Consider the following 144179-nt stretch of genomic DNA (forward strand, 5'->3'; position numbering starts at 1 on the left):
CACAGCAAACCGTTAACCCTTTGGTTGCCCCAGATGTTAATCCTTTCCTGCTCAGTGTCATCAGTACAGTGTCAATGCTTTTTATTAGCACTGATCACTGTATTAGTGTCACTGGGGATGTCAGTGGCAGTTAGCCAGCTCCCAGCCAGTGTCAGAATACCCGCCACAGTCCCGCTATAATTCGCTGATTTTTTTTTTTTAGAAAAGACATGTAGCAGAATGCATTTTGGCCTAAATTTATGAAGAAATTTGATTTTTAAAATTTTTTTACTAGATGGGTTTTATTTCAAAATTGTCGGTCTTTTTTGTATATAGCACAAAAAATAAAAACCGCAAAACCAAAAGAAAGCTCTATTTGTGGGGGGAAAAAAAGAACATAAATTTAATTTATGTACAGTGTTGCATGACCGTGCAATTGTCAAAATAACGCAGCACCGTATCGCAAAAGATGGCCTGCTCAGGAAGGGGGGTAAATTCTCTGGAGGGCAAGTGGTTAAGGAGGGCGTGGCAGGGGGCGTGGCCTATGCCTACATACTTTTGCTAGTAGATGTCCCTCAATCCTGTCTCAGAAACTCATGTTGTTCTGGTTATATGGTGTCTACATTTTGATCTGTGTTATTATTCAGCATTTTTCAGCAATGATGCCTCATTCTCACTTGTCCGCTCCTCACTTTTTGATGAGCTCTCATGAAATTGCACGTTATGAAAAGTTCAGTCGTACCGCACCCAACACCAACCTAAGGCCTCATGTACACAGAGTTCAGTCCCTCTGAATGCCCTTTCTCTTGGTAGGAGAAAAGCTGCCTAAACATCATGCCTAAAGCCACATATTGCACAGGCATTTAGGTGCATCAAGTGTTTGAGTTTTATTGGAGTCCATTGACCAGAATATGATTTTATTCTGGCCACAGGAATACATTAATGCTCAAGTGCGCATTTAGGCGCATTCATCGGTTTTTTCTGTTCTGCAGCTCTTCTGAACGCGCTTGCAATGTTTTTTTTCTCAACCTGTAAACCCTCCTCTTTTAATACACCACTCACACCTGGGTGTTTTAGGAGCAGTACATTATAAAAAAAATCCTACTTGCTTCATCTTTGATGTGATTTCATGGAAACACACATTATACTGTAAGTGCATTGATTACAAACTGGATGGATTGTTTATATATCTCCTCACATTACTTAGTTTTGGTAAATGAAAAGAAGATTGTACAATTAAATTGTAACATGTGGTGACACTAAAGCTGACCAATCTGATTGTACAATCTCCTTTAGCTACATCATCACCTATGTAACGCAAGAGCCTGCCTGATTGGATACTAAATGAATGGGTTGTTTGGAAATGTCTTTATATTACATAGCTTTGATAAATCATGAGGAATTTGTACAGATATATACAGATTTTTACCATAAAAGGGAAGTTCCATTTAACACTTCCTTCCCACTTTTGGTGGTTTTGTTTTTTTGTAGGGGAGCATGTACCTAGTTTAACAGCTACCCGCTCTACTCTAATAGCCTAGGCCAGGGGTCTCCAAATTTTCTAAGCAACTATCATGCCCACTATTAGAAGTGCGTGGATACAGGGCGGTATATTCTAATGGTGGGCACACCACACACTTTTTCTGGCAGAGATTTCTTCTCTATTTTTTCATTCAGCCCACAAGCTGCACAAAAATAAAAACATAACATATATGCCGGACAAGGACGAGCGGCGTACTGGTACACCACTGCACTTTGCGTGGTAATACCAGGATGATGCCTGCAGAGGTGATCAAATACCACCAAAAGAAAGCTCTATTTGTGTGAGCAAAAGAACATAAATTTCATTTGGGTACAGCGCTGCATGACCGCGCAATTACCAGTCGAAATAGCAGAGCAGCAAAGAGCGAACAACGGCCTGGTCAGGGAGGGGGGGTAAATCCTCAGGAGGGCAAATGGTTAATCAGAGCGGTGGTGTCTGAGCCTGAGTGTGCTGGAGAGCCTCTATTAGAGCCATGTCCCAGACCTGGAGAGCCTCTACTACAGGAATACAGCGGCTGCAATGTCATCATCCTGCCACCTGCTGTTCCCATGTTATCTAATGCGGCTTCTACAGATCACAGGGCTGGCTGTGCACACAGACAAGTCAACTGCCAGGAGATCGATCCCAGTAGCCTAGGCCAGGGGTCTCCAAATTTTCTACGCAAAGGGCCAGTTTACTGTCCTTCATGAATTAGGAGGGCTGGACTGTGGCCAACGTGAAACAAAAATTCCTTGGCATCATTGGGAATAAACAATGCTCTATCATTGCTTTTAGTGGGAGGAATAGTGCCTCGTTGCTGGTATGAGTGTGAGAAATAGTGGCCCACTGATGGTGTCACTGGGAGGAAAGGTGCTCCATCACTGGTGTAAGTTGGAGGAAAATTGTCCCAAGGGTCAGATAAAGGCAAGCAAAGGGCTGTATCTAGCTCCTGGGCCACAGCTTGGAGACCACTGACCTAGGCGATTGGAGTAGACGTTCTCCATGAGGCTCTTCCTTCTTCCTTTCTATGGGCAAGACTTTGAATTAGATGCGATATTTGGTTGTAAGTATTGATGTATGCCGCTGACAATTGGCCGAAAATAGGATTGTTGGCATTTTTCAGATAGAAGGAAAGGTGCCGATAACGATAATTGACTTCAATGTAACCCCCCCCCCCCCCTCTGACTTCAATGCAAAAACACCTCTATTCAAGTTTTTTTTTTTATCTTATATATATTTTATTTTCTGTCCAATTTGTGTGTGTTACTTTCAATGAAAGTTATGTCACATTACTAGATTGCATTGGTTTTTGGCCAAATGCATGCTGAATTTTCGGTTTCGGTCCAGAATTTCCATTTTGGTGCACCACTAGTTGTAAGCCGTTCATCCATTCTACTGGAAAGAATTCCAAGCCGACCATCCATTCTACTGGAAAGGATTCCAAGCCATCGTCTGTCTGGCAACACTTACAGCAATATTAGACCTCCTGCCTTATGAGGTCTCAGGCTCTGGGAAGGATGTCCATGTGGTGGTGGTTAGAGCACTGAGGCTGGTGGAGGAGTTCTCATAATTTGTGTGTCACAGCAGGAAGCATTCATTTTAGACTCTTATATGGACCTATTACTTTATATTTGTTATTGTTTTTGAATTATTTATATGCACAACAGTGCAACAGAATTTCTATATGAAAGTATTTGGAGTATCATAATAGTGTGAGTGCGTCTGTTTGTTTTCATTTCAACACTGAATTTATTTATTTATTAATTGGGTTTGCACGAAGAGCAGTTTTTTTTCCAATTTTTGAACTTCAAGCTGAGCTCCAGTTGAACAAAAAAAAACAAAAAACAAACAAATAAAAGTCAGCAGCTACAAAAACTGTAACTGCTGACTTTTAATATACAGACACCTACCTGTCCCTCAGTCAAGGGGTGTCCTCACCAAGGGTGGTTTCACCAGATGTCTTCTCTCCCCATCGTCAACATCTTCAGTGTGGGCACCTGGCTGTGACAGCTTGCATCTTGCTTGAATTTGCTGTCAAATACGGGTACCCACTCACCCCCCCCCCCACTCCCCAACGGTGCCAATCCTTAATGGGGAGCAGGGAACAAAGCCTTAAAGCAGAAATTCCCCTTTTGGGTGGAGCTCCACTTTAGTTTTTCATGTACTTTCCTTTAGTATGATACATGGATCAGGTGTTTAAAGTGGAGTTCTGGTCCTGGACTCCTCCCAAATAATAATAATAAAAAAAAAAAAAAATTAAAAGTCAGCAGCTACAAATACTATACCTTCTGACTTTTAATATTAAGGCACTTACCTGTCCATGCATCCAGCAGCGTCCTCACCCCGACCAGATTCTTTAATTGGCTGTCAGGGGCTGGCACCGCCATCTTGACTAAGCGCAACCGGCGGTGAAGCCTTGCAGCTTCACCACCGGTTTCTTACTGAATATGCGCAAAGCGTGCTGCGCTATGTGAATGAGCCGCAGTGCTCTGGGACCTTGGAAGTGTCCCAAAGGGCTGTGTGAGGGCAACTAAGCCAGAAGTACCAAGTGTCAAAACCAGGTACCCGATTCCCCCCACTTTTGGGTGGAACGCTGCTTTAAGGGCTTCTCCACACCAGATGTATTGGAGCTGGGCTGACAGTTGAACACAGTCACAACACATAGAAAAGGCAAACTTTCTTGTCAGTGAGGTCAGTTCACCCACAGTGCTGCTATGAACAGTGACGCTTGTCGCAGCGTACACCACCACATCACAACACCGCTGCAGTGTACAGAACTGAATGAAATGTCACCTGTGACATTTCTATAAAGTCCTAACAAAACAAAAAGTAAGCAGTGCAATGTGCTGAAATTAACACATCGGTACTGTTCCTGTCAGTGCACGCTGGCAGTGTGAATGAACCCTATACTCTAGGCCAGGGTTTCTCAACCTTTTTTCAGTGAAGGCACCCATTAAAATTATGCACAATCTCAAGGCCCCCTATTCTACAATGTAAAAAAACAAAACAAATTGTTTTACACAGTGCAACAGAATCCACACACACAGGACACCCAACATTAGGCACACTGGTACTGACTAGTATTCCAGTGTTTCTCTTCTTCATTTTCTCTCCCTCTCTCAGTTAACGTGACCCCACTACTGATGGAGAGGGGCAGGGGAGGAGTAAACAAGGATGCTGTGCAGGCGCTCACCGTCCCCCTTATCAACTGATGACATCATTGGTTGTTAGGACGCTGGGGGCTAGAAGGTTGTAATTGTGAACAATGAAAACCTGTGGCTTTGTGTAACTAAAAGGCATGCTTTATCCACCTGATAGCTTGTATACAATTTTTAGGCATTTTGCCAAGGCACCCTTGAAGAAATACGAAGGCACCCCAGGCACTCTGGTTGGAAAAGGCTGCTCTAGGCACAATTTTCATTTAAATATATTCTTCAAATTGCTACAAACAATGAAAATCTGTGTTTGAGCAGGGAATACCTTTGCAAACCCCAATTTTACCTTGTAAAAGTAGCAGTGACATCATCTTAGCCAGTGCAGAGAGATCTCAGAGAGGGACCCAGCAGGCTCCACCCACTACAGGGAGAAACTACAGGAGGGGTGGAGACAAGACCGGACACCCTGCACAAGGAGAGAGAGCAGCAGGGATCGGTCTTTATTACTGGAAACTCCTGCACAGAGCGAATGTTTCACACTGGATTGCTGCACAGATCTGGAAGAAATACACAAAGCACACCAAGAATTAAGGAAGAATACACGTCTCTTGTATTTAGACAGTAATTGTTAATCTCACATTTAGCTGCAAGAGGTCTAAATAGACATGTAATGCTATCCTTACAATGAAAGTTCACCTTTCCACAAAAAAATAAAAAAGGTGAAATAACAAAATGTAAATGTGATTACCATGAAGACCCATGACCCTGGTAGAATACAAGGCAGCCTTTTTGTCGGCCAAATGATTCATTCATCCTCTCCATTTCTTGGCTATTTGTAACCTAAGAAACCATCATGAACTACATAAAGCAACTTGTTGGCAAATGGTTGCAATTCCTTGCATGATCGACTACTTTTAGACAAAGAAGAGATTTACTAAAGCACTAAGTCAACAAATATTATTATTATTATACAGGATTTATATAGACCAACAGTTTGCGCAATGCATTACAATATAAAGTATACAATATAAAGTATACAGTACAGTTACAATACATTTCAGTACAGAAGGAATAGGAGGGCCCTGCTCATGTGTGTATATGTGGAGGTTTCTACTAGCTGATTGTGGAATAAAGTGGCTGCAAAGTCATCATCCTGCCATAATCTGCTTTTTCCCCATGTTTTGCCTATACATATCACAGGGCTGGCTGTGCACACAGAGAAGTCAACTGCCAGGAGATCGATCCCAGGAAAGATCTGTCCCATTACCTAATCATTGCAGACCACAGTTCCAACCAACCGGGAACATCCCTCCCTCTGACAGCCAAGTGCTCTTTTTCCCGTGAGTCACACTAGGTAACTCTAAGTTTAGTGGCCAAAATTTCCAATGAAAGGTATTCTAGTATAGAGGCCTACAGGATACTGACCATGTCAGATGAGCGTGAAGGGGAAGCCTCGCTGACAGAATCAGGCTCAGAATACAAACCTGTAGATAGCAGCGGCACTCTGACAGATAGCTCAGACGATGGAGTAGAGGTCCCTACTAAGGACAGGCATACCCGACCCTGTTCCCAGGTTGCTGAGGTGTTACAAGTGCATGATGATTCCCATATGCAGCAGAGTGCCAGTACTAGTGCCGCTCTACATCTTGGTGAACTGGCAAGCACCAGCGGCCTAGTACATCCTGGTCTTTTTCATACCAGCACTGCAGTATCACTTGGTGACGTGACCAGTCCCATAAGTGCAGTACAAGCTGGTGTGGTGGCTAGCACAAGTACTGTCCCGCAACCACCAAAAATTCGAACACAGACCTGTAGAGCCCATAGTGTCCTTCCGGATGTGCTTGCAAATACTGATTGGTAGCCCACAAATTCTGCAACACCCGTACTTCCCCCATTCACTGCCCAACCCAGAATTCAGGGGGAAACAGCAAATTTAACTACTCCCCTTGATTTTATGGAGATATGAGAATATAATGTGATTTATGCACTTTGGGGTGATCCTGAATTTGACCAGCTCCACAAAATTCACACCCTCATAAATCACCTTAGCCACAAATTTGCAGACGTGTATACTCTCCAGCAAAATATCTGCATTGATGAGTCTCTCATTAATTTTTCTGGCCACCTTGCATTCAAACAATTTCTCCGCAGCAAGCGTGCCAGATATGGGGTCAAAATTAATAAGACCTGTGAGAGGACAATAGGCTATACATGTAATTTTCGTATTTACAAGGGAAATGATAGTCACGTGGAGCCCCAAGGATGCCCAGACTACATGGGGAGCAGTGGCAAGATAGTTTGGGACTTGGTATCACCCTTTTCCCATATGGGGAACCACTTGTACGTGGAAAATTTGTATACAAGTGTGCCACTATTTAGACATTTGTACAATCTTGGAATTGGCGCATGTGGCACACTGCAACCTAATCTCCGGGGCTTCCCCCAACGGCTTGAATCCCCCGTCTTAGAAAGGGGGAGAAGGCCTGCTTGAACAATGGTAACTTGCTCGCAGTGAAGCGGAAGGACAAACAGGATATTTTCATCCTGTCTTCCATTCACGCAGACACGACCATCCAAATTGCTGTGGCAGCTGGTGTTGTTGAGAAGCCCTCTGTGTTCACGACTATACCCTTAACATGGTTCAACAACCAGATGATGAAGCCGTACTTAGTTTCCCGTAAAGCAAGACGCTGGTACAAAAAAAGTGTCTGTATATTTATTTCAATTGGCAATGGAAAACGCTTTTGTGCTTTACAAAGCGACTGGAAGAAGTGGATCCAGGAGATCATCACTGCCCTTTTGTATCCAGAAGGTGCTATGGCCCAAACCCCTAACCCAGATGCAGTGAGCCGGCTGCATGAAAGACATTTTCCTGATGCCATTCCTGGAACCCCAACCCAAGTCACCCCAAAAAAGATGTGTCTGTAGCAGACATGGAATTAGGCTTGACACCCATGTTAGGTAGTCAGAAAAATGGCTATTGCATTTTGAGAGACCCGAATATCTGCTTGTTACAGTTTAAGCAATAAATGTAAAAAAAAAAAAAAAAAAAAACATACAAAAAAAAGCAAAAAAAAAAAATTACTTGTTTTATTGAGTTACTATTTTATTGTTAACCATTGAGGTTTTCTTTGCAGGAATGCCATTCAGCTGCAACACCTCTTTATTCTGACAGCAACAGGGTCTTGCTCTCAGAATATATGCAAGTATGTGCAGCGCTGTTGAATGAGATTTTTCATCCACAGTTAAAAAAGAACATATATGCTCAAGCATGGGGGCCTGGGGTGGATCGCCCCTATGCTACGGCATATATTTAACAAAAATGGTTTTTGGCAGAGATTTCTTCATCCACATCGATCAATGTGAATAGAGGAATCTGTTAGGTTCTTTTTTTTTTTCGTTCAGCTCACAGGGTGAACCAAAAAAAAAAAAAGAACATTTAATTCATGCCCACTATTAGAAGTGGGTGGATGCAGGGCGGTATATTCTAATGGTGGGCACACCACACACTTTTTCTGGCAGAGATTTCTTCTCTATTTTTTCATTCAGCCCACAAGCTGCACAAAAATAAAAACATAACATATATGCCGGACAAGGACGAGCGGCGTACTGGTACACCACTGCACTTTGCGTGGTAATACCAGGATGATGCCTGCAGAGGTGATCAAATACCACCAAAAGAAAGCTCTATTTGTGTGAGCAAAAGAACATAAATTTCATTTGGGTACAGCGCTGCATGACCGCGCAATTACCAGTCGAAATAGCAGAGCAGCAAAGAGCGAACAACGGCCTGGTCAGGGAGGGGGGGTAAATCCTCAGGAGGGCAAATGGTTAATCAGAGCGGTGGTGTCTGAGCCTGAGTGTGCTGGAGAGCCTCTATTAGAGCCATGTCCCAGACCTGGAGAGCCTCTACTACAGGAATACAGCGGCTGCAATGTCATCATCCTGCCACCTGCTGTTCCCATGTTATCTAATGCGGCTTCTACAGATCACAGGGCTGGCTGTGCACACAGACAAGTCAACTGCCAGGAGATCGATCCCAGTAGCCTAGGCCAGGGGTCTCCAAATTTTCTAAGCAAAGGGCCAGTTTACTGTCCTTCATGAATTAGGAGGGCTGGACTGTGGCCAACGTGAAACAAAAATTCCTTGGCATCGTTGGGAATAAACAATGCTCTATCATTGCTTTTAGTGGGAGGAATAGTGCCTCGTTGTTGGTATGAGTGTGAGAAATAGTGGCCCACTGATGGTGTCACTGGGAGGAAAGGTGCTCCATCACTGGTGTAAGTTGGAGGAAAATTGTCCCAAGGGTCAGATAAAGGCAAGCAAAGGGCTGTATCTAGCTCCTGGGCCACAGCTTGGAGACCACTGACCTAGGCGATTGGAGTAGACGTTCTCCATGAGGCTCTTCCTTCTTCCTTTCTATGGGCAAGACTTTGAATTAGATGCGATATTTGGTTGTAAGTATTGATGTATGCCGCTGACAATTGGCCGAAAATAGGGTTGTTGGCATTTTTCAGATAGAAGGAAAGGTGCCGATAACGATAATTGACTTCAATGTAACCCCCCCCTCTGACTTCAATGCAAAAACACCTCTATTAAAGTTTTTTTTTTATTTTATATATATTTTATTTTCTGTCCAATTTGTGTGTGTTACTTTCAATGAAAGTTATGTCACATTACTAGATTGCATTGGTTTTTGGCCAAATGCATGCTGAATTTTCGGTTTCGGTCCAGAATTTCCATTTTGGTGCACCACTAGTTGTAAGCCGTTCATCCATTCTACTGGAAAGAATTCCAAGCCGACCATCCATTCTACTGGAAAGGATTCCAAGCCATCGTCTGTCTGGCAACACTTACAGCAATATTAGACCTCCTGCCTTATGAGGTCTCAGGCTCTGGGAAGGATGTCCATGTGGTGGTGGTGGTTAGAGCACTGAGGCTGGTGGAGGAGTTCTCATAATTTGTGTGTCACAGCAGGAAGCATTCATTTTAGACTCTTATATGGACCTATTACTTTATATTTGTTATTGTTTTTGAATTATTTATATGCACAACAGTGCAACAGAATTTCTATATGAAAGTATTTGGAGTATCATAATAGTGTGAGTGCGTCTGTTTGTTTTCATTTCAACACTGAATTTATTTATTTATTTATTAATTGGGTTTGCACGAAGAGCAGTTTTTTTTCTAATTTTTGAACTTCAAGCTGAGCTCCAGTTGAACAAAAAAAAACAAAAAACAAACAAATAAAAGTCAGCAGCTACAAAAACTGTAACTGCTGACTTTTAATATACAGACACCTACCTGTCCCTCAGTCAAGGGGTGTCCTCACCAAGGGTGGTTTCACCAGATGTCTTCTCTCCCCATCGTCAACATCTTCAGTGTGGGCACCTGGCTGTGACAGCTTGCATCTTGCTTGAATTTGCTGTCAAATACGGGTACCCACTCACCCCCCCCCCCCCCCCACTCCCCAACGGTGCCAATCCTTAATGGGGAGCAGGGAACAAAGCCTTAAAGCGGAAATTCCCCTTTTGGGTGGAGCTCCACTTTAGTTTTTCATGTACTTTCCTTTAGTATGATACATGGATCAGGTGTTTAAAGTGGAGTTCTGGTCCTGGACTCTTCCCAAATAATAATAATATTAAAAAAAAAAAGAAAATTAAAAGTCAGCAGCTACAAATACTATACCTTCTGACTTTTAATATTAAGGCACTTACCTGTCCATGCATCCAGCAGTGTCCTCACCCCGAGCCGATTCTTTGATTGGCTGTCAGGGGTGGCACCGCCATCTTGACTAAGCGCAACCGGCGGTGAAGCCTTGCAGCTTCACCACCGGTTTCTTACTGAATATGCGCAAAGCGTGCTGCGCTATGTGAATGAGCCGCAGTGCTCTGGGACCTTGGAAGTGTCCCAAAGGGCTGTGTGAGGGCAACTAAGCCAGAAGTACCAAGTGTCAAAACCAGGTACCCGATTCCCCCCACTTTTGGGTGGAACGCTGCTTTAAGGGCTTCTCCACACCAGATGTATTGGAGCTGGGCTGACAGTTGAACACAGTCACAACACATAGAAAAGGCAAACTTTCTTGTCAGTGAGGTCAGTTCACCCACAGTGCTGCTATGAACAGTGACGCTTGTCGCAGCGTACACCACCACATCACAACACCGCTGCAGTGTACAGAACTGAATGAAATGTCACCTGTGACATTTCTATAAAGTCCTAACAAAACAAAAAGTAAGCAGTGCAATGTGCTGAAATTAACACATCGGTACTGTTCCTGTCAGTGCACGCTGGCAGTGTGAATGAACCCTATACTCTAGGCCAGGGTTTCTCAACCTTTTTTCAGTGAAGGCACCCATTAAAATTATGCACAACCTCAAGGCCCCCTATTCTACAATGTAAAAAAACAAAACAAATTGTTTTACACAGTGCAACAGAATCCACACACACAGGACACCCAACATTAGGCACACTGGTACTGACTAGTATTCCAGTGTTTCTCTTCTTCATTTTCTCTCCCTCTCTCAGTTAACGTGACCCCACTACTGATGGAGAGGGGCAGGGGAGGAGTAAACAAGGATGCTGTGCAGGCGCTCACCGTCCCCCTTATCAACTGATGACATCATTGGTTGTTAGGACGCTGGGGGCTAGAAGGTTGTAATTGTGAACAATGAAAACCTGTGGCTTTGTGTAACTAAAAGGCATGCTTTATCCACCTGATAGCTTGTATACAATTTTTAGGCATTTTGCCAAGGCACCCTTGAAGAAATACGAAGGCACCCCAGGCACTCTGGTTGGAAAAGGCTGCTCTAGGCACAATTTTCATTTAAATATATTCTTCAAATTGCTACAAACAATGAAAATCTGTGTTTGAGCAGGGAATACCTTTGCAAACCCCAATTTTACCTTGTAAAAGTAGCAGTGACATCATCTTAGCCAGTGCAGAGAGATCTCAGAGAGGGACCCAGCAGGCTCCACCCACTACAGGGAGAAACTACAGGAGGGGTGGAGACAAGACCGGACACCCTGCACAAGGAGAGAGAGCAGCAGGGATCGGTCTTTATTACTGGAAACTCCTGCACAGAGCGAATGTTTCACACTGGATTGCTGCACAGATCTGGAAGAAATACACAAAGCACACCAAGAATTAAGGAAGAATACACGTCTCTTGTATTTAGACAGTAATTGTTAATCTCACATTTAGCTGCAAGAGGTCTAAATAGACATGTAATGCTATCCTTACAATGAAAGTTCACCTTTCCACAAAAAAATAAAAAAGGTGAAATAACAAAATGTAAATGTGATTACCATGAAGACCCATGACCCTGGTAGAATACAAGGCAGCCTTTTTGTCGGCCAAATGATTCATTCATCCTCTCCATTTCTTGGCTATTTGTAACCTAAGAAACCATCATGAACTACATAAAGCAACTTGTTGGCAAATGGTTGCAATTCCTTGCATGATCGACTACTTTTAGACAAAGAAGAGATTTACTAAAGCACTAAGTCAACAAATATTATTATTATTATACAGGATTTATATAGACCAACAGTTTGCGCAACGCATTACAATATAAAGTATACAATATAAAGTATACAGTACAGTTACAATACATTTCAGTACAGAAGGAATAGGAGGGCCCTGCTCATGTGTGTATATGTGGAGGTTTCTACTAGCTGATTGTGGAATAAAGTGGCTGCAAAGTCATCATCCTGCCATAATCTGCTTTTTCCCCATGTTTTGCCTATACATATCACAGGGCTGGCTGTGCACACAGAGAAGTCAACTGCCAGGAGATCGATCCCAGGAAAGATCTGTCCCATTACCTAATCATTGCAGACCACAGTTCCAACCAACCGGGAACATCCCTCCCTCTGACATCCAAGTGCTCTTTTTCCCGTGAGTCACACTAGGTAACTCTAAGTTTAGTGGCCAAAATTTCCAATGAAAGGTATTCTAGTATAGAGGCCTACAGGATACTGACCATGTCAGATGAGCGTGAAGGGGAAGCCTCGCTGACAGAATCAGGCTCAGAATACAAACCTGTAGATAGCAGCGGCACTCTGACAGATAGCTCAGACGATGGAGTAGAGGTCCCTACTAAGGACAGGCATACCCGACCCTGTTCCTAGGTTGCTGAGGTGTTACAAGTGCATGATGATTCCCATATGCAGCAGAGTGCCAGTACTAGTGCCGCTCTACATCTTGGTGAACTGGCAAGCACCAGCGGCCTAGTACATCCTGGTCTTTTTCATACCAGCACTGCAGTATCACTTGGTGACGTGACCAGTCCCATAAGTGCAGTACAAGCTGGTGTGGTGGCTAGTACAAGTACTGTCCCGCAACCACCAAAAATTCGAACACAGACCTGTAGAGCCCATAGTGTCCTTCCGGATGTGCTTGCAAATACTGATTGGTAGCCCACAAATTCTGCAACACCCGTACTTCCCCCATTCACTGCCCAACCCAGAATTCAGGGGGAAACAGCAAATTTAACTACTCCCCTTGATTTTATGGAGATATGAGAATATAATGTGATTTATGCACTTTGAGGTGATCCTGAATTTGACCAGCTCCACAAAATTCACACCCTCATAAATCACCTTAGCCACAAATTTGCAGACGTGTATACTCTCCAGCAAAATATCTGCATTGATGAGTCTCTCATTAATTTTTCTGGCCACCTTGCATTCAAACAATTTCTCCCCAGCAAGCGTGCCAGATATGGGGTCAAAATTAATAAGACCTGTGAGAGGACAACAGGCTATACATGTAATTTTCGTATTTACAAGGGAAATGATAGTCACGTGGAGCCCCAAGGATGCCCAGACTACATGGGGAGCAGTGGCAAGATAGTTTGGGACTTGGTATCACCCTTTTCCCATATGGGGAACCACTTGTACGTGGAAAATTTGTATACAAGTGTGCCACTATTTAGACATTTGTACAATCTTGGAATTGGCGCATGTGGCACACTGCAACCTAATCTCCGGGGCTTCCCCCAACGGCTTGAATCCCCCGTCTTAGAAAGGGGGAGAAGGCCTGCTTGAACAATGGTAACTTGCTCGCAGTGAAGCGGAAGGACAAACAGGATATTTTCATCCTGTCTTCCATTCACGCAGACACGACCACCCAAATTGCTATGGTAGCTGGTGTTGTTGAGAAGCCCTCTGTGTTCACGACTATACCCTTAACATGGTTCAACAACCAGATGATGAAGCCGTACTTAGTTTCCCGTAAAGCAAGACGCTGGTACAAAAAAAGGGTCTGTATATTTATTTCAATTGGCAATGGAAAACGCTTTTGTGCTTTACAAAGCGACTGGAAGAAGTGGATCCAGGAGATCATCACTGCCCTTTTGTATCCAGAAGGTGCTATAGCCCAAACCCCTAACCCAGATGCAGTGAGCCGGCTGCATGAGAGACATTTTCCTGATGCCATTCCTGGAACCCCAACCCAAGTCACCCCAAAAAAGATGTGTCTGTAGCAGACATGGAATTAGGCTTGACACCCATGTTAGGTAGTCAGAAAAATGGCTATTGCATTTTGAGAGACCCGAATATCTGCTTGTTACAGTTTAAAAAATAAATGTAAAAAAAAAACAAAAAAACATACAAAATAAAAAAGCAAAAAAAATAAATAAATTACTTGTTTTATTGAGTTACTATTTTATTGTTAACCATTGAGGTTTTCTTTGCAGGAATGCCATTCAGCTGCAACACCTCTTTATTCTGACAGCAACAGGGTCTTGCTCTCAGAATATATGCAAGTATGTGCAGCGCTGTTGAATGAGATTTTTCATCCACAGTTAAAAAAGAACATATATGCTCAAGCATGGGGGCCTGGGGTGGATCACCCCTATGCTACGGCATATATTTTAAAAAATTGTTTTTGGCAGAGATTTCTTCATCCACATCGATCGATGTGAATAGAGGAATCTGTTAGGTTCAGAGGCTGAACCAAAAAAAAAAGAAAATTTAATTTATGCCCACTATTAGAAGTGGGTGGATGCAGGGCGGTATATTCTAATGGTGGGCACACCACACACTTTTTCTGGCAGAGATTTCTTCTCTATTTTTTCATTCAGCCCACAAGCTGCACAAAAATAAAAACATAACATATATGCCCGACAAGGACGAGTGGCGTACTGGTACACCACTGCACTTTGCACTTTTCCTGGTTTTGTTTTTTTCAGCTGGTGCGTGGCTTTCATGTAAAAGCAATCCTAGTGGCTAAGTACCCAAAGGATTGCTTTCATAAGCAGCGGGAAAAGATGCCTCCCTCCATGACTTTCTTGGGCAGTCCCGTGCCATTGGGGAACTTGAGAATGCAGCTGGCATTTCCGCCAACTGATCATAAAGCTGATTGGAGACCGGAATGGCACCAAGCATCTCTATAGTCTAAGAAAGCGGAAGCTACAAACATTTCTTCCCTTCGGTGTCACCAGATATAAACAGCGCCATGTTTAAATTGGGAAAGCATGTGATCACACCGGTCTTGGTGAGATCAGATGATTTAAGGGCAGAGGAGATATCTATAGTCTAAGAGACCCCAGATTTCTCAGAAAGGAATACCTGTCAATGCCTATTGTTATCACAGGGGATTATTTACATTCCCTGCAATAACAATAACATTTAAAAAAAAAAAAAAAAAAAAAAAAGGAAGAAGGGCAGTAGTTCTAGCAGTAGACCATCTGAGTAAATCTAAAATGGTAGCCTGTAAAGGCTTTTAAAGCGTCACCTATGGATATTGAAAATGGATGTAGTTTGTCACAGTTACATGGGGTGTGCGCGGTTTTAAAGCATGTCATGTTTAGTATGCATTTACTCTGCATACCATCATCTTTTACAGTTTACCAAACAATTGGCCAATATATTGTTGTTGAGTATTAAAATTTTAAAAAGTGCATTTGTTTAAAAAAAATTAGCATTTTAAAAATCGCTATACAAGTACTATGTGACATAGAAAAATTGTAACACCCACCATTTTATTCTCTAGAGCGTCTTTAAAAAAAAAAAAAAAAAAAATTATATTATATATATATATAATGTTTGGGGGTTCAAAGCAATTTTCTAGCAACTATACTGAGTTTTCATGTGAACAAAAAGTGTCAGAAAAGGGGCTTAGTCTTCAAGTGGTTAGAAGAGTGCGTGATGTGTGGTATTTATTATTATACAGGATTTATATAGCACCAACAGTTTGTGCAGCACTTTACAAAATGAAGGTAGACAATACAGTTACAATACAATTTGGTACAAGAGGAAACAGAGGGCCATGCCAAGATAATACCCCCCCATGACCCCTTTGTGGAAAGTAGACACCCCAAACTATTTGCAGAGAACCATGTTGAGTCAATAGAAGAATGTATTTTTTACGACAGGTTTTTGGATAATGGCAAATATTTTTTAAGTTGTCACTTAAATGATATATTGCTCACATATGCCATGGGTATATATATGTAATTCACCCCAAAATATATTCTGCTACTTCTCTCGAGTATGGGGGTACCACATGTGAGAGACTTTTTGGCAGTCTAGCCACATACAGGACCCCAAAATCCAATTCAGACTTTTAAAGGGCTTTATTTCCTCATTACACTTCCTCACTACCTATCACAGTTTCGGAGGCCCTGAAATGCCAGAAGAGTACAAAACCCCCCAAATGACCCCTTTTCGTAAAGTAGACACCCCAAGGAATTTGATAAGAGACATGGTGAGCATTTTGCAGATCTCATTTGTTGCCACAAATCTGTGGAAAATGAAGAAAGCAAAAACATTTTTCTTTTCTTTTTATATTTTTCAAACCCTTGCAAGAAAAAATGAGATCTGCAAAATGCTCACCATGCATCCTATTAAATTCCTTGGGGTGTCTACTTTCCAAAAATGGGTCATTTGTGGGGGGTTGTGTTATCCTGGCATTTCAGGGCCTCCGAAACTGTGATGATAGGTAGTGAGGAAGTGAAATGAGAAAGTTACGCACCTTCAGGCTTTCAAAGTGGTCATTGGATTTCAGGCTCCTGTATGTGGATAGGCTGCCAAAAAGTCTCACACATGTGGTGTCCCCACACTCGGTAGAAGTAGAAGAATATATCTTAGGGTGTAATTCTACGTATACCCATGGCTTGTGTGAGCAATAAATCATTTAAGTGACAACTTTGTGTGAAAAAAAAAAAAAAAATTGTCATTTTCCAAAAACATGTGGAAAAAAAAAAAAAAAAAGAATCTTCCATGGACTCAATGCGCCTCTCAGCTTAGCTTAGGTAAACTTAAGATAGCTTAGGTATTATCTGAAAAGGGGTCATTTGGGGTGTTTGTACTGCTCTGGCATTTTAGTAGCTCAAGAAATGTGATAGCAATCAGAAAGTAAAAGCTGTGTAAATTCCAATATATACACATAGTTTGTAAACGCTGTAACTTTTACATAAACCAATCAATATACACTTAATGGGATCTTTTTTTACCAAAAGACATGTAGCAGAATACATTTTGGCCTAAATTACTACATTTGAGTTTACTATATATTTTCTATAACCAAAAGTAAAAAAATTTTTTTTTTTCAAAAAGTCAGTCTTTTTTTGTTTATAGCACAAAAAATAACCCACAGAGGTGATCAAATAGCACCAAAAGAAAGCTCTATTTGTGTGAGCAAAAGAACATAAATTTCATTTGGGTACAGCGCTGCATGACCGCGCAATTACCAGTCGAAATAGCAGAGCAACAAAGAGCCAACAACGGCCTGGTCAGGGAGGGGGGGCAAATCAGAGCGGTGGTGTCTGAGCCTGAGTGTGCTAGAGAGCCTGTACTAGAGCCATGCTTCAGACCTGGAGAGCCTCTACTACAGGAATACAGCGGCTGCAATATCATCATCCTGCCACCTGCTGTTCCCATGTTATCTAATGCGGCTTCTACAGATCACAGGGCTGGCTGTGCAAACAGACAAGTCAACTGCCAGGAGATCGATCCCAGGAAAGATCTGTCGCATCACCCAATCATTGCACACCACAGCTCCAACCAACCGGGAACATCCGTCCCGGCCTACTCACTGCTCTCTCTAACCGCGCTCACCGATTGGCAGTCTGGGTCCGAGTTTACTGACAGCCCAGTCCAGAACTGACAGGGGGGCGGTCCCAGTAACTACCCCACCGATCTCCGGAGGGGGGCGGTCCCAGTAATATCCCCACCAATCTCCAGACGGAGCGGTCCTAGTAACAACCCCATCCCACCAACCAACAAGGGGGCGGTCCCAGTAACTAACCCACCCAGACCCCGCCGATCATATATAATAATTTAAAATTATAATTCTCCTACCTCATTCGCAAACATGTCGCTGGTTCCACCTACTTCCGCAGGCTCCATAATCCATTGGTTGGCCAGTCTGCTACTCCGCAGCTCTGAACTGATGTTGACCCCAGCAGCACCTCCTTCAGACTAAGCAGCAGTAGCTGGTTGCTAAGCAATGCGCTAGCTCCTCCCACTTCCAGGCAGGAGGCTCCTCCCACTTCCGGTCAGGAGGCCCCTCCCACTTCCGGCCCTGAGTCTCCTCTCATCTTGCCGCTACAAAGGTTTGGCCGCAGAATGGAGCTTGTTAACAAACAAGCAGAGGCTTGTGTCGAGCTCCACTCGACAGGAAACAAGTGACCTCCACTCCAAATTTTTTAAAGTTCATTTAAAAAAAAAAAAAAATTGGTGGAATGGAGGTCACGTTTCCTGTTGGAGGTGGAGCTCCAGTCCACAGCCAGATCCCCCTCAGCTGCTCAGTGTAGTGTAAGGAGGATCATTCTGGCTGCCACATAGGGAGGGGGGTTACTGCCTGTGAGGAGTACAGCTGGCTTTACTGGCTGTCAGAACACTTGCATAGTGACTGCATCTGATTGGATGCAATTGCTCTTTGGTCAACAATTGTGTAATATGCTTCTTTACCAAATGTGACTTGAACAAGTGATTTCTGTCAGATGGAGCAGTGTCAGCGGGTCTTTACACTGCGTGATTACAGCTGTGCCTGCCATCATTTCTCCAACATTCAGCAGTGTATGGCCAGCTTATGAATAACATAGGAAGGGTGAGACCTCCATGTTGGAATGACATCGTCCAGTTTTCTATCTGGTTAAACGTTTGTGGACGCCTGACTGTCACACCTATATAATCTTGTTGAATATCCCATTCCAAAGCCATAGGTATGAACAGCCCCCTGCTGCTATAAAAAGCCTTCATCCTTCTGGAGAGTTTTTCCACAAGACTTTGAAGTGTATCTGTGGTCATTCATGGCAGATGCATTTGTGGGGTCAGGTACTGATGATGGACGAGAAGACCTGACTCAAGACTGGCATTTGAATTCATCCCACGTGTGTTCTGTAGGATGGAAGTCAAGACTCTGTGCAGGCCTCTTGAGTTCCTCAACACCAGTGATGATCTTAGGCATGTTTGAATGAGAATCTGAACACGGGTGTGCGAGCCCACCAGTGAACTGTCACCTGTACAGGTCAATCATCTGGTGCATGGGGCATTCTCTGCATTATCTGAACCCATGCATGCGAGCCCCCCATGAGCTGTCACCTGTACAGGTCAATCATCTGGTGATGGGGCATTCTCTGCATTATATGAACCCATGCATGCGAGCCCACCATGAGTTGCCACCTGTACAGGTCACTCATCTGGTGATGGGGCATTATCTGAACCCGTGCGAGCCCACCATGAGCTGTTACCTGTACAGGTCAATCATCTGGTGATGCGGCATTCTCTGCATTATCTGAGCCCATGCACGCGAGCCCACCATGAGCTGTCACCTGTACAGGTCAATCATCTGGTGATGGGGCATTCTCTGCATTATCTGAACCCATGCATGCGAGCCCACCATGAGCTGTCACCTGTACAGGTCAATCATCTGGTGATGGGGCATTCGCTGCATTATCTGAACCTGTGTGAGCCCACCATGAGCTGTCACCTGTACAGGTCAATCATCTGGTGATGGGGCATTTTCTGCATTATCTGAACCCCTGCATGCGAGCCCACCATGAGCTGTCACCTGTACAGGTCAATCATCTGGTGATGGGGCATTCCCTGCCCCACAGCCACACGTATACACGCCTGGTCCACTGTAGAAAAATGTTTGTTTAAAACTGCTACCTTGAAAGCGGCATATAAAAGTACTCCTGCAGTGGTATTGGGTCCCAGCCTGAATTGCCCAGGGTAATCCTAGTTCCAGTGACCGCTGCTTTCAGGGTTGTGGTATTCATGGGGATGTATTACATACTTTTGGTCTCGAGTCTTTGGCCTGTTGCACACTAGGTTTTATTTGAATATCTGGAAAGAAGCCAAACGTCCTTTACTTCACTGCCCTGGCCTCTGTGCCTATCAGCAAAAGTTGGCATCCTATCTTATTTTTATCAGCCAAGAGAACGATCGCTCAGGCCTGGTTCACAAAGGCATAACAAGTTGCACCCCATTTGCAGCAATGGAACGCTTCAAATCACTGTGATTCACGTTGCAGCATCTTTGAAAAAGGTTCCTGCACTAATTCTGTGCAACTTGCTTTGACATCTCTGAAATGAAGTCACAGATGTCAGCAAATCGCACTGATAGTCAGCTTTGATGTCACGCTGACGTAGTGCGACTTCAAAGTCACACAGGTGTGAGCCAGGACTGAAAACACAAAAACGTATAAATATACAAACGCCAAATCCAAAATGTTGAGACAGTTTAAAATCTAAATAAAAACAAAAATGCAATGATTTGCAAATCTCATAATCCAATATTTTATTCACAATAGAAAAACATAACAAATGTTTAAACTGAGACAATGTGCCATTTTAAGAAAAAAATAAGGTAATTTTGAAATTGATGGGGGCACTTACATGTTGTGAACAGTGTTATCCCAGCCACATGTATATACTGTAATGTCATGTGTGAATAAACAATTATATGAAAGAAAGAAAAAAAAAAAACACATTTATAAGTGAGTGTTAGCCAGTAAATCTTGAACTCTTTTCTTTAGTTGAGATTAAGCAAAGCATACACCATTAAGTGTTTTTATATAACAGAAGCATAATGTAGAACTGGGTACTAGTAAATTATGTAACAAAGTTTTGCAATGCCTCCTACAAGGCACTTTAGATTGTTGTGGGATAACAGAGCAAAGCTGAAAACCAATTACACATAACAGGCCATTAACTACTCCACTAACAATAATAGCTCATATAATGTGCACTTTTCCTAATCTTAGCAAGACGCTCATGAAGTTTAATATGACAATTAGTGGACTTTACCTTTTTTTTAAAAAAAAAATACACAGGATAGCTACAAAAATGTTAATTATAATGATCATAGATACATGTGGAGGCTTTTTTTAATGGGCCCGCCCACCCAAAACTGATTTCCTATCATGATGTCACCGCGGCTCAGCCATTCAAGCATCCGCAAAACTGGAAAGACAACCTGGCAAATATGGAAGCCTCTGCAGTGATGACAGCATGTCACTGAAGAACTTTGTTTGAAGGCAAGTCTTTCAGGATGCCTTTACAGTGTTACTAAACCAACAACAGTAAAATCAGTCTGTATATGCAGTAAAACATGCTTGTTATACTCACTGTGGAACCTAAGGGGTTAATCCTTTGCATTATGTAAAAAGGCTGTTTGATCGGTCTTCTCTGTCCCTCCTCTTGTTCAAATGTCCACCATATAAGACAGGCTGAACCAGTAGCCACATGCACATGATCAGTTTAGTGTGTATTGTTAGAGGTTTTTGGTTTTTTTTTCTTGGGAAAGTGCATGTGATCAGCACAGGGCCAACCAGCACTATCCAGACAGAGGGTCAGGGTTTTTGCATCCTCCTAGAAGCTTTAAACAGTGCTCTGCTGAAGTCACAAGACTGCTCTAACTGCTGAAGAGAAAAGGTATTTAGCAGTTTATATTTACTAAAATATTTGCATTTCCATGTTGTGTGTACTGTGGGAGACCAGATATAGTGAATGCAGGGTCCTGGGTTTAGTTGCACTTTAAAGTCTTTCAAGCCTTTACCTTGCAGTGAAAGTGTTTTTTTTTTCTTTTTTTGTTATTGCTCCACATTTACTACCACTTTAACCAAACCTGCCAATTTCAACAGTGGAAGTAAAAAAAACACAGCACACAAGCTTTGTGAATCAAATTTTTATTAGAAGGGTTTGTTTTTTTATTACTTGAAAAATCAAAAAGGCATTGGGTGTAACAAAGTAAAAGGACAAAACAGGAACCTGACAGTAGTACAGCAATTAAGGAATTGGCATGCATGCAATATACACAGCGGTGGATCTGACCAGAAGAAAAAAAAAAAAACTGGACATGGGATGAAATGAGCCAGAATGGTGAGAAGCACGCTACTATGTGATTCAGGCCACTCTGGCCAAGGAACACAAAACCCATTTGTGCAACCTCTGTTTCTTAAAACTGCTGTGCAGTCACATGCCTTCCAACAATTGTACTGCAGAGCAGTGTATTCCGGGAGATGTCACTTCACCACAGCTAGAAACTACAAAGGATATTTTCCAGCATTTTGCTGTGCACTTTTAAGAGGCTATACACACAAAAAAAAAAAAAATACACCCCATTTGCTTTGAAGCTAAGCACTTGAGATTTTTTTTTTTTCTAAAAACACAACCAGTTAAAATGTTTTCCTTTCTACTTTCCTGGAAATAACAGTTCAGGCAGGGCCTAGTAATGCTGTTAGTGGGGGCTTAACTCTTTAAATGAACATTAAAGTCTTTATATAAACAGGCAGGCAGAAATGGCTTAAGGGTTAACAAATGCACTCACTTTATTATTGTATCATTATTAATATAAAAAGGGACAGGTTCTCTTTAACAAAGTAGCATTTTCTGCGCCAAAATATTCTGGGAATTCATTTGCAATCAGGTCTTTGCACTAGTGGTTCTGTTGCTGCAGACAATTCACCAAAGAGCAGATTATGACCAACACACCAAAATTTATATTCACACAGGTGACTAGCACAGGATAGAATGACAGCAGCTGGAAATTGATGATTCTTGTGGCTGTTTCAGCCATCTGTGAGATGCTAGCTGCAGCCACCAAACCCTGTACACTTCAATGACAGGTTGGCGGTGGCTGCAGCTGTCCACACAGCCAGCGTTTACCTATGATGAACACTGTTGGATGCACAAAGTGCACCCAGCAGTGATAACTACAGGTAATCGGTGGCTGAGTGGACAATCACAGATAGCTGACCTGTGGCCACCGCTGACCTGTCATTGAAGTATACAGTGCTTGGCTGCCACAACTCACAGTTGGATGAAGCAGATTCCTGCAGCTGTCATTCGCACCAGTGCTAGTCACCTTTGTGAATGTTGTCTAAGGCGTGAATTCTGCCTGAGAAAAAGGTCACAGCAGCCCTGGAACTTCACTGTTTTTTGGTGGCAAATAAAACATTTTCGACAACTCACACATTTGATATGCTGGTGATAATCTGCTGTTCAGACTACACACTTGACAGCAATACCAAACATTTCACCTTTGCTCTCAATAATATTTTGGTCAAATGCTGTATATGTAGTGTGCTTGATCACATAAATATAGGGATTGCTAGTGTGACATGGACCTAAAAAGGCTGAGTCTGCCATATGATTTCAAGTCAATTGCCATAATAACACCGCCTAATATAAAATGCCCAGCAGAGTTTTTTGTTTAACTAAGGTGATCCAGAGTTGCTAAGTGGTTAGCAATTTCACCTGGCAGCACAAGGGTTGTCGGTTCAAGTCCCAGCCCCACCACTACCTACTTTAGTTTGCATATTCTCCCTGTGACTATGTGGGTATCCTCTAGGTACTCCAGTTTCCTCCCACACTCCAAAGACATGCTGGTAGGTTAATTGGCATCTGTATAAATTTGCCCTAGTGTATGAATGTAAGTTAGGGACCTTAGATTGTAAGCTACGAGGGCAGGGACTGATGTGAATGTACAATATATATGTAAAGTGATGCGTAAAATTGACGGTGCTATACAAGTACCTGTAATAAATAAATATTTTAGATGCCTAAAAGTGCTTTGCAAAGTTCTTTAATGCCTGTGGGAAAATATCCAGTTGCTTTTCTCTAAATTAGACTAACTTCTGGGACAGAAAGGGAACAGAACTACAAAACACAGTAAATAAACCAAAACATGGCCTCTTCAGTAACGTCGAGTTGTGAAAACAGCCAAGTATTGTCATTCTGGTGTCAGGAAAGAGTTTGTATACAGCACAGCATCCAGAATCTCGCGTTTAATATAAATAGCAGTTCCCTTTCCGAAACGCTGAGGGTTACTTCACAAAACACATTGGCTTTCATAAATATCCCCATTTTGAGCAAAAAATACATAATCAGCCATAATACATACATTAGACTTTCACATGGGGGCTAAGGTGTCCTAACCAATCATAAATGATCAATAAAACTCATCATAAATGATGGAAATACAAATTCTGGTAAACCACAGTAAAAATGTATCATATATTAACATAATAAAAACAAAATAAAAAGGTATTTTATTCCTTATTTAAAATGTACAAAAATTAAACATGAGAATGGTATACTATTAACCATTTCTTCCAAGAACGCTGCCACTTTTTCTCCAAAACCCCCTGTAAATGATAAAGGCGCTATAGTTGCCTTCTAGTCAGCCTGTTGAAATGCCGCTGCTTTGCTCCTCAAACAGCTGCAGCTGGTATTCCAGACTTCCGGGTGTGCAGAAAAACTACACTTGCTGCACACTGGTGCTATAGGTAACTATAGTACTCTATCATTTACAAGGTGTTGAAGTTAAAAATGACCTTGTGTTGATAGGATCAAGTTAAACAGCTTTTGTCAAAGGAATGACGCAAGACATGTGGAAATAGGCAAAATAAGTAGGGTTTATATCACATGCCAGTGTTATTCAAACTAAGCTGCAAAATGCCTATGCAGAAGTGAATTTCAGTGAAAGCAGCATGTGAGAACTGATTAGACGCTAAGATGTATGCAGCTGAAGTTCTGTGCAAATCTTTAAACTTTTGCAAGGAAAGTAGACGTGTCCTGCCTTCTTCATGCAAGTTGTTTAATGTGATGGTGGCTTAATAGACCAAAAGGAATGTGTGCAGAAAACCTTAACTTTTACACAAAAAAAAATAAAAAATGTCAAAATTTGCATAGAACTTTAGCTGCCTAAAAACTGGATCTGCTGATCCTTGTGATATACTGTTTTCACTAAAGGTAAACTCCTGCTCAGTGTGAATGAGTCAGGTTTCTGACAGGTTCACTTTCAATTATAAATTTAGTCTATTACAGGAATGGTGCCAGAAAGCAAGTAGATTCAAAATAAAAGATCACACAATCTTTGCTATTTGTTATAAGACAAAAATGGTGTTCAATTGAACTGAATGGATAACTGTTAAAGCACGTTTCTCTTAAGGACAATGTGGTAATTTATTCCCCAGGAACAGTTCAGGGTATATTTGTTATACAAAGAGACTAACATATATAAAATTGGGAAACATTGCACAGATCTGAGTTATGTAGTGAAATACACTTCCCCAATTTTTGGTGTTATAAATCAGAAAAATGCACTGAAGTGGGGTACGTGCTGAAAAACGCCATTCACATATAAATACAAATAGAAGTATTGTACTTGCCCAAGCAATGTAATTCTGTTCAGCGACTTTTGTGATTCTCATACTGCTGCCAAACAATATAGCTAGAGAGTGAAGCCCACCATTCACTGTTGCAACTACCAGATACAAAACCACCACCTCTAGTTTTTGAAAGGCTGATGGTTCAGGTTGCCGCTCCTTCATAGAGGAATGAAAAAGCTGCAGATAAGCTTGTTATCAGCCTGCTCATCACCATACAAGTCTCCACATGGGTGCTCCTATAGATAAGTCAGACATTTGCTATTAGTGACTACTCCAACATCCACCTCTCTTTGCCATGTATGACTATGCTGACCACTCCCACCCCCCCTGCCTTTCCCGTGAATGGCCACTCCCACACCCCCCCTGCCTTTCCCGTGAATGGCCACTCCCACATCCCCCCCGCCTTTCCCGTGAATGGCCACTCCCACATCCCCCCGCCTTTCCCGTGAATGGCCACTCCCACATCCCCCCGCCTTTCCCGTGAATGGCCATTCCCACATCCCCCCCGCCTTTCCCGTGAATGGCCATTCCCACATCCCCCCCGCCTTTCCCGTGAATGGCCATTCCCACATCCACCCCCGCCTTTACCGTGAATGGCCATTCCCACATCCCCCCCCCCGCCTTTCCCGTGAATGGCCATTCCACATCCCCGCTGCCTTTCCCGAGAATGGCCATTCCCACATCCCCCCTGCCTTTCCCGAGAATGGCCATTCCCACATCCCCCTGCCTTTCCTGTGAATGGCCACTCCCACATCCCCCTGCCTTTCCTGTGAATGGCCACTCTCACATCCTCCTACCTTTCCCGTGAATGACCACTGCAACAGCAAGCTGCTCTTGCTGTGGGATTGGTCCTGCTTCCACCTCCTGCTACTGGATCCATGAGCAAAATGGCTGCTTTAGCTGTGATCAAAAGAGGAGATGTTTAAAATAACTGGACTATAACCAGAAGGCCTCCAAACCAGAAAATGATTGCAAATAAACAGGGAAAAGGAATTACAGTGACTCCAAAATCAGACTTTCTTGCCATACAGAATTTATCAAAAATATATTGAGCAGTCTATATCTAGTTCAGATATTCATATTTACACATTGGTAAAGCGTCAACAAATACTTACAGAAATATGTACAAAATAATAGGGAATAAAACGGCTTACTGAAATATTTAAAAAAGTAAAAATAGAAATGCAGCGATAAATTAAGCTTTCACAAACTGATAAGCTTACAACAGTCCACAACCGCTCTGAGGAAAATGCTGCTCTCACATTTATTTTTGCTTTTCTTCTTTTTTTAGTATTTACACAGTAAACTCCAATACTGAGAAAGTTATCATTTGCAGGTAGGTGAATTCCATAATCTGCATAAGGAAAAAAAATAAAAAGGAAAAGATTGTTAATAAATGGCATTAACAGGAAAAAAAACAGAAAAAATACTTTCAAACACTTAAAATGGCTGCAGCTGCCAATTTTCCAAGCTTCTGATACCACGTCAAATTCAGGTACTTACAGATCTAAATCTCCTAAAGAACCAGCCTCTTGTAGTCCTTTCACAGTACAACTTAGGCTGGGAGTCTTAGACTGGTCAATCAATTGCAATGCAGGAACATGCAGAAAGGATGATGACATATAAGCTCCTCCATATGCGGCTTCTCAGGACTGGATGAGAAGCAGCAGAAATCCTTTGCTAAGTTAAACAAGCCTCCCATTATTCTACTAAAGAAAAGCAGGTTTTTTTCTCTGCGTCGCTGTTGGAGACCTCCTTTGACTTTCTGTCTGCAGGATAGGATATGACGGTAAGCTCTAAGGGACCGTTTACACTTTGGATTGTGGAGGTGTAAAATCCCATGGCTGAGACGCTTTTTATTTTTTTTTACCACCCCTCAATTACCCCCCTCTTTTGCTGCAGAGGCAGCAGTGTACACGTTGTGACCGTGATGCTTTATTCACGGCCACTGCAGAAATTAATCTCCTTGTTGCAACTGCATAGAACTGGCGCAGTTGTCTGGTATTTAGGGGATTAGAGCAGGCAGCGAGGAGGCGATACAACTCTCTCATCCTCTCTGAAGAGCGATTTGCGTTTGTATAACTCTTCAGAGAGCAAAGCAGGTGTAAACAAGCCCTAAAAGGAACCATAGCAGCAGAAACCAGATAAGAGGTTTGTAACCTGTCCTGTACATACACTTAGAGGATAGATTCACCTATTATAACATGTTACACCCATATTCAGGGTGTAACATGTTGTGAATGGACTGGCCCCCACTCCCCCACTTTGACAGCAAGCAAGGGATCTTCTCTCCCCGCTATCAAAATTTAAAAAAATGTGGCCATGCAGGGCTCCACCGCCCAGCCGCGTCACTCATTCACAGTCTTCTGTGAATGAGAAAACTACATGTCCCGACAGCTTTTGCAACTGTTGGTTTGTAGTTCTCAATGAACTACCACGTCACTGTGAGTGCTGTGGTAGTTGATTAATTCTTCCAGTCAGCTTATCTGCTAGCCTGTAAATCCCGCATGGGCAAGTTGAAATACTGACAGGTCTGCAGGAGTCCTGCAGGGCACCAGCGATCTGTTGATTGCTGGTGCAATGCATTTATTTTTTGTTTTGGGAGCCTATAAAGCAATTTTTTTTACCTGCAAAAAAATATGCATTTATTATTTTTTGTCAAAAGATGAACTTATCCCTTTAAAAAATGAAATAAAAACACAGGTGTTTCTCATTGCAACCTGTATCCAGCATTATCTGCACTACTACTGCAGCTGGAATCTGAGAGCTTTCTGTAGAAAACTTAGAATTAATCTGCAGTCAGCTACAGTCATTAGAATAGCTAATAGTGCAGTATCGCCAAGGTAGTGATGGAAAGTGTATGCATTAATGGCTGTAGGAAGGAAGATGCATCTCATACCTAATCTATGAAATTGTTTCCCATAGAGAATTAACAGTGAAATTGTCAACAGCTCCACATTTTCTTCACTTTTCATATACCAGCTCCATAGCATTATTACCATTTATAATCTCCAAGGATGAAAGATGACCAGGAGCAAAATATAATTTCCCCCTTTAAAATTAACCTTGTCAGATTCACATGTAGGCTGTCATTACTGACCTCTACAATGGTGGTCCACTAAATGTCATGTCAATGTTATGCTTTAACACCAAGTCACCAATGTGGCCAAATGCAAATACTGGAGAGTGTATTAGTAACGGGGAATACATTGCACAAAAATCTGTACTTGCAAGGGATATTCTTTCATAATTAAAATGCAGTTCCAGTCTCACTGTGAAAAAATAAAAGTCAGCAGCTACAAAAACTGTAGCTGCTGACTTTTAAGAAACAGCCAGCCATTCACCTGTCCCTCGATGTCCTACCAGCAGCCAGTTTCACCAGCCGTCTGGTGTTCCAGGCACTGGCATCTTCGGTGTGGACACCTGGCTGTGACAGCTTGGGGCTTTCACAGCTGGGTACCCACTGTGCATGTGTGAGAAACGCTGTGCTTGCTGAATGGCCCCTTCGTCTTCTGGGACCTGTCACGTGTCCCAGAAGACTACAGGGAGGGAGGATAGGTGGACAACTTCCACTTCCAATCGCCTTGGCGATCGCAGTGGAAGTGGGTACCTGTCAATTTCAGATACCTGCTCCCCCCCCCCCTCCCGCTCCCCAAAGGTGCCAATCCTTAATGGGGAGTGGGGGATCATTCTTTAAAGCAGAACTTCCCCTTTTGGAAGCTCTTCAGCTCTTTGGACACATCTAGTACATTCAGAACTTGGAGGTTAAAATGTTCTTCTTTTATTAGTAGGTTCAGCACTTATCTGCAAAAGTGATGTGGGCAGCTGTAGGGTGAGAGGATGGTGAGTGGGAGGACATCAGGGAATAGCTGTTCCCTGATCTCTTCTGCTGAGTGTGAACACAGGACTGCTCAGCTGTGAGCATTTTATGGTTCAGAGCTGTACAAAACGCAGCTGAAAAGCCCAGTAAACAGTGAATCAACCACAGATTGATGCTTGATCCACTGAAGCAGATGGTAGACCACACACGCCAGAGTGACAGCAATAATACTATCTTCCTCATTTATGTGGAATGAGGAACCTCGTCTTATTTTGTGCAAAAAAATGGGAATTATATTGTTTGTGTACACTAAAATACATTTTAGCGTACTAAAAAAAGAATTAATAAACAGTTGCGCAAATGTGTCAAACAGTACAAACAACTGCCATCTTTTTACTCAACCGGCCTTATGCATTCCGAAAATATACATTCTTTTGAGGGTTTTAAGTAATTCTTTTAGCCACAAATGCTCCAGAGTGGAAGTGGTTAAGGGAAAACTATAATGGTTTTGGGTCAGCTCTATTACCTTTTTAGTTTTAAAGTAGTGGCGCAATAGTTGATACTGCTGCAATGTTACCCAAGAAAAACATGTAGGACATTCTTTGTGAACAGTAAACGAAGGATAGACACTCACCAGGTTAATGGCTGCTTTGTCTCTGCACCTTCGGTCCAACACTTTGAGTCTCCTCTTCAGGGCTGGGACGTTTGCCAGAAGACACCACAGTGTTCATAGCATTCCTCCCTGAGCAGAAGGTAGACAAGAGTCATGTGTACCAGTTATGCCACATAGGAATTTGCATGTGTTCACTGACAAAAATATGGAGCCCAACTCTGCCACAATGTATACATATTACAAATACTATCTCTTGAACAGCTTTCTAAACTACAAACCACACAGAACAAGGTCTACAACCAGAGCCTTTACTTGCCTAATTCTGAAAAACCAGGGATGTCTAATAGACCGCTTTAACAAAAACAGCCCCCCATGTTCACTGTTTAAAAAAGCCAGTTACAGACCTGGGCAGGTGATCAGTTTTTTCTTTGTATACTTTGTAGGTTCAGTGGGTGCACTGGACTCCCTAGCTGCCGTTGTGCAATATGCTGGGTGTCAGGTGCGCTCCCATAACCTTTTTAATGAAGGGTGGGGCTCCCCTCATGTTTATCTGCCCTTGTTTCTATCCATTTAAATGCATGTGCCTCCACTGTGAGGACTCTTTAGACTTGTAGAGTTAGGACCACAGAATATCAGGGTGCCGTGACGCGGCTCTGTGGCTTACGTATGTATTTGCAAATGTGTGCTAACTAAACCCGTTTTTAAACGCATGTTTCTAGACAGGTTATTTTGGTTTTTGATAGTTGGCTAACTGGCTGACAGTTTGAACTGGCTTTACTTATCCCCCTTTGTTGATAAGATGTACATATCCTTGTTCCTTGCCAATAATAGCCGCTATTAGATTGGGGTAGGCTGGCAAGTTGAACTGGATAGTTCTACTTTTTTGGAAATTTTCTCACGTAGTGACAGCCCCCCATGTTCACTGTTTAAAAAGCCAGTTATAGACCTGGGCAGGTGATCAGTTTTTTCGCTTTAACAAAAAGGCCTCTACTGGACTGCAGAAGGAACTGGCACCTTTACACCAATACTACATGTTGCATACAATCATTTCCCAAAAGAGGTCCATAGTGCATTAAAAGCTCTCCTGGTTTACCGCATATTAAAAAGTTGTACTGCTTTAAGCAGATAAGGGTGAATTTTTTTTTCTTTGATACAGGGTACAATCTATCAAGGGCATCCCCACTGGAATTTCATGTTGTATCAGACGATTATGATTTATTATTAGAATACAGGATTTATATAGCGCCAACAGTTTGCGCAGCGCTTTACAATATAAGGGAGACAGTACAATTACAATACATTTCAGTACAGAAGGAATGTGAGGGCTGATGCTACGCCATGTAAATGCAATGTACTTTTAAGCATAAAATACCTTGTGTTAAGTAAGACTGCTGGCTGTCTCCATGGCTGTAATGCAGGATACTGCTCCCCTGCCAGTAACCTTGGAAAAATGACATTCAATTAGATCCCAATTAAATACTCACTGTTTTTATCATGAAGCAGAGCTTATTAACATTATTTATATTGTGCTTTGCTCCCTCAGTACGGATATCTCTGTACAAGGACATGCATTACATAAAATGTAGAGTCAGAGTAAAAAAGTAATGTCTGAAGAATACCATAGACTTAAATTGACTGCACCTTTAGTGCATTTTTGAACACATCCAGGAATGGAGCCTTTTAGACTGAAATGAGGATTAGTAAAGCATGGCTATTTGTAAGAAGGCCAATACACAGGTGGATTTCTGGGATCGGAGGAAATTACCGTATTTTTCGCTCCATAAGACGCACTTTTTCCCCCCAAAAAAGTGGGGAAAATGTCAGTGCGTCTTATGGAACGAATATAAAATGGCCGGTCTGGTATTTCCGCCACCACCATGTCAGAATACCGGGCCGGCCGTTCAGCTGTTCTCTGCGGCAGGAACTCGCCTGTTCCTCGGTCCAGCAGCTGTAGTCTTCCCGCGCCAGCTTCTCCCCGCCCGGCATCTGTGACAGCCGGGTACCCGCTTCGCATGCACGAGAAGCGCTGCGCTTTGTGAATGGTCCGATGTCTTCTGGGACACGACAGGTCCCAAAACACGCCGGGCCATTCACAAAGCACAGCGCTTCTCTCGCATGCGCAGTGGGCACTCGGCTGTCAAAGTCGGGTGCCCACAGTATAGGAAGGAGAACTCCGCGGAAGTGGGAGCTGGTACCTGCCAAATTCAGGTACCCGCTCCCCCTCCCTCCCTAAAGGTCCGCAGTGTCTGGTCATGCCCTGTACTGTCCATAGTCTCTGGTCATCTCCTGTACTATGTCTGCAGTCCATTGGTTCAGAATAATTTTTTTCTTGTTTTTCTCCTCTAAAACCTAGGCGCGTCTTATGGTCAGGTGCGTCTTATGGAGCGAAAAATACAGTAAACTGGGATAAAAGTTCACTTTCATTTAAGAATTTATACAGCAAATATAATTACTACTTCCAGCATTTAGTAATAATTACTAATTGATATAACCACAGGTAATTATTTAGCATCAATTTATGTCGCCCTTTACATACTATGCATTCGCATCAGTCCTTGCATAAATAATAAGTTCACCTTTTGACCAAAAATAAAAAAAAAAATGCACACTTTTTTGCAGGTAAAAAAGAAAAAGATTTATTATTTTTGGTTGCAGGAACCTGTAAAGCACTGCACTAGCAATGTGGGCCAAAAATTTGTGTTTTTAAATACTGTTCTAACCGTCTTTAAATTTGACTTTCAAGTCTTTTTTTTCCACCATTTAGAGCACCAGTCTAATATTCTTCCCAAATGTACCTGTCTCATTATTTCAAAGAATCTGGGAAACATACCTCATTTTGTCTTAGGGAGAGTTAAAATAGATCTCCGTAAGCCTGGCTCATTTACCCACCCATATAAAACTTCAAAAACCTTGCGCGTAGGTCCTTTAAGAAGCCCTGAGGCAATTTAATTGGTAGTGACTGTAATAAATAAATAACTCTGGGCATCAGATTCATTTTAATGATGTTAGTATGACCAAACCAAATGAACGATTCCTTGCCCCATCTCTGAAGATCTCCCTTGTCCCATCTCCTGCAGACCTGTCAGTACAGTTGTGTCCAAAATTATTCAACCCCCAATGCTGTAAAGGGGTTTAGGGACTATAGTGTACATTTGGAATTGTATTCAGAATCAAATCCTACAAGGACGTTGTAACTACCCAAATGCAACTAAAATGACATCAATTGTTTATGTAATACAGTAGTAAATGGTTCTTATGTGGTTTCTTCATTGCCACAATTATTCAACCCCTTAAAGACTACCACTCTGAAGAACAGAGGTTCATACAGGTGCTTTCCATCAGGTATTGAAAACACCTGTGGATGTCACCGAGCAGCAATCAAGCATAATAAGCACCAATTAGGCAGCTTTAAAATGACTGTGATACTCAGCTCCTTCTAGACATTTACTGGTGTGGTTACAAACATGGTGAAGGCAAGAGAATGGTCCAGGAAGACAAGAGAAGAGGTGATTTCTCTTCACAGGAAGGGCAATGGCTATAAGAAGATTGCAAAGATGTTAAACATACCAAGAGACACCTTAGGAAGCATCATTCGCAAATTCAAGGCAAAGGGCACTGTTGAAACGCTACCTGGTCGTGGCAGAAAGAAGATGCTGACTTCGACTGCTGTGCGCTACCTGAAGCGTAGAGTGGAGAGAAGTCCCCGTGTGACTGCTGAGGAACTGAGAAAAGATTTGTCAGATGTGGGTACAGAAGTTTCAGCCCAGACAATAAGACGCACACTGCGTAATGAAGGCCTCCGTGCCAGAACTCCCAGGCGTACCCCCTTGCTGTCTCCAAAGAATAAGAAGAGTCGGCTGCAGTATGCCAAAAGCCATGTGGACAAACCACAAAAGTTGTGGGATAGTGTTCTGTGGACTGATGAAACAAAATTAGAACTGTTTGGGCCCATGGATCAACGCTATGTTTGGAGGAGGAAGAACAAGGCCTATGATGAAAAGAACACTTTGCCTACTGTGAAGCATGGTGGAGGGTCAATCATGCTTTGGGGCTGTTTTGCTTCTGCAGGTACAGGGAAGCTTCAGCGTGTGCAAGGTACCATGAATTCTCTTCAGTACCAGGAGATATTGGATGGAAACGTGATGCAGTCCCTCACACACCTGAGGCTTGGGAGACGTTGGACCTTTCAACAGGACAATGATCCCAAGCATACCTCCAAGTCCACTAGAGCATGGTTGCAGAGGAAAGGCTGGAACATTTTGGAGTGGCCATCGCAGTCACCAGACTTAAATCCGATTGAGAACCTCTGGTGGGACTTAAAGAAAGCAGTTGCAGTGCGCAAGCCTAAGAATGTGACTGAACTGGAGGCCTTTGCCCATGAAGAATGGGCGAAGATACCCGTAGATCGCTGCAAGACACTTGTGTCAAGCTATGCTTCACGTTTAAAAGCTGTTATAACTGTAAAAGGATGCTGTACTAAGTACTAAGATTGAATGTCACTTGGGGGTTGAATAAAACTGATAATGCTGTGAGCACAGAAAAGACATTTGTGGTTATTTCATTATAACTGTTATGTTATATTTGTCTGACCTACAAGTGCCTCTTTAATGTAAATGTAAGCAAGATGACTGAATGATCAAAAGCAATGTCAAACTGGCCAAAACACTCAATTTCAGTGGGGGTTGAATAATTTTGGACACAACTGTATATCTGCATGTCCGTATGGGATGTATGGGTAAGCAGATACACTATCAGAAGATTCAATGAACTACCATGGCACTCGGGACTTTTAGTTCATTCAATTACAGAACACTGAATTAATAGGAACCAATGAATCTACCAGCATTTCCTTGGTGTTTGGCAGGATACCCACACAAGCATAGGGAGAACATGCAAACTCCATGCAGATAGTGTCCTGGCCAGTATTTGAACCAAGGGCTGCAGTGCTGCAAGGCCGAAGTGCTAAACACCAAGATGCTGTTGGTAACATTAGTAAATTAATTTGTATTTAGCTTTTTTTGAATTCAAAAACACAACTAGCAAACAATCTACAGTTGAACCACATACAGCATATGGTAACGGTTTCATATGTTTAAGGCTTTTTTAATTCTGAGCAGCCAGTTTTGTGATTCAGGTTTTCAACAGCACATCCACGAGTTACTGCAGAGGCAGAGTCCAGCTTCAGCCTCCTTACTGGATAATTGAGAAGTATCCTGTACTTCCTCTGCTCTCTCCATCAGCATCTTCCTATTCTACACATGTGCACCGCTGCATAGCCTGACTGGCAGCTAGAGTTGGACCTCCCTCTCTTTCTGCTTCCTGACATGGGGCATTGCAGGTTGATATAAGCACTAAATAAGGTACAGACAGTTTCATTCAAACTTTTGTAAATAACTGCATTACCGCTTGCCTACTGTGCACTTTTATCCCATTCTGCCCAAGCAAATTTTCAGCTTTCAGCACTGTTGCACTTTGAATGACAATTGCGCTGTCATGCAACACTGTACACAAATCAAAATGTATTTATTTTTAGACAAAATATAGATTTAATTTGGTGGTACTTAATCACCACTGGGTTTTTTATTAATTTTTTGCTAAACAAAAAGGAAAAAAATCCCAACATTTTTGAAAAAAAAAGTTATAAAGTTTTGTAAATTAGTGATTTTTCTCCTTGATGGGCACTGATGAGGCTGCACTGATACAAAGCAATGATGGGCACTGATGGAGCTGCACTGATGATCAGTGTAGATGCCCCCCTTTATACTGATCAGCGTGACTGGACACAGCTGATCACATAGTAAAAGGCAGCTCTGATTGGCCCATTACCTGGACACGTGATCCTCATAGCTTGCACATAGTCTATTAGACCTTAGACAGATGTCTCCACTGCCCTTAAAAGCATCTGATCACACCAATATCTGTGCGATCAGATGCTTTCCCAATTTAAAAATACCTGTTTACATACTACAAAACCTGAAGTGACAAAATACTCATTGCTTCTGGTTTCCTATACCAGAGATGATAGGGGACATTCTAGTTCATGGTCACCCCTATGGTAAAGCAAGGGAACTACCAGCTTCGGGATGGGAGAGACTGGAGAGGGACTAGAGGGCGATGTGGTGAGGTTGGGAATGATCCCCCTCTGCTGCCTATAAAAGCAATCCAGCGCCTAATTAGCTGCTAAGATTGCTTTTACAAAAACACAGAATCGCCCACAAAAAAAAAAAAACACAATACTGGGGTGATGCCTGTAGTTGCAGACATCATCCAGGGATATACCACTGGAAACTGCAAACGTACATGTATGTTAGGCAGTCTTCAAATGTTTAGTTAAAGACTGTTCTTAACCACTAGGTGACTGCCCGCAGTACATATACTGCTATAAGGCGGCCCCTGTGCGCAGGATCACGTATATAAACGTGATCCTGCATTCCGGGGTAGGGGGCACGTGACCGCTGTAACCATGGCCCCGTTCGTGGCCGCGGGTGTCAATCACCGGGTCCTGGACGGTGATTACCCGCCGGAGCCCGGCGATTGCCGGCAAACACAGACGGGGAGGAAGGCTGCATTGTTTTCAATGGAGCTCTTCCTCCCTGTCAGCTTCAGCACACTGTTCCGGGATTGCGGATCACAGCCTTCTGGGACAGTGTGTAACAGAGAGGTACACACCCCCGCGCCTCCTAGTGAAACACTCCCCTCACAGTTAACCCTTTCAGTGCCTCCCAATGTTAACCCCTTCCTCCCCAGTGCCATTAGTACAGTGTCAGTGGGGTTTTTTTTTTTTTGCGCACTGATCACTGTGTTGGTGTCACTGGGGATGTCAGTGACCCCAAGTCAGTTCCCCCCAGTGTCAGAATGTCCACCGCAGTCCCGCCACAAGTCGCTGATCACACCTATAAGTCGCTGATTGCCACTATCAGTATAGAAAAAAAAATCCAGCATCTATACCGCCATTTGTAAACGCTATAACTTTTCCGTAAACCAATTTATTTACAGGTATTGGGATTTTTTTTTAGCAAAGACATGTCGCAGAATACATTTTGGTTGAAATGTATGACGAAATTTGACTTTTACATTTTTTAACTGGACATTTTTTATAGCAAAAAGTCCAAAATATTGTCCAAAAAGTCCATAATGCAGCTTAGAGGTTGTCAACTGCAGGCCAAATGGAAATGACCTCAGAAGTGTATTAAACTAATCCTAAATGCAAGTGGAATGCAACCACAAACATGCTACAGTTAACTTTCAACGCGAACACTAAAAGTAGTACTCTGTTAATTTACATGTTTGTATTGCCCCGTCATTTATGGCACTGCAGATTAATGAAGTTCCTTAAACAACGCAGCCAAGGTATGGACCTTACTGTCAGAATAGAGAATGTACACCAAAATTAGGATTTCTCATTTACCTGTAAAATCCTTACCTTAAAAGTATGTTACAGGCCACAGGATAAAGGTTTCCAGAACCAATGGATTATAGTGCAACCTTCAGGAGGAGAATTGGACACTGTCAAGCAAAGCTCCAAGGACTGCCAATAATAACCCCAGCTGTTCACAGCATGCCTGAGTTTACTAGCAAACCAGGAGCTAACAAGCCTATAAAGGACAAAAAGAAATCCTCCTGCGCTAAAAGGGAAGTTCACCTACTGAAAGCTGCCAGCACTTAACCTGCTACCCAAACAGTGTATATAATAATTAAAATTACAAATAGTGCAGCGCTCAAAAACAATACGGACTCAAAAAATACAATAAATGTGCTCACATGCAATAGTGTCACAAAATTATTCAAAAACAAATCATTAAGTGAGATATCTTCATTATAAAGTGCCACTCAGTATTATTCTCTATCACATTAGTACCCACATATTCAAAAAATAACTACCCCTTGAAAAAAACTATTTTCACAGTGCTCCAAGTGTAATTACGTGACCACACTTTATATACTACTCAAAAAAGTCCAAAAAATTGTAGAAATGTCCATAAAGAACTGATAATAAATTCATGCAATGTGCAAACAAAAGTGCAAAAAAAATGTGTTCATATTCCACAACCGTGCCACTCTTCACCTCCTAAGGCTAGATTGCCTCCTCACCTCCTTAAAACGACCCCTAAGGACCAAACAGCTTTCAGGATCACTCTGGATCCTTATCCCCTGGCGACAAGCACTTCTCCTGACGTTGTGGATCACTTTAGGGGACATCCATTACCCCCAGTCGGAAGCCTCTGGAGAACAATTGCTCACCAACAGGTAGAAGACTCTTGTTATAATCTCCTGTTTCAGCTTCAGTTTATAACTCCACTTTGTCAAAGTTCAAGCAAGCAAAAGGTGGGCCCACTTTTGTTTGCACATTGCATGAATTTATTATTATCAGTTCTTTATGGACATTTCTACAATTTTTTGGACTTTGAGTAGTATATAAAGTGTGGTCACGTTATTACACTTGGAGCACTGTGAAAATAGTTTTTTTCAAAGGGTAGTTTTTTTTTTGAATATGTGGGCACTAATGTGATAGAGAATAATACTGAGTGGCACTTTATAATGAAGATATCTCACTTAATGATTTGTTTTTGAATAATTTTGTGACACTATTGTGAGCACATTTATTGTATTATTTGAGTCAGCATTGTTTTTGAGCACTGCACGATTTGTAATTTTAAGCCTATAAAGGAACATCCACCTGGTAGAACATCAAAAATGTGAAGACCAGGTGGCAGCTTCACAAATCTAAGCAACAGATGCCCATTGCTGAAAAGCCCATGAAGCACTAACAAATTCAGCATAGTGTGCTTTGACCAGAAAAGTGGAAACCTTGCACTTGAGGCAATAATTCAGAATGATGAGCTGCCGAATACACTTCGTGATAATAGAATGTGAACCAGGCTGTCCCCCACCACAACAAAAAAAAAAAGAATAAAAATGACAGCGTCAGATGGCTGAAAGGCCTTTATGGACTTCACATCCCATCTTTCTGGTACATCAACATCACCTGTTCTTTGCTGTGGGCATATGACATTACCATTTTGTGGCCTTTCCCTTTGGCCTGTCCACTGCATCTCAGGTCTCCATGAAGATGCTAGCCCCTGTTATTGTTGGATATCCAGACAACCTTCTTCTCCAAGAACAATCGATGCAGGCTCTATCAGTCAATGTCTTTCAATTTGTCCAGACCCAACAGAGGTTCAGGTGGATCTTAAATCTCTAGAAGTCAGTTATGGAACCATTTAATCTCTTGGCATATCTGGGCATGGCCCTGGGTCCAGATCTGTTCAAGGTCTTCCTTCCACAGGAAAAACACCAGTCTCTACAAGCCAACTAACCCTCCGCTTTTTTGCCCCTGATGGTGGCCTCCTTATAGGCAGTCCTATATGACCTGTGCTGCTGCATTTGCCCGATTCCCAAAACCAGGTTTGCCAGATAAAAAGTTTGGTGCTTCTGCTCAATGGACGCCAGCTTGTTGGGCTGGGAAAGAGTCAGACACCTTCTTACTGCAAAAGACTTGGTCACCAGAGCAAGCTCCTCTCCTGAACAACATTCTGCAGATCAGGGCAATTCAGTTGTCCCTTCAACTTTGGACCTCATCTCTGGGGTCATACAACCAAGACTTAAACCTGAAAATGTCACAGCAGTGGCTTATATCAACCATCTAGGGTGGGACCAGAAGTTTTGTAGGTCAAATAAAAGCAGAATTGATAATCGCTTGTGCAGAGACATGTTTCAGCCCTGTCCACCGTGGCTTCCAGTTTCAACAAAGTAGACAGGTTTGGCTCCACCAGGTCCAGGGATTCTTTGGCGTTTTGGAGGGATGCAGGACTGAGATATAAGGAATTCAGGTGATTCTTTCTGCAGTGAACTGGCCCACATGGCTGAGGTACCTCATCTCGTTCCTGGCAGACTCTCCATGAACGTTCTGAGATCTTTTGCTCCAAGGACCACCCTGCTTCCTGCTCATTATCTTGAATGAGTTGGCTAATGGCCTGTTTGATTCTCACAAAGACAACCACTGAAACTGGAAAGAGTATTTTTTGCAGTGCAAACAAGGAAATACTTGGTACAATTCCTGTCTTTTCTCCAGTCTGGTCTTGATCAACATCTAGCCTTTCGTAAAGTCAAGGGTAAAATCTCCCTAATGATTCTCTTTCAGAAATCCCTTGTGAAGGCTGTGGCTCATACGGTTTCTCTCGATTGACTCCATGGGATCTCATACTTTTTATATCAGCTGTTGTGGTTGCCTCTCTCATTTTCATCACTTCTGTAAAGTGAGTTTCTGAGTTGGTCGTCCTTAATCTGTAAGGAATCCTTTTTTGTGTCACATGGGGACGAGGTTAGTTTTAGCCACAGGGCCTCCTTACTTCAACTCTGCCGTACCTGAAGGTCCTCATAGGTGCAGCATACTTCTCATTCCACTATCATCAGGTGGATTTATCAGCTCATCATTCAGGCTCATCACCTCAGTGGCAAGGTGTGCACTTTTACAGTCAAAGCACACTCTACTAGATTAGCAAGTGCTTTGTGAGCTTTTCAGCATCAGGTATCTGTTGCTCAGATTTGTAAGACTCTCACCCGGTCCTCTGTTCAGGCCTCAGCTTATGCTGGCTTCAGTCCTAAGGTTCTTCAGGCAACACTGTCCGTTCCCTTGAGCAGTCCTTGTTAAACTGTTGGTTTGTTCCTTGTGGACAAGTTAGCCTTTCATTTGCTATTGTTCATTGCTCAGTTTGACTGCTTTTGGACATCCCATTGGATGAATACTTCACTGTGTTCTGTAATGTATGATTAAGAAAATAGGATTTTTGTATTGCCTGTAAAATCCTTTTCTTGGGAGTACATTACAGGTCCCAGGCCCTCCCCTCTGTTCTTAGGATCTACCCCTATCAATTGCTACTAAACCAAGGCATGCTGGGAGTTGAAGTTATACTGGGCTGTTATTACAGCTCTGATCACCAGTGTACAATTTTCCTGAAGTTAGGCATATAACCCATAGATTCCAGAAGAATTTGTCCTGTAATGTATGAAAAAGGGCATTTTGTTATATTTCTCTTCACATACACAGGTGGATTATTTATGAATTAGACAGTCACAAGATTTTCCTGTGAGGAATTGTACCAGATTCACACAGCTGCTGAGATAGGGGTATAGGATTGTCTAGATCAGCCTCTCTCAACCTTTTCAACACAGAGGAACACTTGAAATAACTTTCTGGTCTCAGGGAACCCCTGCTAAAAATGACTATATCCACAACTCATGATACATTAGTGTGATGGTCAGTGGGAAGAATGATCCTTACATTTGTGGTCATTGGGAAGAATTACGCCCTTAAAAATTGCTAAAAAGATCAATGGAGTCAGTGGGAACTTATCTGAGAAGCAGAAATTGCTCATGGAACCCCTAGCAACCTCTGGGGGAACCTTAGGGATCCATGGAACCCTGGTTGAGAAACCCTGGTCTAGATGGTGATTTCTGATTAGCTGCTATGTATAAAAGCATCATTTTTTATACTGTGCTATTATAAAAGCAGGTTAGTAACTTTTTTTACCACTAGATCCAAATAATTGACATAAAGGAGAGGTACAGCTAAAGCGGGTGCAGAGCAGAGAGCGGTGACTGACAGTCCTGCTCTCTGCTCAGAGTGGCTGTGAGAACTCAGCAGTCATGTGATCGCCGAGTTCTCACACTTACCTAGGTGGATCCCCTGTCGGCTGTAAGTATAACTGGAGAAATAAAAAACAAATTAAAAAAAAGCCTGTACTTCTCTTTCAATGTTCTCACTACTAGCAGAAAAATATGGAGAGAGCTGAGGTTAGTACCTTGAATTCCCCCGATCCCAGTATGAGACTCTCCCTGGCTGCTGTTATTAGGATTGCTGGTGGACGCTCCATCACTGGCTCCCATCTGAGACCCTATGGAGAGAAGCACCAGATTATATGCTGCAACAGAAAATGGCTGCATCAATGACAAATAGAGTGGGCAATAAAAATTAAGAGGTAATATTTAATAATATGTTCCTCTCAATGGTTCTCCAGCCTAAATCACTTCCAGTGCCCTTAAAATAACTCATGCAATTACTTTTGCTATTCCATCTAACAGTACTAGCGCATAGAAGATGTTGTAAGCTCTTGACTGCAACATGAAAAGCCATTTATAATGGTCAGGATTTAAAAAAAAAAAAAATTCTGGTCATTTAAGGAAGGAAAACCTTCACAAAATCACAATGTATTCCTTTCTATTGTAATAATGTGGTGACATTGGAGAGTTAATCAAACCTCTACCTGCACTCCATAACCAATTCCTATTCACTATTTGGAGATTAAAAGAGAAGAGAGCTTTTTTAAATCCTTGGTGCCGAGTGTACACAAATACGCGGCCTCTTGGTGGCTGGGCCTTAGAGCCAAGAGGCCACATATTTGAGTACACAATGTAAATAAAACGTGCTGAGAGTGTGCATCTTCAAGCTCCAGGGTTATTTATTGGCATCTCGCTTGAAAGGTCCCGATCGCTACTTGTGGTCAGGAGCTCTCTGATCATATGACCACCGTGACACCCAATCCTCCCCCGGCATCAAAAACCCTTTTAAAGGGTCGGGAGGTGCCGGTGTCAAGGGGTTAATCATACGTCTGTGGGTCACAGGAGCTCAATTACTTGTGCAGTCCTGTGACACAGAATCCTCTGATTCAATGTCGAGATCCACCCAGATGCCTAACCAGCAGCTGGCTCAGCCTCTCAGCACGCCGCTGAGAGCCCAAGACAGCCGCTCCAGCTCCCCTCTTCTCAGCCTCAGTACTCCAGCGAGAGCTGCATGGGCACAGCAGAGAGCAGTGACTGGCAATCACTGCGGTCTGTTTAGAGCTGACCAAGAACTGAATGATCCATGGTCATGCGATCACTTAGAGCCAACAGGGGTTCTGATGCTGCAGCAGGGAGGTGAGTATGTGTTTTTTTTTTTTCCCTAAACCCATACTTTTTTTTTTTTTAAAGTCAGCCAACACTGTGCACACATGCTAGCCAACAGACATGGTTGTCCCTAGCAGCTCCATTTTCTGATTACCAATCAGTATGCTTCTCAATCATAAGATTACTAGGTTATCTAAGACATCATGGTCACATGCAGACTTTCAATCGTAAAATAAGCCTTCAGCCTACAGTGCGAAGACAACACTGTGCCTCTGTTTAATACTGTAATTGCCAAAAACGAAAAAACAAAAACCCCCCAAAAAAACTTATTTGGACCAATGTTAAGCCTACAATTAAAAACAGTGTGTGGTTTTTATTTAAGGATACATTCACCTTTTGGGAAAAAGTAGATGCACATATTTTTGCAGGAAAAAAATAATGTGCATTTATTATTTTTTCCCTAAGGAGCCTGGAGAGCATTGCACCCATGATCTGTGAATTTCAGACTCCTACAGACAAGCCCCGAGGTTTTCAGCCTGTACCTTTACAGGCTGACAGTTAGCAAGCTGCAGGGCTTCTGAATGAACTATGAGGCTTCTCTTCAGCAACCTCGCAGTTCATTCAAAACTACAAGCCGGCAGCTGCAATGGCTGACTGTAGTTGTAGTTCACGCATTCACAGGAAACTGAATGAATGACGCAGCCGTGTGGGTGGAGCCCCGCAAGGTCGCACGACTTTTAAATTGTGACAGAGGGTGCGAGGAAGATATTCCCGGGCTGCTGTCACAATGGAGGTACGATTGGGGGAACTGGCTGCTGGGGCTCGAACAGGTTATACGTGCCACCCTAAATATAGGTGGAACATGTAACATTTTCCAGAAGGTTAACTTATCCTTTAAGTAGTGTAACAAAATAAAAGTCTAATGTGTATTTTAAAAAAGTAATTAATCAAGCAAATTAGTCAAAACTCTATACTCAAGTTAACCAACATATACTGATCCTGTTAAATTTTGCCGGGCTATCTAGGCTTTAATGAATCCTGGTCATGCAAGGGTGACTGAAGCATGTACCGTCATGCTTTAAGTGTCTGTTCGCGCCATCAGATTTGAAAATGCATTGGTGTTTAGTTGAAAATGCATAGACAATTATTAACCTGGAGCAATAAAATGTAAACAGAATACAAACTTTGTTTTGCATGATTTTTAACCACGTCTGCAAATAGTTGAAATCATATACAAGTAAAAGTGCAAATTGCTTCAGGCCCCATTTACATGACCGAGTACTGCCATATGCCATGCAGGGCCATGTTCTACATATATAGGACAGGGATGCACAGGTGTTGTGTACATTCCCATATTGGCAGACTCACAGATGTCTATTTGGACATATAACTGCACAGACAAAGCCGCCGTGTCCCAATGTGACATCCAAGCAGGTGTATGTCTCCCAAATTCACCTTGGGTAGGAAGTAATTGGTCGTGTGAATGGGGCCTTCGTGTCTTGCTAATGACTATATTGTGACAGAAGGGCTGTGAGTTTCCTAAAATTGCACTGACGTTGTGTTATCAGCGGAGATGTAAATAATTCTTTCAACCTGGTGGGTGGTAGATTACCTCCGTTGTTGCTGCATCCTGGCATACTTTCGCCTGGAGAGTAACTCATAAGTCCACCATTCCCATTTCCGTTTGGATTTGAAGGCACTGATGCAAGAAGTCCTAGAAAAAAAAAGAAAAACATAAAAAAACAAAAACAAACAAAGACTGTCAAGAGTCTTGATGTAACACCATTCTATTCTAGAAAGTCTATTGAACCAATATGTTGAGAGAAGGGTCACAAATGAATACAAGCAAAAAGTATCAATGCGGTTGAATGTGACTCACCAAGTCCTCTGTATCGGGAGAGTTGCTGGTAGATCTGTTTCATCCGTTCAATATTCAGACGACTGGCCTCAGCATGGTTTACCATTGGTTTGGGATAATTTACCCCAATTATACATTTTGCGACTTTTTGCACTGCCTCAGGAGCATTCCAGGGGTCGTAGATATACTTTGGAGGGAATCCTTTCAAAATCGGCAAGTAACGACTTAAAAAAAACAAAAAAAAAAAAAAACACAACAATGAATATACTACCACTTTGGGCAGGGCTTCAAGTGTCAAAGTGAAGTGCTCAAAATCCACAAGCAAGTCAGATTAATGAAAGAAAATCTGGTTGCTTAGGTTACTGCAGCGTGTCACTGCTCTCTACACTAACGTACCAAGTCAGAGATCTTCCATATGAGATAAAATTACAACACATTGATCTGATTTAAAGCCTAACTCTAGCCACAACTTGGGGGTTTTCTGTAGCAGGAAGGTGTTTAAATATCTGTAAAGTAATTCCCCCCCCCCCCCCCCACTTCTTGTTCTTGTAACACCAGGACAAGAGATATGAGGCAGCCGTATTCAGCACAGGAAAGCACAGAGCGATAAAAACACTTTAAAAAGCTTTAACAATGTCTCATGCCACCAACATTTTTTTTTTTTTTAATCTGTGTCCCTATTGGAAAGAGACTCCTTTGTCGATAGTTGGGCTTTAACACGTATTTTCAGGTGTTTTAGAATATCCTCTTTCAATTCCGTGGACACAGTTGGTGAAACTGCATTTTAATGCAAATCAAAATGCGGCATGCAGGAGATTAAAAGTCTCTACCTTCCATTTCCTTTACAATCCACTACAGCTACTTAAAGCTTTAGCAAATGATTACAACAAACGGTTTTCTTACCGGATGTAATCCCCATTAGGGTCAGTTCTTCTTCCAAACCCAACTGGACAGTAACAGTGGAAAAACTGCTGGAAGAAAGAGCTGCAGGACAACCACATCCAGCTGCCAGCATTGACACTCCAATCGGCATCCAGTAAAAGCTCTTCAAAGACCTGTGTACACAGAACAGAAGAGAACATATTGGTCAACCTCACATCATTAGGTATTGCTTAAGAAGCAACACAAACTGCCAAAAAATATTAAAAGTAGACACAAACCCCAGCTGAGTGACAGTTTGTTTTCTAAATCACGGCGATTTTTTTTTTTTTTTTTTAGATCTGCCTCTGTCTTCAATGCAAACACTTTGAGGTTGATTTACTAAAACTGGGAGGGAGCAAATTCTGGTGCAGCTTTGCATAGAAACCAACCAGCTACCAGATGTTTTGTCAAAGCCTAATTGAACAAGCTGAAGATAGATGCTGATTGGCCACCATGCAAAGTTGCACCAGATTTTGCACTCTCCAGTTTTAGTAATTCCACCACTCTCTGTCTACATGTACTCACTCCAGCAGCAGCTGCAACTATTTCTGAAGGAGGGCTTCCTTAATAGACAAGGGAGAAACGTGCTGGACAACGAGAATCAGCAATACCACTCACAGACTTATGTGCTGCAGATGTAGCAGTTAGCGTGTACGGACAAACCATCACTGGCAGGAGTGCTTACAATGATCCGCTTTTAGTTATGTAGGCACACCCCCCCCCCCCCCAAAAAAAACAACAATTTTGTTGTAACTGCCTAAAAGGTGTAAGCTAAAGTCTGGCTTCATTTGTTAGTGTATACAAATCTGCTAGTGCATCCACCCCCCACCCTTAGACTGACAATGTTGCTGTCCAAAGGCGTGTTTCTTCATTGAGAGCATAGGCCCCCTAAGACAAGAAAAATGACTAAGAATAAAAACAAATGCAGCCACTACACCTAAGGATTGGTAAACTCCAGTATGTTAAATTGTTGGTTTCCTATTGCTTTAAAGCAAGCTGTAGATCTAAAAAGAATGAAAATGGCTTGAAATGACATGTTAAAGATTTTAAAGCCATTTTAAAAAGTTTATCTCCACCTTCAGCAAAAACAAAAAGGGAAAAAAAAATTCTGGGTTCTAGTGTTGTCCCTTTTCATCTCTCAGATTGCTACTAATTTGATGGATTACAGGAGGTTGGCATCAAGCAAGATTCAGGTACTTTTACTAGTGGTATGCATAAAAATACTTTGAATTACTTTCAAAAAGGACTCAACTTCATTAAAAGGGTCCTTTCACATGGGTGGACTCGTTTAGCGTATCCGCTTGCTCAGCAGGGGATCTCTCCACTGATCCCCACTGAGCAAGCGGATGACAAATCTGTGTCTGCTCCACTGCTGCAGAGCGGACACAGAGCAACTTGCTGTCCTCAATGGGCAGTCAGATGGAAACGGACCACCTGTCTGTTTCCATCCGACCCAAACCAGCAGACAGAAGGAGAAATGGATCCCCATCCAACTCTTTTTTTTGTGTGTCGGATTGGATGTCAGTGGGTGTAAACCCACTGCTCCATAGAGGGGAATGTCGGTTCCGATTGGGTCCGCCTGCCTGTTTTTCAGGAGCACCTGATCAAAACATCCATGTGAAAGGGGCCTAAATGAACTTTTTAGCACCTCCCTGGAGTCTTCAGAGCTCATCCTCCCTTCCCGACAGGTAACCTATTTCCTTGCCACCACCTCTCACTAAAAGACTTCTTAAGACCTTGATTAACCCAATAGCAACATCTGCTGCTTGTCAACCTTCAATATATCAACTTCCATAAACAAGTCAGGCCATGGGTCCCTTTAGAAAATGTGAGTCACTAAACGATTAATCAGATTTAAAAAGGTCAAAGATATCACTACACAGAGGACAGTGGGTATCCTATTACTTTATGGAGATCTGACACTAATTGCTTTTTATATTAAGCTTGTTCAAAACTCACACTTTATCTGATGTGTCACCTATGCCATTTACAGAGAATGGAACTCTGACAAACAAATGATATATCCTACTGTGAAACTAGATAGCACTATCTGCTCCCTAACATGATTAAGCTGTGTGGGTCAGTCTAAAGTGGGAGACACATAGGAAGCACTGAATCCAACATCAAATCCATCTGACCTCCTACATCCTTCGGTTAGAACGTCAGAACAAGGTCGTTTCTTTCAAAGCAGATTTGCCCCCGCACACCCAAAAATAAACTACCAATGTTTATATCTGGGGATTTTCAGGATCAGTCAAAACATTCATCTTGAAAATGTACAGCTATATATAGCTTTACTATTTGTATATGAAAAATAATGTTACCCACAGGTTAGATATTTTTTTTCCCTTGTGCAAACACTCCGAAAAGACACATGCACATAATATACAGGAAAGAAAACGGATTCGGAGGTTCCCGGCCTGCTGGGAAGTGTGTGCGCACCATTATATGTACATCTGTTCTTAATGGATGCTATTAAAAAACATACCATCATTATATTCACTTACTTTCCATCCAGTAAAATGTTGGCCGTGAGACCTCATCAGCAATGCACAGCTGCTTGTCAAAATCCCTCTGACCAGACTTGACCATTTGCTCTCAATCAGTCCTCTGAAGGGCTCTATAAGTACAAGTCTGCACTTTGGACTAACTTCTCATAAGACTAAATGAGAGTGCAGAGAGCATGCATGTACTTGACCAGGACAACACAAGACACTGTGCAGCACTGATGAGGTCACAGTGCCAATATTTCACTAAATTAGGGAGATACAGACACAGGTTAAAAGCATAAAAGAAAATTGTCAGCAGTAAAGCTTAGTATAGTAGTATTCTTGTCCTTTATTCGCATAAAGCAACAAGCATCATGGCATCTTACTTCCTTAAAGTAACTGTAAAGGATACAAAAAAAAAAAAAAAACACAACATGTCATACTTACCTGCTCTGTGTAATTGTTTTGCACACAGCAGCCTCAATCCTCCTCTTCTCGGGTACCCTGCCAGTGCTCCTGGCTCCTCCCCCTGCCGAGTGCCCCCACAGCAAGCCGTTTGCTATGGGGCACTCATGCAGGCTTGACTGACACAGTGTGGCTCGGTCCCACCCCCTACTCACAGGATTTGACTGACTACAGCTGCCTCCATGCTCAGGGAGGAGGGAGAGAGATGCTACTGCTGGGTAAAGGGCTGGGTGGAGATCAGGCTCATTTAAGTATTTGAAGGGGCTGCGGGGAGCTTAACACAGAAGGTTTTTACCTTAATACACTAAAAAGGTGTTAAAAAAAAGCAAAAAAAACTTTCTGCCTTTACAAACACTTTAAGACTGTATGAAGTACCATCACCTAATTCACTACAGCTCCCTGCATAAACTGTGAGCAATCCTGTAAGGTGTGTGATGAGTACAATACAGCTACAGTTTAAAGATCTGTCATTTTTATTGTACAGTTACTGATGTCCCATGTTTCCAAGTGCTTTATAATCCAGATTAGGAGGTCCAATCTGCCTCCCTTCCCCTCCTGTCGTGGCTGATCTGACAACAGCAATGAAGGAGATGACTAATTCAAAGTTGCCACTTGTTTTAGATGGCAGAACTTACCAAAGATAAGCTAAACCCCTTGCAATCCTCTTGCCATTGCTCCTCTCAAGCAAGTGCTCACAGCTGATACAAACTGTAGTTATGAATCAGCAGTCTCCTTCATAGCTGTTGTTGGATGCGGACCCTCCAGGGGAGGGTAGAAAGCACCTAGTAACATGGGACAACAGGAGACAAAACTGCAAAATAAAATTTATAAGATTTTTAGGCGCAGGAAGCTCAAAATGCGCACATACCCATAACTTTGCAAAAATAGTTTTCTACGTTGCCTGGGAAAAACCTCCAATGCAGTTGTAAGCAGAAGGCCACAACTTCTGACTTTAGCGCTCAAGAACTCCCTCCTGCATTTCAACTATTCAGCAGGGAAGCATTCATATGTTTAGGAAGGGCAGGAGCTATATGAAGTATAGTACCCCTGCTTCTTGTACGCATTAAGAAATTATTGATGCACTGTTAAAAGTAGAAGTACAAACAAATAAGAGCACACACTAAGCATAATAAAGTTAAATACTTTCATGTTAAAATCGAATGTGAATTGGCCACTCACAAAATTAGAATAGAAAAAGCATGTGCTTAACACTCCCAGCATGGACGCCTGTGTGTTCACACTTGTAGTCCTGGGTAGCAGTGCTATCAGATGGAGGAACAGCTGCAGCAGAGGACAGACCAGAGCACTGTACACAGGCACATTGTGTTGCAACCCATTGATTGCCCCAGATCTGAACCCCTTCCTGCCCAGTGTCAGTGTAGTGTCAGTGCTTTTTATTAACAATGATCACTGTATTAGTGCCACTAGGGATGCCAGTGACAGTTAGTTCCCCCCCAGTGTCAGAATGCCCACCGCAGTCCCGCTATAAGTCGTTGACCACCACCATTACTAGTATAAAAAAAAAAATAAAACAATTTACACGTATTGGGATTTTATTTTTATTTTTTTTTTAGCAAAGACATGTAGCAGAATACATTGTGGCCTAAATTGATGACAAAATTCGATTTTTTTAATTTTTTTTACAGGATATGTTTTATAGCAAAAATTTGTTGTTTTTTTTTTTTAAATTGTCTGTCACCAAAAGAAAGCTCCATTTGTGGGGGGGAAGGGAGGGACAAATTTAATTTGGTTTGGGTTTAGCGTTGCAGACTGCGCAATTGTCAGTTAAAGGAACGCAGCGGATAGAGTGAAGCTAGATTAGAACACCTGTCAGTTTTTGTTGTCTGTGCTCGTGTTGGGGAAATTCTCCTCTCTTTTTGTCCTGTTTACCATTATCATTGAAAAATAAAGTAAAAGAAAACCCCAAATTTTAGGTTGTCTCCAGAAAAGTAATAGTGGGGAAACTTTCCAATGGGGACACTAGCTCTGGTGACCTGGGGGTCCCCATGAAATTCCCTTAATTTGCAGAGATTCTCACTTCCTGTTTTGGCTAAGGCACAAGAATTGAAGGTATAGCTCCCCAATGGGACACAGATGGCAAAAAAAAAAAAAAAAAAAAGGAAAAATCTGACATGGATTATAACCCTCCCTTTGCTCTATCCAAAATGAAAAAAAGAAAAAAAAAAAGAAAGAAAAAAGTTTTGCCTTTAGTTCTACTTTAATGCCTTTTGGAAAAATCAGATTTGTCTTTAAATAAAAATAAATCATATATTCTGCTTCTCTAACCTACTAAAAAATACAGCAACTGTGTGATTTGAAGTTCTGTGTTATACAATCAGCAGAGCTAGTAACATTTAACTTGAATGTAATTTCTCTCATGTGTTATCCTCACTTATAAACATGCCTGGCAATTTTCTAGGTTGTGGGTCCCTGCTGTGTACAATAAAAAGCAGTTTCTTTGAGGTCATGGAATACTGTGCATAAACACCTCTTTTTTTATTGAAAGCATAACTGGGTTATTCACAAGCCAGTTCATATACATATTACCATGATCTCGAATCAGTGTACATCTGGATGTTTAGGATACTGAAATAGACACTTCAAAGTTCTTGATGCATTGATTTTTCCTAAGTCTACAATGTATATCAACAGAAAAACAAAATATATAGTACAGATGTTATGAATACAACTGGTGCCAGAAATAAAAATAAAATCTACGATTGTCGCACATTTACAGTATATTATGGCAGTGTTGTGGCTGCTGGTCGGGGCTGGGTTGTGCTACTGCTGGCTTGGCATATTTTGAATTACCCTTGGCTGTGACAGGGTGGACATTACAGTTTACCTTAAAGTGTTACTAAACCCACAACAGTAAAATCAGTCTGTATATGCAATAAAGCATGCTTGTTATACTCACTGTGGAACCTAAGGGTTTACTCTTCTGCATTGTCTAAAAAGGCTGTTTGATCCTGACTTCTCTGATCCTCCCCTTCTTCCAGTGTCTCTCTTATCTCCTGATGAGACATATCATGTGGAGACATTGCACATGCTCAGTTTAGTATGAATTGCTAGAGTTTTTTTTCTTTTTTTTTTCTTGGGAGTGCATGTGATCAGCACAGGGCCAATCAGCACTGCCCAGACAGAGATCAGAGGTTTTGCATCCCCCTAGAGGGAAAAAAAAAAAAACTCCTACTACAAGCTTTAACCAGTGCTCTGCTGGACACTGATAGAAGTCACAAGACTGCTCTAACTGCTCATGAGAAAAGGTATTTAGCAGTTTATATTTACTAACATAATTGCATTTCCATGTTGTGTGTACTGTGGGAGACCAGATATAGTGAATGCAGGGTCCTGGCTTTAGTAACACTTTAATGCACCCCTTCCCAAGTAGCACCTTTACCTCACTTCCCTGTTTCTCCATTTAGCTACCAGGAACAAAGCAAATACTTTGTACTTCCAGATATGAAGGCGCATATGAAAATAAGTGGCCAAACATCAAGTACCAGGAATATTACATGGATACCAGCACTTACAGAGTGGCTCCTCCATCACCCAGGGGCTGAATGGCATTAAAAAAGGTGAGTTATGTGCTGCATGGAGGGGAGGGGAGAGAGAAATGTAAACAAACTGGTTTCTTGTTCCACAAAAGCAAAGCACAGGTCCACTTAAAGGTAGCCATACATGTAGCAATAGTATACCTTCATGCCTTCTTCCCAGCTTATCCACAGGTCACCTCTTGTGAGAAAGCAAGCCACAGCATGTCGTGCCAGGTGATGGATCCAGCCTTCTTGTCGGAGCTGAGTCATGATAGCATCGATCCATGGAAAACCTGTCCTGCCTTCAGCCCACTTGGCCAGGGCCTCAGGGTTCCGATCCCATGGAATCTGGACGCATATGGGGTTTCCTTCCATCTTATCAAAGCGTGGGTTGTTTGTGGCTGCAGTATAGAAGAACTCACGCCACAGAAGCTGCCCATAGAGAGAGAGAGGAGGCGAGCTATTTTTCTTCACCTAGACAGAATAGAGAAAAAGGGGGCAGGAGGCAAAAACAAAGTGAATACATTTTTCTTCACTAATTCAGACTGGTCGCATTTTATCACAGTGTGCAATACAGAATCGCATGTCACTGTACAGCAGCACAGAACATCTCACTGCAGTACAGCAACATGAAGTGTACTTTTGTACACTTCAAATAAAGTTGAAACAAAAAAGGCAGTTGTGTTATGCACTGAATTGCGCCCCCTACCACAGTCGAAACCAAAAGATGCCAGAAAGGGAACTGCTGCAGTTTACCTCTCCAGCAGCTGTTCATTCTGTATGCATTAGCCCTGAGCCCTGGTTCACACCGGAGACTTGTCATGCAACTATACAGATCAAAGTCACATGACAAGTTGCACACAACTTGTGGTTATGGAACCGTTAAAGTCAGTGCAACTCAGTTGCACAGATTTGAAGAAAGGTTGCTGCACTATTTTACACCATTTCATGTGCAACTTGCATGAAGTCGCACAGATGTTGGTGAGCCGCACCGATCGGCAGGTTTGAAATCGTGCTGAAATATTTCAAAGCCACATTCTGTGTGAACCAGGTCTTAGAGTAACAGGTGGGCTGAAAACACTTTTCCAAACTCCCTCTGCTGGTGACATGGCCAAAGGCCTAGGTATTTAGCTGGGTGTTCTCTGATGAAAGGAAGAATCAGACTGCCCGATTCTCCCCTTTGAGATTGTGTGACCAAATGTCTAGATTTTTGGTTATATAAGCAGCACTGGAAGGAGCATAAAGCTGCATTTTCGCCACAAAATGTCAGTATTTTATGCCTTCTACTACTCTTAGGTTCACATTTGTACGGATGGTATGGCTCACGTTTGTGTGGTCACAGCAGCCTTTTCATTTGAATGCAGCCACATGGAGATGCAGCATCATGTGGTTTCACGCACCTGCATTGAGGGGGTGGGGGGTAGCATGGGGCATTTGGAATTAATAGCACCCTGAGCATCTGCAAAAGAGCAGCACAGTTTGCCTGCAGGTCGGAAAATGCATGCGCTTAGCATTCGTTCCCCGGCTCTCATACGTGTGGAACTAACTTTAAATCGATTCTAAAAGGTTAATTTGTCTGGGGGGGGGGGGGGGGGGGGGAATAACAAACATGTTGTCTACTGTGTGCAGTGGTTTTGTACAGAGCAGCCTGGATCCTCCTCTTCTCGGGTCCCCCGCAGGCTCTCCTGGCCCTCCCTCCCGTCGGGTGCCCCCACAGCAAGCAGCCTTCTATGGGGGCACCCGCTGCTCCATGTATCCATTCACACATGGAGCCATGGTTTGACCCCCCACCCCCTTTCCTCATTGGCTGACTGCCTACAATTGAAAGCAGCAGGAGCCAATGGCTCCCGCTTGCTGTCTCAGTTAACAAGGAGGCAGAGACCTGGGCCAACCAAGGCTGTCATGCACATCGTTGGATCACAACGATGCTCAAGTAAGTATTGAGGAGGCTGGGGGGAACTGCTGCACACAGGTGGTTTTTTACCTTCATGCATAGAATGCATGAAGGTAAGAAAACCTTGAGCCTTTACAACTACTGTAATGTATTTAGCCTAGATTGGAGTTGTATGTAAATATTTGGGTACAGGTCAGCTTTTTTACTACCTAATTACATTAGAATTACCTATAAAGAAAGTGTTAAATATATTTAGTAAAACTATAGGGTTTTTTTTTCTGCAAAGAAAAAAAAAAAAAATAAAAAAAAAAAACTTTGGTTTCTAATAAATAGTTTTATAATCTGATCTGTGTTTCTAAACCTCTATATTGCGTCCCTCAGATATGCATGCCTGACTTTCTATTCACAAAGCAGGGAATGCCAGTTTGAATGTTTAATGCTCTATTTAAAAGCCAACACTTGATTGGCCACTGTATGCAGCACCTCTGTTTATTTTATATTTAATACTCTAGAGTTTTTTGAATGTATTACAGAGCAGTGCTTAATAAATTACCTTTTTGTAAAGATCTGTTAATTTGAAGTAAAACAGACGACAAGAGAGGCATCCAAACCGCAGATAAGGGCTAAGTCCTGTAGTGCTTGCAAGAAGGGAGTTGGCATTCATGCGAGGCCTTTCAAAATTTGCCACCCAAGCCTTTAATGCAAGAAAAAATTATATATATAATAATGCGCCAAAATGACTATTAGGGAGGTATAATTAGGATGCATTTTACCAGAAAACGACAACAAGTGTGGTGAAAATAAAAGTACTCTGACAGACATGGTAACCTATTAGGTAGAGCATCTCAAGCAAAACCTGTCTGGTTAGACAAGTTAAAGTTTACAAAAACACTATTTGGGCTTAGAATGTTTTGTATCAAGGCTCCATGCACACTAGCATTTATTATAAACTCAAAAAACACTAGAAAAAATGCTGGATGAAAACTGCTAATAGTGTTTTTCTGCCGGCTTGTAGTAGTGTTTAGGATGATTTGCGTTTTATTAGCGTTTTTACAGTACATGAAGAGAAAAAAAAAACACCCTTGAGAAAAATCTGTTAGGAGCATTTTAGTAGCGTTTAGAAGCATTCAAAGTTTTTTTTTTTTTTTTTTGCTGCTAGGAAAACGCTAGCAAACTCTACAAAAACAGCGTTTTTATCAGATTGAAGATGTGTGGCCCAGTCCCTTTGATCCAGGCAGTTGTGGCTGTGATAGGCTGCTTTCTAGTTTTACAATGATGGGATGTGGACTGCAGAGATCTCTAGACAGTGAGTTTCTGACCATCAGATTATCTGGATTGCTTAAGGCTGTCAGATTCACGGTGCCCCTTGGTGGCTGATGTAAGCTACAGACGTGGCATTGTCCGATTTCACCCTGATTTGGTGTCCATGAAGAACGGGGCTCAGCAATTTGTAGAGCCATAAAAACTGCTCTGAGGTTCAAGATAATAATGAGGAGCTTGGCTGAAAGACTGGTGTCTGTTATCACTTTCCAGTGATAGGGAAGGAAAGATTTCCCTATTGTTAGGGCAGGGCTTGAAATCCACCAAAATAGGGAGTTATTTTTGTGGCTGGACAGGAACATGGGTAGGTCAAGAGAAGGAGCATGCTTGTTGCCAAGTCGACAAGATGTTTTGGAGAGTTCCTGAATGCAATGGGGCAAATGGTACAACCTTGAAGGAGGCCATCATGAGGGCTCGATCTCTCACTGAGATTTACATTGTGGGCTGTCTCCTCAATCACAATTCTCGAGCATGGGCTTTGAGAAAACTTTTTTCTTTGAGAAAACCTTTGCTTGGGATGTGTCCAGGACCAGACCCAAAATTTTCATGTCAAAGAGAAGGCTGGAAAGCAGATTTTTTAAAATGTATCATTCATCTGAAAGCCTTGGGAATCTGAATTAGCTTGTGGACATTTGCCAACAGCTGGAAGGGATATGAACCCTTAAGGAGAAGGTCAACTAGATCTCCTGTGACCAGGATGCCCCAGAGTTCTGAAAAGAGCAAGACGTGCTAGGACCTTTGTGAATACTCTGGGAGCAGGGGATAAGCCAAAGGGCTGTGTCACAAACTGAAATTTATTGTCGGTCATGTAAAATGCAGAAAGTGCTGATGAGCTGGATAAATGGGAAAATGCAAAAAAATAGTCAATATGGTTGTATATGGATGCCATGTATTCCCCTTGTCGAAGAGAGGCACTTACTGATGTCGTGGATTCCATGCAAAAAGTTTGGAGTATGAAGGTATTTGTTGAGGGATTTTAAGTTCAGAATAGGACAAATACCCCACTGGGCTTTGGTACCATGAACAGGATTAAATAAAATCCTACGAGCCCCCCCCCATCTGAAACCACCAATTGAACCCACAGGTTTGAGATGTCTGTGACCTAGAGAGGCAAACCAATAGGTGTTGCCTTACTCTTAAGAGTGAGGGCAGCCAATCATTCGAAAGAGGGCTTTAGGGAAGACTTACTGGGCTTTGTGGTCCTAATCATGTGCCAAAATAAGAGTTCAACTTTTGAAATTGAAGCCTGAGTAGAGTGGTTAGGTACATTGCATTTTGAGGAGGTGAAGGCACTTGGGGCGAAGGGTTTTGGAATATTTTGCTGTAGGAGTAAAGCCTTCCCCACGGAGAAATCTTTGATGAACTGATGTAAGTGCATCTTCAGACATCTTCCTTGAAAAACTATACGTGTGAGGCACTTTATACAGGCAGCCTCAGCTGTCCAGGCTTTTACCCTTATGATTCTGTGTATTTGCATAGAGATTAGGGCCACTATGAGAATTGGTCTCATAACATGTTCGAGAGCATCCAATTAAAAAAAAAAAAGAAAAAAAAAAAAAAAACAACAGAAGATAGTTTCTGTAAGTGCTTTTAAAGCACAATTCTGAAAAACAATGACACCCTGGTTGTTCATTGCCTTAGTCCAGTTAGGTGTAGTATGAGATACTAAAATTGCAGCGAAAGCTGGTTGCAGGGCTAGCCCTGCAAGAGTAAAGAGCTTTCAGGAGGAGAGTTTCAAACCTTTTATCTATCTGCAGTACCTTTGAAAGAAGGAACATTTACAATAGGAACAGTTCAGCTAGATCCTGTTTAAGACAGAATCAACCACCAACAGACAGTTTCTTTGTGAATTCGTTTTCCACTGGAGTTCAGCAAAGATTTGAGGGGGCGGAATGGCAAGATGGAGAATTAAGCTGCAGAATGAATCAGATGCAGAGACTGGTATTCAGCTAGATTTGCAATGGGCGTATTGTCATTGAGATTGAGCATTGTGTGGGTCTTCAGTAAAGCAAATGTTTGCCTGCAATTTTGCAATGTTTTGCAATGTTTGCCAGATCTCCACCATAGCTATGGGTGGAGGTATTCCATTGTAGGGTACTCATGGAGTAGGGTGAGGAGTACAGGGTAAAGCATATTCAGAAGGAAAATGCAGCAACCCGTGGGTAGACTGTCCTATAGTATATCCTTGTGGCCAAAGGGAGAGAAGAAGCACTCAAGTATCCTGTATGGGCTCTAGGTGGAAGTGGTGGTAAAATGTGCGACCTATGGTGTGTTGAATGTGAAGATAAAATAATAAAGGAAAAAAAAAAAAGTTATTTCTCTGCAAAGGAGAAGAGGTTCATCACTTTAGGCCACTGGCACAAAATCGAGGACTCAGAGTGCAGTACGGTTATTGGGAAAGCCCAGTGGATATGTCTTAAAAAGATTGCCAGTTTCCAATCACCTGAAGGTAGAAGCCTATAACCCAGGTCTATTGATACTTTACCATACATATCTTAATCATACAGTACAGGACACAGGCGAACAAAGAAATACAGTTCCTTTTCAATCTGTAGGCCAGTAGCATTAGCAACATTACCAATGACTCTTAAAGAAGTCAGTAAGCTTTGGTCTCCTATAAAAGTCAGCTGTCAGCCCCTTTCACTGCTATTCAGGACACATTTTCTTAAGGGCTCATTCACACCAGAAGAAATGGGGCCGTGTTGTTAGCCATTTCCAGCACACCCCAATGCAAAGACAAGGCAAATTGCATATAGTGCTTTCAGTGCAGCAGGTTGCGACACAAACTACTGTGTCACAATGCCACCACAGTGCATAGAATTGTATTGTCACTTGTGACCTTTCACTTAAGCTCTGTGATAAAGTAAACAGTGCATTGCCCCCATGCATAGCTTGTTGCTGGGTTCAATGGGACCTAACTGAAGAGTAAAGAACAGGTTGGCCGGGAAAGGGAAAACCAACTGGTGTTTTTTTGGGTTTCTTTAAAATCTTGATTGTAAACCCTCGTCTTGTAAAACAATCCATTAATTTAAGAGAGAAATGAAAGGCAAAACATTGTCTACAGATATATAAACCGTATTTACCCTTTTTTATAAGTGATCACAAACTCTGTTCTCAGGTGCATAAGAGCTAAGGGGGGGCAGGGAAAAACAGCAGAACACTAATCTTTCTAGTGAAAGGCTGTGTAGGGGGTGTGTGTCATGACAAGTCTAATTATTGGAGGATAGCAGGCTGAGTTCCCAGCACAGCTAGAGAGCTGACCACAGTGTGTTCTCCTGCTTAGTTTGGTCAGTTTTTAATAGGAAAGCAGAGGGACTGTCAGGAACACCAAGGATACTTTTCACATAATACAGCAGGCACATATCAGGAATATGAAATGTTGGGTTCACATATTCCTTAAAGCAGAGCTATTTATATGGGTCACAAGTCAGACATTCTACCTACCTTCCTCTCCAGGTGTCTTTCCAACCGCGTCAGTGCTTCGGTCTCTCCTCCAGGCCACACAGCAGATGGCAATCCTTCTACATCAAACCCTAATGGATGATTATAAAACATAACTTTAGATCCTCTCTCCCATTTTTAATCTACACAACATAAAACATGAAAATGTGGTGCATTTCTTTTGCCAAGCATAAAGAAACAATCCATAAATTGAATTAGATTCTTGATCATGGTCAATACGTTAACTCCTTGGAGCTAGCAGTCCAGGTAAATCCATTTCCGGCAAAGGGACACATGCCGACAAAATCTGACTCCTGGCACAAAAGGATCAGAATTTAGAGCAAGTTGGCTTTAAGTGGTCTGTTTGTATAATTTATATTTAGTAGAGATTTTTGTCTAAGAAATTTAAGAAAATATAGAGAAAAAAAAAAAAAACCCACAATACAAAAAACATCTAACAAACTAGGACAGACAAAACACCTACTAAAAACACCAAAATAACGCTATTCAGGACTTTTTGACACATTGCACCCCCTCTAACCAACACATAGGAAATATACAAATGTCTTTGCTTAAAGGGGTTGACCGCCTTCAGATAAGCTTTACTTATTTTCTTGTACATATTCCTCTGAAAAGAATTGCACAGCTTTATCTTTCAGGATTATTTTTGTGCTTTGCTGCCATGCTGTTACATCAGAAAAGGTGCCTCTATCCATTGCCCTTGGATATGATAGAGCTCTACTTAATTGAATACGACTGTCTTTAAAGGGCAGAGCTGTACTATCTCCACGAATGACAAAGAAGCTGCTGTGCCTGATGACAAACACATGGTTGGAAAGCACAGGAAGAGGCCAGAAAGACAAGGTCCTGCATTCAGGAGCAGTTGCTGGTCCATAAAAGCCAATAAGTTGAAGATGACTGCAGGTTTGAAACCCTTTAGTTGTAATCAATGCAAAAAAGTAAAAAAAAAACATTCTGTCCTAAAGCAGAAAATTTGAATTTAAAGTTCTGGACTAGAAAAATGATCTGCCCCAATCTTCAGTACACACCACCAGTCCTGAATAGGGTTCAAGTGTATATCAAGCCAACGTTTTTCCAGTTTTAAATAGAGTGGGGTAGGATGAAAACTCCTCTTGAGTTTTTATACTGTTACCCGGGCTCCATTAGTGATGTTTTCCCTTGCTTCCAGTCCTGCTGACAACAGTTTTCCCAGAAAGGAAGTGAGGGAAGATCGACAATAGGGACATACACAGAAACAGAAGTCTGACAAGGGTTGTAGCTTTCCCTTACTCTACTGAAGAAAAAGCATTTTTGTTTCTGCTGCTGAAGAATTCTCCTCACTTCCTGTGTGGTAAAATGTTGTCACCAGGACAGGTAGTGAGAATAAACCTAAGAGTCCCAAACAGTACAAATCTGACATGGGGTTAGCCCTTCCCCACTTCAAAAACTGAGAAAAAAAGTTTTGATTGGACATACACGTTAAGATGAGATTGTATGGTCACATCTTAGATAATTTAGGAATCTAGGATTTTATTTTTTGGTAGGAAACATTAACATAAGTTAGATAAATGCTATTGAAGTCTTCACTGCTCTATGGGCTTATCCCATAGGTCCACGTTGCTGCACATTTGCTGTGCCTTGTAGACATACAGGCTAGGCCCTGCCACACTGTGACTCTCTTTACAAACATGAACGACCCCACCTGTGCCGCCTTCTCACTGGGTTTTCGCATGCGGCGAGCTTGATTACCACGAATCCGGCCAGAGCTGGAGCAGTTGGCATCACCAGATCGCTGAAGTCAGCGGGAAAGTGATGCCACCACCCTTTTGTGTCCGTTTGTGATGTCTTGCAGCCAGAAAGTTACCCCACTAGATGTCAGCCTAATGGCACTGTGGCACCCTGTCTAATTGAGATCCTGGCAAAAAAAGCTTGGCGAGAATAAAAAAAAAAAAAAAAAAAAAAAAAAAAAAACTCTCAATGCTTTATTTTAGAGAGCAGGGACTACGTTTTTGTTGTTGGTTTCCTGAAGAACTTACAAAGAGCTGTTATTTCTGTTATTTGCAAAATTCTGGAGGAAAAAAAAAAAAAAAAAAAGGTTTTTATGAAGTTTACAAATGATTAACGTTTCAAACATCTGTTGCTCAGTTGGGGGATGAAACCAAAAAAATGAAAAAGTTTCTCTGCATATTTATTAAGTGTAAATATCCAAGAGAGTTGAGGATATGCCTCCATATGTCGGTAATTTAGCACAGTTTTTTTGATTCTTTATTTTGTAACTTTTAAATTACTCCAAACAAATTGCATGAGATTCAGTTTAATAATAAGCTACTTCGATATAAAACAAAATGCTTTTAATTATCTGCAATACGGGAGTGAGATTTTTTTCAGACATGCATCCCATTGCTGGTAAATGTGGCACCAAAGAGTTAAAGTTATTTTCTTTCTAAAAAAAATTCAGAATTAGACATCTGTAAGCCTTCCCTAAATGCCATAAGTATATTCATATTCACATTAAGGGCCTAACATTTTGTATACAGCTATTGATAATATAGTGTACTGTGCTTAAGTATTTAAAAAAAAAAATGGTACCCATAGCACATATTACAGGGAGTGGAGCAGCAACAGGGGGGCACAAAACGCACAAAGCTGAGGAATTTGCAGAGAGGTTAAAGATTTTTTTTTAAAAAGCCAGCGTTAAGCAGTCATGGTGATATATGCTCTGTGGTTGCATTACGTTACTTAATTTAACTCTGCAAATACAAGTTTAACACTTGTGGATTTCAATTTTAAAATGTGCCAAACATATAGCTATTTGCAATATGAAAAAAATTGACTCCTACCATGCTTGCACTTAGGGCTGTAAAAGCCAGGGGACGCTAGGGAGCTGGACCCAATGTACAATTACCAAGTGTGCAAGCATTCACACCTATGTGAACTTTTAGTGTTCCCGTAGCCAAATCAAGATGAGGGGAAAAAAATAATGGCTTTCGACGCAAAATAATTTAAACATAAATGTATATGAATAAAACACATCAGTCCTGTCGTAAACATAAATGTATATGAATAAAACACATCAGTCCTGTCGTAAACATAAATGTATATGAATAAAACACATCAGTCCTGTCGTAATCAGCAGTTGAGAAAATAGCTTCTGGTTCATAGGGGATGTGGATGCAAGCTCGGAATACAGAAACACATTATTTTAGTAAGGAACTGTCATTTTGTTCCATAAAGTCAACAAAGTTCCGTGACATTGCGTTTTCCACCACTAGCAGATCACAGACTACCACCACATGAGGGATCCAAGTAGTTGAACATAGGTTCATATTAGAAGCCTGCACTTACATTGCCTTACACAGATAAAATTGGTTTTAGTAACTTGGTACCAGCAATATGCCAATAAGCAAGCGGCCATGATGTATACATCGAAAACAAAATGCTTAGATTGAAATAGAGTACCTCGCACATTTTTTTAATTTTTAAATGGGGGTAAGGAAGGGATATAATCTGTCAGTTTGTTTATCATTGTCTGTGTCTATGAAAGTGATGGGAAATCCAAAATTTTACAGCAGGAATAGAAGGGGGGCTTCTGTTCTGGTGACAACTAAGAGGGGATTTCCCATCACTTTGGAGAGATTTCCTTTCCTTTCCTGCAGGGAATCCAAAACAGGTGGGGGAATATCCCCAAAGGGGACACAAATTGCATTTAAAATAATAATTAAAAAACAAACCGCTAAATAGAATTTTCAAAGTTTTGGATGGAAGTAATAATTTGTACCATTTTAGCTTATACTGGTAGAAAACCATGCTATGTTCAGACTTGAAACAGATCTACTGAGCAAAGCCTGGTCAAATATGATCAAGCAGGTTAGCCAGAGAGTTCCCCCAGGAAAGCCAAAGGACAGACGCTGCCGACCACAACACCAAATTAACTTGGGCTCTTGTGATTCTGTCATTCAGCCTGAATCAGAAATCCTCAGAATAATCCAAAAGGAAAAAGCGCACACTGATGATGTCCTCACAGGCACAACTCCGCCAACAAGCTAAGCACATGATCACGCCGTTAGGAACACTCCTCTGACATGTTTCACCCAATGGGTTTAAGCATATGATTCAAGTCAAAGTTTTGACTTAAGACATCTGTGTGCAGATTTTCCTTTCGATTATACTGAGCTATGTGTGGAGGAGTGAAACTGTAACTAGCCCCTGTTTTTAGCATAAGAGGGTAGAGCTTGGATACTTTGAATGGTGCCCTTTGCTTTGACTCTACAAACTGAATCAGAAAAGATTGAAAAACTATATTTACTATGGTCTGTGGCTGATTAGTGTGATTGCTGGGTTACCAGATTTTCAGATGGAAAAAAAGCAATGCTACAAAACCCTCAACAGGTTGGATATGTATTTTAGAGAGAGATGATGGGTTGGAAAGATGGCAAAAAGCCAAGGAAGAAATGCACTTGCTTAACAGCTGCAGAAAGAAAAAGCAAAACCACGCCAAAAGGCCTTTTCGGTTTTGCGGAGATTAGCCTGCAAAAAAAGCTACAGAATTTGCAGGCTTGAGCTGATAAGGCTACATGAAAGGTGGCTCCAGCTTCTTACAACAAATAGGGGGTCCTCCATGAGCACTGCTTTTCAAGTGCTCATACAGCACCAGCAATATCTGAATGGTTAGGCTGTAGCACCACGTTTAACTAGCAGAGGCAGTGTATAAAACTTGAAGAATAAAGTGCAGCCCCCTGTAAGTGAAAAGTCTCCAACAGGGGTTCAGCTTTCATGTAGTCTACAAACAAAACTGTCAATAAAAAATGAGTGTAAATCCAAATAACGGTAAACTGCACCTGTAAAACTAGAACTTGTCCAAATCAGGAAGCATTAAAGTAGATACTGTCAGATCACATTGAATTGAAGTTATGAGGATATTCAATGTTTCTTTCCAATAAAACATTTTGTTACACATTCCAAAGATGATGGACTACATTACAGATTCATACCTAAACTTTAACTAGTAGATGATGAATAAATACAGACCCCATATTCACCTACGATATGGATGCCATTTTAGTCAACAATGACTGAGTTGAATTTTTAACCCATCTAGCCATAAACATGTTTTCAGGTTACCAATAAATATACAATAACATACCTAATTCTTCCAGAGAAGGGACACCGTACTTCTCGTCATGATCATCGGACACTGGTGTGGCGCACTTATCCATTACTTCGGCTGTAATGGTCTCAGTTGGCATCTCCAGTGGCTCCATTTTGCTAATAAGTGTTTGGAACCTCTTGTAAGTCAAAGGTGGCTGCCCACCATTCAACTCAATAATCCTATTGAAAGACAAATAAAGCTGTGTCAAGAATGTACTTACCATAGAATTGTGTGCAAGAAACATACATCTGAATTCAGACTTAAACAATACCTGCCTTCCAAAAATAAATAAAAATAAAAAGACAGCCTGCTTTAACAACTGAACTATGTGGCCAAAAAGTCGTGGACCTGTGACAATCACACCTACTACACAAACAAAAAGTATGCGGACAACCCTCCAAATTATTGCAATCAGGTGTTTCCAATGAAGGGTACTGTTAATGCTACAGCATACAAATGGCTTTTAAACAATTGTGTGCTTCCACCCTTGTTTATTAATTTGGGGGAAGACTTTTCTGTTCCAGTATGACTGTGCCCCTGTGCACAAAGCCTGCTTTCGCGTGGAGGAACTCCAGTGACTTTTACAGGACCCAGACCTGTACACTATTAACCACTCGCCTACAGGGCACTTATACCCCCTTCCTGCCCAGGCCAGTTTTCAGCGCTGTCACACTTTGAATGACAATTGTGCGGTCATGCAACACTGTACCCATATGAAATTTTTATTATTTTTTTTGAGACAGATAGAGCTTTTTTTTGGTGGTATTTATTCACCTCTGTTTTTTTATCTTTTGCTAAACACACCATAAACCACTGAAAATTTTGAAAAAAAAATTCTTAGTTTTTGTTATAAAATTTTGTAAATAAGTGATTTTTTTCCCTTCACTGATGTGCGCTAATGAGGCTGCAGTGATGGGCACTGATAGGTGGCACTGATGAGCATTGACAGGCATCACTGATGGGCACTGAAAGGCAGCACTCATATCTGGCACTGATAGGTGGCACTGATTGGCAGCTCAGATGGGCACTGATATGTGACATTGATGTGCACTGGTAGGCACTGATGGACACTGACAGGTGGCACTGCTGGGGCTACACAGATCATCAGGGCACACTGATCATCAGTGCCCATGTCCCCTCTGAGTAAAGCAGATTACCGCCTCTCCTCTCGAGCTGTCAGGCTAACAGTTCGTGAGGAGAGAAATGCAGATAATTAGCATTTCCCTATTTACATGTGATCAGCTGTGATTGGACACAGCTGCTCACATGACCAAGCCGACATCTTCGGCTTTTTCTGTTGATTGGTGATCCGTTGTGTCCGAAGGACACAACGTACCACCGATCGCCGTGCTGTGCACTCCCGGAGCCGCGCATGCGCAGTTAGAATGGGAGGACGTCATACGAGAGAACCGCCTTGCACCCGTCATTACCTTATATGGCAGGCGGGAGGCAGTTAAACAAGTTTGGATTGAACTGGAATGCCAATCCTAAGCCAGGTTTTCTTGTTCAAAATTAATACCTGACCCTAACAATGTTCTATTGGCTGAATAGACACAAATACTCACATATTGAGAAAACCCTCCCCAGAGTATGGAATTTGTTACAGCTGCAAAGGGGAGAAAAGTGGGGATACATAGATCCTATTATAAACACCAAAGCATTAATATGGAGGTCCCACAAGCTCATACAGGTGTAATGGTCAGGTGTCCTACAGCCCTATTCTGAAGATCAGGCACAGTGTTCCAATTGGTCAACTTCACATTCCTCTGTTGATCCTCTGGTGTTGATGTGGAAGATGACTGAATTCAAAGGACTGTTTAGTGGGCATCTGAGGTTTATGCTATGAATGATGGCCTTGTCTGTTAGCTGGCAGCACCCACTGGGGAAATAACTGTCAACATTAGCGAAGGCTGATTTAGGCCTCTTGCACACACAAAATTTACTGATGTTTACACACAAGATCTTGCTGACAGAGGCTGGCAAGTTATGTTCCATAAAGACCTTGTGTACACAAGCATGAACATGCGTATAAGTATATACACATACAATTCTTTGTCTTCTAGCTGTCAGTGTTTCAATTTATGCATATACGCTTATGTATACCACAAGGCTTTAAACACATCGGTGCATTATGTATCTTCACACAACTGGGTGCAATGTCCTATAAACAATGCTCCATTCAGATTTGTGTACAAAAAAAAAAAAAATGCTACATGGCTACAAATGCATAATTTTTACCACCCACATACAACAGGCCTTAATGCAACTCATGTAGCATTTACCACATAAAAGAAGCTGTCTGGGGCTTCTAAAATACTCACTTATCCAAATCATAGAGAGTGTGTGAAATGCGTACAATGACCTCCACACCAGCTTCACTTGCCAATTTCTTGATTGCAGCATCTCGTTCTTTTCCAAATGGTTCAGAGTCATATTCAATAGACAGTTTGCTGATCTTCCACTCCTGGAAAAAGAAAGAAACAGTTTAAACATTCTTTTCCTATAAAGACACAGATTCAGTTAACTACAGTGAACTAATAACATTTTAGTATGGATGAAATGACAGTACAACACGGTACAGGAAGTAGAACAGAAGGCGGCAGTCGATAAAACAAAAATAATAAGAATGATTATGAAAAACATACTTTGAAAAGCCGCGGAAAGACATCAGCAGGTTGTCCGCGGATCACAAACAAGCGGGAATTTAATTTCCGCAGATTAGCATCTAGGTCTTCTAGACATTGCAGCAGGAATCTATATAAAGCAAAATAGATAGACATGTTAGCAACCTCATGGACAACACAAACACATAAAAAGCTTTAATAAAAAAGGTAAAAAAATGCATGACCTCCACTAACCAATCACTGCAGTAATAATTGTTTGCTATTGGTAATTAGACATCAATCCTCTATTAGTGAACACAGGCTAGGCCTCATACATGTATACCTTATAAAAACAGGCAAAAATGAATACCAAAGTACATGAATTCCAAATGGCAATGCTACTATATAAAACACATCCAGCTCAACCTGAATTGATCACCCCAGGAACCCTAAACCACAGGGTGCTACAGTATGCAAAATAGAGTGCCTCCTGTTGTCAACTGCCCGGCCCTCTCAATGATGGGCCAATTGTAAGATGCAATGTCTAGAGCAGTGGTCTCCAAACTGTAGCCCAGTGGCCATATTCAGCCCTTTGCCTACCTTTATCCAGCCCTTGGAGGACTATTCCTCCCACTTACACCAACATTGGGTCAGTATACATTCCACTGACACCAATGATTGGGCACTATTCCTTACAATGACGCCAATGATGGGCCACAATTCCTCCCAATGACACCTACGAAGCGGAACTATTCTTTGCTTCCTTAATACCAAGGAATCACTGTTACTTCCACTGGCCACAGGTCGTCACCCCCAAAAAGTACTGTAAACCGACATATTGCTTAGAGAGTTTGGAGACCCCTGACTACATGCGTTGGCCAAAATTGGCATACCAGATTACCCTACTCTAGGATTTGAGGTCAAGTCCCAAGTCACTAAAGAAGAACTGAAGGCGGACACACACACACACACACACACACACACACGCACACACACACACACGCACACACACACGCACGCACGCACACACGCACACACGCACACACTTGCTTTAAACAGGTTTCACCTAAAAAGGATGGAGGGACGCGTATCTACGTTTTCAAATCATTTAAAATAATTTATTTAGGAATGCTATACTACATGAGCTCCATCATGTGACTATGGTTCTAGACAACATTTAATTAAAGGACAGCCAAAAGCCTGTACAAAGTTGGCGAATACAGACAGAACAATCTGAAATGATCCAATGGAACAAACTGACCTACAAACCCACTTCCATGCCCTGTGTGTCTGCAGGATCAACATCTGCTCCCTGGTATATACGGCTGATTAGCTACACGACTGTACATTCCGTCTGATAGATGGATTAGAACTGTATTTGGATAGGCTTCTGACCTGTAACCTTGTCTGCAGGCTTTACAATAAAGCTATTATTGTTATGAGTAGAACACAAATGTTGAGCACTTGTGACTGAGCTACTGTAATCTGCATATAGATCCCAAATGGCTCAGCATGCATCAGCTATGATTGGTCACTATGTTGTTGTCCTGCTAATATAACATTCTGGGGTCTGTAAAATGCATTGAACCACCACCAAAATATTTCCACCTTCTTAGACAAGGTACTACAATGTCTTGCAATGTATAGGTGGTCATAGCTTCCAACATTCTCCTCATTTGGAGGGACCTTCTCCCTCCCCCCCACCATCTTTTCTCCCCAGTTTTTACCTAATAAAAAGTATTTTATTACATTACACCTTTCATCTAACAATCAAATATAATGCATCTTGTTATTTACTTCCAACACATGTGCAGCACCAAAAGGGTGGTCTTTAATGACAAGCCGCACACATGCATTGTTGTTGTTGGGGGTGGTTCTTTGTGCTGAGAGCGTGCAGTGCTACACTGAGCTGTCACAGACCACTCTTGATCTGGGCTACAGATTAGTAGCTGGCAGGACCCACTTTTCATGGTCTCTGTAACTGGAAGCCTTGCAAGAGGTGTTCTCTGCCAATACACTTTGTGCTAAAAGGTGTCCCCATTTCTCACTTTAGAAAGTTGGGATTTATGGTAAAGTAGCAGTAGATAAGGAGAGGTATCTGAAGATACTTTCACACCCCTAGCAGTAGGAGCTCAGAAATCCAGGTGCTCCATTATGTAAAGGGCTGCAATACCCATGAGGCACTGTGTTCTGAAAATAAGTATGCATTTCCTGATCATGAAAGAAAAACCTAAGGGGAAAAGGCTGGCAACTGCATTTTTCAAAATCAGAACCCACAAACACAGATGGAAACTGTGCCATTTATACAATTCTAGTTGTTTCTGAAGGCAAGCCACAAAATGGAAGAATTGGGCCCTAACTGTGGGTGATACAAGAAAACAACTGCACAAATAGGGGCTTTCAATAGGAAGAATGTTTAAGGTTCATAAGCAGAAATCTAGCCTTCAATACGGATGTCAGTTTGTGAATTAGGAGCTTTAACCTGCCCCTTAATGTACCTCATAACTAGTTTACCACCAGTAACTGAGTACCTTCGACAACCACCAGTTAAGAATGGGAGGCGAACAGGGGCAAGTCAAGAGTTCCAATTTCAGGAAGAGACATCAATGCCATGAGGGCTCCTGAGGCACAGGAAACTACTTTAGGCTCCTGCGCTTGAAAAAAAAAAAAAAAAAAAAAAAAACATCCACTTGTTTTATATCTTTTTACAAATACACTTTATATATATATTATAAAAAATACAATTGCTTCTTGTAGATACAGTAACTTCATTTTATATGGAGAAAGGAGAAATACTTTACCAATACATATTTTTAAATGTAATTGATGCTTCATGTATCCTTTGTAGTTTATTCATTCACAGATTGCTGTGAAGGAATGATGCAACTGTGAAGGCAGAGGCCTGCACAACCGATCCAGTTTTAAAAATTGTGACAGCAGGCACGGGAGAAGAACCCTAGCTCACTGTCACAGTTGGGGAATCAGGAGTACTGCACAGTAACAGGTTACACCCTAAATACAGGTGCAACATGCTATTAAAGGTCAATTTCAGTATCCTTTAAGCCAGTAAGGCTGAGTTCATACTGCTGCGATCCCAAAGTCATGCTACTTTAGTGATGCAACGTTGCAGTCTATGGCACTCAGGTCACAGAAAAGTAGTACAGGAACCTTTTGTCGCATTAAGATGGCATCCATTGAAATTAATGTGTTTTTGACTTGTCATGCAACGTTATGTGTTAAGTGTGAACCTGGGCTAAGACCGTAACACCACAGGAGCATTTGAATGGTCTCTTGGCAATCTTGTGGCAGTTTATTTACCACCAGGGACAGGAGCTCTCGTGTAATTTTTCAACATTCCATATCACATTCTGAAAACAAATATTTCCTGTTACTAGAGCGTATGCATAACCAAGATTTACAAGATAAAGTACTGTACATGAACAATAAAACCAGCAGACAGTTAACAGCAGCAGACAGTGCATTTAATAAAACTACTTTATGGGATTCAGCATCATATTAAAGACACCTAATCCAGATTAATGGAGTGGCATTTACTACTAAGAATGTCACCTGAGTGACACAATTAGACACTCCAGCCTCTTGTGCGGATAAGAAACTGTATTTGGAAACAGACAGTCCAGGACAAGTCAAAGCTACATAGATGATTAAATATAGAGTGGATTGAGACAGATTTAGATGTTATGTACAGTTCTTTCCTGACCTAGAACAAGGTGCTGAGTCCATTCCTAGACTGAGGACCCATGTTACCTATGGAAGACAGTAATAAACTATTTATATCTGATTGGTTCCTGTATTTTGCACCAACTTCTTTTCGCTCTCCTTGCAGGGATCCCTGAAATGGAAGTAGTGGAATCATGGACAAAATCATAATTTACATGGATTATGTGATGTCATCTACCAATAGCACGAAAAGACTAAGTTCACCTTTTGCCACATCTAGTTGCCATAGTAGGTTAAAGTGATTCTAAAGGTAGTTTTTTTCTTTTCCTTAATGCATTAAGGTAAAAAAAAATATTATAGGATAATTTAAGATACTAATCATCTATGGCCAGCTTTAGGGTTCATGAAGGGCTAAGTGCTGGGCTCATGTTAGAGCTCATGGTAATGCTCTTAAAATTTAATTCTCCCTAAATGTACCATAGTGGTTTAACCGCTTACCTACAGGGCACTTATACCCCCCTTCCTGCCCAGGCCAATTTCCATCTCTCAGCGCTGTCACATTTTGAATGACAATTGCGCGGTCATGCAACACTGTACCCATATGAAATTTTTATCATTTTTTTGTGAGATAGAGCTTTATTTTGGCGGTATTTAATCACCTCTGGGTTTTTATTTTTTCTTAAACCAAAAACCACTGAAAATTTTGAGAAAAAAAAATGTTATAAAATGTTATAGTTTTTGTTATAAAATTTTGTAAATAAGTGATTTTTCTCCTTCACTGATGTGCGCTAACACTGAAGGGCAGCTCAGACGGGCACTGATATGTGGCATTGATGTGCACTGGTAGGCACTGATATGTGGCACTGACAGCTGGCACTGATGGACACTGACAGGTGGCACTTCTGGGGCCACACGGATCATCAGTGCCCTGATAATCTGTGTACATGTCCCCTCTGCGGAATGCCGATTACTGGCTCTCCTCTCGAGCTGTCAGCGTGACAGCTTGAGAGGAGAGAAATGGACACAGGAGAGATTGGACACAGCTGATCACATGACCGAGCCAACATCTTCAGCTCTTTCCGTGGATCGGTGATCCGCTGTGTCCGAGGGACACAGAGCACCGCCGATTGCTGCGTGCTCCCTGAGTTGCACATGCGTGGTGAGAATGGAAGGCCGTCAAAAGACGGCCTATCAGAATGAGAGAACCACCTTGCGCCTGTCATTGGACTATATGGCGGGCGGTTAAATAACTTATTAAAAAACAAAAACAAACCACAGCATTTTTCCATTAGATACTTTTACATTAACCCAAAAGGGCTTTTAAATTCCTGTTACTGGCCACTAGCCTGCACATGTCACATAGTAAGTGCTACACACACACACAGCAATAGCCACAGTGCTCATGCCACTCAATCTATGAGAACAAACATATTTATTTATTACAGGTACTTTTATAGCGCCATCAATTTACATTCACATCAGTCCCTAACTCTCAAGAAGCACACAATCTAAGGTCCCTAACTCACATTCATACATACACATACTAGGGCCAATTTAGACAGGATCCAAGTAACCTATCAGAATGTCTTTGGAGCATGGGAGGAAACCAGAATACCAGGAGGAAACCCATGCAGGCAAATGGAGAACAAGCAAACTCCAGGCAGGTGGCACCGTGGCTTGGATTTGAACTGACAAACCTAGTGCTGCTAGGCAGAAGTGCTAACCATTTAACCAATTAGTGTGCTGTACCTGGCAAGCAAGCACAATTTTCTCTATGCCCAAATGATCATCTCACAGATCTATATGAGCAAAATAAAGTAGCCTGCAAAAAGCCCCGACTTAAACCCAGGTAAACACCTTTGTGGTGAGTTGGAACATTGATTGCATGCCAGGTCTTCTCATCCAACTTTATCTGAAGCACAATTGCTCTTTTGTGCCAAATGGGCACAGATTCTTATAAACACACTCCAAAAAAATCTTGCTGCTAGCATTCCCAAAAGAGGCTGATCAAGACACAAAATAGTGGTTTCATGAAGCTCATAAAGATGTAATGGTAGGTCTCCAAAAACTTTTCCCATACAGTCTTGTTTATGACTAGAATAAAACGTTGTCAAGAGTACCCCAACATCCCCCTTACATCAGATGTCAAAATCCCCCCAACATCAAAAGTCAGAGTCTCCCACCCCTCCTTACATCACAAGATCTGGAGGAGGACCAGAGGAGGCCTAGAGTCTGCCGAATGCAGAGACCAGGGGAAGCGTAGACGAGGAGGTGCTACAGCTGCACACAAAGGAGTGGGATCTGTAGGAGTTCTGTCCTCCTATCCGTTGCAGACTGCTAAGAAGGGAGGGCAGAGATGAGCCTCTCTGCGGCTGTAGAGAAGAGCAGAATTTGGCAGAGAAGTTCTGTTGCCTTCTCTGCTGCCAACTGCTAAGACAAGGTGGAGGCAAAAATGAGAGGGGTGCTGTAGGAGAGGTGCGGGGGCCACATAAATTGTCTTGGCGGGCCAAATTCGGCCCACAGGCCTTGTGTTTGACACGTGCACTAGAACCACTAGAAACTGCCTTGATTACTGTATAACTTCAGTCAGAAAAATACATTTGGCTTCCCTTGCTCCTGGCCAAACACATTTGGCTTCCCCTGCCCCGCTTTGGATATTTTAAGGCTGCTGGTAAAATTACAGAATGATCAGGTGAACACCATACTGATAATTACACAGGATGGAGAGTAGCACACTCGTGTGGGTAACTCAGCAGCAAGTGCTCAAATATGAATTAAAATCAGTGAACACAGGCATAAAAGAATCGTCTCATGGAATACTCTGTGTAATAGGTCTGATTCCATCTCCTAGGCAGCTACACAGGTGACAGCACAAATTAATAATAAGATGTTATAAATCACAGTATGTACACACTGTGCCAGGAAACTGTTGAAAAGCTTGACCCCATAAAACCTAGTTACAACAACGGGGATTGTGCCAGAAGATTTATATATTAAAAGACAGATAGGTAGATAAAAGACAGGGCAGGACAGGAGAGCTAACAAGTTTCCCTGCTAAAAAGGTTTACTTAACGATTTCATTACAACAATGGGAACCTGAACATGAAATGTCATTCTACACCCAAAAGAGAGCTCCTGACATGTCCATGACAGACCAACATGTCTGTTAAGCCTTGTGGTTTTTATAGGAGAGTTGACTTTAGGAACCATATTTTTGGCAAGCAATATATAAAAAAAAAAACAAAAAACAAAAAAAACCCAAAAACATACAAATTTTAATAAAATGTAACAATGATAAAAAGCTCACACGGCTATGTAGATTGTACATACAAAATCACCATAAAAAAAATTATATAGTGTAGAATCTTGACATATTAATGCTCTCTTAAATAGGATGTCAACATTCTCTTCCATATAATTGTTAAATGTTTTTATGGTGACTTCTGTATGTAAAAGCTACAAGGCTATATAAGGCATTGTTACATTTAATAAAATTTGTACAATTTTCTCATATTTCTTGCCAAAAATGTCCTTTGATTACTAGATCCCATACAGTCCCTTAAACCGCTCTTTTCAAATTTTGGTACATCTACTCTGAATTTTACTGACAAAGATCCTGTGTAATAATAAAAAAAAAAAAAAAACCACGTAAATTTTCCAGAATGCTTCAGTTTACACAAATTTAGATACATAAAAACATCCATAAAATTCTTCCATTCCACTAGTACAGTTTTTAATGCCAGCATGAATGCACATGCATTTACTTGCGTACAAACATAAAATGGAAGAAAATACTGACAGCCAAATTTTCTGAACGCAGCACAAGCTTGCTGAGCTGTGTGCATGGACCCACCATATACAAAACTGCTGCTAAAGTGATTTGAAATCTTCACACCAAAATAGGGACATCCCAGTCAAAGGATTCATTTATGACCATACAAGGTAAAATGGTCTGCAATGTTTTTCAGATATTTGATAGAAATATGACAAACAGAATGCTTTGCCCCATTTATCCTTTAATAGTGCAGAAAAATAGCCTTGGTATGTCCAATAATAGGCCAACAATTTAATACATCAGAAAAGGGTGCGCTATTTTCAGTCAGTTTTAAAATACAAAAATAACTGCAGCAAGGCCCACATTTAGATATAGAGGCCCAGGCTTCACCTGAATCCATTTGTTGCCTTTTATTGTGGATCTCTTTTAAACTATTTGAAAATGTCACAACAATCTGAGAAAGTAGGTCATCTCTCCTGGTAACCGGAAGGGGGAGTGGGCTGCTCCTGTATACTGACCTACTTTGCAGCTTACATGAGAACTACGTGTAACCATTCTCAGTCATTTCCCTTTTTTCATGCTTAAATCAAAATGCGCATAAAAGTAAAGACAAAATGTTCTCAGTCTGTGACCCTCACAGAATATAATATAGTGCACAAAGATTAGAATTTACAATCTAGAAAGGTCATGATCACATATGGAGTAAACTCTGTACTTTGCAAGGGGCACTGTGCCCGACGCTTTGCCCCAAATAAATGAAAAACAATCAGACGTTATATAACTTTATTGCAACAAAACAAACTTTAAAAAAGGACCAGTACACACAAAATACATATTGGATCATACAAGCAGCAGAACTTTAAAGCAAATTAAACCCTGTACTATGCCACCTGAAAAATAACACCATTCACAATTTCATCATGTGATTTGTAAACATCAAATTTACCTATAATTGTAGGTCTACTGTTATGCCTTTGGATGTTTTTTACCCCCACTCCCAAAGAAGCTGGCCCCATCTTTAAATCTTTGCAACCTTGCTTCTGCCTTTCACAGATGTCATAGCATCAATCATGAGCATGCACAAACCAGAGTAGGTAGGAAGGATGCTTTCTAAGGCTTGTGAGATCCAGCACCTATGTCAGGGTCACAGGATTAAGTCACTACGACAAGGGGCTCTGTATGAGCAAGGCATGGTCAGCCTTCTATGAATGTAAAATAAAGCGGGCATGCAAGGGTAACATCACCAGCCCAAACAGTGATATCTTCGGAACTACACAGCTTAAGGCCTCTTGCACACAGTAGTGGTGTTTGAGCATCACCATTTCTGGACGTAATTTCAGATGTTTGTTTTGCGCATATCTGGGAGTATTTGTAGGTATACGCATTCATGTGCATAATACATTCCTATGAAAAATTATTAATATTTATGCTCATATGTATTTGCACGCATTTGCGCATACCAGTGCAAAATATTGGTATGCAGCGCTTGTTTACACACCTGTGTGTACAGGTAAATGGTAACAAAGGGCTTAATTTCAGAGCAGTAAAGAAAAAGTTGCAGTGTGCTAGAGGCCTGGCTTAGAAGGTATTATACAAGGGGTACCTACAATATGCTTGGAGATTGAGTAAAAGTACAAAGTGCTTTAACTAAAAAAATGGTACATACCTACCTGTCCAATGGCAGAAGCTAGTCATCCTGGTACTGTATGCTGCGCATGTGCAGCTCAGTTTACAATGCTGGAGAAGACAGTCTGCAATAAAATGCTCCTGTCTGCTCACCAAGACAAAAGTCGCCCTTTTCAGTGTTTCTTACAGCGGGAACTTTAGTTTTTAGACTTACACCGCAACGTTACAGTAAAACCTGAATTACTGTTCACATTATTGTAATATCTGGTAACACAAACAGTAATACATGTTACTGCATTGCAGTGACAATCTGAATGGAAACTCAACACCTGTGTTACAGCATGTTGTACCACATCGTAGTGGATTGTGTGAGGAGAAAAAAAGGGTCATGTGCAATTTTAAGGATGTCAGGCTGTGTTGATTGCCTTTATGCACCTCAAATGAATGCGTGTGCAGTAATGCTTCGCAAATTTGTGACGAGCCCTCAACCATTGAAGGGTTGTTACAGATGGAAAGAAATTGCCTGACAAATCAGTTATGAGGCTTTTCCTGTGTGTGACCGTGTGGATTCTTCTTTTCATTTCCTGTCCCCTAATCCCAATGGGATTACTGACACTGACCAGAAAATACAGTCCACACACAGGACCTCATTACCCCCAGATACACATTTTTAAATTTTTTTACAGATCTAAAATGCAGCAAACGTCCACCGAGCTGGTTTCGAAACAGTTTTAGCAATTTGTTACCTTAGGGTGCCTTGTATTTCAATCACAAGCCTCCCATTACTTTAAAGAGAACCGAAAAAAAAAACCCAAAAAACACAGCATTTAACCCTAAACCTAGAAGGGAAACACAGAAGAGTTACTATTATGGGCAGGCAAGGACACTGAAATCAGGACACACGGACGGTAATCAAGGCTCAGACATCAACCTATGTGTAACAGAATATACTTTGTTGCGTGGGCTGAAAGTTATGCCCTATGATCTCCAGCAATCACTTTTGCTTTTTTACAATTATCTTACTGAAGGCAGATACGGTGGATTACTGATGGAAATACTATTTTTACATATATCACACATACAGTTTGGTCCATATATATTTGGACACAGGCACAATTTTAGTTTTTTTTCAGGTATTTACCAAAACATTCAAGCTATAGGCTGAAAGTGCACACTCTCAGGTTTAATTTGAGGGTATGTACATCCAAATTGGAGGAAGGGTATATGAATTACAGCTCTTAAGAGTAGCCATCCCCCCCTTTTTCAAGGGATCAAAAGTAATTGGACAATTGAATCAAAAGCTGTTTCATGGCCAGGTGTGGGCTACTCCGTTATGTCTTCATCAATTAAGCAGGTAAAAGGTCTGGAGTTGATTCTAAGTGTGGTATTTGCATTTGCAATCTGTTGCTGTGAACCTACATCCTGCATTCAAAGGAGCTGTCCATGCAAGTGAAACAGGCCATTGTAAGGCTTCAAAAACAAAACAAATCCATCAGAGAGATAGCAGCAACATTAGGAGTGGCCAAATCAACAGTTTGGTACATTCTGAGGAAAGAAGAACGCATTGGTGAGTTCAGCAACATAAAAAGGCATGGCCGTCCACGGAAGACAACAGTGGTGGAGGATCGCAGTATCCTCTCTATGGTAAAGAAAAACCCATTCACAACATCCAGACAAGTGAAGGACACTCTCCAGGAGGTGGGCGTATCATTGTCTACAATCAAGAGAAGACTTCACGAGAGCAAATAGGGTTAACCACAAGATGCAAACCATTCATAAGCCTGAAGAACAGAAAAGCCAGATTAGACTTTGCCAAAAAAACACCTAAAAAAGCCAGACCAAATTCTGGAAAAGCATTCTTTGAATGGATGAAACAAAGATTAATCTGTACCAGAATGACAGGAGGAAAAAAGTGTGCAGAAGGATTTGAACAGCTCATGATCCAAAGCACACAACATCCTCTGTAAAACATGGTGGAGACAGTGTGATGGCATGGGCATGCATGGCTTCCAGTGGCACTGGGTCATTTGTGTTTATTGTTGATATGACATAAGCAGCCGGATTAATTCTGCAGTGTTTAGAGATATACAGTGAGCTTAGATTCAGCCAAATGAAGCAAAGTTCATTGGATGTCTCTTCACAGTACAGATGGACAATGATCCAAAACACACTGCAAAAGCAACCCAGGAGCTTTTTAAAGGAAGAGAAGTGGAATATTCGTCAATGGCCAAGTCAATCACCTGATCTCAACCCCGTTGAGCATGCATTTCACTTGCTGAAGGCAAAACTAAAAAAGGCAGAAAGACCCCCAAACAAAGAACAACTAAAGACAGCTGCAGTTAGAGCCTGGCAAAGCATCAGAAAGGAGGAAACAGTCTTTGGTAATGTCCATTGGTTCCAGACTTCAGGCAGTCATTGCCAGTAAAGGATTCTCAACAAAAAATATTAAAAATGAACTTTATATTTATGATTATATTCAATTGTCCAATTACATTTGGACCCTTGAAAAAAAGGAGGGATGGCTACTCTTAAGAGATGTAATTCTTAAACCCTTCCTCTAATTTGGATGTACATAACCTCAAATTAAACCTGAGAGTGTGCACTTTCAGCCCATATCCATTATAGAACTATAGCTTGAATATTTTTTTGGTAAATGCTTGAAGGAAGAAAAAAAAAACAAATGTTGCCCATGTCCAAATATATATGGACCTAACTGTATATTCATACACACACACCTCAAAAAAATTAAAGGAACACTTTGAAAACACATCAGATCTCAGTAGGGAAAAATATCATGCTGGGTATCTATACTGAGATGGCCTGGGTAATGTCTTAGGAACGTAAGGATGTCCCAACATTTGATGGAAATGAAAATTATCAACCTACAGAGAACTGAATTCAAAGACACCTCAAAAATCAAAGTGAAAATGTGAGGCAGCAAGGCTAGTCCATTTTGCTGAAATTTCATTGCAGCAACTCAAAATGGTACTCAGTAGTTTGTATGGCCCCCACGTGCTTGTATGCATGCCTGACAACGTCGGGACATGGTCCTAATGAGATGACGGATGGTGTCCTGGGGTATTTCCTCCCAGAGCTGGACCAGGGCATCACTGAGCTCCTGGACAGTCTGAGGTGCAACCTGGCAGCTTCGGATGGACCAAAACATGAGGATATCCTGGAGGTGTTCTATTGGAATTTGGTCAAGCGAGCATGGGGGCCATTCAATGGTATCAACTCTGTCCAGCTCACCTACAGTAACTGCCTGTCCCTTGGAATCTCCTTCATGCTCTTGAGACTGTGCTGGGAGACACAGAAAACCTTCTGGCAATGGCACATATTGATGTGCCATCCTGGAAGAGTTGGACTGCCTGTGCAACCTTTGTAGGGTCCAGGGATCGCTTCATGCTACCAGTAGTGACACTAACCCTAGCCAAATGTAAAACTAGTGAAAGAGGAGTACGGAAAAAAAATGTCAGTGGCCACCACCTGTAAAACCATTCCTGTTTTGGGGGTCATCTCATTGTTGCCCATCTAGTGCACCTGTTAATTTCATTAACACCAAAGCAGCTAAAACTGATTAACAACCCTAAATGATAAATAAATTATACGGTATCCTTATAGTATACAAAAATTCCCAAAACCGCATGTAAACACTTTCACCCCAAAGTGTAAAAATCGGATTAAAATATGCATAAATATAATCCCACAGTATCCAAAATATCAAAAACACAATATAAGACACAATCCAAAATATCAAAGTGTCCTCCACAGTATATAAAGTCACTCAAAATTCAAAAACATCCAAAAGTTCAAAAAACCTTTGTGTTGCAAAACAGCCTCCAAAGTGATTTATGGGACCATAAAACCTCAAAAAAAGAGAAAGATTTGCATAGAGCGTTATCCTCAATAACGCAAATATAAACGCATGTGTAATCCACACAAAAACACTCGTGATCACCAAAAGTGAACAACCGTGTGAGTGTCAGTTAAACAATCTCGTGAATCAAACAAAACAAAACAGTGAAGGCTTGTGCAGAAAGTGTACACCTCTAAAGTGTGCAATTAGATACCCTTACCAAATATCAAAAAACACAGGGCTTGTAATCATCTAGGCAGGGTGTATTCATGTATAGTATTCCACCAAAGAGATCCTCCCAATCACAAAGAGACTCCTTCTTAACACCATGCTCCAATAATGATGCCCATCCAATATATGGAATAAACAATAGTGTAAATCCGCATAAAATTGAGAATATATACTTTATTATATGCTTACATTCTCCTTCATCTTTAAATTGCCATCATATCAGATAGAATTACAGCCAGACCTCTGGAGATCCTCTGAGTCACCAAACATGTGTAAACTTGGACTTTCCAGGATTCAAAATGGCCGCTCGGTCACTTCCGGTTCCGCTGTGCGTCTTGACGTCACTTCCCTTGACGCATTTTGTCATCGGAATTAGTCATAATAGATAGAGACGTCAAATCAGGAGGGTCATATTTATACCTGTCTACGACATGAGCGCAGAGACCGAAGCCACAATGTCGGAGAAGGGACCGCCGCCCACACCGCGCTACATCTATATCACATCCATGGCTGACAACCCCGCTGCCCTCGGCATGTTAACGGCGACTGTCCTCTGATGGATCATATATAATGGCTACATAAAAAATAACATGTGCAATACATTTCAAATACATAGACATATATAATGTAACTCAATACTACCCCCTAAATTCCATACTTTTAATAAAAACAACAATATAAGACCACATTAATCCCCCAGCTCCCTAGAGGCCAAATCCATGTTTGCGGAGTATATATCCAGAAACTAACATCATTAATGCACATCCATTTCTAATAAACCATAAGAGTTCTATATAATCTTCCTATGATATCAACCTAATAATGCTCCATAACTAATAAATTATTAGACCCATAATTAGTCAAATTATATTAACTAGTCAATTATAAAAATCCCAAGATTACATTATAGATAGTCCCTCAATCTACTTAATATATATTATACATGACCCCTAATTAAAATACTTGATATAAAAATAAAATCTGAATAAAATTCAAAATAAAATAAATTAAGACCCTCACCTCACATAAATATCAATAATGTACCCTTACTATCACTTCAGAAGTTAAAGTTAAAAATTGGAAATAAAAGGAATTAAGATCCAAATCTACATTTAAACCATATGGTCTCAAAGTCTGAAGCTCGAATATCCAAAAAGTTTTGTTTTGGGAGATCGCTTTTAATTTATCTCCACCTCTCCAATGAGCTTCCATCCTATCTATCCCACAAAACTTCATAACACTAGGGTCACAGTCACGAAAATCCCTAAAGTGTCTAGATAAGAAAGGGAAAAAGGACCATTGCCTATTATTAAGATGTTCTCCCAGTCTAATATGTAACGGTCTGGATGTCCTGCCCACATACTGAAATCGACAGGGACATTCCAGTAAATATGTTACATATTTGGTAGAACAGGTGATTAACTTCTTAATTTTAAAATTAATGCCTGTGCTGCAAGATGTAAAATCTAATATTGATCTCTTATTAATATTGGTAACCTTACAAGTAGTACACTTTTTGCATGGGTAAAACCCCTTAAAACCAAAACATATGTAATTTATTCTGTTTAGGAGGAGAGATAATGTTTTTAACTAAACTATCTCTTAAATTCGTATTCTTCCTATAAATAAACAAAGGCTTTTTAGGCAAAATAGAACCCAACACATTGTCCTTCCTCCGGAAGTGGACCGAGCGGCCATTTTGGATCCTGGAAAGTCGAGTTTACACACGTTTGGTGACTCAGAGGATCTCCAGAGGTCTGGCTGTAATTCTATCTGATATGATGGCAATTTTAAAGATGGAGAATGTAAGCATATAATAAAGTATATATTCTCAATTTTATGCGGATTTACACTATTGTTTATTCCATATATTGGATGGGCATCGTTATTGGAGCATGGTGTTAAGGAGTCTGTCTTTGTGATTGGGAGGATCTCTTTGATGGAATACTATAAATGAATACACCCTGCCTAGATGATTACAAGCCCTGTGTTTTTTGATATTTGGTAAGGGTATTTAATTGCACACTTTAGAGGTGTACACTTTCTGCACAAGCCTGCACTGTTTTGTTTTGTTTGATTAACGAGATTGTTTCACTGACACTCACACGGTTGTTCACTTTCGGCACTATTAGTGATCACGAGTGTTTTTGTGTGGATTACACATGCGTTTATATTTGAGTTGAGGATAACGCACAATGTGAATCTGTCTCTTTTTTTGAGGTTTTTGAATTTTGAGTGACTTTATATACTGTGGAGGACACTGATATTTTGGATTATGTCCTATATTGTGTTTTTGATATTTTGGACACTATTATATTTATGCATATTTTGATCTGATTAACAACCCTTTCTGCTACTCAACTGACCAGATCAATATCCCAGGAGTTTAATTGACTTGACGCTTTACTACACACACACTAAAAGTATTAGAACACCCCTCCAAAACATTGGATGCAGGTGTTCAAATCACCGCCATGGCCACACGTGTTTAAAATCAAGCACCTAGGCATGCAGACTGCTTCTACAAACAGTTATGAATAGGTTACTCTCAGAAGCTCAGGGAATTCAAGCGTGGTACCGTGATAGGTTGTCACATGTGCAATAGGTCAATACGTGAAATTTCCTTGCTACTAAAAAATATTCCACAGTCAACTGTTAGTGGTATTATAACAAAGTGGAAGCAACTGGGAACAGCAGCCCAGTAGGCCACGTAAAATGACAGTAGGGTCAGCGCATGCTGAAGCGTACAAGTCGCCAACTGTCCGCAGAGTCAATACCTCCAAACTTCGTGTGGCCTTCAGATTAGCACAATAGTGAGTACAGAGCCTCATGGAATGGGTTTCCATGGCTGAGCAGCTGCATCCAAGCCTTCATCAAGTGCAATGCAAAGTATCAGATGCAGTGGTGTAAAGCACGCCGCCACTGGACTCTAGAGCAGTGGAGATGTGTTTTCCCTGGAGTGACGAATCATGCTTCTCTGTCTGGCAATCTGATGGACGTGTCTGGGCTTGGCGGTTGCCAGGAGAAAAAAGTACTTATCGGACTGCATTGTGCCACGTGTAAAGCTTGGTTTAGGGGGGGGGGGATTATGTTGTGGAGTTCTTTAAGGGCTTGGCCCCTTAGTTCCAGTGAAGAAAACTCTTAAGGCATCAGCATACCAAGACAATTCATGCTTCTAACTTTGTGGGAACAGTTTGGGGATGGCCCCTTCCTGTTCCAACATGACTGCGCACCAGTGCACAAAGCAAGGTCCAAAAACAGACATGGATGAGTTTGGGGTGGAGGAACTTGACTGGTCTGCACAGAATCCTGAGCTAAATCTGATAGAACACCTTTGGGAAGAATTAGAGTGGAGACTGCAAGCCAGGCCTTCTTGTCCGACATCAGTGCCTGACCTCACAAATGCACCTCTGGAAGAATGGTCAAACATTCCCATAGTCACACTCCCTTAACCTTGTGGACAGCCTTCCCAGCATTGTTGAAGCGGTTATAGTTGCAAAGGGTGGGCCAACTCAATATTGAACCCTACGGACTAAGACTGGGATGCCATTAAAGTTCATGTGCGTGTAAAGGCAGGCGTCCCAATTCTTATGGCAATATAGTGTACATACACGAGGGGCATTCAAGTCAAACCGGGACTTTTGGAGTTTATATAATAAAAGTGTTGCTGTCTATGGAGTGGCAGGTGTAAACAGACATGTGTTTATTTACACCTGCCTGCATCCGTTCCCGTCTGTTAAAAACCAGACATATGGTGATCTGTTCCCCATCCCTCTGGCTGATCATATCGAATAACAGTCCGTCTCCTTCCAACTGTCCACAGAGGAGAGAGTGCTGCATTTGTGCCTGCTTGCATAGGCGGAGCAGACATGGACCTGCCATCCGCCTGCTCAGCAGAGATCATTAGAAAGAGCCCCCCTGCTGAGCAAGCAGATCTGCTGATGGGTCTGCCCCATGTGAAAGGGGCCTCTGTCTCCTGTTCCAATAGCTTCCTGAAATGTTTCAAAATTGAGCCATTCACTTTTACTGATAATAAAAAGATGAACAGAATTAGAAAACCACCAGCTGAACGTCAACCTATTAAAGCAGAAAAACAAAAATGACTTTAGCCATGGGAGAATGAGAGCAGAATGGTGAGCGGAAAAAGAAATATTGATTTGTTTGTTTAAATGTGCTTTACATAAGAACCTCTTTATTCCTGTAAAATGTTTACACATAAGCAGCCCACATGTGGCCAAGGACAAGAGGCGCACGGTACATTATTAAAAAAATGTAAAAGTACTTGACCTACATTGGATGTGCCAGCAGTTCTGAATCTCTGGCTGGCACAAAACCAGTTTATCAAGCAGTTAAATAAATTGCAGCAAAGAACAGACCTCCCCTGCTTCGCCAACAAGGCTGTCAAGTGTCTAGGTCCTGGTTCAAACCTGAGAAACACTACCGTGTCACGTTTTTGGGGCGTTTTTGGAGTGGCACTATTCATTTGAATTGCCTCCCTCTGCTCCAAAAACATGCTAAAGAAGCTCATGCACCAAATTTTGGACATGAGTCAAGCTTTTTGCAGTGCAACTGCTACCCATGTTTGGGGTGCTATTAAGAAATAATGGCAACGCAAGCGTTTTGCATATTTTAAGCGCATTTGCAGAAACGTTTGTTTCTGCCAGCATTTCTACTATGTCCATGAGTGAAGAGGGCCTTCCACACTTTCATTCACTGGATTCATAGTGCTATGTACAGCACCCTGCTGGCCGCTCCCACCAGCCATGATCTGGTTGCATCACATTGAGATTTTAGAATGGTCAAGGTTCAGAACACCTGTTGGGAAGTGGTATTCTGCAACAGGAATAGAGAAAAAAAATTACTCAAATAAGCTTCAACGACTGAGCTGTTCCACTGCATATGCCACCATTTTCTGCAGCATCTGGCCCACTACTAGGTGTGTTGGATGCTTGGACCACCATTGCAACGTGGCTCCCTCAACCGTCCGCTATGTCACAATTGTTTTCTGTAGAGATATAGGTGTCGATGAGAGGGACCAAGAATAGGGCCAAGTTTGCAAACCATTTGTATAGTCCACTGCAAAGATTTTTCAGGCTGTTGAATACAGTGGAGAAAGGGGACATGTACGGTGGAGGAAGTGGGACAGTTATATATTAAAAGCCTTTTTATGTGCAAATTCTTTTCTTCTTTATTTCTGTTCCATTGTAAGGAGAGTCTCCTCAAAGGTCTGTTATAAGAGTGACTGGTTTATTTAGGATCAGGGGTTCAGGGTTGAAATTTTTGGGCAACATACTGTATGATTTACAAATGTGAGATTACATGGTACAAAATTGCCACAAGTGTACAAAGCCAAAAAACATTTTGAATTATGAAAAGGTTAGAGTCATGTCGTACTGGTAGCTCTTAACCACAGAATATCTGAAATGCAACTGCCACTTTCTGGAAGCTGTGAGAATGTCTTGTGGCGTTGCTCCAAGATGGATAATGAGACAAGAATCACCCCACCAGCAAAGAAAGGGAGCAGTTGTCAAGCCCTGGTGGGCAGGACAAAATGCATCAGATGGCCGAAGTAGTGGCTGAAACCAAGCCATTCATGCGTCTGACTCCTGGGGTCGGTTGAGCAGTGTCCATCTTCTCCTATCAGCTGCCACTTTCTGGAAGCCACTACCTTGATGTTCAAAATGTTGAATGATCTCAATTGCTAACAAGATAGGAACAAAGCAACAATTCTCCAACAGAGGCATAGAGGGAGAACTGCCATAGGGGAAGGTGAGGAGAGTCTTGGCTTTCCATTGACAAGTTATTCACAACAGAACTGCTAGCTGAACTTAGCCTAGCCACACACGTTAACATTTCTATCTCCCCACAGGCTGAACAAAAGAAATCACTTGGTTCCCTAATCTACGCTAAACAGTGCATATTCTAAAATTGGCCATATATTATACAATTTTCTTGTTAAAATTTCCTTTAGATTTACCTTCAATTATGTAGTGCAAGAATCTGCCTGACTGCATACAAATTTAAAGCGTTTAGGTTTGACCTCATAATTTATGGTTTTATTAAATCTAAAAGGAAATGTAAGGGACCGCCCGGCGGTACTACTAGCACTCCACTGAATAGGCGTCCCCAGCGCACGGAGTCTAAGTCCCAGGGTGCTTGTTCACCAGAGCCCCTGATGGTGGGGATGGACTTGGAGCTCCCTGAGACCAGGTCGTGGCTACTGGCTGCGCCCGTCAGTGGTAGCAGTATGCGCAAGGGGCTCCCACGGGGAAGAGTCTGATGTGAGCAGGTCAGAAGACCCCGCTGCACGGGATGGATGGATGGATGAGCAAGGTCAGACGGGCCGGGTCGGTAACAGAGAGGGCGGCAAGGTACAAGGCAGCGGGCATAGAATGGTCGGGTCACACGCCAGGTCAGCAACAGCAGGTCAAATCCAATAGGGGGCATTCAGGAGAGAGGTCAGGCAAAGCAAGGGTCAGAATAGGAGAAACAGCAAGGTCAGGTACAATCCGGGTCAATAACTTACAGGGTACAGGTTCACAGGATTCAGGATTCAGGATGCAGGAAAGACCAGAAGGCACTGAATGACAGCTCAGGGTCGTTTAAATATCCCGCCCTGCGCTGCCATTGGTGCCCAGCGGGCGGCCGCGGCTTCTACTGCGCATGCGCGAACTCGAACGCCGCGGCCGGCCCGGAACCAGTGCTCGAGTCCCTGCGCCGGGCGGCATACTGCGCCTGCGCCGGGACCAACGCGGCGGGGATCGAGGGGATCCCTGACATTGCCCCCCCCCTACGGGCAACCTCCGGATGCCCACCCGATCTCTCCACCACGGGTGATCGCGAAAGAACCTCCGGACAAGTCTGGGTGCATGGACATTATGGGCTGGTTCCCAAGAATTGTCCTCAGGACCATAGCCCTTCCATTTGATAAGGAATTGGGTCTGGCCTCCCCTCCGACACTTCAGGATTGTTTCAACCTCGAACTCTTCTTCTCCTTCGACCGTTACCGCTTCCGGGGGTCTAGATTCCCGGTCAGGGAAGGCATCTGGGACCACAGGCTTCAGAAGGGACACATGAAAGACCGGGTGGATCTTGAGCGTGTCAGGGAGGGCGAGTTCGTAGGCTACTTCGTTAACCATCCGTTTAATGCAGAAGGGGCCTATAAATTTGGGTCCCAATTTCTTTGACGGGCAAAGCATCTTTAGATTGGACGTCGCCAGCCAAACCTTCTCCCCAGGCCGCAATACCAGATCTCCTCTCCGTTTCCTGTTGAATGCTTTCCTGTAGTCTTCCTGGGCCCGACTGATGGCCACTTGAAGCTTCTTATTGTTCGCAGCGAAGAACGTTACCACATCTTGTGTTGCTGGTACTGGGCATTCCGACACCAAATCCGGGAGGAAGACTGGGTGAAAGCCATAGTTGGCAAAGAACGGGGACTGCCCTGTTGCTGAGTGGCGGGCGTTGTTATACGCAAATTCCGCTAAAGGAAGAAGTGGCAGCCAGTCATCTTGAGTAAACGAGGTATAGCATCTTAAGTATTGCTCCAAGGTCTGATTGGTCCTTTCGGTTTGACCGTTAGTTTGAGGGTGGAACGCAGAGGAGAGAGATAATTTGATGTCCAGGGCTTTGCACAGTGCCCTCCAGAATCTGGACGTGAACTGGACCCCTCGGTCCGAGACAATGTCTTCAGGGACCCCATGCAACCTGACTACCTCTCGAATGAAGACTTGCGCGGTCTCGGCCGCCGAGGGGGTTTTCTTCAACGGGATGAAGTGGGCCATCTTGGACAAGCGGTCCACGACTACCAGGATTGCCGTGTGGTCTCGGGATGGCGGAAGCTCGACTATAAAGTCTAGTGAGATCTTTTGTCAAGGCCGTTCAGGAATAGGTAAGGGTCGCAGCAGACCCCAAACCTTGTTTCTTGCTGGCTTGTTCTTCTGGCAGGTGACACAGGACCTGACATAGCCTTTACAATCCTTAGCCATGTCTGGCCACCAGAATGAGCGTCGGAGAAGTTCCAGGGTCTTTTCTGGGCCAAAGTGCCCCGCCATTGGGTGGTCGTGGCAATGCCCCAAGACCAGGGTTCGGGTTTCTTCCGGCACCACAATTCGGTCATCCCTCCATAGGAGTCCCCCCTTGTTCCGGAGCGGCCCTCCGCCTGAGGTAGAGAAGTTTGTGGATGCCTCCATTAGCCTGGAACGAAGATCCGACTGAAGGACCAAGAAGTTACCCAAGGACAGGATGGTGTCAGGTACTGGGGTCTCCTTGGCGTCTTCGTACATCCGTGATAACGCATCCGGCTTAGTGTTCTTTGATCCCGGCCGGTACATAATATGGAAGTTGAATCTCGAAAAGAATAGTGCCCATCTTGCCTGTCGCGGGCGTAGACGCTTGGCGGTTCTCAGATACTCTAGGTTCTTGTGGTCAGTAAATATTAAGATGGGGTGCACCGCACCTTCCAGCAGGTACCTCCATTCCTCTAACGCCGTTTTGATCGCTAGTAGCTCTCGATCACCGATATCATAGTTCTTCTCCGCTGGGGTCAGCTTCCGTGAGAAGAACGCTACAGGGTGGAGCAGTTCCTTGGTGCCTTTTCGTTGGGAGAGGATGGAGCCTACCGCATTCTCCGATGCATCTACCTCCACGATATAGGGCAGAGCGGCATCTGGGTGACCCAAAATGGGTGCCGAAGTGAACAGCTTCTTTAAGACTCCGAAAGCTCCCTGCGCTTCTGGTGTCCATCTGAATCGGGTTCCCAGCTTGGTTAGCTGAGTAATGGGGGAGACCAGACCCGAGAAGTTCTTGATGAACTTCCGGTAAAAATTTGCAAAGCCGATGAATCGTTGGACGCCTTTCCTATCTGTGGGTTCAGGCCAATCCAGTATTGCAGCGACCTTCTGGGGATCCATCGCGACCCCCGCGGTGGAGATAATCAGGCCCAAGAAGGCAATGCTGGATTGTTCAAAACAACATTTTTCTGCCTTGGCGTACAACCCATGCTGCCGCAACCGCCCCAATACTTTTGCTACGTGTATTCTGTGTTCCCCCAAAGACGGGGAGAAAATCAGAATGTCGTCTAAATAAACGATCACGAAGACGTCCAGAAAGTCCCTAAAAATATCGTTTACAAAGTGTTGAAAAGTGGCCGGAGCATTGCACAACCCGAACGGCATGACCAGATATTCAAAATGACCGAAGCGGGTGCGGAAGGCCGTCTTCCACTCGTCCCCCTCCCTTATGCGAATCAAGTTGTACGCCCCCCTCAGATCCAGCTTGGGAAAAACCACTGCTGACTTTAAGCTTTGGAACAGCTCTGGTACTAATGGTAGTGGGTAACGGTTTTTTATCGTGACCCTGTTCAATTCCCTGTAATCGATACATGGCCTTAAGGTTTTGTCCTTCTTTTCAACAAAGAAGATTCCCGCCCCCGCCGGTGAGGTGGAGTGACGGATGAACCCCTTCTGGAGGCTGTCCTCGATATATTCCTTTAGGGCCCCCAATTCGGGCTCTGAAAGGGGGAAGATTCGCCCAAAAGGAATTTCTGAGCCGGGTAACAGGTCAATGGGGCAGTCATAAGGGCGGTGGGGGGGTAGAGCATCAGCTCCCCGTTTGCTGAACACGTCTAAAAACCCATGGTAGACCGCAGGGATTACTTGTTTTAGTTCCGCTTCCCCCTCAGAACACAGGAGGATTTGGGGGGCCCCCGGGCCCGAAGTGCGGCAGTATATCCGACAGTATGGGGAAGGGAACGTGATTACTCCGGTCGCCCAGTCAATCTGGGGGTTATGGGCCCGTAACCATGGGAGCCCCAGAATGACTGGGAAGAGGGGTGAAGCTATAGCATCCAGGCGGAGGCATTCCTGGTGCTGGCCGGCAATGACAGTGGTGATGGAGGGGGTTTCCTGGTTCACTATTCCCGATTTTATTCGGGAACCGTCGGCCAAAAAAATATTGAACCCCTTCTGTTTTAATTGAAGGGGAATACCCTGCTGGTGAGCAAAACTAATATCCACGAAGCAGCTGCATGCCCCAGAGTCAATTATGGCCGATACTTCCACGGTCCTTTCTGGAAGCTGAAAGGAAAGGGGTACCACTAAGTATTGGGGTGGACCAACATTGCCAATGGATAAGGAAGAAGAGGTGCACTTACTCAGTTTCTGCGGGCAGGAACGCGCCATATGACCAGCTTCGCCACAATAGAGGCACAGGTTCTGGGATCGTCTGCGCAGATGTTCCTCTGGGGATAGTTTAGGCCGTGCCAGGCCGAGCTGCATGGGTTCGGGGTTGTCTCCAGGTGGCCGGTTTTGGACGACTGGCCTAGGTGTTTGACTGGGACCCTGAAATGATCCCCAGGGATTTCCATGACCCTGGCCGGACCTCTCAAACCTGCGTTCCCGCAATCTACGGTCAATTTTGATGGTCAGTGCTATTAAGTCCTCTAAAGTCTCAGGTACCTCCACCCGGGCGAGCTCGTCTTTCAGGCCATCTGATAGGCCAATACGGAACTGATGCAGGAGTGCGAACTCGTTCCAGCGAGTATCCCCCATCCATCGCCTAAAATCAGCTGCGTACTCCTCCGCCGCTCGGCGGCCTTGCCGGAGCGTGTACAGAGTAGCTTCAGCAGAAGCTGCCCGCTGTGGGTCATCATACAGGATGGCCATAGCATCAAAAAAACTGTCAACCGAACTGAGGTGAGGGTCGTTTTTTCCCCGTAATCGATGGGCCCAGTCTTGGGGTTCACCCTGCAGGAGGGAGATGACGAACCCCACCTTCACGGATTCAGTCACGAAGGTTCGGGGTTGTAGCTCAAAATAGAGGAGGCAGGACTCGCGGAATGATCTAAAACGTGTGCGGTCCCCGTGAAAACGTTCCGGTAAGGGTACTCGGGGGTCGGCCGCCGGGAGTGGTGCGGATGCCCCAGACACCAGCACAGGGGCTGCTACAGCTGGGGACGTGGTGACCGCGGCCTGTGGGGCGGGAGCGGATATAGTGCAGGCCTGGAATTGAGTTTCAATCCGCTGACATCTATCCTGCAGGGCCGATACGGTCTGAGTCAAATTGGACAGGTGCCTGCAGATCTCCTCCAGCGGAGATGGACCTCCTCTAGACTCAGTCATGGCCTTCTGGTACTGTAAGGGACCGCCCGGCGGTACTACTAGCACTCCACTGAATAGGCGTCCCCAGCGCACGGAGTCTAAGTCCCAGGGTGCTTGTTCACCAGAGCCCCTGATGGTGGGGATGGACTTGGAGCTCCCTGAGACCAGGTCGTGGCTACTGGGTGCGCCCGTCAGTGGTAGCAGTATGCGCAAGGGACTCCCACGGGGAAGAGTCTGATGTGAGGAGGTCAGAAGACCCCGCTGCACGGGATGGATGGATGGATGAGCAAGGTCAGACGGGCCGGGTCGGTAACAGAGGGCGGCAAGGTACAAGGCAGCGGGCATAGAATGGTCGGGTCACACGCCAGGTCAGCAACAGCAGGTCAAATCCAATAGGGGGCATTCAGGAGAGAGGTCAGGCAAAGCAAGGGTCAGAATAGGAGAAACAGCAAGGTCAGGTACAATCCGGGTCAATAACTTACAGGGTACAGGTTCACAGGATTCAGGATGCAGGAAAGACCAGAAGGCACTGAATGACAGCTCAGGGTTGTTTAAATATCCCGCCCTGCGCTGCCATTGGTGCCCAGCGGGCGGCCGCGGCTTCTACTGCGCATGCGCGAACTCGAACGCCGCGGCCGGCCCGGAACCAGTGCTCGAGTCCCTGCGCCGGGCGGCATACTGCGCCTGCGCCGGGACCAACGCGGCGGGGATCGAGGGGATCCCTGACAGGAAAATTGTATAATGTATGGCCAGCCTAACAGCTGATACCCACGGCTGTCAAAATATCCAAAATAGTGCCCACATCTGACCAGATGCACATGCTGTTCTGTTCAATTGAAAACTTTACACCCGACTTGTTGAGCCAAGTGGTGTCAACAGGGCCGCCCATGGAATTAATTTCAGCCAATTCAGCAGGAATTGTCATAAATTAAACTTGTGTACAGTTAGTTTCAGAAGTCATGTTCAGCCAGGTTCTATACAGATAGAATGTACAGACCACCCCAAAGTTATAACCTTTAACAATTCAGACTTATTGAATATTTATATTCCAAGCAGTTCTGTTCCTTTAGAACTGTGTGCCAGGGCTCCCACACGCATGCGTGGGAGTGACTTAATCATGGCCCCGGGTCAATGGTAGTGCCTGATCTCATGTGTTATGCATGTTTTTCAAGGCACCCTCATAATAAACATGAGACCAAAAGCACAGAACTGTCCCCAGAAAGCTTCTGTAGAGCACCAAAAAAACAAAAAAAAAAAACAAACAACTTTCAAAATCTAATTCAATTCAAATGTGAATGTAGCATTGCCTACACAGAATACAGAAGTAAAAAAATAATTTCTGAAGAATTTATAGTGGCATGATGAAACAAAATTAAAATGACCATTTACTGTTAAGAGAATGAGCATTTATTTATGCTGCTGTCCATAGAGCAACTGGTTTGCAGTTACGAAGATCTCTGTAGCCCTCTAGTGGTCATTTTTATTCTTTCATGTCAACTTAAAAAGTGTAGGCAACCCTTATTACTGATACTACATTGATCCATTCTTCTGTACATATGCCTTTTTCAGCAGCATTCATCGACAACAGCAAACACAGTAATCCTGCCAGTCACCTTTCATTCCTAGAGTATTCTGAAGACCCCAAGCACAGAAGCAGATATTTCCGGAAATATAAACTGCTAAATACCTTTTCTCATCAGCATTCAGAGCAGTCTTGTGACTTCAGCAGAGCACTGGTTAAAGCTTGTCGGAGAAGAAGTTTTCTTTCTGCTCTAGGAGGATGCAGAACCCCTGACCTCAGTTTGGACAATGCTGATTGGCACTGTGCTGATCACATGCACTCTCCCAAGAAAAACAAAAAACAAAACTCTACAATACACTCTAAGCTGAGCATGTGACTACTGGTTCAATCTGTCTTATCAGGTGGACATTTGAACAAGATGAAGATCAGAGAAAACAGGACCAAAACACCCTTTTCACACAATGCAGAGGATTAACCCCTTAGGTTCCAGTGAGTATAACAAGCATGCTTTACTGCATATACAGACTGATTTTACTGTTGAGGGTTTAGTAACACTTTAATACACCAGCTGTGGAACAAGAAATAGGAAGATTTAGGATGGGGAACAAACTTCCTGCTGACTTTAAGTCACACCACTACCCACCCCTCTATCAGTGGGCCACACCCTCCACACTTAAGAAGATGGGAGATTTGGAAAGTTTGCTTTTTTTTTTTTTTTTTTTTTTTTTTAAGAATACTGTGTCATTCTAAAAAGGTTTTCACAATTCATATTGATTTTTTACAATTTTAGGTCTTCACACTTTAATGTGCTTCTCAAGGTTGTGGTATGAGAAAATTTGAGGGCTGGTTCACATCAGAACATGGTTTTGGAAAGGCGCATATTTCACGCACTGCGTTCAAACGCACTGCCTTTGTGATTTGCTACGGGTTGTTAACAGCACCCCAAATGCAGAGCATCTGCAGGCACCAGATCACGTTACTGCAGTACCATGCAATTTGGTGCAGCGGGTTTTTAAAAGTTATTGCATGTGTATGTGCGTTCTGGTGCAATTTGCAAAATGGCACTGCAGGAGAATGCACAGGAATCAGTATTCCTGTGCGATATTCTGGAGTGAATTACCCCTGAGATAAACAGAAGATTAAAAGGGTAACTCGGCTTTGTGGGAAAAAAAAAAAAATACTGCAAAAATAGATTATGAAACAAAAGAAAAGAGGATTAGGAGGATTATATTTCCCTGTAACGATGTTCAAAACTACTGTTTCTGTTCTGTTCACCCCTGGTGGTGGTATCCGGTCATTGTCGCTTTACATAACTTGTTTATTGTAATTTTACATTCTTGACTGCCCATGTCTGTTCGTTTCTAACTCTTTGCAAATGTTTATTGTATGTAAACCATGGGGGCGGGGGGGATTGGTAAAGAAAATACAGCATAGAATTGTGACAAGCCTTATTATAAATTGAAGGTTATGAATAATCCTTTCCTTTTCAATCTACAGCACTGTATTTTTGTAAAATTCAATGTCATATGGCAACCTGGAGGGGTTCTTACTGATTTTCCCTGAAGTCTGCACTAAGATCAGTCATATTTTAAGAATCCTCCGCAAAAAAATTAATTTTTTCGTCAAATGTTCTTAAAAGGGTTAAATCACTTCTAAATCCGTATTAGAACCTTGCATCAGCTGATTAATAATGAAAGTTACTCTTATGCAGATACACACACAACTCCTGGTGCATCCCACAGGTCTTCCTTGTACACATTTGTGGTCATCACTTCAGAAATATTTCACATTTATGGGCCATGTCTGTAGGTCCTGAAACCCCCTACTGCCAGCGAAACCACTACATTAATAAGTGAAAAATTACTATAATAGACATTCACTACAGTTTCCAGAACATCTTTAATTGTTGGCTATAAAGAGTCCAGGACCATATACAATCCCCTTAAAGTGTAAAAGCTTGCTCTCAACTACTAGAGATCAGTTCACTGTACACTACGGGGATGGAAATGCATCCAAGCACTAGTCAGTGCAAGGTCGATCCCCAACTGGATTTCATGGGTTAGCACTAATGATGGCCCTTTTACCTTGGCTTTCCTTACAAATCCAACCAATTGTATATTTAAACACATTTCAACATGCTGATATCACTATTGCAATGCTATTTATATGCATGTGTAACCTGCCAAGCAAGTTTCTCTTTAATTCTTCGACTTCCTCCAACAGAATGACCTAGTTTACAGTAAAACATATGGGCCGAGCAACCATTAAAGCAACCATGAGGATCAAGTTAGTGTTACACTGGTTAATATGAGTAGGTTGTCTGCAGTCGCCACACTCAAGATTTTTAGTTTTTTAATATGTATTTTGAAAGAATGTTTAGTGGTTTTATAATTTCTTTTATTATGGATCTGGATCAGGCACATTGAGTCATACCTATGCTTTTAGGAAGTCAGGGTCTTAGTCTAATTTTACAACTAAAGAATGTATTCCTGGTGATTCTGAAGCTTTTATTCATCAGGTGTTCTACAAGCAGTTTTGCACAAGTATCAAGACTTCTGGAGTTAAATTTCCTGGGCTGGGAAACAGGAGGAGAACAGTACTATATGAAGAGAAGAGTTTTGTGCGCATATTTTGTGCACTTACAGGTGGTTTAAATTGAAGTCTTTGGGACCAAAAACATCTGAACACACAAAAAAAAGTGTATGACATATAGGGGTTTATTTACTAAACCTGGTTGACTCAGAATCTTGTCCACTTCTGCATAAAAACCAATCAGCTTCCAGGTTTTATTGCTGAAGCTTAACTGAACATGCAGAGGTTAGAAGCTGATTGGCTACCATGCACAGGTGCCCAATTAGAAAGAATGGGATTCTGCATGTTTTAGGGTAGTCGGTTGTAGGGAAACTTGCACAAAAGACAATCATGAATGGGGGCTTATAGGAACCTTTGAGTACTCTGGCAGTAGATACTGTCAAAGTTCAGGTATTACAAGGCACCTGGTTCTACTTCGTGCATTCATTATAATTTAACAAATTAGAGCATTTGTTTGTTTTTTAGACCTCTACAGGTGTACATTTAGCCCTGGTTCATACTGATGTGGTGCAGAATTTGCAGCGTTTTCTGTGCGAATTCCGCACCGCATCAGAATCGCACCCAGTTCATGCGAACTGCTGTGTGTATGTTAAGTTAACAACACACCGAAAGCAGTCTGCAAAACGTGGTGCGATGTTTAGAATCAGACCCATGCAATCCGATTCTAGTGTGGACCAAAAAAAGGGTCCTGCACCTTTTTTGGTGCGGGTGAGGTGCGATTAGAGCCATACGAAATGTATGGCTCCAATCACACCATACACAAATCACATGTGATTTGCACAGGAATTCGGTGAGGTTCCTGTGCTAATCACATGCGATATACCGCACCGCATATATGTGAACCCAGGCTTACGGTAAACCAGTTCGTGAATACTAGCCTGGATGTGGTATGAAAATACAAAGTATATCCAAGGTCAAAATACCTTGACGTTTGTTTTGGAGCAAATCTGGGTCCTTCATTCCTCTGGCAGCGAACAATAAACTATCAAGAGCTAGTTTAGTTTATTTATATATACATAGCGTATGATCTCCTATTTACAAATATGACCACCGCAGCAAGAAAAAAAAACCAAAAACAAACATTTGCTGGCTTTCCATACAACAAACACTTTGACTTTAACATCAGATTTAGAATAGAGTCTTGGGAGCTGGGTGCAGAGGGGCCAACACTCTACATGTACATTATGGTGTATTACTCAGTAACCTGATTTGCACCTTTTATTTTTTTGTAATAAAGATCAAAGTAAATTAAAGCACGAAATACACAGGAAAAAAAAAAAGCCTTAAGGAATTTACTGACCCTTTAAGCATTTTTTTTTTCTTTCCATCTTGGGTTTACTCAAAATCTGAAATCTTACAGGTGATATTTTACACAAACAACACACTCTACTATGTCATTCCTAACATTCTATCTGCATCCAGCCATGATCACTGAAAATTGCTGGTTGTGCAAACAGTCAGGAATAGCTGCGGCCACCATTAGCCTGCACTGTATGTTCTTAGCGGCTGCAGCAATTCACAAACACCTGCCATTTTAGACATAGAAATTCTGTGGATTCCTGCTGCCAGAAATCACAGGGTGTGCTAATTGCCTGTGTGAATTAAGCTGCAGCAACAAGATTAGCTAATGCATTGGCAGTGCCGCTGGTCTGCTACAATAGGGAATCAAAAAAAAAAAAAACACTTTGCTGCCATACAGCAAGACATCAGCTTGCCATTGAACATATGGGCAAAGACCAGGCATTCTAGAACAATGTGCTCTGGACTGATAAATCATGGTTAAGGTTGTTTGGTCACTGTAACAGACATGCCTGTCTCCTAAAATGCTGTCTTTGGTTCGCGCCAAACCTCAACTGTGAAGCATTGTGGGGGAAACGTTATGGTTTGAGGTCACTTTGCTGCTTCAGGGTATATGCAGCTACAGTCTTCAAGTCATCTATACATTCTGCATCATATCAAAAATGTGCTTGATGAGAATGCAGGGACATCGGTCTAAAAGTTGAACTTCAAACGCATATTTCAATGTCATAATCTGAAGTACCGTAGCCAATCCACCAAGGAGCTCAAAGAAATAGAGGGTTATGGACTCACCTAGTCAAAAGACCTGATTTGAATCCTATTTAAAATGTTATATTGAAATTTGAAAGAGGCAGTTTATACAAGGAAACTCACAAACATCTTGCAACTGAAGTGAATTTGCATCGAGGCATGGTCAAAAAGGAGTCAATTCTGTTATTTATACAGCTGACAGAGCAAAGTCCTTATAGAAAAGGAGACCTTACTTTTTGCTCCTGCAGTTTCATTTTCACTTACAGGTCTCCTCCCCTCCCCCAGCCTCTAAATAGAGAAAGACTAAATTCTGTTGAGTCAGGGAGCATAAAAGATCAGTAACCCTGGGGTACCCTTTTAACAATGAAAATGTCCTTCTTAACAGCAGACACCAAAAAGATGCTGCTGACTGCTGTTAAGCAGGAAGATTACTGTGTACAGGTTACATTCAAGGTGACTGCCAGAAAAAGCGTACAGGAAGTCTGCCATCGCTGGCCTGAAAATGCTAGTTGCCTGGCTGTATCTAGCTTAAAAACATGCCTTAGCGTGCCTTATCTCTAGCATTTGCTCAAGGTCAGAAACTCTAGAGCACTGAAGCAAAAGGATCAGCATGAAAGAACACATTCTGAAAGGGAAGGTGAGCTGTGGCAGCCCTCATACTTTTCTCATAGAATAGATTTCTCCTACTCGTTTAGGTCTAGGAGGCCGCAAAATACAATGACCGATCATCTGCTCCCTCAGCCAGTGGCTCCCCTTTTTTACCCTACGCTATGGCTGTGGACGGTCCCTCAGCATCCTTGTGCCCAATACAGGACTATGGGCTCTGCTTTAAAGGACCAGCAGAGGTACTGCTGCTTCCATGACTGCCAATGAGCTGTCTGAAAGCCTCCATAGTTGATGGACCAGCATAGATCGCCACAGATCAGCTGTCTACTCAAACCTGTTTAATATACATGAATGCAGTTTTCCATTCAGATAAGGCTATAAGAAGCTACACAGGCCTATTATTGGTTTCAATCTCAGAGAATTATACCGATTAAGAGAGCTTACTTTTCCACTAGGCAGTACTGTGGATGGAGGGGAGAAAGTTTTCCACGCTATTTGAAGCGCGGGTCTCTTAGCAGCTGGAGATGCATTTCCAGTGTTGCAGCTATAGGGATAGGTACCATGTTTGCCCTGAGTAAATGAGGTTTTTAAATTCCTGCATACTGGACATATTGGGAGTGTGTGGATTGAATACAAATAAAGCAAAAAAAAAAAAATTTTTTAAATAGTGAAAACAAGTTATAACCTGCCATACAATTTACTATATAATCGAACAATTGTGAAAATAGACATTTACATTTTCATGTATTTTTCAGTGCTTCATTCATATACTGTTAATCACGTCCCTTTACTTAATCACCAAAATAACTTTACAGTTGTGGAAATTTTTAAAGTGGAATTTCCCTCTTAGTCAACGTTGACCACTTTAAATCCTTATGCTGTAGCATTACTAAGTAGATAGGAAAGTATATCATATTTGCCTTTTTTAAATTTCTTCAGTTACTTTCTGGTTTCCAGGCCTAGGCAAATGCTGCCATATCCCATGAGTCTTCAGGAGGTGGAGGGGTTTTCTTAGCCAAGCACACCCTCCTGCCTGCTTAAGCTAACGACAGATGGATTCCAGGAACTAAATGCTACATAAATCATCTGCCCTTACGCAAGATGGCCACAGCCAGAAATGCTGGGGGGGGGTTGTTTTTCAAAACGATTATCCAGCAAAATAAAGTAAAAAGACAAGAATGGATGGGCGAGTTTGCTTGGGATATTAAAACATTAATTAAATAGCGTTTTTTGTTTGTGGTGCTCAGATGCAGTGTAGCTCCATTTTCAGGTGCTAAGTAAATGTACAAAATATACTATACTGATAAAATCCAACCATTATAACGAATTAAAACATATCCCCTATAGACTAGACAATACTGGTTTCACAGTTGTATTGCATAACCTAGATACATAAAATTATTTTCTAAAGGGTTTCACAATAAATAGTCATTTGATATAACTTGGCTCCTAGATGGAAATTGGGGTCCAGTCCGATGAAAGCAATACGATAAATCACGGCATGTTTCGTGGTTCTCCACCCCCTCTTCACGTTCTGTGAAAAACTAAAGATAAAATGTATCCATGACTGGAGTTCTGGTCTGGGGACCACCATCCACACCAAACCTTCCACCCTGGGAGGAGGGTAGGCAGGTGAATGATATATGTAGTGCAAAAAAAAAACAAAAAAAAACCACACCTTTCTCTGGAGACAAAAAGGCAGCAAAATTGTATTGGTCCGCTTCCTGTTATTCCCCAAGTGGCCCTCCAAAATTCTATAAAGGGAAAGAGGGAGTTTCCACTTGCCCACTACAACACCAAGAAGGCAACTCTCAGGAAAAGTCTTGGTCTTCCCGGAAAGCAACATTCCCACTATGGAACAGTATTGTCAAGTCTAAAAAGGGATAGGTTTTACCTTTTATAATAAACAATTGGGTTTTAACAATCAAGTGTATTTTGTACATTACTTGGCACCAAAGTCCCACAGCTGTAGGAAATGGTCTTGGTGACTAAGAATTTTAGGGATGTTGGTGCCTATCCAGACAATCTTGGCATTAGATGTATACAAGTATCATGTACTTTTTCATTGAGGAATCACAAAACCTGACTCGCAGCTTATAGGACTCTACTGAAGAAAGCAGTTTGACTGAGAGCCAACATTTCAAAACAGTCTTTATCTACAAAAATAATGGAGCAACGCTCAAAGTCACCTTAATTACAATTATGTAACAATATGAAAGAAAGAATCTAGTTATTACACAGCAAGATTTCAATTAAACATACTTATCACAGCCATATAATACAGAAGGATATTTTTACAGATTTGAGGTTACTTGTTAAAAAAGGTTGCTTCAGCAAAACACCGGATGATAATTTTGTGAAACTGATGAAGGTGTTAAAGAGTACCGTATATACTCGAGTATAAGCCGACCCGAATATAAGCCGAGGTACCTAACTTTACCACAAAAAACTGGGAAAAACTATTGACTCGAGTATAAGCTGAGGGGGGAGGAATAGTGCCCCATCGTTGGTGTCAGTGGGGGGAGGAATAGTGCCCCATCGTTGGTGTCAGTGGGGGGAGGAATAGTGCCCCATCGTTGGTGTCAGTGGGGGGAGGAATAGTGCCCCATCGTTGGTGTCAGTGGGGGGGGGGGGGGAATAGTGCCCCATCGTTGGTGTCAGTGGGGGGGGGGGGAATAGTGCCCCATCGTTGGTGTCAGTGGGGGGGGGGGGGGGGAATACTGCCCCATCGTTGGTGTCAGTGGGGGGGGGGGGGAATACTGCCCCATCGTTGGTGTCAGTGGGGGGGGGGGGGGAATACTGCCCCATCGTTGGTGTCAGTGGGGGGGGGGGGGAATACTGCCCCATCGTTGGTGTCAGTGGGGGGGGGGGGAATACTGCCCCATCGTTGGTGTCAGTGGGGGGGGGGGGGGAATACTGCCCCATCGTTGGTGTCAGTGGGGGGGGGGGGGAATACTGCCCCATCGTTGGTGTCAGTGGGGGGGGGGGGAATACTGCCCCATCGTTGGTGTCAGTGGGGGGGGGGGGAATACTGCCCCATCGTTGGTGTCAGTGGGGGGGGGGGGAATACTGCCCCATCGTTGGTGTCAGTGGGGGGGGGGGGGAATACTGCCCCATCGTTGGTGTCAGTGGGGGGGGGGGGGGAATACTGCCCCATCGTTGGTGTCAGTGGGGGGGGGGGGGAATACTGCCCCATCGTTGGTGTCAGTGGGGGGGGGGGGGAATACTGCCCCATCGTTGGTGTCAGTGGGGGGGGGGGGGAATACTGCCCCATCGTTGGTGTCAGTGGGGGGGGGGGGGGATACTGCCCCATCGTTGGTGTCAGTGGGGGGGGGGGGGAATACTGCCCCATCGTTGGTGTCAGTGGGGGGGGGGGGAATACTGCCCCATCGTTGGTGTCAGTGGGGGGGGGGGGGGAATACTGCCCCATCGTTGGTGTCGGGGGGGGGGGGGGGAGGAATACTGCCCCATCGTTGGTGTCAGTGGGGGGGGGGGGGGAGGAATACTGCCCCATCGTTGGTGTCAGTGGGGGGGGGGGGGGGAGGAATACTGCCCCATCGTTGGTGTCAGTGGGGGGGGAATACTGCCCCATCGTTGGTGTCAGTGGGGGGGGGGGGGGGGGGAGGAATACTGCCCCATCGGTGTCAGTGGGGGGGGGGGGGGGGAGGAATACTGCCCCATCGGTGTCAGTGGGGGGGGGGGGGGGAGGAATACTGCCCCATCGTTGGTGTCAGTGGGGGGGGGGGGAGGAATACTGCCCCATCGTTGGTGTCAGTGGGGGGAGGAATAGTGCCCCATCGTTGGGGTCAGTGGGGGGGTGGACGAATAGTGCCCCATTGTTGGTGTCAGTGGGGGGAGGAATAGTGCCCCATCGTTGGTGACCCCTGCTCCAGCCTGGGCTCGCTCACTCCCTCCCTCTCCCATGGTACACACTTACCGGTCAGATGTCTTCCTTCTCCGGCCACTCTCCTCCTCTTCACTCGCTCGATCTTCGCGGTGCCGCTCGGCTCCTCCTCTCCAAGCTCCACCTCCTCGCCGGTGATTGGGCGCCTGTGTGCCTCTCCTGAGCTACAGTTCCGGCGGCCAATCACCGGCGAGAATTGATCCCGGGGGTGTGTCCAGATGACAGGGACGGCATGTCATCTGCAGACGTTCAAAGGTGGGTAAGTGAGCGCAAACAGATCAAATAAGCAGCTGACATACAGGGTAATCCTCAATACCTTGGAACATAAGCTATAAATGGGGTATGCAGCGCTAGAGAACAGATAATAAACACGGGACTGTTTATGATATGAAGTACCAATACAGCAGTTCATATAATAGTTCATATATTCCAGCCTGAAAAGATGGAAATGATCCAATGATGTTCCAGATCACAAACGATGCAATAAGAGAAATTAGTGAGGTTGTGCGCTTACCACAAGTACACACAATATGAGCATTGTATGTAATTAACAGCAACCGGGCATCATGGTCTGGTCAACCGTATCCTGGGCACCATCTGGCCATGTATGGACATCCGGGTCACAGGTACAACGCTATCCAGGCCCCTTCTGGCTTTCAAATCCAAAAACGCCACCTTGCATAAGCTCATAAAAAACGAGCCGGGAGGCAAGAAAGCGCTAATAGTAAAGTACGTTTATTTAAGAACATAAAACAAAAACCAAGCAGCCAGGACTCACATTGATATAATATAATAAAAATCCAGGCCCACATCAATCAGCCTCCCTGATGGTCAGTGGTACACTCAACATGCAGCGCATACAGATCAAAGTAAAATCAATAGAACCCTGGTGGTCAGTGGTATCACAAATACATAGCCATAGAGTATGGTGAGTATAAACAGAAATATACTCATCCAGGTCAGGTGAGGTAGTTCCCTGGTGGCTAGTGGGTCTCTTAGTAACAAAGGCGTCAATAGGGTGGATCCCCTAACATGTTTCGAGCTAAAGCTCGTTTTCAAAGGGGTCTGACCCCTTTGAAAACGAGCTTTAGCTCGAAACATGTTAGGGGATCCACCCTATTGACGCCTTTGTTACTAAGAGACCCACTAGCCACCAGGGAACTACCTCACCTGACCTGGATGAGTATATTTCTGTTTATACTCACCATACTCTATGGCTATGTATTTGTGATACCACTGACCACCAGGGTTCTATTGATTTTACTTTGATCTGTATGCGCTGCATGTTGAGTGTACCACTGACCATCAGGGAGCTGATTGATGTGGGCCTGGATTTTTATTATATTATATCAATGTGAGTCCTGGCTGCTTGGTTTTTGTTTTATGTTCTTAAATAAACGTACTTTACTATTAGCGCTTTCTTGCCTCCCGGCTCGTTTTTTATGAGCTTATGCAAGGTGGCGTTTTTGGATTTGAAAGCCAGAAGGGGCCTGGATAGCGTTGTACCTGTGACCCGGATGTCCATACATGGCCAGATGGTGCCCAGGATACGGTTGACCAGACCATGATGCCCGGTTGCTGTTAATTACATACAATGCTCATATTGTGTGTACTTGTGGTAAGCGCACAACCTCACTAATTTCTCTTATTGCATCGTTTGTGATCTGGAACATCATTGGATCATTTCCATCTTTTCAGGCTGGAATATATGAACTATTATATGAACTGCTGTATTGGTACTTCATATCATAAACAGTCCCGTGTTTATTATCTGTTCTCTAGCGCTGCATACCCCATTTATAGCTTATCTGCAGACGTTGACTCGAGTATAAGCCGAGGGGGCCGTTTTTCAGCACAAAAAATGTGCTGAAAAACTCGGCTTATACTCGAGTATATACGGTAACTTCATCCAACTCTCCTAAATTATATTAAAAGCAACCGTTTGAAATGTTTTATGGCAGCAGCAAAACTGCTCAGTATTTTGGTTGTCATTCTTGTGCTGCTACATGGCACCAGTGCACCTCAGGCTATTTTGTTGGTAATCTGGGAACCACTTTGCAGACCTGTCTGTAACATGAAGAGCTATCCTTTCATGTCCACTACATGAAAATATTCTGGTGTAAAACAACTTGGTACTAAAATGTCTCTCAAAACCACTAACCAGCATCAGACCCACCTTAGAAATCTTATTCTGACTGAAAATATAGGAATCAGAAGTTCCTCTGCACAGGCATCAGAGGCACATTCTTAATGACCCATTGCAGTGTTCTGTGGATTCTGGCAGCAGTGTGTGGAACCCAGATTAAAGTAAATGGAGAGAACATTCAGACACAGTTTCAGTGTTTGCTGGATAACATTAGCAGCTCACAGATTCTCTCACATGTTCCCTGCAATTTGACTTTAAATTGTTAAAATGTTCAAAGCTGTAGAGTACTTTTCAATATGGAGGAAAATATCACAAGGATGTAAATAAATGAGAAGACCATGCTCACTAGAGTAACATCTATACTGCTTTAATGTTTTAACCAAAGCCAGCAATATGATCACCTTAGGGCCCTACCCTTACAGAACACTTGAAGTACCAGGGCACGCTGCTGTACACGTACACAATCTAATTTATAGACTTTCTACAAACATGTTGTAAAAATGATGGAAAATGTTGCCATGGAACTTGACTACTCAGGTTACCCAGTTTTTCCCTTACTAACTCATTGGCTTCTGAATCCTACACAGCTCTGCCCTCCCTTACTGTATAGCTTAGGATATATCCAGTTGTCATTTTCTCGGAAAGTACAAAAATATCTTGGAATGCGTGGGGGGAAAAAAAAAAAAAAAAAAAAAAAAAAAAAAAAATCACACTGCATAATAGAAGCAGGCAGTCTAAATATGCTGGATTATGCAGCAAGTATGGTCGCTTGAAGCTTGTGAATGGATGTGCTAATGAGCACCGGGGAGAGCGATAGGGCAGACAGATCCTCAGATTCCAAAAGACAGTGAATTAAATGAGTTGGAAACACTGCTCCATGAGTTGAGTAACAGCTGGAATGCATCTGGCAGAGAATACATCTTCCTTAACATCTTCCTTCAGTCTTTCGGGCCTAGGACGTGAAGAGAGATGAATCTGCTCCTCTTTATTCCTTTCTATCTACCCAACCTTTTTACCTATTCGCTTTCTTTCATTCTATATAGCTGCACTGATGTTTTAAGCTAAATATGCAAATTAATGTGAACATTTCTCCACAATGTTGTGTCAGCTCTAGAGGTTCCACACCAAATTTCTAGCTTATTATTTGCACAGATCATATGTGATAATTATTTTGGGACTTTTGCGCCCCCCCCCATAGCCTGCTTTGTCTATGGATAACTGTTGAATCTCATTAGTATCTCTATAGTTCTCTATGAGCTTTGCTATGCAGTGAGCTACACACACTTCCTGTTTCTTGGATTGAAAAAAATATATATTTAATAAAAACTGTTATAGCCCAAAAAAAAAAAAAAAAAAAAAAAAAGAGCTAGATATATAAAATCTATTTTCTAATACAAGCATCCCAATTGTTCAACCAATAACTTTGACAAATGATGGCTCCTTTTTTTTTTATGGGAGTCATAATTCTGTTTGCAAGGTTAACTAAGTCTCAGTGTAGCTCTAGTTTAATAAGACAAAAGAGAACTGTCAATTGTCTTCAAGTGCAGGTATGAAGACTGGACATTTCACACAATTCTTCACTCTCACGGTTTTAGAAATAAGGCCATGTGCAGCATATATAAAAAGCAGGTTTATTGTGGAGTCAATACACGTTAACAGTCAACAGCAAAGGATATACAAAAGTTGGTGGCCAGCAGTCCTGGTCAAGTGCACTGCTCACCTGGCCTCCAAGATGTATCTGACATTAGGCAAAATGTTTCCAAACTGGTCAGAGAACTACAGATACTAAAAAGGAACAGAAGAAGTACATACACTGGTGTACTTGATCATTAGCCTAATTTTTTTCCCCTTCACAATGATACGCAGAAGTCATCCACATTCACTAAGCACATGTGCATAATAAAAACCCTGCAAACAATTGGCATCCATATTACAACAAACAAAAAACTTAGAATATGGCAGTTAAAAATGGCTGAACACTTATCTTGAGACGTGAAACCAACCATTGCCAACTGAGCAACTAGAAATTAATTTATCAGATGTTTAATACACACACACACACACACACACACACCGTATTTTTCGCTCCATAAGACGCACTTTTTTCCCCCAAAAAGGGGGGGGGGAAATGTCAGTGCGTCTTATGGGGCGAATATGGAGCGGCCAGTTCGGTATTTCCACCAACGCGTCAGAATACCGGGCTGGCCGCTCAGCTCTGCAGCGGGACCTTATGGAGATGACTGCTGACCTTTGGGGATCAGGTACCTGAATTTGACAGGTACCCGCTCTTACTTACGCGGAGTTGTTCTTTGATCTTACCTGTTCCTCTATCCAGCGGCGAGCTAACTTCCCGGCTTCTGTAGTGTGGGCGCTGGGCTTGACAGCCGGGTGCCAAGTGCGCATGCGCAAGAAGCGGTGCTTTTTGTGAATGGTAAGGCGGTACCTGGGACACATGACAGATCCCAGAAGCTGCCGGACCAATCACAAAGCGCAAGTGCTTCTCGCTCATGTGCACTGGGCACCCGGCTGTCATGCCGAGCGCCGACACTACAGAAGCCGGGAAGACAGCGCGCGGCTGGATAGAGGAACAGGTAAGATCAAAGAACAATTCCGCGGAAGAGCAGGTACCTGTCAAATTCAGGTACCCACTCCCCCCCCCCTCCCCAAAGGTCAGCAGTCATCTCCTGTGCTGTCCGCAGTCTCTAGTCATCTCCTGTGCTGTCCGCAGTCTCTAGTCATCTCCTGTGCTATGTCTGCAGTCCATTAGTTCAGAATTTTTTTTTTCCTGTTTTCTGCCTCTAAAACCTAGGTGCGTCTTATGGAGCGAAAAATACGGTGTGTATATATATATATATATATATATATATATATAAATAACTCAGTGGTGATCAAACAACACCAAAAGAAAGCTTTGTTTGAAAACAAAATATATATAAAAATCAGGCTGGTAATGTGTTGTAAAATAGAGATGTGCTGGGTAGCAAAGAAATTTCCTAGTCATGTAGGGAATACAATTTTCCAGAGCTGAAGTAGTTAACGTTACACACTGTACAACCACAGGGAGAACACTTAGCGCCATGCTTGTCCCCTTTAAATACATGGCTTGAGCTAATATCTTGAATAACAAACTGTAGTAGCAACTTTTTTTTTTTTTTTTTTTTTTTTTTTTTTAAGTCCGCAAACGTGCAACTATAAACGTAAAAACCCGTAAGTGTATCACAAAAAAAGTGCAAGTGCAAAACACCACACGAAAAAGTAGCAACTGGCAGACATACTTGTAACAACTGCTAAAAGGTTCTGTTTTAGATTGCAGGCAGCTCAGCATATTTGAAGACTTTCTGCATCAAACAAGAGCAAGCATACAAAGCATGCTACACCCTTTTACATAACGAATAATGGCTCTTCCTACAGGTCACATTCTCCAGCTGTAGGGAGGAGAGAGGGGTGTTGCTACAACCTCTCATTCTAATTTTACTTGATGCCAACTGCATTTACTTACAACTGCCAAATATGAAAACAAATATTCATGGGTTTCAGATGCTAAAAGATACTTGGCTGCTGCTTTATTTTCCGAGGAGGTAGATCTTTGCCATGGCTGGTTGCTGTAATAAGGGCTATGATCCAAAGCAATGAACCAGTGCTTTGATGACTAAACGTGCACTTGGAGAATCCACTGGTTTAGAAACAGCAACAGTGCCAGAAAGTGCACACCTAGATACAACTGGCAAGGAAAAGTTTTTACATGAACTCAGCACTTCTTACTACATGTAGCCAATGGATTTATTTCAATGGCATATGTAGGTTGTCATTTCGTAAGCCATTTTGACTTATAAACAACATCATATAAATACTTACATAATACAAACATTGATAAACATGTGGATTGGTATTGAAGTTAAAAGCATCACTAACAAACGGTTCCACACCACAGATTTTATTTTTTTGCATTAGCTTTGTTGTATTTTTTTACAGAAGCATCCCAACCCCAACAACGTTCTTGGACCTGGACTTTGTGGTCCCAATAGATCACGTCTGAACATGGCGCTACACCTTTTGGAGTCCAAGTACAAAACTATTACTTTCAGAATTACTCAACCAAAAATGTATGGTTACCCATGATTGAGGAGCAGTCCTGAAAAACTGGTTGCACCATTAAATTAGAAATCAGTACGGAAGGCCAATGTCCAGTAAGCCACAGTTTACAGTTCTGTGTTTACTGGAGCTTGGTTGCAATGAGTTATTGCGGCATGCACTACCTCACAAGATTTTTTCCCCATGTTTCATCAGATTACCTTGTCTGGGTCCAACCTTCATAAACACTGACTACCACTGTCCTAAAGAGAACCCAAGGAGGCAGAAACATAGGAGCCACCCTTGCCATCATGCTCTTTCCAAAGAAGCATGGTCCTCAATGGTCACCATCATCTTGGCTTACCCATAGACATTCACAGCCTAGAACAGGCACAAACAAGGAAGTTTCGAAAGTCTGACCTCCCATAGGACGTCCTTTTCCCTGAACCTGTAATTAACGCAGCAGGGTAGCAAGGACAACCCCAAAGCCTGCCCTTTCAGAAGACCAGGTCAACTATGGACATTTCCATGTTTCTATTGGTATGCGTCCTCTCGTGGGGCGGTTCCGCTTACCTCCACCTGTTGATTCCCACATTGGACGATCCAGCAAACCAGGGATCCAAAATATAGACACAACGAACAGTGTCAGATCCTTGGATACATTCCCTCAAGGCTGGGTTGTCATGGAGCCTCAGTCCCTTCCTGAACCAGTGGACAGCATTCACCCCCATTGTTTTGTTTTTTTGAAAGGTTCCCTAAAGAAATGGCAACAAGGGGAGGGGCACTAGAGAAAAAAGGACCCTTTGAGAGGGAAAAAGACGTCAGGTGAAAAAAGACGTCAGGTGAGAGAAAAAAGACGTCAAGTCCAGAACAAGCTCATGGTGTCCAGTAGGAACTTGGGGGGACTATAGAAATGGCTGTTGATGGGTCTTTATCTTCTGCGGTCCTGTGGAGAGGGGCAGCACAATGGAAGCTCAGTGCGGTGATCAGAGAAGAGCAGTGGTCTTCCTATCATGGTGTTCAGAGCCAGAGAAGCTCCAGGACTGAGGGGGTCCACCACAAAATTCAGCACCACCGTCTCTGACTGCCTCAACCAAGTGCGTACCTCTCGCACCAGCACACCGTGCCACACGTCACCTAAGCCCCACCTCCGTCCTACCATTGGCCGCGCCGGCGTCACGTGCTCATGCAGCCCTCACGTTTCTCTAGTGTGTTCTCCTGACCGCCCCCTCCCCTTAGCGCGGACACTTCAGCAACCACGTCCTCGTCGACACCCGCTGGTCACCGTTCAGTAGTCCGTCAACAACCTAGTAATTCACGACATGGTGGGGGAGGGGAAGCCCCGTTCTTTAATTTCAATCGGTTCGTTGTGGTCGGTGACGTAGGGTGGGTGGAGCCAGGCGGTCCTAGGATTGGGCTGCGCTGGGCAGGTTCCCGGATGAGCACGTGGACGGCTTGAGCCGAGGATGGGGCAGCCGTGCGCGCGCACAGGACGGGAAGGCTTTGCGGCGGGAGCGGGCGGCTGAATTTATACGGGGACCCCGGTGTGAGGGGGCAGGGCAGTGCACGGGGGCTCTACAGAAATAATCTTCGTGTTAGACGGACCGCGTTAATCCTCTCCTCCTCCCGCTTGTTGCTATAAGTAGCTGGCAGTCTGCCGGTTATGTAACCCTAATACAGGACACACCTGCCCCAGATCTGCTCCGAACAACATAACCCGGGGGCGGGGCGACTGAACACCGGCTGAGGGGGGATTGGAATAGGGATCTTAATAGAATCCAATGTCCCAGTGATGAGTCTCCCTGCTGACATGTATAAACTGCTCAAAAAATGAAAGGAAAACTTATGGAGAATAGCATCAAGTCAATGAAACTCCTGGGATATTGATCTGGTCAGTTAAGTAGCAGAGGGGGTTGGGAATCAGTTTCAGCTGCTTTGGTATTTGTGAAATTGACAAGTGCACTAGATGGGCAACAATGAGACGACCCCTAAAACAGGAATGGTTTTACAGGTGGAGGATACTGACATTTTTTTCCCTACTCAGCTTCTCTGACTGTTTCTCAATAGTTTTGTATTTGGCTAGGGTCAATGTCACTACTGGTAGTATGAGGCAATACCTGGACCCTACAGAGGTTGCACAGGCAGTCCAACTCCTCCAGGATGGCACATCAATACCTGCCATTGCCAAAAGGTTTGCTGTGTTTCCCAGCACAGTCTCAAGAGCATGGAGGAGATTCCAGGAGACAGGCAGTTACTCTAGGAGAGCTGGACAGGGCCATAGAAGGTCCTTAACCCATCAGTTGAACCGGTATCTGCTCCTTTGTGCAAGGAGGAACAGGATGAGCACTGCCAGAGCCCTACAAAATAACCTCTAGCAGGTCACTGGTGTGAATGTGTCTGACCAAACAATCAGAAACAGACTTCATGAGGGTGGCCTGAGGGCCCGACATCCTCTAGTGGGCCCTGTGCTCACTGCCCAGCACCATAGAGCTTGATTGGCATTTGAACACCAGAATTGGCAGGTCCGCCACTGGCACTCTGTGCTTTTCACAGAGGAGAGAAGGTTCACCCTGAGCACGTGACTGATGTGAAAGGGGCTGGAGAAGCCATGGAGAATATTATGCTGCCTGTAACTGTTCAGCATGACCGTTTTGGTGGTGGGTCAGTGATGGTCTGGGTAGGCATATCCATGGAGGGACACACAGAGAAGCATATTGGAAGGTTAGGGCAGTATGGTTGAAGTTTAGGGCAATATAGTAGCAGCTTAGGACAGCAAAGTGTTAGACTAGGACAGTATGTCGTGTCATGGTGTTACCCCCATGGCTTGCAATCAAAGACTCCCTGAGTTGGTGTGTCCACGCCTCTTTCCTCTTCTTCAGCTGCGGGATCAGACTGAGTGAAGGAGTTTGTGGGAGGAGTAGGGGAGGTATTCAAACCCCTGGCCCCACCCACAAACTCTGGCTGCAGTGGGAGATATTGTAAATCCCTGAGGGACAACCTAACTTTATTAGATGACTGGGGAGTGCTACAGGCAGCCTCCCCCACCTCACTGGGCTCCCTGCTCACAGTGCTTAGCTGATCATCAACCTAGCTGGGTAGTACATTTACTGTGTTGACAAAGCAGCAAAGACTAAGAAAGTGCAGCTGACTGCAGTATCCAGGGGGGAGGGGGGCACAACTTAAATCTGGGGGAGCGTAGCGCACCCCAAAGCATCCCACCCCTAGATCCAGCCATGATTATCAGAGCTGGGGGTTAGAACTGAATGGGGGTCAGCAGAGCTAGAGGTTACTACTGAATGGAGGATCAACAAAGCTGAAGGTTACTACTGACCGGGGCATCAGCAGAGCTAGGAGTAATACTGAGCAGGTGATCTACTGAACAAGGGTACTAATAAGCTAGGGATCTGCTGAACAGAGTTACTAATGAGCTGTGGATCTGCTGACTGGGGGTACTACTGAGCCAGGGTTCTACTGGGGTTTTAAAACAAATAGAAAATCAACACACACAGGGCATTTGCCAAGCTTCAGAAAAGCATGTTGAATTGATAGGCGTTAATGTGTGTTGAAGTTGAAGCATGTGTAAATGAACCCTAATTCTTACACATTGATGCCCACGCATTGGCACCTGCATGACAATTTTTAAAAAAAGGGTTTGTGGATTTCTTTCTCTACGTTTCTCATGGGTACAGCAGCCCATTCAAATGAATGGGCTGCTGTACATAACGTTTTTCATTTTGAATAAATTATAGGGAGGGTTGTAATCCCTGTCCTTTTTTTTTCTCCCTTTGTGGAGATTTTCCATCACTATCTGTCCCATAACTAAACAGGAAGTGAGTGGGAATTCCTGCAAATTAAGGGAATCCATTGAAGCCCCCCAGGTCAGCAGAAGTGTCCCCTTTGGAAGATTTCCCCTTTATTACTTTCTGGGGAAAAAACTAAATGTGAGATTTTCTTTACTTTCAGTTTCAATGACAACAGATAGGGTGAGTCTCCCGAACTGAGGCACAGATAGCAATAAAAACCTAAAAGGTGTTCCAAACCCCTCCAATCTGTCCAATCAAATATACAGTGTTTGGACAAAATTATGGAAACACCAGGTAAAAGAACAAAATCATGACCTAATATGGGGTTAGACCGCTTTGGCATCTAAGATGGCCTGAATTCTCCTGGGAATTGACAAATATAAGTGTTGGATAACATAATCTGATACCACTCTTCATGCAAAAATCATTCCAGATCTCACAGAGATTTTGGAGGCAGAAAATGAACCCCAACCTAGTTCTCCAAAATTGACCATAATGGCTCTATGATATTGAAGTCGGACACCAAGGGAAGGTCTGCATGCTCATCAAGTCACGGTTTGACAACACCAGCTGTTTGAATCAGAGTATTATTGTCTTGGTAAATGGCACTGTCTTCGGGAAACAATGTCTGCATGCGGTGCTCATGGTCGGCCAAAATGTGTACGAAGTCGCTGGCAGTGACTCTACCTTTCAATGTGATGACTTAGAATACCAAGCAGAATACCAAGATATGTCTTCTCAAACCATGATTGCACTGCCATCTTGCTTTACAGTTGGCACAAGACAGTCCTGGTCATAAGGTTGGAATGGTGTTCACCACACGTAAACACTTCCGGTGGTTGGCAACAGTGCGAAGCTCGATTCTTCGGACCATATTACAGTCTTCCATTGATCAATAGTCCACAATGTATGGGTGTTGCACCACTCTCCTTATCTGAGCATTAATATCAATCACTAGTGGTTTGGCAATTTGCAGCTTGCCTGTGAATGTTTTTTCTTATGGAGTTCCCATCGCACGCACAGTATTTGTGGACACAGGCTTTGGAAGACTGAAATTGAACAGTCACCTTTGCAGAAGTTGTTTTCTTATTCTGGGTCACAATCCTGCAGAATGTCCTTTTGCCTCTTTCAGTCAGTTGACCATGTCGATCGAGCTGATGCGTTTATGTATATGCCGTCATAAGCTTTGCTACTCTACCTCACGACACAGCAAATAAATTGGAAATTTAAGTCACAGATACACCAGCTAAGCGAGCACCAACAATTTTCCCTCTTTGAAGTTCAGTAAGCTCTGATATGACTCCGTATTACTAGCAGCGCACGCAGTGAATGACGAAAGTAAGGCTCCCTACCTGTTAGCTGGTGTCTCATCACACAGCGGAAGCAAAAGAATGTTACATCACTTTCAACGCGAAACATGTAATCACTTAAACACCTGCAAATTATGTAGTGTTTCCATATTTTTGTCCAACCTTCTGCCTCTCCAATCTAAACACTGCAAGTGTGATCTCTATACAAAAAGAAAAACAACATTGTCTTTTTAAATGATGCTGGAGGATTTTGATGTCTTTCATTTGTATTTTTGTTGCTATACATACATTTTCTATGTGGTAGTAATGTATGTATTTTTTTTATTTCTTGCTTTTTGATCATGGTTGGACACAAGTTATAAGAGCTCAATTTAGTTAGTTTTATCTTGATTTTTTAAATTTTTGCATAAAGTTTGGATGACCATGTGAGCCAAACCTGATTTTAGGTGATTTGGCATTCAACCTGTAATTGGAGCCCTAGTTCATGATGTTTTATCTTTTTTTTCCCTAATAATTTTGATTAATTTTTAATATTCCTATTACAAAACCAACAACCATACAATCCAATCTCACTTCACAGTTGCAATCAATTATAAATATAATTACAAACCTTTTAGAAATACAGTTATCCAAATGACATCTTACATTTTTATAGAAGAAAAATCCAATATATCTCTTCTGAATTATATATAAAATTATTATACCCATATGTGACTTATAAGTAAACTAGAGGCTTAAGAAAACAAAAAAAAAACCCTGCAGATATGCTATGCCTTATACATCATACAAATAATTATTATTTCATACAGCCATAGACAATATACTAACCTACGGATCAGCATAAATACCCAGGAGTCTGGTGCCATCCAATGTAGGACACACCAGCCAGTCTCTCCCTCTTTAAAGATAAAACGTCCCTCATTTTGAATAGATTATTATCTTAAAGTGTGATCTCTATAACTGATCCAGTTGTGTCAAAATAGCTGTATTTTACAGTCTCAGCAGAACTAGCAGACAGTGATTCGATTCAAATGACATCTTGCAGACCGTAGGTAGCTTTAATCGAAATCTTGTGTATATCTTTACAGATGAACATCGGATAGTTAAAAAAACCTCATAGTATGTCTAGCTCCAGTAATTACATGTTCTCAGAACAGAAACTAAAGACACACTGAAAGGAAGGAGGGAATAGCTATACAGAGCATCTCCTACCTAAGGACTGAACAAAGGAAAACATTTTTTAAAGGAAAACAAACAGTGTTTGGGTAACATGGTACTCCCCGTCGAAATCTATGATTTCAAATATTAAACAATTGAGAATCAAATGTAAACATTGCAAGAGAAGAATATTCCTGGAACACTTGAAAAAGAAGAAAGGGGGGAATGTGGAAGAAGAATAATACAAACAATAACATACTTTAAATTTTGTAAAATCATTTATTTCTGGTGTCTTTAAGGTGACACAGAAAACAGTTTTTGGGTGTGTCTTCAGAGGGGAAGGCAGCAACATATACTAGTCCTTTTTTACCTCCCTTTGAATCAAGTTCTTCAGAGGGAAAGTGGCTACATGCACCAGTTCTTACCTTCCTTTGAATCAAGTTCTTCAGAGTGGAAGACAGCAACATGCACCTGTCCTTCCCACCTACCTTTGAATTAAGTTGATGGTTTAGAAGATTAATCCTCTTCCATTGACAAAATAGTACCAGTTCAAATTTAAAATCAGTGCGAATTGTGATGGGGTCATCATTCAAGAAGTCATGTGGGTATGACCATGAAATGTTTAGAAAAGCAGTTGCTGGTACTGCACGTGTGTCTCAGTCAGCTGGGTTGAGGTCCATAGGCACATAGTACCATTGGTCAGCATTGGAGGACCTTTTGATGCAATCTATTCTGTTATTGACATTCACATATAACTGTTTTGTTTGGTTGTGTATGCATCCCAAAACTATCTTGTTCTCTGTGAAAGTGAAAATTCTGTTTCCTGTTTTAAAAGCTCATCAATTTCAACGGCTAACATGGCTGTACAGAGTTCAAGCTTTGGAATGGTATGTGCCGGGTTTGGGGTCAGTTGGGGCTTGCTGAGGACAAAACTCACACTTACATTGTCTCTTGCATCTATAACTTTGAGGTAGGCTACTGCAGCTATTGTTTCAATGGAAGCATCAGAAAAACACGGATCTGCTTTCAGTGACTCTTTCCACAATTCCCATCTCTGTTGCTTCTCTCTGGGTAATGGGGTTCCCCAATCTGTGTTTTCAGAAGTAAGCTGTCTTATATGTATCTTACCATGAATGGTAAAGGGTGTTAAAAAAACCCCAAAGGATCATAGATGCTGTTCACAGCATACAAAACTCCTTAACTCATTAAGAGCTTGTCACAAGTTGATACCTGAAATGTTAATATGTTTTGTTTGACATCTCAAAAGCAATCCGAGACTACGTTTCGCAAGGGGAAGATCCGTTCTTAGCTCGAATCCCTTTTTACTACACATGGTCATCAAAACGAAGGCTTTATTATCTTGTCATAGTTAGAGAAAATTTTGTGAAGCCTGCAGATAGTATTTGCACATATATCCTAAGTTCTCTTGGGAAGATCAATTGCTTTTTTTGTAGGCAGAGATTTGAGCCCATCGTCTACGTAGAAATTCTTTTCCACAAATTCACATTCGTCACCTTCTTGAGTCGTCCTTCTCAACCTATAAATGGCTACAGCAGAAGGGCTGTTTCCGAAACCATGTACTTTCATTTGGTAGTCTGTGACTTCCTTGCTGACATCGTTGTTGCGATATAATCGAACATAAGAAAGTTTCTGTTTCTTCTCAAACAATGAAACAGTAGAACATTTTCTGAATGTTGGCCATAACAGCAACTGGTTCTTGTCTGAAGGGGAGCAAAACAACTGTAAAGTTGTTCAGATTAGACCCAGTGAGAAGGACATCGTTGAGGAATACACATTCAAATGGAGCACTCAAGACCACCTTGATTTGATCTGTCTTGTGAGGATAGTAGACGCCAAAGGATGGGAGATACCCACATTCCTCAACTTCCTTGAGAGGTGGTACAGGCTCAGCATGATCTCTCACGATCACCTTCTGCATAAAGTCAACAAAGTGTTTTTTCATCTCAAGTTTTTTGTTCAGGCTGTGCTTTAAATAAGTAAATCATGCTGCATGCTGAACATTATTTAGGAGTTTCTTTCTTGAGGCCAAAAATGGTGGTGGCACCACACAGATGTTGGAATTGTCTTGATAGAACTCCATGCTCATAGTATTTAGGAACTCCTTAGTGGCTGCCAGCTCATTGGCTTTAGTTGTTACACTGAACACTGTGTTGTCGACATTATCATCCCAGAAATGAAGGGCCTTGTTAACACCTTGTGGGAAGGACTGTTGCATGCCTTTACTGCAAAGTCTGTCTTTGACATGGTAGTGCTGTGGGCACTGTTCGAAACAAGTAATGTGACCATTTGGCAGTTCACGTCTTCAAAGAAGAAACGTTGGAGGATCTTTTGACATTACCGAGACAGATGTTGCCTATGATGATCCAGCCTAGGTCCAGGTGTTGGGCATAAAGTGCATCATGTGGCCTGTTGATTTGTTGGCAAGCCTTGTGTACTCTTGGAATGTCTCTGCTGAAAAGCAGGAGCACATCAGCATTTCTGTCAAGAGCTGGTATGTGTTCTTGAATGAAACAAAGTACTGCCCCATCAATTAGCCTTTGGTTTTGCAAAATTAAATATATCCAGCTTATGGAAGAGATTTTAGCTTCTGCCAATGGCACTGGAAAACAATGTCCTAAAACCTGGTTCTATTAGGTGGACTTTATTTATTCGTCAGCTTATTAGATATTCGTGAAAGCCGCTTGATTAGTTATGCTTCTGGTATAGCTTTACTCAGGCTTTTTGTCCAGAGGTACACTCTCCTCTCAACAGCATAACCTACAATTTTTCCCTTCCCAACCTGTTTTTTGTGCCCCTGCTCCCTCTTTTCTTTTATTTCCACTCAATTCTTTTCCTATTTTTTCCACTGGAACTTTTTCACTCTCAGAGATCCCTTTTATGAAGAATACTGTATATACCCATATATGCCCATCTGGTTGCTCAGTCTATATGCTGAAGTATATCCGGCTTTCTTCTTGTTCTAACCTCAGTATCCGCTAAGGAGGGCATTCTGTGTTTAATTCCAGGTTTCAAATTCTGATAACGGTGTTTTTCACATACTACCTCAACATCTGAGAGAATGTTAAATTGTGTTCTCGACTTGTTCAATTGTTTCGTTGCTCAGTCATACAGGAATCTATGTAATGTCTCTAGCCTGATACACACAGCCTCACCGTATTTCTGTTGTACTTTTCCTCATATAGCTCTATGATCAGAGGCATCCCTAGGGTTGGTGTCACCCGTGTGGTAACACTTGGTGACACCCCCTCCGACGATCCCTGCAAAATGGATCAGATCTGCGGATTGAGCATAATGGATCGGACTCTGATCCATTATGCTCAATCCGCAGTTCCGATGCATCCTGCAGTGATTGGCGACTTTCTTTACAACTTACCTTTTCTTGGAGCGGGTCCGGTGTCACCCCGTATAGGTTGCATGCCGACGAGGATCGTCAGCATGCAACCTATACTGGGTGACACCGGACTCGCTCCAAGAAAAGGTAAGTTGTAAAGAAAGCCGATGATCCCCGCAGGACCGCACCCCCTGCACCTGCCCCGGGACGCCACTGTCTATGATTATGCACTTTCTCTTGTATGGATGGACTTACGAGGTCTATATTTCTCTCTGGATTGTTCTGAAATTATTAAGTTTTGTAACTGTCTGTAATTTCTCTTTGCAAAATCAAAATGAAGAAGAATACAGAGAATGAATTACCTTATTCTTCAGTTCCACATTTAAGTTAAGTTATCGAGGACTGATCCCATGGAAGCCTCACCATTTCTCCGGGTTTGGTGGCTGCACCTTTACTGCCATCATAGCGTACAGTGGCCCCATACACATTCAGAAGAGGGAGTAAAGGGCATTGGATGCCATGGGTCAGAGGAATAAGGGAAGTATTTCCCTCTACTACATTCCCCTTGACTAAAAAGGTAATGGGGAAAGCTGACCATTGCTTTTTAAGCTGAGTGCAGTTCAGCTGTAAAGTGCTCCTGTTGCTAGCTCAAAAATATAAAACTAAAGTCACCCTGTATAGGAAATCAGTTAATATTCACCTTTCCTGTGGGCAGTGTTAAAGTGATATAAAAGTCAGTTTTCTAAATGCTAATAGCAGAAATTATATGCTCACGGTGCATGCCAGGACCTATGGAGTCCCGCCGAAATCTTCACTATGTGTGTGCTGCTTAGACCTACAGTTGTATATGCAGCTATTCCCAAGACTGCACTTACAGGAAGAGTGAGAAGGGCAACGTCATGCCTCTCCTTCTTCACAGCGGTGATTCACAGTCTCAGCATGGTTGGGGGTCCCTGTTGGTAATGCTTGCACATAAGGTTGTAGGTCTAGTACACACATAGTGAAGACTCTGGTGAGATTCCATAGGTCCCAGCAAGCACAGGGGGCAGAGCAGCCCAGGGCATTATTAGAAGAAAGCTCAGAGGAACAAAATTGTAAGAACAACAAAAAAGAGCATGTATGTTCTGCTATAAGCAACTTATTTAGCAAAAAAATCACTTCCAGTCTTCACTTTTTTGAAAGAACACCAACAGACCTGCTACCTGACAATTCTAAGTACGACACATATTGTGTCTTCATTTGCATGCTGCGGTTCTTCGGATCAACCCCTATATCATTACAGGACACAGGGTGGCTTTAGTTAATTCTTTATATGTCAGTGGCAGGGTTGCTTTAAAGTTTACTTTTAATTGGGTGCCAATGCTGTCTTTCTGAAAATGCTTTATCCTTGGCTGTCAGATATGCTCAATGGCTTTGATGCATTGAGTCACTGGCCTGCAGTATGTGTGATTATCAGGAGTTATGGCTTGTTTGGTTACATTTTTGTGCTGGGTGCTGATATTCTGGTTTGTACACCAAGTCACTTATCTAGTATGACTATATCAGGCTAATACTTATCCAAATGCTTGTCCTAGTTAGTGGCTCCAAGTACCGAATCAAAAGGGGAGAGTGAGGGTGTTTCTTTAAAGTGGACCTTCCATGCCAGTGCCATGCCTCCCTGCCAGAATAAATAACATAAATAACTTGTTGCAAGTTACTTCACTACCCCCTTGCTGCTTCCTGCTGCTGATCCTGTGCACTAGCCAAATAAATTTTCCTCAGTGTTTTGATGTGGTTTCTTTAATAGAATGTTTGAATATTATTATTATTACGATTGTTATTTATATATAGGGCTTACTACAGAAGGAGACCCTGGTGTTTGGCTCCTGATTCCAGATGTTAATGACTCTTCCAGCAATGCCACATAGAAGCTAAAGTGGGAACATTTATTTATACAACACACTCTGCAACTCAATAAACAAAATTACAATAACAACAAACAATAAATGGATACCAATTTTGTATAACCCCATTAATAACTGAAGAACCACATGCCTCTGCTTCTGAACCTTAAAACCAGGGAGCTTCTAACTAAGAAGTGGTATTGGGAACCAACTGTCCATTAGTCTCTCAAGATCCCTCCCACCTGTCAGTTTGTTGGTAAGCATTGGGGCCCAAAGTTCTGGTATTGGAGCCCTCAGATTTAATTGAATCCCACAATACCAAGCAGAAATAGCCAAACTGTATTCTAACCATAGGTTTCACTCTCCCTTTAGGAAGTGGGCAGAAAGTTGTGGCCAGCAGCCTCTCACCATCAAACATTCAGTGATTACACCTCCTTCCCCTGTTGGGAACTGGTGACATTAGCTGCAACTGAAGACTCTGTAATTACACTCTTCCACAGAATTGATGTCAGCAGTGACTCAGGACCTGACAATGGTGACCTCTCACAGCTGCAACCTCTGGTAGACGTGGCAGCAGAGTCTCTCTCTCTCTCCAACATTTGTGGCACATGCTGAGGCAGGCAGCTCTTCAAGACAGCAGCTCTCTCTCTAGTGTTCACCTCTCAGTCTCAGCTCCCCAAGAGACTGTCCCAGTACCATCATGGCAGGTGTCAGTATTGAAAACAGCAGGACTGTCATGGCCTGGATCTGACCCCAGGACCTCAGCTATGTTTGACAGTAGCTCTTTCTGTTGAGCCACCTGAAATGTTGGACAGCTCCCTGTCTAATTATTTTGACTTTCTTGCCTTGCCTCTTTTTTTTTGTAAATCTTGATCTCTTTGCTCCTTCCATGTACTTTCTGATTTATGCTATGTCTCTGCACTATTTGCCAGGCTATTGCTTTCTCTGCAGCCAATATCTTGCTCTTGTCGCTCCTGCTGCCATATGTATTTTTGCTACCACTCATTACAAGCCTTTGCCTTGTTCCTGGACTACACTTCTTGATCCCAACCTGCAACCGCTCATTACCAACCTTTGGCTTGTTTACTGACTATGCTTGTTTATCCCTACCAGCTACATCTGCAACTGGACCTCGGTTTACTCACCTCCTAGTGGGGCGATCCTAAGGACCGCAACCTGGTACTAACACGCAGCAAAACCCATCTCTACAATCAGAAGTACTGGTTAGTACGTAGATTCTGCACCCCAGGTGAGCCTGTGACATCTGCCAGGGTGACCTCCTTCTGTAATTATTCAGCTGGTCAGTGGATGCCTCTCTACTAATATATCAACTGGCCTTCGAGTCTGACTCAATATCATGACAAGGACATCACTCAACATCCAGTTGCTGATCTTCCCTGTGAAGAATAACATTGAAAGTGATTAGCTCTGATTACTTCTGGGTTTGGTACTGTTTTTTCCCCACTTTACAGGAAAGAAGTTGAGGGAGAAGCTATTTCAGCATGATCTGTGCTCAACTGGCCTGAAAGCAGTGCAGATGTGACTTTAATTATTCAGTACACCCCTGATGTCTCCTTAAAGTGGAATTCCATGCTATACTAGTGTAGAACCCTCTAGTGTGTAATGTATTATAGGCAAAATTATTGTGTATGACTCCTGGTAGTTGTGTGAGTCATGTGACTGAGGTCGGGTTATTGCAGGTCAGCTGGATGACTCAGCAGGTTGTGGCTCTATCTCCTCCTCCTTACTCTGGAGGACCATAGAATCTTCCAGAAGACTTAAAAATCAAGCATAAAAAACAGAAATGTATTTGTTGCATGAGTATTGCCTGATTGCACAGTACAGGGCACAGGTTTCTTTAAAAAATTACAACTGGGTTATACGCAGCTATGCTTAGGGGCCTGTTCACACTGGTGCATTGTAAAAAGAAAAATTAGTTTTCTGAAAATGAATATTGCATTTCGGAGCATTTTTAATGCATTGCATTAAAACTGCATCAACATTTTTTTGTGGCCGGATATATGCTCAAAATTTGACTTGTATCCTAGTGCAGACTTCTGGAAAAATCAGTAAGCGAATCACACAAGCAGGAAATGACATTTCTGGGGAGCATTCTGTACACCATCTATGCCATATTGTATTGCATGTTACAGAAAATTATAGCGGCTGCATCCTGAAATGAAGGGTAATCATTAATAACATTCAATTACAATATGACCTGTGTCACGATTGTATACTCTCTATATATTTATTTTTTGTTTGCTATTTTGTTTCCCCCACAAAAGTGGTGTTACTCTTAAAATGCTGGCCAGCTGAACTCCCCTGCAAGAAATGCCTTGAGCATTTACCCTTCAATAGTGAACACCTGTTTTGCCAGAATAAAAAGGCACTCTTCTCAAAGTGGAAAACAGTATTGGCTTACCCAGCCTTCCAATTTTAGATTATCTCAAACACCTGGATCCAGCATATTGCATCTAGGGGCTGCAAACTAACGTTTTGCATTCTACCTCCTCTCCGCTTTATGCTCTTCAGCTTGTCTCCTTCCTCATCTGCCTTCAGCTGTCCAACATCTTTTAAACCTGGGGATCATTACTCCTATACCACCAGGAGAGTACTTTTAAGGATTATCCTTCCTGTAAGGATCCTCCTTACAGTTCTAAAACCAATTGGAGGAGTTAGGCCTATTCTGGATCTAAGAATCTATGACTCTAAAAATTAATCCTATGGGTTCAAAAGTTTTGCATGGAAAATGCTTTGTCAGTCATTGCCTCCTTTCTTTCAGAGGATTTTCCGGGCTCAGTAGAAATCCCTAATGACTATTTGCTCATTCCTACATAATCTGCCTCATCAATACTATCTGCATTTTGAAGTGGGCTATCAGCAGCATCCGTTTGTAATATTCCCTCTTGACCTCTCTAAGGCCCTCCAAGTGTGTTCTGTTCTCAAGGGATCTATACTAGGGTGTGTCTGGACGATCTCCTCTTAAAGGTTTATTGCTATCTGTCAGCCAATATCCAACAGTACAGGTTCTGCAGAGCTTTGATTGGATCCTCAACCTACAGTCACCTTTGGACCCATCTCAAAGGTTGGAGTACTTAGGTCTGGTGCTGGACTGAAATGTATCCAGGACCGTCTGCCTACAGAAAAGCTTCTGTTTCCTCTTTCTAATGCTGGGACCCTTTGGGGCCAGAGAAAGCCCTTGGTTTGTATATGCATTAGGGTCTTGGGTCTAATGGTAGCCTCCTCTAGAGGCATTCCATATGCCCAGTTTCACTCCAGACTATTGCAATTCAACATTCTTGCCATGTGAGATAAACAAACTTAGTTCTTGGACTACCTGATGTGTCAGAACCCTAAGTCCAGACTCTCCCTGATGTCAGGGATTTCCAATTCAGCTCAGAAATTAGGGAAACCTTTTTTTCTACAGTCATAGACATTTCTCAAAATGGATGCCAGCCTGTGGGGCTGAGGAACAATCATTTAGCCCCTTCATGATGCAGGGGACTAAAGTTGCTAAATCAGATGGTTTCTTTAAAAGTTTAATGCTCATCTACAGTAATTTTTTTTAATGTTTAATAAAATAAGGAAGACTAGAACCTTTGTTATTTTTTTACTGTTCTGTGTGAAGATTTTCCCTCACTTCCTGTCCTAGTAAACTTGGCCATACACACATGGATTTTTTCTTTATGCAGCCTGAACAAAAAAGATCTCACTTGGCACTCCTAGCCATCTTGTCTTAAATTGATTTATAACTGTACTGCATCCCTTTAGTTTGTAAAGTGATGAGCAAACTGTTGGCTCTGTATAAAAGCAGTATATTAAAGTGTTACTAAAGGCAGATTTTTTTTTCAAATGTAAATAACAAATACGTTATACTCACCTGCTGTGTGCAGTGGTATTGCACAGAGTGGCCCCAATCCTTCTCTTCTCAGGTCCCCCGCTGGCAATCCTGACTCCTCCTTTTCTTTGTGTGTCCCCATAACAAGTCATTTGCTATGGGGTCACATGCTGCATACTTGCGCCTGAACTGTGTGTCTACCGAGCCTCGCTCCATAGGCACACACAGCGGGACTTATGCAGGCCATAGATGGGTCGAAAACCGGCCGTTTAAAAAAAAAAAAAAAAAAAAAAAAAAAGAAAAATCAGTTGTTCAATAGGCCGACGTTACAACCAACGGTAAAAACAATCGTCCGATTTTAGTCCCGTCTACAACCGGCATTTAATTACTTCTGTCCCTGCAGAGAGCTCCGCTATTATATTTGACATTAAAAAGTATAGCGGTTGCAACATTGTATCTATTTGTATCCATTTCGGATACAGATGTTTCTATTCGGATACAAATAGATACATTGTTGCAACCGCAAGACTTTTTCATGTCAAATATAATTGCGGACTGGAATTCTGCTTCTTCTCCTCCTCCCTCCTCCTCTTCTTCCTCCTTCCTCTTCCTCCTTCCTCCTCCTTCTTCTTCCTCCTCCTCCGCCAATTTTTTTCCAACTTTACCGATTAAAAAAATGTGCCAAAATCCAGAAAAACGGCCGTCCAATTAATCCATTAACGATGCGAAAATCGTCCGATTTTTCTTTTTGGCAAAAAAATCGGCCGATTTTCGACCCATCTATGGCCTGCATTAGCAAACCCCCCACTTCCTCTACACCGTATTTTATTGAAAGCAGCAAGAGCCAATGGGTACAGCTGCTGTTCGAGCCCCTCTGAGGAAGCGAGGGGAGAAGAGATGCAGCTGTGCATAGCGCTGATCTCTTCTCTCCTCTCACACAGGGAAGGGGGAGGACAGGGAAACTAAAAACATGTTTTACCTTAATGCAAGCAATGCATTCAGGGAAAAAAAATGTTTAGGTTTAGTATCACTTTATTAATAATACCATTGGCTGCTAGACCTGACCACTGTCAGTGGGAGAAGGTCCCATGTTCCCCATTCCTGGAAGATGAACTAAGGTGGGCATAACTGGGGAATAGTGACAGTACTTCTTTAATGGTGGGGAGGGGGGTTTCTGTAGAGAAAGTCTGCAATAACTTATCCTAAATAGCTGGAACTGTTAAGATAAGCTATAATTGTAATAAGTACATATTTTAGTCGTTTTCTAAAATGTTTAACTTTTTAAACTGTTTTATATCTGTTTTTTTGTATATTTATTTGAAAAACCATCTCATAAGAGATACGTTATCCACTTTTGTCTGTACATTTCAGCTTCAGCTATTGAGGTCTGTAAAAGGTTTTTTAACCAGACTATAAAGGAATACTTAAAGTCATGTTATAAGGAATCTTATTGATATACCATATTGATATAGTATATACTATATATTCATGTCATTTTGTGTATTTGATAATCAGTTTTGAATATTGTTTTCATTGTTCTTCTAATAAATAATTTGTTTTTAATTTTTTTTTTTATTTTGATTTGCACTGGTGATTAGCTGATTGGATGGTTCTATGTCCATAATATGTTCATCTACATTCATTGCAAAAGATGTGACCTTATAGGTCTAGTTTGAATATGTATACACGATGTGTGAGTTTCTCATATTCCTTGTAGGTTAGATTCTAACTTTTGTTGGCAAATATTGCAATGAGTATTCTGGTATTTTGGCTGATAATTTTGATACATATGATACATATTAGAATGGATATCAGATCTTAGGTGGTAGTGTGGAGTAGTATTGTGGTTTAGCTGATGTAAAATTGGTACTATCAAGGTAGTGTAGGACCCGTTTCCCCCGCAAATACTATGGTCACCCTCTGGCTCTATCCTTCACTCTTTAACTCATATCTTCAATCTCTTCCTTTCTACTGGCATCTTCCCCAAATCTCTAAAACATGCGCTAGTCACCCCCATACTTAAAAAGGCCTCACTGGACCTCAACAATCTTAGCAACCTAAGACCCATCTCCTAACTCCCTTTTGCCTCCAAACTCCTTAAAAGTCTAGTCTACAACCTGCTGAGCTGCCACCTTATTGAGAATAACTTTCTCGATCCCCTTCAGTCTGGATTTCGCCCACAACACAAACAGAAGCTGCTCACCTAAAACTCACAAATAACTTAAACAACCCTATATTAACTTTACCAAACCTAATGAAAGAATTAAAACAATATGGGGCTATATCAAACTTGAAGATAAAGCCTGGGAAATCAGAAATCTTAAACATTAATCTATCAGTGAAAGATAAGAAAATTTTTAAAAAAGCATTTTCATTTACCTGGAAGGAAAATGAAATAGACTATCTTGGAGTAAAATTATCCACTTCATTAAAAAAATTATATCAGGCAAATTATATTCCTCTGATAAATTAAATAAATGAGGAGGTAAAAAGGTTAGCAAAGGGTGGGGCCTCATGGATTGGACAAATAAATTTAGTTAAAATGGTGTTACTCCCAAAAATTCTATATAAATTTCAAATGCTCCTGATTCCCCTCCCAGGAGCCTACTTTACCATAGTTAGAAAGATGATTACAAAATTCATCTGGGCTAATAAGAGACCTAGAATAAGCCATGAGATGCAATGTAGAGCAAAGGGAAGTGGAGGACTGGGATTACCTAAAGAGAAGGATTATTACACAGCAATTTTGCTATCACGAGTTGTGGATTGGTCTTTTAATTTGCAAAGGAAAAGTTGGGTAAAAATGGAAGAGGAATTAAGTAAAACACAATTACAGAAGATGATATGGATACCACATAGGTTTTGAACATTAGATATAGGCACAAGTAAGATGACTGGGATTGTACTAGACACTTGGGATAGAATTCACAGTAAGGACAAATGGAAATACAACTCACTTTTGATACCATTAGAGGGTACAGAATTTTTTGCACCAGGAAATGTTAAAATAGGGGGGAAATGGAAACAAAAAAAAGAGTGCATATTTGAAAGATATTGTAAAAGGAGGGAAAATAAGCACGTTTCAAGTGTTAAAAAAAAAAAAAGATTTATTTAATAAGTTGGATGAATGGAGGTATAACCAGTTATATCATTTCATGGCAAGCCTACCGCAACCGATGAGATCATTGGAGGAAATTAATCCTCTGGAAAAACTAATGAATGGGGTTGAAACCCCCAAAAATATAATCTCTAGGATATACAAGATCCTTATGGACTTAGACAGGATATATCCCCCTGGGTATATATGGAGGGAAATAGCATTATATATCCAAGAAATATGTGGGGTAGATATCCAGGGAGACCTGTGGAAATGTCTATTTTATTATTTTGAGCCCGCCTCGGAACTACGAAAAAAAATAAAATTTTGTATCATTTGATAAGTGCAGCAAAAGGTTTGATTCCCAAATATTGACAGGTGAAGGAGGCCCCAAAGATTGTAGATTGGATAGATAGAGTGGAGGGTATTGCTCGAATGGAGGAATTGAGATGTATAGAGGAGGATAAAATGGAGATGTTTAGGAGAACATGGAGTGGTTGGATGAAATTTAAGATCTCAGAAACATACGTTGGGAACATAAAGGGAAGGAGAGAAAAAGAATTTAAAAAAGGAATAGTAAAAGATACAGATAGATATTAGAATAGTAGGGGAGGGGAGGGGAGGTTGGGGGAGGGGTGGGTGAGGGTAATAGATAAAATGGGTATTTGGATTCTTATGAGGGGTTAAGTTTGTTTATATATTGATTGAAGAGATGAGAAGAAAGGGGGAGAGGCTGGGGGGAGGAAGGGGGAAGTGTAAAATAAATATGCTATCAGAGGATAATGATGATGGATATTGCTGATTTTTTTTTTATCTGTGAAAATTCAATTATATCAGTGATACTGTGCTGATGTTTCCTCAAAAAAAAAAAAAGAAAAAAAAAACAACTTGCTAACCGCTATAACCAAAGGTCTCTATTCCGTACTCTTACTCTTGGACCTATCCACTGCCTTTGACACAGCTGACCACCCCCTCTTTTACGGTGTGCCCTGCCGTCCCTTCACCCTCCTCCCCCCTTCCCGCGTCCTATCATCCTGCACACAGCCTCTGAAGCCAGGCTGTGCAGGATGGGGGGAGGGGACACCTGCGGCAAGGATCACAACTCATCCGGCAATCTAGGCGGAGGAGCTGTGACCCCCCTCCCACCAGGAGACCCCAGCGACAGACCGCCGAGATGTCCTTGCGCGCCCTGGCGGACGCAGCGCAGGCACAGGCGCTTCCCGTGCTCTGCACCCACCAGTGACAAAGGCTGCGCTCACAAGAGCGCTGCCTGAGTCAAGGGGGCATGCCTTGTTGCCCGGCAACACGGCTCTGGGCCGGCCTTTGCCGGGGCAACCTAGAAGCGCCCTGGGCGGTTTAAAACACCAACGAGGGAGCCGGCCGGTCTCTTTCCTCCTGTGCTGTCTGCCGCAGCTGTTCCGTTGGGAGTTCCAGGTGGGGACCGGGCCTCGCAGCCATCCCCGCTGAGCACTCTGCAGGAGACCCCCCCTCCTCAAAGGTCAGATCCCACAGCCAGGACTCCCGCTGCTGTCCCTGGCAAGCTGGCTGCTGCGAGGGCTCCTGTCTGCTAATCGCTACTGTCCCTGGAAAACTGGCCGCTGTGAGGGCCCCTGCCTGCTAATCGCTGCTGTCCCTGGAAAAGCTGGTCGCTGTGAGGGCCCCTGCCTGCTAATCGCTGCTGTCCCTGAAAAGCTGGCTGCTATGAGGGCCGCTGTCCGTTGCTGAGTGTCCCTGGAAGCTGACCGCTGTGAGTGTCCCTGCACACTGCCTGCTACTGAGTGTCTCTGCACGCTGACTGCTGCTGCGTGTCCCTGGAAGCTGTCAGTTGCCGAGTGTCCCTGGAAGCTGTCCATTGCTGAGTGTCCCTACAAGCCGCCTGCTGCTGAATTTCTGCAAGCCGCCTACCGTGAGTGTCCCTACAAGCCACATGTTGCAGAGTGCCCTGGACTGCCCCTATTGTGTGTCCAGACCACCCTTGTCATGAACTGCCCCTATTGTGTGTTCAGACCACCCTTGTCATGAACTGCTCCTATTGTGCGCTCAGACCGCCCTTCTTATGAACTGTCCCTATTGTGCGCTCAGACCACCCTTGTCATGAACTGCCCCTATTGTGCGCTCAGACTACCCTTGTTTGAACTGCCCCATGGCATGCCCGGAGTATAGCTACCTGGACTGCCCCCCTGAGTGCTTGAGCCATCGCTACCCGCTGAGTCCCCGTGAGCCTGATGTTGTCCCTAGAAAGCTGTGTGGGAGCTGTACTGAGGCCAGACTCCACAGCCAAAGTCCCGCTGAGTCCCCGTGAGCCTGATGTTGTCCCTATTAAGCTGTGTGGGAGCTGTGCTGAGACCAGACTCCACAGCCAAAGTCCCGTTGAGTCCCTGTGAGCCTGATGTTGTCCCTAGTAAGCTGTGTGGGAGCTGTGCTGAGACCAGACTTCACAGCAAAGGTCCCGCTGAGTCCCCGTGAGCCTGATGTTGTCCCTAGTAAGCTGTGTGGGAGCTGTGCTGAGACCAGACTCCACAGCCAAGGTCCCGCTGAGTCCCCGTGAGCCTGATGTTGTCCCTAGTAAGCTGTGTGGGGGTTGTGCTGAGATCAGAGCCCATCGCCAAGGTCCCGTTGAGTCACCGTGAGCCCGCTTACTGTGGGTGTCCCTACAAGCCGCATGTTGCGAAGTGCCATGAACTGTCCTGATTGAGTGTCTTTCATAGTTCAATAAAGCTTTGTGTGTTTACCATCTTCTTTGTGTGTTCTGTCCTGCCTACACTTCTGTCACACCTCCTTCTCAAAAAACTCTATTTACTTGGTCTCCGTGACTGTACTCTCCGTTGGTTCGAATCTTACTAATCTCACCGCACCTTCAGTGTCACTTACAACTCTACTTCCTCCTCTCCTACTCCTTACTGTTGGGGTCCCCAAGGTTCTGTCCTTGGTCCTCTCCTATTCTCGATCTACACTTCTTCCTTGGGTCCAATGATAGCTTCCCATGGTTTCCAATACCATTTCTGTGCTGATGACACGCAAATCTACTTCTCTACTCCTCTGCTCACCGCATCAGTTTCCTCACATATCACCAATTTACTAACAGACATATCAGACTGGATGTCACACCGCTTCCTAAAACTCAATCTATCCAAAACTGAGCTCATAATATTTCCTCTTCCACGTGCCTCTTCCCCTGATTTCTCGAGCAGGATCAATAGCACCACTATCAATCCATCCCCGCATGCCAAGGTGCTAGTGGTAGCCCTGGATTCAGAACTATCCTTTCAGGCCCACATCCAATCCCTGTCCAAATCATGCCACCTCAACCTCTGCAACATCTCCAAAACACGCCTTTTTAACCAGTGATACCACAAAACTCCTAATTCACTCCCTGGTTATCTCTTGCCTCGACTACTTCAACACTCCTCCTACATTGGCTTACCTTTACATAGGCTATCCCCCTCCAGTCCATCATGAATACTGCTGCCAGGCTCATCCACTTTACCAACCGTTCAGTGTCTGCTATCCCTCTCTGCCAATCCCTCCACTGGCTTCCACTCGCACAACGAATATAATTCAGAATTCATCCACAACTCTGCCCCCAGCTACATCACCAACCTGGTCTCAAAATATCAACCAAACCACTCTCTTCGATCCTCCCAAGACCTTCTGCTCTCTAGTTCCCGTGTCACCTCCTCTTATGCTGGCCTCCAGGACTTGTCCCAAGCTTTCCCATCCTATGGAACTCCCTACCTCAATCTGTCCGACTATATCCTAATCTATCCACCTTTAGATGATCCCTGAAAACCTTTCTCTTTAAAGAAGCCTATCCTGCTTCTAATTAGTAAACTGCCTTTTATTTCCTCCATCAACTCATCCCCCACAGCTATTACCCTTCCTCCTAGATTGTAAGCTCTAATGAGCAGGGCCCTCTGTTTTCTCTTCTACTAAATTGTATTGTAACTGCAATGTCTACCTTCACTTTGTAAAGCGCTGTGCAAACTATTTCAATCCTGTATAATAATAATAATAGTGGAATCATCCATTCAGCTCGTTGAGTTATTGTAATTAGTATGGAACAGATGTAGATGCTAGATATAAGGGCTACTTTTTTCATCTATTACTCCATGATTAAGCTCCTTTGTGGAGTAAAAAACACTTTGTGCTGTCTTAAAGCCCATGCACATGATAAGAAAATTGTTTGAAAATTTTAGTATGAGGAGCGATCGTACAATAATCTGATCGTTAGTATACAGCTTTTGAGAGTTGATCATGACAGTTCATGTGACAATAACTGAAGGGACAAGTGCGAAAATTTTTCCCGTACGATACCAGATTGTACGATTTTCGTTGATTCAGCAGTGTAGTCGACCGAAAATACAATGCAAAGACAATACAATACATGACATCACTTCTGAAATTCTATTCTGTCACACAAGAATTTTCAGAAGTTGAGTAACCTCTTCATTTTCGATATGGAGACTAGCATGATCATTCATTTGATATTCTCATCACTTGTACTAGGCATTTAGGCATTAATGCAGTTTGCGTTTTGTCCATTTTGCAGTGCTTTTTATGGGGCATTTGGCATTTTGCATTTTTTGCACGCACATTTTTTTACACTTTTTTTACATGTTTTTTGATGCTATTTGCATTTTTTGGGGGGCCAAACTTGTTGCTGGGCAGACTAAAAACGAAAATGCAAAATGCATCAAAAATGCCTCAAAAACACACTACATGTGTTTTCTACATTGAAGTCTATTGAACCAAAATTGGTATAATAGTGATGTAGCGCTATAAGTAAACTATTACCTTTTGTACAAAATATAATAGTGATACAAAATTATACGTAGATCTATTCAGGTAACATTTGTAGGTGATTAGTGCAATACATATCAAGTTTGAATATTCAAGTGATAATTCAAAAATATAAGTGGCACACAGTGATTCCCTGTACAGGGATATAGGTCACCATATATAGGTGATATTATTACAAATGTCCATAGCAACCAGTGATTCCACATATAAAAATTGCACAAACAATTCTTCAAAACATGCTCCTGTGTTGGTGCAGGTGGTGAGAGATAATCCAAAGGTCTGAGATAAAAAAGGGCCCAAAAAATTTACTAAAAAACACAATGAAAACAGTAATTATTGCATGCTTGTTAGGTAATTATGTGCTTCTGAGATAAATACCACACAAGTTATTTTAATGCAATAATTCATGCAGTATTTACAGTATATCTTAATAAATTGAGCCCAGTGTCCCCATTAGGGAGAGTTCCTCTGACTTCCTGTTCCATCTGACTCTTGCCAAAAAATTTCAAAGATTTTCTGTTATAGTGAACATCTAGGAATGATAATTTTGCCTAATGTGTATCCTGAAAAATTTACCTTTTTGTCTTTAATTCCTGAAAACTAGAAGTGCACTTCCTGTGCCCTGAGCCTCATAGCAGTATATCTGCAGTGCATCTAAGGCACAGCTAGTCTACGAAATTTGGAGTGAAATTTGGTGATGCCACTTCTCGGCTGCTCACGTTTGTCCTTGCTGGAAAGGAAGCTGCAGTGCAAGGAACTTCCTACTTATACTTCATCCATCCTGTGGCTGTGGACTTCTTGCACCTATTCTGCTGCTTCTTGAACATTCCCCCATCAGTCATCAGATCACCAACCACCAGGGGGGCAACTCTGACTGACAAGCAAAGTCCTGCTCATCTACCAAGAAGGCCACCTCCATACAAAGACACAGTGCAGAACAAAGGAAAAGATCAGCTACAGACAGCCTGCAGGTAACATTGCTGACCAATCCTTTGCACTCTGTTTGCCTTTTTGGGCACAGTTTGTATATTTCTGGTTCCTCTTAACCACTTGCCTACCGGGCACTTTTACCCCCTTCCTGCACAGGCTGATTTTCAGCTTTCAGCGCTGTTGTACTTTGAATGACAATTGCGCGGTCATGTAACACTGTACCCAAACTAAATTGTTATAATTTTTTGAGACAAATACACATTTGTTTAGGTGGTATTTAATTACCACTGGGGTTTTATTTCTTGCTAAACAAACAAAAAAAATCAAACATTAAATTCAAAAAAAGTTTTTCTAAGTTTCTGTTATAAAGTTTTGTAAATAAGTGATTTTTCTCCTTCACTGATGTGCACTGATGAGGCTGCACTGATGGGGACTGATAGGCTGCACTAATGGGCACTTATAGGCTGCACTGATGGGCACTGAGGCTGCACCAATATGTGGCACTGATGGGCATTGATAGGTGGCACTGATGGGCATTTATAGGTGGCACTGATGGGCGGAACTGATAGGCACTAATAGGTGGCGTTTATGGGCACTGACAGCCAGCACTGAAGGACACTGATAGCCAATACTGAGTAGGCACTGATAGCCAGCACTGATGGGTACTGATAACCAGCACTGATGGGTACTGATACTAAGCACTAATGGAGCTACACTGATCATCAGGGCACTGATGATCAGTGCCCTGATGATCAATGGTGTTACATGTGGGAAATGCCGCTAACCAGCATTTCCTATTTACACTGTGATCAGCTGTTATTGGACACAGCTGATCACATGGTAAAAGGCGGCTCTGATTGGCCCTTTACCTGGACACGTAATCAACTGTGTCCAAAGGACACAGGGATCACAGCTCTTGCATAGAGCACACCACACGGGGATGTGCGGTGGGTGTGGTTCTGGGAGGATGTTCATGGACGCCCTCCCAGAACTAGCCGACCGCGCTGTAGCCATCTTTTGGCTATAGAGCGTTCGGGAAGAGGTTAAAGGGCAACTCCACATTTGTGCGAAAAAAAAATTGTGAATAAAAAAAATAATAATAACATAGCATATACAATTGCGACACAAGCCATATTTCAATTGAATGTTATTAAAATTTACCTTTCCTTTTTAAATATGCAGCACTGTAATATTCTGTAAAATGCAATGCAATATGGCAACTTGGAGGCATTCTGTACACAGACTGTGTACAGAACACCCCCCAGACATGTCATTTCCTGCTTGTGTGATTGGCCCGCTGATTTTCCCAGAAATCTGCACTAAGATACTAAAATGTCATTTTTGCTGAGGTAGTCCCAAAGGGAAATCACATCTAAAGGGATGCAGGGCTTGCAACTTTTCTCATTAGAGCCCAGCAGCTGGCTGATAATTATAAAACCCACTCCAATACAGATTCACTGTGCATATCGACACAGACAAACAAACAAACAACTATTCCTTCAGAATAACAAATGTGAGGAATCTGCAACAAAGTATGTTGTTAAGATCCTTGCAATGTACATAGAGGGGAATGTTTTTTTCTCAACAAAAGTGGAGTTACCCTTTAAAGTTGTTTGTCCCCAGGTGAAAAGTCCAGAGATTGGATGTTAGGATGTTGATCTTTGTAACTATCACAAACTCAGCAGCTAGCCAATCAAGTTCACAGCTGGATGAGCTAAAAGGACGACATCACCTGCATCACAGACAAAGATGTCACTTCCAGCCCACAATACTGGACGTCTGTTAAACTAAGAATATTCTGTAACCTTTTGAGTAATTGCAATCATTTTAAAAGATTAGTATTCAACCGTTTTTTTTTAAACACTGAGCCCACTTACTGTCATTATCAAAAAACCCAAATGTGCCCACACTGCATTCATTACTCAGCAGAATGACATCAGCACAACAATACGTAATTGGGCACTAAACACTGACTCTGTATAACTGTGTGACTGCTAGTTTGTTTATAAAGTTGCACAATAGGGAGCAAAGCTATCACAATATCATAGTCGTCTAGATGGGATGAGTCATAGAAATGTTGTCAAACCATGCAGCTTGATTTGTTTGTACTACGGTAAGCTGGTCATTGAGAACAGAACAGCAGCATGCTACACCACCTGATTAATAGTAGTGAGTATTGTCATCACTGCCACCTTAACATGTGAGCACATTATCCACCCACTGTGCTGGTTCATGGGAAACACGTGTGGCTCCACTGACAATGGCAGCACACCATAAAAGTACAGCTACGCAATATTTTTGTTACATTTATCCACATCCCATTGACTGGATATCTTAAAGTGTGACAAAAACCATTATTGCAAACTATGATAAGTAGTGCAACAATTGGAGCAATTAAATAATGACAGTGGTGTATATTATGGCATCCTTGTCTTGTAGTGCAGCCTTCTTTTAGCGTTGCTCTACCAACATACACTATATTGCTAAAAGTATTGGGACACCCCTCCAAATCATTGGATTCAGGTATTCCAATCACCTCCATGGCCACTGGTGTATAAAATCAAGCACCTAGGTATGCAGATTGCAACATTTGTGAAAGAATGGGTCACTCTCAGGAGCTCATTGAATACAAGCGTGGTACCGTGATAGGTTGCCACCTGTGCAATATGTCCATCTGTGAAATTTCCTTGCTACTAAATATTCCATGGTCAACTGTTAGTGGTATTATAACAAAGTGGAAGCAATTGGGAACAACAGCAACTCACATAAAATGACAGAAGCGCTCAGTGCGCAAAAGTCGCCTACTGTCTACAGTCAATAGCTAAAGACTTCCAAACTTCATGTGGCCTTCAGATTACCACAACAACAGTGCACAGAGAGCTTCATGGAGTGGGTTTCCATGGCTGAGCAGCTGCATCCAAGCCTTACATCACTAAGTGCAATGCAAAGCGTAGGATGCAGAGGTGTAAAGCACACTGCCACTGGACTCTAGAGCAGTAGAGACCTGTTCTCTGGAGTGACGAATCACAATTCTCTGTCTGGATTTGCCCATATGGAAGAAAAATATATCTGAAATATATTTTAAAAACATTCTTCCCAAAAATATTGACATATATTTGAAATACTACAATTTTGGCCATATTCAATATATTTCAAAATATATTTCAATAAATATAAATATATATATATATATATATATATATACTGCATGTTGAAATGCATTTTTTAAATATTACAAAATATATGAAAAATATTTATTTAAATATATTCTTCAGATCTTTTTTAACCATTTCAATACCGGGCATTTTTACACCTTCCTGCCCAGGCCATTTTTCACGTTTCAGCGCTCTCACACTTTGAATGACAATTGCGCGGTCATACAACATTGTACCCAAGCTAAAATTTTATCATTTTCTTCACACAACTAGAGCTTTCTTTTGGTGGTATTTAATCACCGCTGGGATTTTTATTTTTTGCTAATTTAACAAAAAAAGACCAAAAATTTGAAAAAAAACACATTTTTCTTTGTTTCTGTTATAAAAGTTTACAAATAAATAATTGTTATTCATAAATTTAGGCCAACATGTATTCTGCTGCATGTCATTGGTGGAAATAACCCAAATTAGGATGTATTATTTAGTTTGTAGGAAAGTTATAGAGTTCACAAACTATGGTATAGATCTGAAAATTGATCAATCCTGAAGTACTGACAGCCAATCTAATTTCTTGAGGTCCAAGAATGTCAGAATAGTACAGATATCCCCAAATGACCCCTTTTTGCAGAGTAGACAGTTCGACGTACTTCATAAGAGGAATGGCGAGTTTTTTGAAGTTGTATTTTTTTGTCATAATTTTTCGGAAAATGAAAAAATTAAAAAAATAATTTTCACTATTTTTTTTTTACATACTGTCACCAGTGCAGTACAGCGTCATCATATAACTGGCATGGCAGTGAACAGGGACACTGACTGGTGAGAGTATGAAAAAAAAAATATATATATATATATTTTTTATTAAAGTATAAGAAAAGAAAGCGCCAATCAATAATATCAATCCTCTACAGCAGCAAACCTCTAACCCAAAATATTGGTAAAACATAAAAAAATCAACAATCGGAATGCGCTAAATATATCAAAAATAATATGTGTACAAAAGTCCCAACATCCTAAATACAATATATAAAAAATCTCCAGTGAAAACAATCCATAAATTGGTGTATAAAAGTGTGTAGAAAAAATGTCCAACACCCTAAACGAAAATTCTTTTTAAACATATAAATCCACCGTGCTTAATCCACCACCAAATGAATGGAATAAACTCACCAGAGCTCAATGCTGATTAAATTATAAATCAGCACAAGCGTGTTTGCTCTGGGAGCGATGAGAGAAGGCAGATCATGAAGTAACACTCTGTAGTATAGACACTTCCAGATATCAGGAGCAATACTCTGCAGTGACTTTGAGGTATGGCCAGGACTCCTTATATAGCGATCATCCTCCAAATATATAGTAATACAACTCAAAAATAAAGAAAAGGCATGATGGTGCAGTAAGTAAGAACCATTTAACTTTTATTACACTCTCATCTTACTCACAAAGTTGAGTGTCCACCTGACACTGGTATAACAAGCGATCAAATACACGGAATGGACGAGCCCCGTTCACCGCGGACACCTCGCCGACAGCTCCAGGGAACGTCCTGAGGACGTCAGAGTGACGAAACGCGTAGGGCGGAGCCTATTGGATGACGTCAGGACGTTCCCTGGAGCTGTCGGCGAGGTGTCCGCGGTGAACGGGGCTCGTCCATTCCGTGTATTTGATCGCTTGTTATACCAGTGTCAGGTGGACACTCAACTTTGTGAGTAAGATGAGAGTGTAATAAAAGTTAAATGGTTCTTACTTACTGCACCATCATGCCTTTTCTTTATTTTTGAGTGGTATTACTATATATTTGGAGGATGATCGCTATATAAGGAGTCCTGGCCATACCTCAAAGTCACTGCAGAGTATTGCTCCTGATATCTGGAAGTGTCTATACTACAGAGTGTTACTTCATGATCTGCCTTCTCTCATCGCTCCCAGAGCAAACACGCTTGTGCTGATTTATAATTTAATCAGCATTGAGCTCTGGTGAGTTTATTCCATTCATTTGGTGGTGGATTAAGCACGGTGGATTTATATGTTTAAAAAGAATTTTCGTTTAGGGTGTTGGACATTTTTTCTACACACTTTTATACACCAATTTATGGATTGTTTTCACTGGAGATTTTTTATATATTGTATTTAGGATGTTGGGACTTTTGTACACATATTATTTTTGATATATTTAGCGCATTCCGATTGTTGATTTTTTTATATATTTTTTATTATTTTAAATTTTTTATTACTTTTTTTTATTTTTTAATATTTTTTTTCATATTTTACTATGACCAAGATTTTTTTTTTTTATATTTCACTATGTCCAAAGTAGTACAATGTTACCATAGTAACATTATACTACTTTGGGGAAGTGATCAGTATTTTTTTTTTTTTACACAATTTGCTTATAGCAAAGAATTACTTTGCTATAAGCAAGCATTTACCTGAATAAAATCGATTCATTCAGTTTTTTTTTTTTTTTGTGCTTAGCTGTGATTTGGCCACAGCTAATCACATGACATGTGCATGTGACCTACTGTGACCATTCACAGCTAGACACTAGTATACAATGGATGGCATGAATGAAGCCATCCATTGTATACAACTCTCATGTGACCTGCTGTGATTGGTCACAGCAGGTCACATGGTACCGGCAACGGGGGACGGTACTCAGATCTGTCATCGGCCGTGTCCGAGGTACACGGCCAGTGACAGATCGCGCCGCTGCGTGGCTCTGCAAGCGCGCGAACTGCGCATGTGCGGGAGCACGCCAAATGGCGTGCACCCGGAAAGCTGAAGCATTTTTGCAGCCGCCAAACGGCTATAGGCCGGGCGGCTAATGGTTAACATATAAAAAAGTCAAGTTAACATATTTTTACATATATTTGTAAATGCATTCCAAAAATGTAGATTTGTATTTTTAAAGACATACAGTATATTTGAAAATTTATTTTTAAAAATAGTTTTCATATATCTTGTAATAAAAACGCATGTCAACATACAGTATATATATATTTTTGGGAAGAATATTTTTCAAATATATTTCAAATATATTTTTCTTCCATGTGGGTGGTGGTTGCCAGGGGAACGGTACTTGCCTGACTGCATTGTGCCAAGTGTATCGTTTGGTGGAGGGGGATTATGGTGTGGGGTTGTTTTTCAGGGGTTGGGCATGGCCCCTAAGTTCCAATAAAGGAAACTCTTAAGGCGTCAGCATACCAAGACATTCTGGACAACTTCATGCTCTCAATGTTGTGGGAACAGTTTGGGGATGGCCCCTTTCTGTTCCAACATGACTGTGCACCAGTGCACAAAGCAAGGTCCATAAAGACAAGGATGAGTGAGTTTGGGGTGGAGGATCTTGACTGGCCTGCACAGAGTCCTGACCTCTACCCGATAGAACACCTTTGGGATGAATTAGAGTGGAGACTGCGAGCCAGGCCTTCTTGTCTGACATCAGTGCCTGACCTCACAAATGCGCTTCTGGAAGAATGGTCAAACATTCCCATAGACACACTCCTAAACCTTGTGGACAGCCTTCTTAGAAGAGTTGAAGCTGTTATAGCTGCAAAGGGTGGGCCAACACAATATTGAACTCTACGGAGTAAGACTGGGATGCCATTAAAGTTCAAGTGTGTGTAAAGGCAATACTTTTGGCAGTATAGTGTATCTATCCTTACCCAGTCTTCTTTCAGGATCAGAAACTTCAGCTGTCCTCATTGGCCAAGCAAGGATGTAAATTTTGCGCATGCCCATGAGAGTTACTTAGTCCATCTGTCTGAGGACTTCCACCACTCTGACTTGCTTGTTGTTGGTTGGTCTCCCTGCAACAATCAACGAGCACTGTGACATCTGTTACAATTATTAGGTGAAGACTATGCTATTTATAGGTACACTTTATAGGCAAAAAGGAGTATTTGGGATCTCCAAAGTGATTGTTTTCTCCAACATTGGATAACCTGGATTTTTCTTCTAATCAGGCATGTGACAGTGACAGGTCATGTTGGATGGACACACATCTTCCCATACAAATCTAGAGTTTAGATAAGTAAGATGTACATTACTTTAATCTTACACAAGTGGTAACTAGAAAGTTTGAAGTGGTTGTAAATTTTATAAATGGCCTAATATTTAGACTTCCGAGTGCTGTTGATCAATGTCTATGAAGGAACTTCTTTTCGTGAGAAAGATTATGGAAGCTGAGAAAAGACCAATTAAAACGTGTACTTTCTGAACGGTCAATGTGTCTCAAAGATGGAGCATAAAGCTATTCCTGTTCTCTGTTCACAAAGCAGAATTCAGTGGCTATAGTTGGTTGCAAAAAACAACACACTGAAAGCAGCATGTAGTCCATTTGGAAAATTGTCAAACAAAATTCTGGTGATTGTCCCTTTGGTAATTTAGGAAATCACTCACATGTTGAAGCTTCAAAACAGCTAAGATGCCAGTGAAAGACCTAAAAATAAAAGAAAGAAACACCTGACAGCTCTGCACTTTTCTCTTCTACTGCTTTATTACTTTTTTAAATGGGTTTTGTGCTTCTTTCATCTTTAATAGAGCTGCTTCCCAAAGTGTACCAAAATGTACCACAATTGTCATTACCAGCAACACACCTATTCACTTTACTGTAAATGCTGCTTTGCATCTGTAAAAATAAAATGTAAAAACAATTGCTGCAATATTCACCTTCAGTCAAGCCCCCTACAGTGCTTCTTTTCATTCCCAAGCTGTCACCAGTTTTAGGCCAGTGACAACAGGCATGATCCCACCAATTTTCTGGAAGCCCAGGCTATCATTTGCCCACCCCCTGGGGCTGCATTATCTGATGAATCTCTCTAACAGGGACACAGACAGCAATAAAAAAAAAAAACAATAGGTGTTCTAATCCATCTCCACTCTGTCTAAAATTAAAAAAAGAAAAAAAGAAGTTTTGCCTTTAGGTATACTTTAAAGAAATACTTTTGAAATACAATAACATGTTAAAGCTTTTATCAGATTTTAAAGTGTATGTGACTTTATATCAGATTTTAAAGTGTATGTAGTGCCAAAACATTTTATTTTCATTTTAGAAAGAGGGTAAAACCTTGATCATTTTTATTTTCTGCCTGTGTCCCACTGAGGAGATTTTCCTTAACTTCCTGTATTTTAAGGAAATAAGAGGAAATCTCCCAAAAGTGAACTGAATTCCCATCATAGAGGGACAGGTGTCCCATTGGGGGATTTTCCCTCCCGTCTTGCTCTAGTGACAAATGTTTACCCTCTTTTTTGTGGTCACAAGAACAATTTGAGAAGTGAATTTCTACAATAGGGACACAAACAGTAATAAAACAATTGACAGTCTTATAACCTTACTTTATCCAAAACAAAAACAATTACCTTTAGATACACAAGATATTGGAGAGGTTTTTCTTTTATCCACTTTGAGCGAATTGCCTAAATAAAGAAAAGACAAACCAAAAGGGTAGACTTGGGGGCCATCATCCAAATGACATTAGTCATAATATGCTTTTTCTTTCTTCTCTGTTAATAAATATTTTATGTGGCTGATACATGTAATGCAGACATAATCCTCTGTGGGCAGAAGCCATGATGACTTGTAACATGAAAGCTTATGACATACAGTCTACGTTGGTAGACACACAAGTAACCTTTGGATATAAGAGGTTTGTTGCTTTACTGTAAAAGGTCACCTCTACTGGAGTATCATTTACATTAGCAGGATGTCTCCTACTGTGATACCAAGAGTCATTCTTCACTAGAGAAACACAGGAGGGTAAGTGGGCGCAACTAGTGTGACAATGATAAGACACGGATATAAACTGACACACATACACAGTGATATCCTGCCAAGCATATGCTTTCATGTAAATGTTCCAAGTCGTAGTGACACAGATACTGATTCAGAGTACAGGGGTGATATGCCCAGCAGGTCTTCATGGTCACACACTCCATCGCCCACCTGACTTGGGCTACTCCCCAGTAGTCTCAGACAAACACACAGATTTGTATGCCAGTGCAGCATGAATCAGATGAAGGAAACAGGGGCAGCGTGGCAGAAGGAGAAAATGGGGGCAGATTCAAAGGTACAGGAGGAGGAGGAAGCAGTGGGTGGGAGATGCTGGAAGCATAGAGACAACTGGCAGCAAGACAAAATAGACAGATAAGAAAAGTGAGTGGCTAAAAAAAATGAAAACTTCAGAACATCAAGCAGTACCACACACAGGAACAAGATTTAAAAAATCATAAGTTAGTATTAGGGTTTCTTACAAGGAAAACTGCACACATATGATACAGGGTAAGCTGAAAAAGTCATATAAAAGTAAAACTATTATTTGCATTTGCTGCAAGAATATTAGGACTTCCTGAAGAGCTCAGTGGTTGATTACATGTACATGACCATAGGCATGTTTAAAAATCATAGAACTTTAAATCCTGAAATCCCTAAAGCCTAACCACACATTAGTTCATTTTCTTCATATGGTCCTTCAGCCAGTTAAAAAAGTTTAGCACAGGCTATACTCACCCTTATTATGGAGCTGTCTTTGGCAGCACTCCTTTTCTGTCACAAGATGTCGTGCTGTATTCCATGATGTCCAACATCACTCAACCTGGAGAACTGAATACCCTGAATGGAGGGTGTCATAGGCCTGCCCCTCTGGGGGAAAACGGCACCACCCTTCATTCACAGTATATTAATGCAGAGAGTGGCTTCCTACATATTAAGGATGCCTACTGCTGGAAGAAGACTAAAGAGGGATAGAAGCCAGAGTGTCATGAATATTACAGAAATAGGTAAGTGGTAGTTTAGTGACAAATCATTTACAGACATTTCATAATATTTAAAGTGTTTGTAAACCTTAAACAAAATGGTGCTACTGTCACTTTTAAGCAAGATAGCATGCTTTGTAATAGTGCAATGTTATGTACTCCTTCCCATGTTGTATAATTTCTAGTTGATCCTGCCTATGCCTCTCTTTCTGAGAGTAAACTGACCACGCTAATCATGGCTACCAATTCATTACAGCGTGGTCAGTTTACGTTTTCATCATGCCGTAGTCTGTACAGACATACTGTGCTAGAGCAAAGTGTTGTGTTGCGTTTGAGATATATATATATATGTATATATATATATATATATATACTGTATATATATGTGTACTGATTTCCTCAGACTACAGGAAGAATCTGTTTGGTTGTTTGTTTTAGAAACAGAAATCACATTACTCTGAGTGTTTGAGTGGACACTTTTTCAAACAAATGGTTTTGAAAACCATTTACACAAGCTCTCTACTAAACAATGCGAACCTGGATACTATTGTTGTATGTATATCTGTCAGTCTTGTATTGTTTTTTTCTAAAACTGTATTTGCTTGTATACAAAAGTATAAAACAGTAAATGTTTATTACAAAAAAATTGTTGCGATAAAACTAATTGGAAAATTCAATAAAGTAAGTTGCAATACATTAGTTCACATCCAAAAACATACACAGTGTGCATAAGACCTGACAGTCTGTAATACATCAACTGACAAATGGGTTAGCAACCCAAAGGAGCTTGTACAGTGATATTGTCCAGATAATCCAACGCGTTTCGGAACTCATATTTCCTTCTTCAGGGAATAAGTATGTCAGGTCTAAAACATAACAACGTATCAGATAAATATGGACAACATAATACATAATATCACCTATCACCCGGCACACCAAGGCCCCCTTGGTACATCATACAGGGGGCCTTATGTTATCTGGCTTCGACTTTGGGCGTCTGTGTGCCTTGGGTTTTCCTGGGCTGCTGGGTGGATGGGTGGTGCTCTGCTACCTTGTGGAGACTGTGCTTGGTTGGGCACACCGCGCATGTGTGTGATATCATCATGCTCGCGCGTAGCGTTAGTGCACGGGTGGATAGGGCAGTGCTACGTGCTTGTGGGCCCGGGAGACCTCTATTTGCAGCCACGGGGCTGCCTTGTGCAGCAACATAGGGGGAGAATTCAATTATTAATTATATTTGGCGCCAAACATAGGCAATCAGCCATGGGACTACAAGCTCCAGCTTACCACTATTTATACTAGCCATTTTGCATTATTATCTTTCTTGGATGATCATGAGGTGGCTCCACGTGATAGCACAGCGGTACCATTGGTGAGCACTTTAAAATATTCTTTTATGCTCTCTTTCTAGTGGGGTGGGTCTGTTTAGATATAGGCTCACATATCTGTTCTTTGCTACCTTTTCCTAGGTCAGACTTACTAGGCTATTGATTAATATATTATATATTTGAATTTAGCCCCTACATTAATAATTCATGCATCTGAGCTATATATTAGACTACCCCTTTGTGATAAATAACAAACAGTAGATCATCTTTACTATTTATGGCCTCTATTATACTCGATAGATCTTCTCATTGGCTCCTGTAATGTGGTCCTTGCAGGTGTATCATCCATTGGGGAATCCCTGCCTGCCCTCTTCCTGTAAGTGAGTAATCAGCTTTTATCACATATTTTTAAAGTGATTATGTTGTTCACATTTATCTGATACGTTGTTATGTTTTAGACCTGACATACTTATTCCCTGAAGAAGGAAACATGAGTTCCGAAACACATTGGATTTGTCTATGAACTATGAACCAATGTATTGCAATTTACTTTATTTAATCTTCCGATTCATTTTATCGCAACAATTTTTTGTAATAAACATTTACTGTTTTATACTTCTGTATACTCATTGTGTTCTTTGCCATACAAAATCCTAGGGGGATATCTTTAAATCTTTTCTTGGTCTTTGTATATTGGGATGTTGGCAAAAACAGTATAAATGGTGGGACATTTTACCATATTTTTCATTTTTGTACCTTGTATATACAGCATTTTCATTTAGTAAAAGCACAGTAATACACTACAAAGGTACACATTTCCTTGACTTATACCGCAAAGTAACCTTAATTAGACACCAAGCAAAACAAGTGTGTCTGTAAGTTCTGTAGTCTGTAGAAAGCTGCGCCTCTTCAACCCCTCCTGCCTTGATGGAGCGAAGATTCCTCTGTAGAGGCTCCTCCCCTCTTTTTATTCTGATGACATTGTTTATTGGAAAAAAAATTCCAAATTACACACACAGCTTAACAAATCACAGGAGTGAATAATTCCCCTCCATCTCTGATCTGTAGCACTCCATATGAAGGCATATTGGAGTTTATGGTGGGTTTAATGGCCCGAATGAGTCAAGTGATTAGTAACAAGTTAATTGATTGCCCAATTTGTGTGTTTGTTATGGTTTTACAGTTGAGTGAGAATAGCAAACAACTTTCTTGTATTGATTGGGTGATGATTACATGAGTCACATCACCTCTAAAAATGTGGATGCTGAAGTCTGGATAAAGCTGGAGTTCTACATGGTTGTAAATGGATATTATACTAAAGTAAGTGAAAACTGATCATTTTAA

At 42.3% G+C, this 144179-nt stretch overlaps 1 protein-coding gene and 1 long non-coding RNA gene across 2 annotated transcripts; both read right to left on the minus strand.

Annotated features, from left to right (window-relative positions):
- Positions 1-4885: 4885 nt before the first annotated feature.
- On the minus strand, positions 4886-18094 carry LOC149467788 (uncharacterized). Its single transcript, XR_016311837.1, has 3 exons — positions 17962-18094; positions 11560-11770; positions 4886-5213 (listed from the first exon to the last, which is right to left on the minus strand). It is a non-coding gene; the product is annotated as an uncharacterized LOC149467788 (long non-coding RNA).
- An 8200-nt stretch (positions 18095-26294) lies between these two features.
- CRY1 (cryptochrome circadian regulator 1) lies at positions 26295-108803 on the minus strand. The gene is made up of 14 exons (XM_089671209.1): positions 108005-108803; positions 66319-66427; positions 65995-66137; positions 63668-63852; positions 58528-58616; positions 54317-54457; positions 52032-52343; positions 45362-45513; positions 44480-44682; positions 44213-44314; positions 41517-41609; positions 31088-31156; positions 29737-29844; positions 26295-26636 (listed from the first exon to the last, which is right to left on the minus strand). The coding sequence occupies exons 1-13, from the start codon at positions 108160-108162 to the stop codon at positions 29741-29743; spliced, it is 1860 nt and encodes a 619-aa protein (XP_089527335.1). The 5' UTR covers positions 108163-108803; the 3' UTR covers positions 26295-26636; positions 29737-29740.
- Positions 108804-144179: the final 35376 nt, after the last annotated feature.

This window comes from Staurois parvus, unplaced genomic scaffold (assembly GCF_062004578.1).
Source record: "Staurois parvus isolate SC_StPar_1 unplaced genomic scaffold, SC_StPar_1.0 ptg000101l, whole genome shotgun sequence".
Classification (NCBI taxonomy): domain Eukaryota; kingdom Metazoa; phylum Chordata; class Amphibia; order Anura; family Ranidae; genus Staurois; species Staurois parvus.

Excerpts from the sequence above, each read along its gene's own strand:
- CRY1 (XM_089671209.1), bottom strand. The coding sequence starts at position 108,162 with ATGGGGGTGAATGCTGTCCACTGGTTCAGGAAGGGACTGAGGCTCCAT. Across the intron at positions 58,617-63,667 it reads CCCTTCTCTGGAAGAATTAG|GGTTTGATGTAGAAGGATTG; the intron begins GTATGTTATTGT and ends ATCATCCATTAG. Across the intron at positions 54,458-58,527 it reads AAAGACACCTGGAGAGGAAG|GCTTGGGTGGCAAATTTTGA; the intron begins GTAGGTAGAATG and ends CTTGCATTAAAG.